We start from the raw sequence: 144,179 nt of genomic DNA, 5'->3' as shown, positions 1-144,179 counted from the left end.
ACCAGATGCCAATCACGGTCTTATATGCTCCACCGCGGCGGTACTGCGCATGCGGGTCACAGATGCTGGTCGGCGGCAGAGACATACGCTTACACATGCGCCGCCTGTGGTGAAGGCGTACAGATATTCGATTCGCTTATCGATGTATGATCGGCGGCGGTGATACCATGACGACTTCTCTGCAGTTTAATTACCCAAGAGCTGGATTCCACGCTTTGTCCAAATTTAAACCATTATGTCTATTTATTAAATTATTAGCTAATCTAGTCTCTATAGCTTCCTTGAAGACAGATTCCCAAAAAGAAGCGGTAGATGTTAAAATCTTCATATCACTGTAATTCATGGAACGCCCTGTATCAATACAATGTTAGGCCACAGCTTACTTGTGTGGCTGTAATAAGCGTGTGTATTTTCGATGCTCCACACACCTATGAACGGTGCGTGTTGTTTGACCTATGTACGACTTCTCACAATTTCCGCAAGGAATCTCATACACACCCGCTTTACGAAGCTGTACTTCACAGAGCCGAGTAAAGCTGCAATCTTCGTGGGGGGCCGGAAGATCACCTTTACACAGTGTTTCTCAAGAATACGGCCTATCTTCGAGGAAAGAGCACCCACATAGGGCAAAAACGCAATAGATCTGAAGGAATTACTATCTTATTCCCAATCACATACTTGCATTTTAGGTTTTGCATCGAATGCTCTACGAATTTGTTGCGGAGAAAATCCATTCGATTTAAAAATGCTCTTGAGGTATGTGAGGTCTTCTTGCAAATTATCTTCATCGGATATACAGTGTGCCCGATGCACTAAGGTCTTAAGGACATCTATGGTCTGTGAAGGGTGATGGAAGCTACTGGCATGAAGATATAGATTTGTGTGTATTGGTTTCCGCTATGTGTGGTTGCTTGAAATGGCTCTGAGCACTATGGGATTTAACTGCTGTGGTCATCAGTCTCCTAGAACTTAGAACTACTTAAACCTAACTAACCTAAGGACGTCACACACATACATGCCCGAGGCAGGATTAGAACCTGCGACCGTAGCGGTCACGCGGTTCCAGACTGTAGCGCCTAGAACCGCTCGGCCACTCGGACCGGCTCCGATATGTGTCCTAATGTGCCATCACCTTTACGGCGAAAGACGGCATCCAAAAAGGAGAGGCAGCCGTCTTTTTCTATATTCCATAGTAAATTTAATGCTAGCATGGATGGAATTCAAATGCTCAAGAAATCGATGTAATTCATCCATACCATGGGGCCATACCACGAATGTGTCGTCCACGTACCTCCAGAAGACCGTAGGTTTAAAACATGCTGAGTCCAGTGCCTTGTCCTCGAAGTCTTCCATGAACAAATTAGCTACCAGAGGGGAGAGGGGGCTTCCCATGGCAACACCATCAATTTGCTCATAAAATCCATCATTAAACTGAAAATAAGATGATAAAAGCACATGTTCAAATAAGGCCGTAATGTTCTTATCAAAATGTTGGCCGATAAGAGATGAAGAGTCCTTTAAAGGTACCTTGGTGTATAATGATACCACGCCAAAACTGAGAAGCACATCCGTACTATTTAGCCTGACATTGCTAAGTCTCTTAATAAAATCCATAAAATTACGAATGTGGTGACTACATTTTCCTACCAATGGTTTTAATACGGAAGCTAAATATTTGGCAGAAAACTACGTTGGTGAACCAAGGTCTCATAGACAAGTCCTCTAGACGCTCACCCTTACCCATTGTAATGGTACTTTAATTACGTAACCATTATGGTACCTCACCTGAACCTCTCGATACCAGTAATATTCTACTGTATTTCTGTTAACTACTTAACATGTTTCTGAGAAACATTCAGATTTGATTTCATTTGTGATACATCGATATGTTTACATTGCAACGATATTATTCTTATGTGTATTATTTCTTTTGTCACTATGATCTTTGACGTACTTGTAACTCTTATTTTTGGGCGCGTAAGCGATTATTAGTTGATTGTTAGTTGCTATGCTGTTAGAGAGTCGGACCTTGAAAAGGTCAAGTCTTGGACGTCATATTGAAAAGATGCATTTTGTAGTTGGCTTATAAAATGTGAGGAAGATGTTTTTAAGTATGTTTTGTATTGTGAAGTGATGTTTGTGTGTCACGTGATATTGCAATTAAAAGGAAGTGTAACTTAAATTCGGAGTGCTGATTATTTTTTTTACATCACCATTGTCCAGTAAAAGTGTAATCTTCAAGAATGGTTTGTGAAGCGCATCTACAAAACTTTTGAATATAGCAGAATGAAACCTAGGTCTCTTTGCGTCCGAGCTTGGAATCATAAACACCTAGATTTTCAACGATTGAGGCATGATTTTACGACGAGACCAGCGTGGGAAACACAAAAAGATGAGTGCCTAGTTTTTTGATTATTACATGACATGAGTTTATTAACTGTGCTCTAATAACACCTGCCACATAATATAACTTTGTTGTTGCCCGAAAATGCAGTATTTAGCAGCGTGAGCAACACTACAATATTTATTAAATGCTGACCTTTGTTGTGGTAGGGTTGTTAGACTATCTTGTGAACTTTAGGAAGACCATAAAATCTCGGTGGTCCTGCACCTCGTACTTTTAAACTTCGTATGACTTCCTTCGGCAGTGATGAAGCGTTCAGCAGGGCAGCAGTCCTTATTGTCACCTTGTTAGTAGGATCTTTGTTAATCTTCCGATATATGGAATACTTGTTTTTAACACCCTGTAAGAACAACTGAAAAGATATATGGACATAAAAGGGGTTATGTAGAAATATAATTGCATTTTTGGACTATTAAACACGTTCCTTTTCTATTAGCCGGATCGGTTTTGGTCTTTGCTCTCATATGTGTCAAGAACCGCCCCCGGCAACGATGTAGGCGAGGTACCCGGCGCGCCGCACCGCCCCCCGCTGTTGCGAGTAGCTGCGGGGCCCACACTAACTAGCTGAGATCACCCGCTCTGATCGATATCTCCCACTGCCAGGCGTTGTTACGCAGCCGCCAATGCGCTGCCCTACACGCACCGTGGCGCTCTCAAATCCTCCGGTAACGACCACCGACCAGCTGGGCGTGGGAGCGCCGCTGCCGGCCAGTCCTCGGCGTGCCAGCAACAGCGTCTGCTCGCCCCAGGGGCGGCAGACGAGCGATCCGCCCACACAGTGGCTCAGGCGCTCGTACCAGGGGAGCGCCAGAGTGTCGTTCGATGGCGTAATCCTCATACCGGCCTACGAAGAGTTGCACATTCGATGAACATTTCGACAAGCAGTCAAATTTAGCCACGAAGCCTATTACACTATTGGCCATTAAAATTGCTACACCATGAAGATGACGTGCTACAGACGCGAAATTTAACCGAAAGGAAGAAGACGCTGTGATATGCAAATGATTAGCTTCTCAGAGCATTCAAAGAAGGTAGGCGCCGGTGGCGACACCTACAACGTGCTCACATGAGGAAAGTTTCCAACCGATTTCTCATACACAAACAGCAGTTGACTGGCGTTGCCTGGTGAAACGTTGTTGTGATGCCTCATGTGAGGAGGAGAAATGCGTACCATCACGTTTCCGACTTTGATAAGGGTCGGATTGTAGCCAATCGCGATTGCGGTTGATCGTATCGCGACATTGCTGCTCGCGTTGGTCGAGATCCAATGACTGTTAGCAGAATATGGAATCGGTGGGTTCAGGAGGGTAATACGGAACGCCGTGCTGGATCCAAACGGCCTCGTATCACTAGCAGTCGAGGTGACAGGCATCTTATCCGCATGGCTGTAACGGATCGTGCAGCTACATCTCGATCCCTGAGTCAACAGATGGGGACGTTTGCAAGACAACAACCATCTGCACGAACAGTTCGACGACGTTTGCAGCAGCATGGACTATCAGCTCGCAGACCATAACTGCGGTTACCCTTGACGCTGCATCACAGACAGGAGCGCCTGCGATCGTGTACTCAACGATGAACCTGGGTGCACGAATGCGGATGACCCCAGCTTCTGTTTACAATATCGTGATGGTCGCATTCGTGTTAGGTGACATCGCGGTGAACGCACATTGGAAACGTGTATTCGTCATCGCCATACTGGCGTATCACCCGGCGTGATGGTATGGAATGCCACTGGTTACACGTCTCGGTCACATCTTGTTCGCATTGACGGCACTTTGAACAGTGGACGTTACATTTCAGATGTGTTACGACCCGTGCCTCTACCCTTTATTCGATCCCTGCGAAACCCTACATTTCAGCAGGATAATGCACGACCGCATTTTGTGGGTCCTGTACGGGCCTTTCTGGATACAGGAAACGTTCGACTGCTGCCATGGCCAGCACAGTCTCCAGATCTCTCACCAATTGAAAACGTCTGGTCAATGGTGGCCGAGCAACTGGCTCGTCACAATACGCCAGTCACTACTCTTGATGAACTGTGGTATCGTGTTGAAGCTGCATGGGCAGCTGTACCTGTACACGCCATCCGAGCTCTGTTTGACTCAATGCCCAGTTGTATCAAGGCCGTTATTACGGTCAGAGGTGGTTGTTGTGGGTACTGATTTCTCAGGATCTATGCACCCAAATTGCGTGAAAATGTACTCACATGTCAATTCTAGTACAATATATTTGTCCAATGAATACCCGTGTATCATCTGCATTTCTTCATGGTGCAGCAATTTTAATGGCCAGAAGTGTGGTTTGTGGGTGCACAGAACGAGGCGTGTTTTTTGAGTAAGTTACATTCTGAAATAAAAGTAAAACAATGGATTTTTCTTAGCAATTTTATTTTTACATGAAAGCCTGCACTTTGACCTACTTTTCTACACGAATCCCATCAATATTAAGGCACTTATTGTATCGTACAACCAGTTTCGAATAGCCTCCCCGTAGAAGTCTGCCGCCCGATCATAGCTTTCAACATTTTAAACGTTCTGTAGCAGCGTAAAGCAAACTTCTTGACACTTGAGGAAACTCATCAAATAATTTCGAACTCGTAAAATGTCTTTTCTCTCTCACTTTTTCAAATTTCTGCACCAAATATTAGTAATGACTGAAGGTCGCTCACTTCGTTCCTCATAATGCTCATTCATACGGCCGTCTTTAAAAGCTCTCGCCCGTTTCCGCAGCCTCCCATCGCTCATTAGAGTCATAAGTGGGCTTATGCCATTGTTTCAGCACGTTTAAATTATCTAAAGTTATGCTCAGGCGGCAGATTTCTATGAGGAGCTATTCAAAGCTGGTTGTACGACATAATAAGTGCCTTAATATTGGTAGGCATTATATACAAAATTAGATTATAATATAGATTCCATGCAAAAATAAAATTTCTAAGTATAATCTAGTTGTTTTATATTTTTTTCAAAACGGTACTTCCTTCCAAATGCGCCTTATACATCATTATTCTTTCTGATGGGTAGTGGTGTCACGGAGACGGAGCTGGAATAAGCTAAGAGAACACTGGAAATTTGAGAACGCTTGAAACTGAAGTCCTGACCATATTACTTCGAAAAGAAAAGTAGGATTTATGTTCCTGTCTGGTTATGCTAATTTAGATCTTCCCTAGTTTTCATATTCAGTTCTCAGCGAATATCGATATGGTTACTGCAACAACAGGACTATTGGTTTCTTCCATTCCTTCTCGTCATATGAGCTACAACTCGGTCTCTAATGAAGCGATATCGAAGTAGTGCAGCGTACAACAGATGTTTCACGTTTATTTAGCGACAGGTAGTGCTTAGATTGGATAGTGAAATGCTCGCGTGCTTTAAACGTCATGTCTTGCATATCATACCTTAACCAGTAAGTGTATTCCACATACAAAGTTTCACGCAGTAACATAGCGAATAATTTAATAGTTTATCATAAACTAATAAATAATTAGCGAGTGCATCATATGTCGCACAATAATGTTCCTTGTAAAACAAACTGGCCACGTTCGAGTATAATTCGCGCTCCCAGGATTCCGAACAAACTTATTTATGTATACAGACAGTTCCTCCATCCTGGGATTCAACAGTCTAAAGGAGTATTGGCTGTTATCGACTTTGATACTCTCAAGATATCGGTCCCGATAACTATACGACTTTAGAGAATATTTAAATTTTAAGTGTGAGTCACATAACAAATGACAAAAGAAATATTTTTGCCGTAATATATTTATGCACTAACAATTTTCTGATTTTTACCATTGTTGACATTGTAAAATCTTGCTTCTTGCCAAATTTCATGAGTTTGGGTCAACACGAAGTACCATACAGTGTGACGGTACGTCACATAAATGGTCATTTGGAGAAAGGGAAAGGAAGTTTTTGTTATGAGACGTGTGAATTATAAATTATATCAAGACTGTGTACGTGTGCGCGATGTATAACAATAGTAAAGAACGTAAATTATTATTGTTGTTGTTGTTGTTGTTGTGGTCTTCAGTCCTGAGACTGGTTTGATGCAGCTCTCCCTGCTACTCTATCCTGTGCAAGCTTCTTCACCTCCCAGTACCTACTGCAGCCTACATCCTTCTGAATCCGCTTAGTGTATTCATCTCTTGGTCTCCCTCTACGATTTTTACCCTCCACGCTGCCCTCCAGTACTAAATTGGTAATCCCTTGATGCCTCAGAACATGTCCTAGCAACCGATCCCTTCTTCTAGTCAAGTTGTGCCACAAACTCCTCCCCAATTCTATTCAATACCTCCTCACTAGTTGTGTGATCTACCCATTTAATTATTATTATTATTATTATTATTATTATCAAAACACAAATATCGATGTAATTAACAAAACACAGTTTTTTTTGGTATAATCTCTGTGTAACATAGGCCACGAAGAACAGAGACAATGCTTTGATTGAACTATCTCTCCTGTTTTGTTTCGTCTAGCGGTAGGCCGCCATTGTAGTGGCAGGCACTCCGTCAACAGGCCACAAGTGGCCCACAGCGACCATCCGACCGCCGTGTCATCCACAGTGGAGGATGCGGATAGGAGGGGCCGCTACTATTCGGTCGAGTAGCTCCTCAGTCGGCATCACGAGGCTGAGTGCACCCCGAAAAATGGCAACAGCGCATGGCGGCCCGGATGGTCACCCATCCAAGTGCCGGCCACGCCCGACAGCGCTTAAGTTCGGTGATCTGACGGGAACCGGTGTATCCACTGCGGCAAGGCCGTTGCCACCCGCCATTGTAGTGCTGTCCTATAATTAACGTAAGTTTTATCTGTATTTTGAAAAATATAATAGAAATTATTATTAGAGTGTGTGTTGTTGACTTATTTGTCACTTCTCATGATCGCTACCATTAATTATAATTAACAAATCTTTTACAGGACTTCGTAGTGCAGGGAGCTCATCTCTCATAGCAGGGTTTAGTCAGCCGTTCCGCTGAGGTTTCATGTTATTAAATGTAAATGCGAGAGACTTCTCAATCTTGATCTTTCATTAATTTCGAAGTTAAAATTAATTTCAGTTACCAAAATTCACAGCACTGAATGAGTTCAGTATGTTTCATTTCGGCAGACGAGATTCTCCACAGTTTTACCTTGCAAATAATGAACAACAGATATTCAAATCATTACATTCCGCAATATCTCAGTTAATCTTTATTTATTTGGTACATAAATAACCAGTAGCCCCTGAGTCCTATATTAATAATTACAGTTTGCGTAAAAATACGCATATTTTTTCTAACTAGGAGCGCTCACGCAAACTATTTATTAGAAGGCGGTGTTTCGCGCGCTGTGTTTAAAAAATATTATATCGTACGTACTTCGGGGCAGCCGATGTTCGTACGAGTGTTATCGCGGTATAAGTCAATTAAAAGTCTCATGCTAGCCCACAATATTTAAAGCCACCCCAAACCGAAAATCATAAAATATATAATTATAAAAATAAAAATTTACACTTATTCCGTGATAACAGGTTTTGATGAGTGAGCCTGCGAGACTCAAAAGTATGTGACATAAACGACCGTATCTTTTGTAATGATTGGCTGCATGCCTCCGTACATGCCCCGCTTTCTCTCATCCATTCTCATGAACTTTATGCGAGGTATACTGTGATGGTAGCATAATGGTGACACAGCCTTCTTCGAATACAGATTTACATGTGAGTTTACTCAAAGGGGTTTCGTGAGAATTACGTCGTCCACTTTCCGATAAGTCCCATTTGAGTTCCGCAAGCATTTCTGTCACACTTCAGTGTGTGCTACTGCGAGCTGTTCCGATCCTTGCAGCACGTGTCTGAATTCGTCCGATATTGTTGTCACGTCAAGATTCCAGACAATGGAACAACACTCTGGAAAAGGTCCCACAAGCGTCTTGTATGCGATTTGCTTTATAGATGCACTACACTTTCCCTGAAACCTTTTCAACAAATCTAACATGGGGTACCCGCCATATGTTACTCCCAGATATAGTCAAAACTTGGCAGGATGAAAGAAGGGTGAAAACAAAGGGACAACGTTGTCAACATTCAATTGCTTCCGCGCAAGTGGCGGACAAAATTTCGAAGTTACTTCGTTAGTCCGCTCGTACAGAGTGTTAAGTGAGTCGGCAGCGCAGTGGTTACGAACACAGCTTCGAATTTTTACGCATCATGTACAAATCCAGTCTTGTGCACTCTATCTCTGTTGATACGGGACAGCGGCCGGTCAAATATTTACCAAGGAAAAATCGCCAAACTGCCGTATATTTTCAGAAGTCATTTTATTTAGACGACCAGTTTCGTCATGAATGAGATGCCGGAAATGGTCGACTAAATAAAATAACTTCTGAAAATATACGGCACTTTGGCGATATTTCTTTGGTAAATAAATATTCGTGTTTTAGAAACAAAAATAATCTCAAAAATCGATTTGCGTCTCAGCGTACACCATCATGATACCTGCTACCCACGATACTCTCACTGAATTAGTGAAATGGTATGAAGGTCAGAGAAATGTGATATTGTGGTATTCGTAATAATAATCACATTCCATCAGATAATATTTATTCACCTACTGTGGATACATAAAGCATTTAACTGTAGCTGACGTTTACTATTCTGTAGTTGCAGCATGGTGTACTGGCGGCGTGAAATAGAAGGTGACTTTAAATACTGAAAGACCATAAACAACTGTTCAGAATATCAGTTAATATGCATTTTTGTACTTTATCAGTGGGTATTTCATATTTTAATTTGTTGCTCCTCTTAGGTCTAATAGAGCAGCTTGAATACATATTAATGTCCGCGGAATATTTTTCCAGAACACAAAGTAACCCAAACATTTATGTTTCATAGCGTTCTCGTTGCATGGACCCAAAAAAATGCCAGAATCAGTTTAGGAATACACAAAAATTAAATTCAGTTTGTCCAAAATGACAAGAAAATCTAAATAATGCCTAATGTCAATGCTAAATGAAGGCAAAGAATATAGTAGAACAGGTGAATAAAATAGCTTTCAGCTCAGTATTTAAGTTGAAAGAGTGTATCGAAAAATTCCAAAGCATACATTATGTGGAATAAAAGGCCAGCAATTGGCTCACAGGGAGTTGGAGGGAAATGAGACATATTACGAGTGCAGAGAAACACAGTTCCATCACGGTTGTGGCAGCTCCTACAGTGGGAACATAATGGTGTGCTGAGTTGCTGTGGGCGGTCTTTTGCTAGAAACTCGTAAAGACTACGCTGACTTGAAGCAGAAGTAGCTCTGGAAGAAGTAACCGCCCTCAAAGTAGAGGACGTAATGCGGGCATCTCCACAGCAGTCGATTGCTCGCATTCCACTGAGGGCAACGATGAAAGACTACCGGACAACTGACAAAAGGTCACCGCTTCCAATTGTGAGTTTCAAACGTGTCATTTCTTTCTGTTCGTGTTTGTCGATAACGAGACAGAATAAGGATAAAAACTAGAATACCAGTACATGTGATGAGCAGTGGTCAAGTTCCGATGTAATCAGGTATTACTATTTCAGAATAATTTCCTTGTACTGAATACATATCTAAATGGTAGCGTATCACATGATGATTCTCAAATAATTAAACAGTTATTATCATGCGTCATTACGTCAGGCAATGTTCCTCGATAAGGTTATGACGACTCTTTAGGGAAAGGGGTTTCTTGTATCTGTGGCAGAAGTGGTATTCTTTGTTTCGTAATCCAAACAGATCATCTCATAAACTCAACCTTAAAGAACAGAAAATCTGTTGGAATTTACAAGTCGTAAATTAACTTTTTCCAAGTAACTTGGCAAATAAATGATAAAACTCTTCCTAGGCAGCCATAAACTATTCAGTGGACGCATATGTTAAACTACAGTAACGTGAATAAGCAAGACTCTACAAACATATATTGTTCAAAACGTTGAAATTCGCGAAAAATAATATCAAACGACTACTAAAGACGAGTGTTATCATACGACAACAATATGCTAGCCATATCTGTGCTTTCTGTGTTCTCCTTTAGACCATTCTGGGCAATGTTTGTAATATCTGTGGATGACGAATAAAGGAAATCATCTATAAACAAACTAATGACAGCTGTCACTTGAAACCAGATCTCACAAGACAAGAATTCATTTCATACCAACTGCCTTCTGGGTAGGAAAAATCGCTCACATTTCTCGTCGAAACACTATCATATGATGAATACAATGTGAAGCGGATTTTACTCAAAATGATATACGAATTACGAATGGTAGCAGCACAAACCACCGCTTGTAAAATGTTACTAGTTAAAGAAGAGACCATACAAACTGAGTTTCAGAAATAGCACATCTGAAAGGTGAAAGGTGATTAACATTGTCGATCAGACAAAACAGAACTTCAATTGGATGTCAGACCTTAACGGAGACCGGCAAGATGATTCTCCAGTGAGCAGTACTGCGAGCGTGAACTCACCTGAAAAAAGAAAAACACAGTTTATTAAACCCGCTCATATTACGACATTGTTTACAGATGTAAAATCAGTTATTCTAATTTATTCTTACGGAGGACATAAGAATAAATAGTAGCAGTCGCTGTAAGTCTGGGTGTTGTGTGAGTGTTCTCGCTGAAACGACAGTAAAACAAACGTAGTATAATGTCAGCCTGTGACTAATAGTACTGAATACCGCTTTGGTTGCGACGACAGAAGAAAATCGTTTGTATCGGAGCTAAATAAATCTATAACAATGTAAGACTATAAACTGCGTTACGGCAACACAGCTGAGTTGTTGTTCAAAGGGCGTAATGAAACTGTTCTCTGAGGTCTCAGGTACACTATTACTTGACAGAACATTCGTCATATACAGAATTACGTTGTTAATTGTAACAGCATAATAGCTAAACGAGGTGGCGTGCAAGATTAGAGTTTAATGATTCGTCGATGAAGAAATGCTTAGACACAGGACAGATAAGGGAAGACCGCACACCAAATATTTATTCCGGTTTTTTTTTTTTTTTTTTTTTTTTTTTTTTTTTTTTTTTTTTTTTTTCATCAGTCTACTGACTGGTTTGACGCAGCCCGCCACGAATTCCTTTCCTGTGCTAACCTATTCATCTTCTTCATCTCAGAGTAGCACTTGCAACCTACGTCCTCAATTATTTGCTTGACGTATTCCAATCTCTGTCTTCCTCTACACATTTTGCCCTCTACAGTTCCCTCTAGTAGCATGTATGTCATTCCCTCATGTCTTAGCAGATGTCCTATCATCCTGTCCCTTCTCCTTATCAGTGTTTTCCACATATTCCTTTCCTCTCCGATTCTGCGTAGAACCTCCTCATTCCTTACCTTATCAGTGCACCTAATTTTCAACATTCGTCTATAGCACCACATCTCAAATGCTGCGATTCTCTTCTGTTCCCGTTTTCCCACAGTCCATGTTTCACTACCATACAATGCTGTACTCCAGACGTACATCCTCAGAAATTTCTTCCTCAAATTAAGGCCGGTATTTGATATTAGTAGACTTCTCTTGGCCAGAAATGCCTTTTTTGCCATAGCGAGTCTGCTTTTGATGTCCTCCTTGCTCCGTCCGTCATTGGTTATTTTACTGCCTAGGTAGCAGAATTCCTTAACTACATTGACTTCGTGACCATCAATCCTGATGTAAAGTTTCTCGCTGTTCTCATTTCTACTACTTCTCATTACCTTCGTCTTTCTCCGATTTACTCTCAAACCATACTGTGTACTCATTAGACTGTTCATTCCGTTCAGCAGATCACTTTCACTCAGGATAGCAATGTCATCAGCGAATCGTATCATTGATATCCTTTCACCTTGTATTTTAATTCCAGTCCAGAACCTTTCTTTTATTTCCATCATTGCTTCCTCTATGTACAGATTGAAGAGTAGGGGCGAAAGGCTACAGCCTCGTGTTACATCCTTCTTAATACGAGCACTTCGTTCTTGATCGTCCACTCTTATTATTCCCTATTGGTTGTTGTATATATTGTATATGACCCGTCTCTCCCTATAGCTTCAATTACACAAAGCATTGTCTTGCTGGAAGGGAGGTCGGTCAATGTGCGATTGGCTGACTTCTTCTCACAGCCTTCTCTTCCCTGGCGATCCGGCGCTTGACTTTACGCCGTAACAGATGTCCTCCCTCATGGTGCAAAGGTAACTGTGACGTGCATTGTAGTCTCCTCAGGAAACTGAAGAAACGACTTCAACGTGTCCGCCGCAACAAAAATGCAAACGAACTTCTCCCTCTCCACGACAACGCAAGGACTCGCAAAAATCTACGCACACGAGAGGAGCTGACAAATCTTGATTGGAGTGTTCTTCCTCATGCACCCTGTAACTCGGATCTCGCACCTTCCGACTTCTGTCTGTTTGGTTCAATGAGGAAGGCACTCCGCGCGAAGCAGTAGGATGATGACGGGGATAATACTGATATAGCAAGACGTTGGTAGCGACGTCGCGGAGTATAGTGCTACCATGCGGGCATACAGTAAGGTAGTGTTAGGTCGTCGCATTGAACGGTGTGTATGTTGAAAAATACGGCTTTGTACCCAACGGGTGGGGAATAATGTGATATATTGGAATCCTGAGTAGAACCAAACCGCGTTCAGGAAAAAATTTTGATACATTACTTAATGAACGCCCCTGGTATTTGTTACCTCTACTACACATAAGGATAAGTTACTAATTTATTGCTGAGGAACTTTCTGATTTAAAAAAAAGATACATCGAGCAAGACACACTAACAGGCTAAACGCACGTCAGTAGTCGAACAGCTATTCCCCATGTCATCGGAGAATAGTGCGTGTCATGTGACACACCGAAAAAGGATTTGGCAGAGCTGGGATAGACCTTGCATGGAATATGGCGTCACGAGGCCCGGCTGTACTCCGAGAGCACTGTGTGTCCAATTAGTGAGCTATAAAGTTGGAGACCCGTCCAGCCAGTCAGGCAGGGTACGAATAGAGCCCGCGGCACAAAGACGTCTGGATGCGCACCGGCGGCCCGTCAGATGGGCGTCCGATACGGGGGAGGTGGCCGGCAGCGGACAAATGATTCGGCTGCTTCTTAACCGAGCTAATACATTACGCCGCCAGCGACGGCCGGAACAATAACGCGCCCGTGGGCGGAAGACAGCTCCTCGGCAGATATTTGAAATTGACGAATGGAGCGTCCGATGGGAAGTGACAGCCGTCGGCCGAACAATGCCCGCCAATCACAGGCCGCGGTCGCGAACACAGTGTTTGTAATTGGCTGAACGCCCCGGGACAACGACAGCTAGATGATACTGGCTCCGGAGATGCTTACAATGTCATTTAGTCAAGACTGCTCGAAAAGAACGGCCGCTGGGAATCCTTCGAGACTATTAGTGTCCAGTAACGGAAGGCCTTAGATTCCAGTAATGGGGCCACAAAGATCAAGCAAGCTGTGTAGCGTGTCGGCTCCCACGTGAGGCCAGTACCACAGAAGTATAAAGATATGCAAGATGAACTGCTCGTTATACTGCTCAGATTATGAGAAACAAACTATACGTTTTCCAACTGTCATTTAAGGAGAGACACTACTTCAGGCTACAAAAGATGGTGTAAGAAATCAGCTATTACCTCACAGAAGGGATCAGTTCTGCCTTCGCCTCTAACAACAGCAAACCTAAATCCTTACCGGTGGACCAGGATTTGAAACAGCCTGGCCGAGCGGTTCTAGACTCTTCAGTCCGGAACCGCGCTGCTGCTACGGTCGCAGGTTCGAATGCTGCCTCGGGCATGGATGTGTGTGATGTCCAGAGGTTAGTTGGGTTTAAGTACTTCTAAGTCTAGGGGACTGATGACCTCAGATGGTAAGTGCCATAGTGCTTAGAGACATTTGTACCATTTGGAACAGGCTTTCACCGAATCCGAGTCGACTGGTTTATTGAAGCATCAGTCTAATCTCAGCAGCAGACTTAACAAGTAGGCACTCTGGAAGTTGACACTTGAAATCCGGCTAAAATCGTTGAAGAGAAAAATATCAAGGAGCCTACTGCAGATTTTTGTGCTGGATAATTCGGTGTCGTTACCGTATTGCATACTGTTGGAGACCACATTGCTCCCATTGGTATCAGTGAAGATCTCCGGACTGTTTTATTCTCAGATATGTTATCACATTACTTTAACTACATCAAACATTGAACTATACAATAAACCGAGAGAAGAAAATGGTTCAAATGGCTCTGAGCGCTATGGGACTTAACTTCTGAGGTCATCACTCCCCTAGATCTTAGAACTACTTAAACCTAACTAACCTAAGGACATCACACACATCCAGGCCCGAGGCAGGATTCGAACCTGCGACCGTAGCAGTCGCGCGGTACCGGACTGAAGCGCCTAGAACCGCTCGGCCACCCCGACCGACAAACCGAGAGAAGAGAATCGATGTTTATCAAAGTGAATTCCAACATAAACTAACTTCGAATACATATTTTTCTCGATAATTTAGTTTCCTCTACCAGTCTTTACAATAATATTTACCAACAAAACAAGAAAAGGGCAAGACATATCATAAAAACGTCGAAGAGAAGAAGAACACGAATGGCGTTTCGATATAAGTCATAGCCTTCTCAAAAAGAATAGAAATTTTTCGATTCAACTTGTCGTAGAAAAGAGTAGAATAGTGTTGTTACAAGTCGAGAGAAAATGAGGACATAAAATTTGCTGAAAGCCAGTTATGAGAAAATCAACAATTTGGAATAAGTAGTAGATATATGAGCTTTAAATTAATTTACGACAGTAATTTGTTGTAACATCAGTATTACAGGAAAGCTACACCTAAAATCAGTGGAGCAATGACTTCATTATTTTTTTTATTTTTAATCTCGTGCACATGAGATCCGGTAAACTCTCAAAAATGAAAATGTCGTGACTGAGTTATGCCTCGCAAAGAAATGAATTAAGAAATGGCAGAATTTAACCATCTGTGAACTTTGATTGCTCCGTTGTTTGTATGCATAGGGCACTCAACATCGAAGACGTCAGTGGCGTTACTAAATAAGTTGAGACGAATTTCAATACAATGTTCACAATTACGTTTCAAAATGTCAATATGGAACATAAATCTGAACCACTCAATATCAGTCTCCCTCAAGCGCACTCACTTTCACTCTCCGTTATGAAAATCTACTCGCAATGCAGAGAAACGCGAGGTTACATACTCTGTACTGGGAACGTGCCTCACAAATTAACGCGTGTTACAATCAGTGATGGCTTTGATAACATCATCTCTCACTAGCTTTGCGTCCGCTGTATAGCTCGTTTGCATAGTAATTACAAGACAAATAATTTTATAAACACACCTTAGACCTAATGAAATATCAATGGATTAAGCAGCCATTTCTTTTTCTACGACATTCTGACAATGCCAATTTGTCTTGGTGACAAATAGATTTCTTGGATTTAGTTCACAAATTGCAACACCTTCCAAATGTTTCACGTTAATTAAGGCCGTAGAAGCATGACCTTTACGAATGTACTTCTGCCAAAAAGCGATTCTGGTAACTGAAGTCGGAATTTTTTGTTAATCCTGCCTTTGGAATTCTTGTGGTGATATTTCCGCAGAAATTTCTTGGATTTAGTTCACAAATTGCAACACCTTCCAAATGTTTTACGCCAATTAAGGCCGTAGAAGCATGGTCTTTAGAATGTACTTCTGCCAAAAAGTGGTTCTGGTAGCTGAAGTCGGAATTTTTTGTTGATCCTGCCTTTTGAATTCTTGTGGTGATATTTTCACAGCAATTTTCATCTTCTAACACATACTTCTTTGTTTCTGACTGGGAAATCAAATATCAGTTCCATAGATATTGTCTTAAAATACTTTTGTAGTTCTTTAACAATGATTTACTAAAAAAAACTTTCACCCACTGTTTCGCCCACTTAGCGGCTGAACTCACAAAAATGCTGAAATACGTAATTTTATATATCTCATCGAGAAATCAAATACAAATCTTCGTAGTTCTATCTTCAAAACTTCCCTTAATACCGACACATTTCCGAAACACCTTTCTTCCCCTGGTACACTCCGTAGTGTTCTCTTTTTATTTTCGTTTATTCTGTGCGCAGCACTGGGCTGTGGTAGGCAAATAATGGCTGGACTAGAGGGCCGCGCGGAGACATGTCTGCCTCAAGTGCCGGCGAGCGCGTCGGCGGCTGCCTAGCGCGGATTGATTCTCGCGCCGGCTGTGAAGTGTATCCGGTCCCACTTCAAATTCTACGATGACCCTTGATGACCTAGGCGTGATGGACCTGGTGTCGGTAGTCGAGTAGTCAGTTGAACTCCATCCCTCCCCTGGTACGATTCAATACCTGAAGGCGCCTGAGTGTTGAAGTTCTGTACCGACAGCACTCAGCGATGTTATATTGCTGGAAGACAGTCAAGATTCTCCATCAGCAGATGGTACGTGGTGAGCAGCATGAAGTTCACCATCTTGAGTATGTCTTCAGCTGGACCATAAACTATGCTGGAGCATTTAGAACACAGATCCACTACGTTTTCGTACACTCTGGCCATTAAAATTGCTACACCACGAAGATGACGTGCTACACATGCGAAATTTAACCGACAGGAAGAAGATGCTGTGATATGCAAATGATTAGCTTTTCAGAGCATTCACACAAGGTTGTCGCTGGTGGCGACACCTACAACGTGCTGACATGAGGAAAGTTTCTAACCGATTTCTCATACACAAACAGCAGTCGACCGGCGTTGCCTGGTGAAACGTCGTTGTGATGCCTCATATAAGGAGGAGAAATGCGTACCATCACGTTTCTGACTTTCATAAAGGTCGGATTGTAGACTATCGCGATTGCGGTTTATCGTATCGCGACATTGCTGCTCGCGTTGGTCGATATCCAGTGACTGTGAGCAGAATATGGACTTGGTGGGTTCAGGAGGGTAATACGGAACGCCGTGCTGGATCCCAACGGCCTCGTATCACTAGAAGTCGAGATGACAGGCATCTTATCCACATGGCTGTAACGGATCGTGCAGCCACGTCTCGATCCCTGAGTCAACAGATGGGGACGTTTGCAAAACAACCACCATCTGCACGAACAGTTCGACGACGTTTGCAGCAGCATGGACTATCAGCTCGGAGACCATGGCTGCGATTACCCTTGACGCTGCCACACAGACAGGAGCGCCCTCGATGATGTACTCAACGACGAACCTGGGTGCACGAATGGCAAAACGTCATTTTTTCGGATGAACCAAGGTTCTGTTTACTGCATCATGATGGTCGCATCCGTGTTTGGCAACATCGCGGTGAACGCACATCGGAAACGTGTATTCGTCATCGCCATACTGGCGTATCACCCGGCGTGATGGTACACGTCTTGGTCACCTCTTGTTCGCACTGACGGCGCTTTGAACAGTGGATGTTACATTTAAGATGTGTTACGACCCGTGGCTCTACCCTTCATTCGATCCCTGCGAAATCCTACATTTCAGTAGGATAATGCACGACCGCATGTTGCGGGTCATGTACGGGCCTTTCTGGACACAGAAAATGTTAGACTGCTGCCCTGGCCAGCACATTCTCCAGATCTCTCACCAACTGAAAACGTCTGGTCAATGGTGGCCGAGCAACTGGCTCGTCACAATACGCCAGTCACTACTCTTGATGAACTGTGGTATGGTGAAGAATCTGCATGGGCAGCTGTACCTGTACACGCCATCCAAGTTCTGTTTGACTCAATGCCCAGGTGTATCGAGGCCGTTATTACGGCCAGAGGTGGTTGTTCTAGGTACTGATTTCTCAGGATCTATGCACCCAAATTGTGTGAAAATGTAATCACAAGTCAGTTCTAGTATAATATATTTGTCCAATGAATACCCGTTTATCATCTGCATTGCTTCTTGGTGTAGCAATTTTAATGGCCAGTAGTGTAATTGATAACGTTGAAAGGTTTGTGAAGTTTTTCGTGGAAATTTCTGTAGTGTGTAGGCAAGTCACAATGCCAGAAAATGTAGAAAAATGCAGGAAGACTTGCGAAAGGTGTGGAAATAGACCCTAAACGTAATCAAATGTATGCATTGCTTATAAATAGGTAATTACATGATTGCTGATCAATCACTACAACATAATGTATAATAGCTAGGAATATGCATCCTGTGTGATTTAAAATGAAAGGGGAATCGGGTAAGGCAGGTCTCAGATTTATTGGATGAATTGTAAAGAAACAAAATTTTCTCCTCGAAATACTTTGCTTGTAAAACCAACATTAAACGGAACATTCAGTTTTGGTCATCAGTATGGTTTACTAGATAGGATTAACAAAGAAACTGTAAAAGTTCCGAAAACGATCAGCACACATTTCGTCAAGGTTTCGCTGATTGAGTGCAAAAGGGTCGCGGAAATATTTGACTCCAGGGGGATAAATTACTAAGGACACGCTGTGCGCCATGGAGAAATATCCTGGCCGTTCGAAGAAGAGTCTGTCAATTTATTACTTCCTTCCACATACGAGCTGAGCAATGATCATGATGGGAAAATCAAAGAAATTCGAGATCATACAAAGTCCTACGGCGCAACATATATGAAGGGAACAGGAAAAGGGGAAGACTAAGATAGTGCTACAAGAAGTATCCTGAACTGTCGAAGTATCGATGTGAAGGCAAAAGACAACAATTTGCATTTCCTGTACTCAAGCCATTATACTCTCTTTCATGTAAGACGATATAAAATGAAAGATTAGAGGCATCATTAATACAAACCGATGCTGAAAAGGTTTCATGTCATTTATATCGATCTTTCTGCTCTGTGTACGTCTAGATGTCTTATGACACAGACGTAACATTCCTGTGGCGATTAGAAATACGATTAAATTTTCTCATTCTTTTTCTACGAATAAATGTAATAACTTTGCCATTTATTAAGGAAGAGTAGTTTCGGCAGTTGAAAATTTAGATAATGCCCTCTAATGTTGTGCAAGGTGTACAGAGAGTCTTACTTTAACATCTCACCCAAATCAAGCCCATTGGGTACGGAGCATCAGCAAAGTTCTGTTGTAACCAGACGTAAATCTGGGAATCTTATGACTTCCATCAGTACACTATCACTATCACACAGGACGCTCAAGGTAGTGATCTATTGTCACCGAAGCGATACGAATTTATAAATGTGAAGTAAATGTCATTAAAAGAGCAATATCAGTAACAACGCACGACAAAGTAAGACGTCATACTGGATCATGGTGAAAGAGACAGACGCGAGCGCCCTCGTTCCTCATCCCCGATGCTTAGCTGAGGATAGCAATATGGGTTGCCTAGCTGCTGTTAATTAATGGCAGCCCAAGAGGACGTGACGGTCAAACTAAGATAAATAAGAAAGCGAACCCACCCACACTTAACGACACTCACCGACGTCCGATGTGACTGTGGTGACAGTAAATGATAGGAGCATCCTTGCCTCGGTACTCCTAGTATAAATTATATACGACGTCTATATGATGTCCAACCATTATTCGTATGATTTATTTTACGACCGTCACAATCATTATCTCTTTCATCTACACAGTGCCACTTTTAATTTACATAGTTATCACTCAGACTTGCTCACGCCCAGTTACTGAAACTAATGTTTTGATTTCTGGAAGTTGTAAACGCTCTCTGCCACATGATTAGCCCAAGTGATAGCGTGCATATTACAGAGAAATGCTGAAGACTCGCGTCAGGGGCAGATAATTGAAAACTGCAGTCTTCGTAACTTCGTAACAGTTCCACACAGGAAAAGGACCTCGAAATATTTCTGTTAGGCGCACTTCATATTCCTTTTACCAGAAGGGGAAATATATCTACATCTTCATCTACATTGATACTCCACAAGCCACTGCAAGGTGCACGGAGGAGGGTACCCTGTGCAACTACTTGTCATTTCCGATCCTCTTCCACTCGTAAATGGAGCGAGGGACAAACGACTGTCTGTACGCTTCCGTATAAGACCTAATCTCTCGTATCTTATCTTTTTGGCCCTTATGCGCGATGTATGCTGGCAGGAGTGGAAAGGTTTGGCTGTCACTTTTAAATGCCGATTCTCTAAATTTTCTCATTAGATTTTGACGAAAATAGCGCTGCCTTCCCTCCGCGGATTCTCATTTGAGTTCCCGAAGCATCTGCGTAACACTTAAGTTTTGTTCGAACCTAACGGTAAAAAATCTAGCAGCCCTCCTCTGAATTGCTTCGTTATTTTCCTTCAATCCGACCTGGTACGGATCCCAAACACTCGGGCAGTACTCAAGAATAAGTTGCACCAGCGTCCTATATGCGGTCTGCGTTACAAGTGAACCACTCTTTCCTAATAAGGGAAAATATGTTATGTTAATATTGTTCCGCAGAATTTTTACCAGTCAACCAGGTTGCCACTATACACATAGGTGGAGATGTTAGACCATGAAAAAGGTTATCCGGTGACATATAAGATATAGTTCTAGCTAGCTAGCCAAAATAATGACGTCATGTAAGATGACAGCCCTAGTCAACTGTATCAGGCCGGCGAGCTGGCCTCACCATACGATCCTGGATGTGACGAAAACAACCAAGTCAATAGTCAACTGCATTGATAAACGGAAGCATCAGCCTGACTTAACAGAGAACAATATATCTTCAACAAATCGTGCCATGAAAACCCTATAAACCACGTATGATACAAGATTCTGAAGTAGCATAATGGGAACTGACAAATTAATCAATAACTGAGGTAGCCTTGTGAGACAGAAGGGGATGGCCATGACAAATCTACACCGCAATTTGAATAGGCGAAACGATTTGAAAACACGATTACAACTTAATTGCTTGTCCTCATCCATGCCGCTCGTTCTTTCCTTTATTATTCAGATGCTACCCTACACAGCAGTGATAACAACTACACAGAAAACCACTTTCCTGTACTTTCAAATATGTTATTTGCCACACTTTCATAATGAAGTAAAGAAGTAATTTGTTCTTTTGACCTAAAAATGAGAATGTGAAAAGTTAACTGAAACAAACTATGCCTGTATTGCGGGACACTGTCAACAGCATTAAAACCAGTTTGATACTTCCACTAACGCGTTAACGTATGCCATGACTTAAAAGACTGGAGCGCCGTTATTTTTCTACCTACGCGTGGCTAACAAGTATATATGCCAGAGTGAATATAAAACAGGCGGTTTCCATTTTATTATTTTGGCACGGGGTTGCCTCGAGTAAAGGCGTAACACACGTAAAGCCATCAAGAGGAGAATTTCAGACAAGGCCAAGAAGAGGCAAAGAGGCGAGCGTGTCGTCTGTGCTATCACCACCGCGAGACGAGCGCAATTTTCTCGTGCCGTGGCAGCGGGAACCCGGCGGAGGGTGGGAGGAGCACGGAGACCGCGCGGTCTTCTGCAAAAGGAGCTTTTTGCGCCGGCATTGCTTTGTGACTCGCGCAGAAAACGCAGAAGAAGTGACGTTTCTGTAACGATGAAGTACTCTGAAGCATGAAAATCCAAAACAAGCACAACAGCTTCAGCTCAAACGCTGTAGACTACATAACATGTCCTTCACGTCAGTCAGAAGTACGTAGCGAGCTGGCACAGGGGTTAGCAGCCTGGACTCGCATTCAGGAGGACGACGGTTCAAACCCGTGTCTGGCCGTCTTGAATTAGGTTTTCCTTGATTTCCCTAAATCGCTTCAGGCAAATGCTGGGATGGCTGCTTTGAAAGGGCACGGCCGATTTCCTTCCCCATCCATCCCTAATCCGATGGGATCGATGATCTCGTTTCTTGGTTCGCTCCCCCAAATCAATCAACCAACCAAACATTAAGTCAGAAGTGTGTATTTAGAAAAACGCACGGTATCTAACAGCCCGTATTTGCAGTAACTGTGTTGACAAAATATTAGTGACCAGGGGACCCGTGCAAAACTTTCGCACTTTTGCAGTTTCAAATACTGACAGGATTTGGAAAAAGTATAGTTGTTGGGATGAGGGTGGTTGTGGGAATGAAGAAAAAACATCTTTAAAAATAAATCGAACGACTTGGAATAATAAACATGAGTTTACGATACATCCTTGTGTATACACATCCATGTGTTCAAAAATGTTGATGGTGTTAGGACAGCAACCAGCCACAAATTTACTTTCAGTTCCTTTATTCAAAGGGCACCGTTACCGGTTTCGAATCGTTGTGATTCATTCTCAGACGGTTTACACGCTTTCTTTATGATACGTGGTGTGTTTTTTACAGATTAATTGTCCTAAAATATAAATAATACATAATTATAAACACGCCACACACAGATGGTTGCGTTACAGATTTTCGTTGCATATGGTTTACGTGAAACGTCGGTTTGGAGTGTTTGTTTTCACAACATTCGTCCAACAGATGTAAATGCATTCCCACTGCATTCTTATTGTTGCACACGTAAATTGTTCTCACTGAACACTTTAGATTTGTCACTAAGAAGATTTCTACCACGCACTAAATGTTTTGATACATACAAAGAGCTTACAAACATACGAGTATCACAGATGCTATGATATATCGTAACATTTGACGATGATGTCGTATGTTTGGAAACGATCATATATTCATTTACGCAACTGTAATGCCTTTTACACTAGTACAGAGATATTGAATTTTTGAGTTGATATTGTTAAATTAATTATAAAGTTTTTTTAAAATATATATATATATATATATATATATATATATATATATATATAGAACTATATAGGTAAAAGAGTATATTATTTAATTACATTTAGCATCATGGGATTTATAGTAACATATAAAATTGCTACTTGATCTGCAGATATGTGTACTAATATTATTTGCTTTGGAGGCTGGAAAGTAATTTTTGGAAATTTTTCAGGAAAGGGCTGTTTGTTCGTTAAGGATATAGTCTGGGGTGCTGTTTTTGTTCAAAAAATGGTTCAAATGGCTCTGAGCACTATGGGACTCAACATCTTAGGTCATAAGTCCCCTAGAACTTAGAACTACTTAAACCTAACTAACCTAAGAACATCACACACATCCATGCCCGAGGCAGGATTCGAACCTGCGACCGTAGCAGCCCCGCGGTTCCGGACTGCAGCCCCAGAACCGCACGGCCACCGCGGCCGGCGCTGTTTTTGTTCAAATGGCTCTGAGCACTATGGGGGACAACTGCTGAGGTCATTAGTCCCCTAGAACTTAGAACTAGTTAAACCGAACTAACCTAAGGACATCACAAACATCCATGCCCGAGGCAGGATTCGAACCTGCGACCGTAGCGGTCTTGCGGTTCCAGGCTGCAGCGCCTTTAACCGTACGGCCACTTCGGCCGGCGCTGTTTTTGTGTGTGTGTGTGTGTGTGTGTGTGTGTGTGTATTTCTAATTCTTCTAATATAGTCGTAGTGGCTCCTTTTTCTGCTAGATGAAAAATTTTTAAAGTTATTATGTATTATTTATATTTTAGGACAATTAATCTGTAAAAAACACACGACAAGTCATAAAGAAAGCGTGTAAACCGTCTGAGGATGAGTCAACGATTCGAAAACGGTAACGGTACCCTTTGAATAAAGGAACTGAAAGCAAATTTGTGGCTGGTTGCTGTCCTAACACCATCAACATTTGTCTTCAAACAACAGCCACGGTCTCCATCATGTCATAATATGACAAAATTGCATTCAAAAATGTGTTTTGCATTCGGATGGAGATGAAATCATCTCCCAAAACCTTCACGTACCGTTCGGTAGTCACTGTGACATCAAGAAATATCGCACCGATTATTCCGTGATTGGACGTTGACGGTGAAGAGAGTTCTCGATCGTGAAATGCGGATTCTCGGCCGCGCAAATGCGCCAGTTTTGCTTATTGACGAATACATCCAAATGAAATTGAGCTTCGTCGCTTAACCCAACCACACAGCGCATACTAATTCCCGTCATGCCCCGGGGCCAACCGTGCATTTTGAACGTCCTAACGCAAACCGTTCAGTAAGTAATGATGATTTTATTTCATACAGTACAATAACTGTCATTCTGTATGAAATACGCAAGCCACTGCAACGCGCGTGGTGGAATACGTTTACAGAATGAGCAGATTTAAATGGCACGAAAAATACTTGCAATAATACTGAGGCGGGGATTGACCCTTGTTAATGACAATCACGGAAGATGTTGGAAATGGTCGCCGTTGACATCTATGTAGCGCTGCGCTCGATTTATCAAACTGTAAGACACGCTTAGCAGCTCTGCCTATAGACAAGCTGCAGTAACGTTTTCATTGTTCTGCTGCAGTTCATCGAGTGTGTGAGGACTATTTGAGTACACCTCATCCTATAATTTGCCCCACACGTAGGAATCACAGATAGATAGAGATCAGGCGATCGGGTCAGGCAGAAGATTGGACTGCCTCCGCTGATTGTCCTCTCCCTACCGAAAAACTCATGCACTGGTGACGATGTTGTCAAGGAGATTTGTGTGTTGTTGCTCCGTCTTGGTGAAAATATCCCTACTTTTGTGATCTGATCCATATATGGATTAAACTGTTTCTAGACATACCGGTTTGCGTTAAAGTGGTGAAAGAATCGTTTTACGATGCGGGCTCCAAGACATTGGTCACCGAACATCAAACCTGAGATTGTTCAAAGGCTCTTCAAAGCAGTAATGTGCATTTTCTGATGCATAACAGCGCATATTCTGTGAGTTCACACGCTCTGATAGGCTGAACCAGGCCTCATCTGAAGAAAAACTGAAGACCCAAAAGTCCTGACTGCACTACACTCAGAAATCACCGGTAAAACTCAACACCCAAAAGTTCGCTTGGACGCAACATTAAATTTGTAATAATGCAAATGCAGGTCTTTTTTGATAATTCTTGGACACGACAGTCTCGTAATTCCCACTTGCACCGATAAATGGCGTTGAGATTTCGTCCGACTTTGTTCCAGGCGTTTTATCAACTTGAGCAATGTTTTCTCGCTTAGGGATAGTTCTTATTTACTACAGAGACTGCTTCGATGCCTGCTTTCATTGACTGTTGAGTTGCAAAATTTGCTGGTGATTTTGCGGAGACGCTTCCAGTCTTAAACTCTTGCGCAAACAACTCCGCACACGGTGCCCGTGAATTGTTCTTCGCATAACACTCAATAACGAACACGTGCTCTTTTATCGTTAACACCACTTTGTGTTGCATTCAATTGATCACTAAAAGCGTCTGCTCCTCTCGCTCATTCAGACGTGATGACACAGTCAAGTACTCGGCCCAGGCACGTGGCAGCAGGTGTAATCGCGGATTCCAGCATTTTATGTGACGGGCAGTTCTCTTCATTAACAACGGTCAACTTTGCGTCATTCTTAAAAATCACCTGTTCCATTTGCGGACGCCGTGCAGAAACGATAACCGTTTCAACGCATTTGAACACTTCCGTATATGCTAGAACTTCTCAAATTTCATTGTTATTGTCATTATGCAATAAGAACTTGAAGCATAAGCTACAACTGCAATCACAGATGAATACTGTGTGAAAGCGCACAGCATGATCGGCAGCTACAGGTGTTTCGTACTATTTGTGACGACATTCATGTCAGAAGGAAGAGTACGGTTCATTTTAGATGAAGAACTAAATATGATGAAGGTTTGTGCAATGCGGTTCCCAAATTTGTTGGATCTTGGTTAGAGTCCTCCCTCGGGCATGGGTACGGTGTTTGTTTCTAGCAAACGTTAGTTTAAGTAATGTGTAAGACTAGGGACCGATGACCTTAGCAGTTTGGTCCCTTAGAAATTCACACACATTTGAACATTTTAGTATCAAATTGATTTTTGTGGATGGATTTGCTGTGGTAACGACATCACAACGCGTCAGAAATCAAACATGGTGAGGCGAGCTCCGTTTGCCAGAAAGGTTATGGTCTGTGTTTTCTCCAAAGCCAAAGATATTTTTCTTATTTTTATGTTACAAGGAGTGAAAATAGTGGAAGAACTTAAGAAAGTCTTCTTGGCCAAGTGGATTAAAGAATTCTTGTGAAGAGACTTGGTATGCATAAAAATAGAGAAATGTATCATCCATCAGGAAAATGCACATATGCGAAGTTTCAGCAGTTGAAAGATTTAGATATTTGAGACTTGAACTGTAGGAACATAACATTTATTCACCAGGTTTAGCATCTTCTGATCTCCACTTAATAGCACAATACAATAAATTTTTGACTGAAAAAGTGTTTACTCAAATGGCGCGTTTCAAAGAATTCGTAAATGGATAGTTTGCTGATTTTCCAGAATTACACTCTAGATTAATTTAATTGGTGGCAAGTTCTATGGGACCAAACTACTGAGGTCATCAGTCCCAAGGCTTACATGCTACTTAACTAACTTCAACTAACTTACGCTAAGGACAACACACACACACACCCAGGCCTAAGTGCGGACTCGAACCTCCGACGGGGGGAGCCGCGCGAACGGTAGCAAGGTGCCTTAGACCGAAAGGCTACCCCCATGCGGCCACACTCTAGATTGAAATGTAATCACCAAAATAACTTTTGACAAGTGCACTGACCAGAAATAGAACATCGCAAAACAATTGTATTTTTAATTTAAAACAATACTGCACTGTAGTGCTGTGAACGTTGCAAGTTGTTCTCCACAGGGTTTGTGGCAGAGTGAAACCATGAGTTGACTGTAGGACGTACGTGGGCAGTTGTTAACAGAAATATTTGCTATTGTTGGCGACCCGTGTTCGAATCCCGGCTAACCAAGAAGTATGAATATGTTGGGACAGTTTTTCATAATTTTCATTTCGCTGCTGGAGGGGTCATTCGGACTGTAAGCAAAAGCTTTACTCATATGGAACGCACAGTTTTGTAGCGACATACTCGATGGCATCAGGTGCAAAGTGCGAAGCACGAATCAGAGAAAAAAGTCACAAATTTCTAATCAGTAACATCCAGGTGTTTTAGAACAACAAAATGCCACACACCGGTGCTGTTACGTGGAGTGAGTTCGAAGAACCGCCTCATAGCAGATGGCTTATACTGTTAGTACCATTTGACCCTTAGGCGCTTAAGGAAAGGTTACTCACATATTATAAAAATTGACAAAAATATCCAGTTAGGTTTTTAATATTCATCATGTGGATGAAACTCATTTTTTGCTGGCGTGTGCTTCCAAATATACACGTAATTATCGACATATGTTTTAACTGATATTTTTTACCTTAAAGTAATCTAAGTTATATTTTAACATATTAACATCAGCTACTTGCGTTTAGATAAGTGGAATTCGATAAAATATTACAAAAATTACCAGTTTAGACTGTTTTCAAAAGTTATGGTAGCGAACAGTCATTGTTATTCGAAATGACATCGCATTTGCAGTTACTGTCGTTTCCAGTTTGGGCCTACATTCGAAATAGCCAACGTGTTGCAACGCTAAATGTCTTCTATCTGAAAAGGAGCGCCGTATGAGGTCTGAGAAACTCGTGAGCCGTGTGTGCCATGACATCACGGCGCCTCGCCAAAGCCGATAAACCTCTAACAATAGAAGTAGCAGACTCTTATTTGACGGCTATTAAGATTTACTCCCGCGGCGGTGCTGCTTTCGCCAGCGTCCTGAATCGCTGACTGTAAATCTCTCTTGAGAATCAATAATGCGATTCTCCGTACCGTCGTCCGCTCGAACACGTATGATATATTACTCCTTTTGTTGAAGTGAATTTTCATTTCTGTGTTCCCTTTGCCGCTTGCGAAATATTGCCTTCGTATTCTGTGTGTCATCATAAAGCCTAATAACGGGCTGTGAATGTAACAACCTAGTTTCTCATCAGTTAAGTCCGTTATAACCTTCGTGTGGAGCGAAGCGCTTTAAAATGGACTGTCTCGAGTAAGTGGGACATCATAACTATGTTAATCAAAAAACACATATTTAGACTAACTTACATGAATCGATGTCTCAAAGAATAAATGTAATTTCTTCCGATGGCATCGTATTTGCAGCAAGTGAACTAACTGAACTGAACTGCGTGGTGTAATACAAATGTATTATGAAAAAGAAAAGAGGAAAGGAAAATATAATTGCGAATTTTCTACAGATAACACGAAGCCTTACACGCCAGCACGACGGATGAGCTGACTCCTGGCTTAGCTGAAGACACCAGACACATGTTAGATACTGTAAGACGTTCAAGAGATTAATTGTCACATGTACGCTACTTCTGCTGCTTTAGCCGTTGTGGAACTTACTGCTCCGTGAAACAGTTTTCTGTAGGGCCAAGTTACCAAAACAAAATTGCTCAGAAATGTAACAGAATTACTAGTACGTGGTCAGATGACAAACAAAGGTATGCGTTTAGAGTAATTTAATTTATTCTAAGTCAAAATGGCTTCCGTTACTGTAGGGCACGCTAATGATAAAAACATGAGAAGTGGAACGAAGAATTTTCAGGAGTACCCGATTAAGTGAGAATTTCAGGGCAAGAGGCTGGTGGGGCTGCAAGCAAGACGAAAGGAAAGCCGGAGAAGTTGGAAGAGAGAAGGAATCATGGAGTGAAAAAATTAGAAGACATGGATCTAGAGCAACTGATAAATCAGAGAACAGCACAGTCAACTAGCAACCACAATTGGAAGGAAGTAGTTTACCACTTAACTATGAGGCTGATAGGCCTCTTTATTCCCGCGTCGCGCACCTGCGATCTCCCTTTCGCCAAGTGTGGCGAATCTATACCACATTTGTTCACTGTATCTGCGATATGAAAGCGGACATAATTTACCGCGCTTCCGTTCTTACTAAAGGACACAGAAAAGGGAAAATCCGCCAAAATCATTTTGAAAAGCGATGACTTGTTCAGCAGGCTTGCTATCTCCAATCGACTGACCGATTTGTTTCAGCATCAACTTCACCAGCGGTACACAAAACGCTAAGGAATACGATAGGCCCCCAAGAAAATGATCTGTTACTGCGCCCGCTACTTGTCATTACGGGACAGTCTCCATCACAGTGGAGAAATTGCATAATGCCTAGGATACGAATTGGCTATCTCTGAATTGTGTAATAGGATGATGTACCGGCTCCGATAAGGAAGATGGTTAGAAGAATAAGATGATGATGAAGAAGAAGAGAAAGACGAAGAAGAAGAAAAAGATACATAAACAAGATCTATTTAAGCTAATTTCCCATAGTAAATACAAAAAAAAAGAACTAAAAACTATTAGAAACTTGCCCCACATACAGATACTAAATCAAGTCCAACAAATCGAGGGAAACAATTTAATGAGTAATTAGTAATTAACGATTAATTAGTGAGTAACCAATAATCCCGATATTCTTAGCAGAAGAGCTTCAGGGAAGGCCGAGTCGGGTCGGGCGCAACATTCCTAGTGCTGGATATATGCTATGGGTTCACATGGACACTTCTCGTACGCTGTGTATGACAACTCCTCGAAAGGGACTGTGTATTCTGGAGCTGCGTGAAGTCAGGTTGAGTAGCATTGTTTTAATAAGACAACTCGAAAATAATAGCCTGAGTCTGATTTTAAAAGTTTCTACTACTATGAGAAACGTTGTTATTCAGTTTATGAAACACTTTTTTCATTGTTGTTACTTTTTACGGATCGAGCTCTCTCCTAATAATAAGCATCTTCCAAATTCACGTGAATGTTAAAATGGCACTATGCATCCTAAAAACCGTATGTCTTGTAGACAGCTGTGTCAAACAACGTCTGTATAGAATGAATTTTTGTTCCTTACATTACGACAAAATCCTCAGTTCTTGTAGTTGTGGTCTTCAGTCCTGAGACTGATTTGATGCAGCTCTCCATGCTACTCTATCCTGTGCAAGCTTCTTCATCTCCCAGTACCTACTGCAGCCTACATCCTTCTGAATCTGCTTAATGTATTCATCTCTTGGCCTCCCTCTACGATTTTTACCCTCCACGCTGCCCTCCAGTACTAAATTGGTGATCCCCTGATGCCTCAGAACATGTCCTAGCAACCGATCCCTTCTTCTAGTCAAGTTGCACCACAAACTCCTCTTCTCCCCAATTCTGTTCAATATCTCCTCATTAGTTATGTGATCTACCCATCTAATGTTCAGCATTCTTCTGTAGCACCACATTCTTGTCTAAACTATTTATCGTCCATATTTCACTTCCATACATGGCTACACTCTATACAAATACTTTCAGAAACGACTTCCTGACACATCCTCAATACGCACGCTAAAACTGTTACAAAATTTCACCTGTAAACATTTTCTATACGAAGCTGCCTGTTGAAGTTACATTAGAAGCAGATGTTATTAGCGTTGTACGATATTTACTGTTACCATGTCCCAGAGAGAATCTCTGTCCACGAAAATGACAAGTGAAATCTAGAATACATAGATTTTATGGAAAAGATGCTTGAGAGTAATTGCAGCACTGAAATCGTTCCGTTCGTTCACTTTCAGTGTCAAAAGTAAAGAAAATAAACGATAGTACGTCCAAGCAATTTTTAATATCATATTTATTTTTATCACTAAAATTTTGAAGCACCATGCACGCTGAATAAAATGCCGTGAAATTATGCGACTGATCTTCTACAAAAGAGGAAATTCAACTGTAAAATGAAGTCGGTCTATCCCCATCTTTCTCTCAAAAAAGTCTCTCTCTCTCTCTCTCTCTCTCTCTCTCTCTCTCTCTCTCTCTCTCTTCGCCCACCCGTCCATCCATTCATTACCCATATTACTTGTGGTGTCACTGGTTACTTCCTTTAGCGTCCAGCGTGTTTCATCCTGGGACATATTGTCGGAGCTAATATTCATTTCCAAATCTTCTCCTCTCTTCCCAGCTCCCGCTCCCTTCCCTTGGTCTTCCAGCTACTTCCAGCAAGGACCATTCGCACACAGCCACGGCATTGTCTTCTCTTCACACTAACAATAACCTTACACAACTTGGTTGATATTGTCAACCTATTCTCAAAATACTTAATCGTGGACTCTGTTCTCTGTTTTCCGAATCCTATCAAGTCACAGTATCGGCAGCGTGATTGGCGTTTTCTAAGTTCACGCTCCATACGGTCGTCTCAGCGTCTCTTAATACTTGTCTGACCTGTTCTTACATTTACTTGGAGGCAATGTGGGGAAACGACTTAAAAGCTAAATGTAATGTGGGAAAACTGAGACTTGAAACGAGCTCCTCTATATTACGAGTCCATTGTCTTAAACTACTGCTCCCCACACTACAACTTTTTAGCATGCAATGCTGTCATGGTGTAATTTCTTAACTGACATATACGAGGGCGAGTCAAATGAGAACCTTAAATTTGTAACAACAAATCGAAATTTCGCGCCGTTATCCCGTAAGTTGGTAAGCGTGCTACAAACAGCTTGCAGAATGGCCTGTAGGTGGCAGCATAGTGCAGATGCACACATACCGTCGCAGTATCAGTATAAAGATGGCCACCTCACTTGCGACTGGCACCAAGGAAGAACAGCGTTCTGTTATTCGGTTTTAGTGTAGTGAAGGTGTGAAACCTATCGAAATTCATCGACTACTGAAGGTTCAGTACGGTGATGGATGTTTGTCACACCTGCGAGTCTACAAAATGGAGCAGGAAGTTCGCAAATGGTGTGACTTAGTGGAAGATACTCCTCGTCTAGGTCAGGCAGAACGAGTTGTGACTCTACAGAATATTGCAGCAATTGAAGCCATAGTGAAGGAAAACCGCCGAGTGACACTGAATGACATTGCAGCATGTTTACAGATTAGTCATGGGTCAGCATATCACATTGTGCATGATGTGCTCCAGTTTCACAAAGTGTTTGCAAGATGGGTGCCACGGCAGCTGACTCCTGAAATGAAAGAACGACGTGTTGATGCTTGTGAAGAACTTCTTCGGCGCTTTGAACGAGAAGGTGATGGCTTCCTTGCAAGAATCGTTACTGCGGACGAAACCTGGGTTCACTTCCACCAACTGGAAACGAAGAGAGCGAGCAAGGAATGGCGCCATTCCTCATCACCAAAACCAAAGAAATTTCGAACAGAATCGTCAGCAGGTAAGGTTATGCTGATACTCTTTTGGGACGAAAAAGGCGTCATTTTGGAGTATTAATGCCTAGAGGTACCACTGTCACCAATGCATCATACACAAATCCCCTAAAAAAATCATCTGCGGTCTGCAATCAAATCGAAGCGACGTCGATTGTTGTCAGCAGGTGTCCTTTTGCAGCATGACGATACAAGGCTCCACACTGCCCGTACAACAGATGTAACAATGACAGACCTGTATCATGAGTGTCTTCCTCACCCACCATACTCACCAGACCTTGCCCCAAATGATTTCCATATGTTTGGACCACTCAAGGACGCAATGGGAGGAGAGAAGTTCCATTCTGATGAAGAGGTACGCCACGTGGTGCATTAGTGGTTGCGCGGACTACCAAAAGAATTTTTTTCTTGAGGAATTTATGCACTTTGTAAGCTCTGGAGGACTTGCATTGAGCGTGGGGGAGATTATGTTGAAAGGTGATACAGTTTTGTACCACTTCCGCACAGTAAATAATATTAAAAAAAATGTAAGTTTTTCGTTTGAATCATCCTCGTGTGTACAAACATAAACTCCGGAAGGGAACACAGAGCATCGGAGAACAGCATCTGGTATGTCGGCACTTAAGAAGGGCTATGCTCTAAATCAGTGTCACCGCATACACGACCACTCAATAACAATAATGTCTTGGTCAGAAATATCGCTATTCTCTTAAAAAGTACATACAACTGAGAAAATAATAGTATTTATGCACACCCAACAGCAGGCTTTTCACTTGAAGACTTCCTGATTATCTGCGCACATAGAATTTCTCTTGCTCTTCGACAAAGAGAGTGATTACCACGACTACAGTTTGGTCACCAGCTGCTCCCTGTTTGCGCGACTGGTGGCTACCGGTCGTACGGCGCGCGGAGAGCAGCGGTTTCTGCTCGAGCAGCCCGTCATCAGCATCGACTCCCCCTGCCTGCGGGCAGAGCGTCCACTTCATTACTGGCACGCGGACGAGACAAAAGCGGCGGCCGGATTGGCTCAGATATTAGCTGCCAGTCAGAGCGCGCCGCACCCCTTCCTCCCCATCTGGCGCGGCCAAGTCTCGCTGAGGACGCAGGGCGAGCGAAACGTCGCCACATCCCTGATACACCACAAACTTCCATGTGCCATAGCGGTCAGGGCAAAACGCCATAGTCTCCAGTTCGCAAATTTGTCAAATAATTCGCTGGAGCTGAAATCATGTATCGGTCACCCACTTAGATTGAGGGCTTCCGTAATTTCCTACACTGGTTAAGGCGGGCCTCGCGATAATACCTTCGAAAACGCCACAGCAGAACTCCTTGTCCGACCCTGTTCCGTAGAATATTGTGATGTGTCTCTAATGAACTCAGAGTCGAAGGATAGTTAGACAGTAACTTGCCTTGCTTTTTTCCTTTTTTGGTTTTCTAAAACCACGATGTAAATATTTTCAAGAAATAATGACGTAATCACTGACTGGTTTAAGCAACACCCTTGTACTACGTACGAACGGAATACCTTCTACAGATACACTACTGGCCATTAAAATTGCTACACCAAGAAGAAATGCAGATGATAAACGGGTATTCATTGGAGAAATATATTATACTAGAACTGACACGTGATTACATTTCCACGCAATTTGGGTGAAGAGATCCTGAGAAATCAGTAGCCAGAACAGCCACCTATGGCCGTAATAACGGCCATGATACGCCTAGGCATTGAGTCAAACAGAGCTTGGATGGCGTGTACAGGTACAGCTGCCCATGCAGCTTCAACACGATACCACAGATCAAGAGTAGTGACTGGCGTATTGTGACGAGCCAGCCGCTCGGCCACCATTGACCAGAAGTTTTCGATTGGTGAGAGATCTGGAGAATATTCTGGCCAGGTCAGCAGTCGAACATTTTCTGTATCCAGAAAGGCCCGTACAGGACCTGCAACATGCGGTCGTGCATTATCGTGCTGAAATGTAGGGTTTCGCAGGGATCGAATGAAGGGTAGAGCCACGGGTCGTAACACATCTGAAATGTAACGTCCACTGTTCAAAGTGCCGTCGGTGCGAAAAAGAGGTGACTGAGACGTGTAACCAATGGCAACCCATAGCATCACGCACGGTGATACGCCAGTATGGCGATGACGAATATAAATGGTTCAAATGGCTCTGAGCACTATGGGACTCAACTGCTGTGGACATAAGTCTCCTAAAACTTAGAACTACTTAAACCTAACTAACCTAAGGACATCACACACATCCATGCCCGAGGCAGGATTCGAACCTGCGACCGTAGCGGTCGTGCGGTTCCAGACTGTAGCGCCTTTAACCGCTCGGCCACTCCGGCCGGCGCGATGACGAATATACGCTTCCAATGTGTGTTCACCGCGATGTCGTCAAACACGGATGCGACCATCATGATGCTGTAAACAGAACCAGGATTCAACCGAAAAAATTACGTTTCGCCATTCGTGCACCCAGATTCGTCGTTCAACATCGCAGTCGCTCCTGTCTGTGATGCAGCGTCAAGGGTAACCGCAGCCGTGGTCTCCGAGCTGATAGTTCATGCTGCTGCAAACGTCGTCGAACTGTTCGTGCAGATGGTTGTTGTCTTGCATCTGTTGACTCGGGGATCGTGACGTGGCTGCACGGCCCGTTACAGCCATGCGGATAAGATGCCTTTCATCTCGACTGCTAGTGATACGAGGCCGTTGGGATCCAGCACGGCGTTCCGTATTACCCTCCTGAGCCCACCGATTCCATATTCTGCTAACAGTCACTGGATCTCGACCATCGCGAGCAGCAATGTCGCGATACGATAAACCGCAATCGCGATAGGCTACAATCCGACCTTTATCAAAGTCGCAAACGTGATTGTAAGCATTTCTCCTCCTTACACAAGGCATCACAACAACGTTTCACCAGGCAACGCCCGTCAACTGCTGTTTGTGTGTGAGAAATTGGTTGAAAACTTTCGTCATGTCAGTACGTTGTAGGTGTCGCCACCGGCTCCAACCTTGTGTGAATGCTCTGAAAAGCTAATCATTTGCATATCACAGCTTCGTCTTCCTGTCGGTTAAATTTCGCGTCTGTAGCACGTCAACTTCGTGATGTAGCAATTTTAATGGCCAGTAGTGTATGTACCTATATTTTCAGCAAGTAACTTTACAGTGCATGGCGGAAGGTAATGCGTATTAACATTGACGATTTTCTGCCCTACTTCATTTCCATATGTAGCCAGGAAAAACGTGTCTATTATCCACACTATTGTCTCTCAACCCTATTATTCTTCTGATCCGTACGTGATATGGTGGGAGCAGAACTCTGTATTATCATAAATTTTTAAACAATGTCACAAGGAACAGAAGTTTATCACTAATCAGATATTATTAGGTTTCTTCTCTCTCTTCTGCACGTTATCTGACAATAATGCTATCGCAGTGGTGCCATTCATTAAACTAATAATAATCTTTACGCGTCTCGGTATGACGGTCGGACGGCGATACTTTGCTGCCGACAACTGCTTCATCTGTAAAACGCTGTGATACTCCTGCCGATTGTCAGATAAATGCTTCGTGAGTATTTATCGCATTAGCTACCCTCTTACGCACCCAAGGGCCACACTCGATTACACATGTCTTGAAGTTTCTTCGGCCAGTTTAAAGTAGTGTGCTCTATTATTCGAAAAATCTAAGAATAAATGACATATTTGTGGAAGTACATTGATATCAGCCGACAATGCGGTACAATGTCGACTGCCTTTTGGAAATCTTGCAAGACAGAAAATACTTTCCGACTTGCATCTTCTACATGGAAGATATAGCGTGTGAGTAAAGTGAACTATGTTTCATACGAGCGGGTTTACAAGACCGAGTGCTGATTCTTTCAAAGAAATGCGTCTTCTTAAAGCAGCACCTCACTGTTAGAACACAAACATAATCCACAATCCTGCAACTGCTCTTTCATTTTGCTACCTCAATCCTTTCCAGAATCGTGGGGCGTCCACCGCGCGAGAGATTCTCGCTGAATATGCGCTACTAAAGGGGCTAATTCCGCAGCATGTTCAGTGTAAAATGCATTAGAAATTCCGCGCCGCGCGGGATTAGCCGAGCGGTCTATGCGCTGCAGTCATAGACTGTGCGGCTTGTTCCGGAGCATGTGTGTGTGTGTGTGTGTGTGTGTGTGTGTGTGTGTGTGTGTGTGTGTGTTTAGCTTAGAGACTGATGACCTTAGCAGTTAAGTCCCATAAGATTTCGCACAATTTGACAAAAAAAAAAGGAAAAAGAAAAAAAATTCCGCAGTGGCGCGGTGCCTTGGTCACTTTGGCTGACCCAACTGTTTTTCAGTAGTAGACGCACGTATTTCAATAAGTGTCATTTGTGACGGTATGTGGCTGTCAAAAATTGATCCAATAGTTGCCACTAAGTTTCCTAAGTTTCTGTACATTCTCTTTTGTAGCGAGGTGCAGCAATCTCTGGTTTCATAACATCCTATAAATGGTACCATTAAACCATGATAGTATTGCAGTATTTTATTACATTACTTAGTAAATAGAGGGTGTTCAAAAATGGTTTAAATGGCTCTGAGCACTATGGGACTTAACATCTGTAGTCATCAGTCCCCTAGAACTTAGAACTACTCAAACCTAACTAAGCTAAGGACATCACACACATCCATGCCCGAGGCGGGATTCGAACCCGCGACCTTAGCGCTCGCACGGCTCCAGACTGAATCGCCTAGGACCGCTCGGCCACACCGGCCGGCTTAAAAACACACCATGAGGCAGTAACTGTAATTTATTTATTACCTTTTATGTCAATTAATAGTTAAAGGTATGCCATTTTGCCATTTACTAATGTGTAAGTCATTGTCCATTGCGTGGATTACTTTTTGAATATGATTCCTGTCAAATGATGCCCCGCCCCCCCCCCCCCCCTTCTGCACAACACATTCATCTAAATGGCGTTGGAAGCTTTCCATAACTCGGCGTAACGTATTCGCTGGGACATTGCCGACGGCAGTTCTGATGCGATCCTTCAACTCAGGAACGGTGGCACAACGTGTTCGCAACACTTATTGCTTCAGGTAACTCCAAAGGAAAAAGGCTGCACATGGAAGGTCAGGTGAGCGAGGCGGCCACGAATGTCATCAAAACGGGAAATTACTCTGTCGCAAGAAATCCATCCAAATTCTAGGTGTCTGTGAGGTCGCTCCGTCTTGTTGAAACCATAATTGTTCCACATCCACATCGACCATACCTAACTGGGGGAGAACGAAGTCTTGCAGCATCTTTAGGTAGCGTTCACTGTCATCCTCAAGGAAGTAAGGGCCAAGGGGACTTCTTAAGTAATAGAACCCAGTACGTTGTCCCAGATGGTGAGTGTTCATCGGAGGTGAGGGTGTAATCTGGAGTGCCCCAGGGAAGTGTGGTAGGTCCGCTGTTGTTTTTTATCTATATAAATGATCTTTTGGATAGGGTGGAGAGCAATGTGCGGCTGTTTGGTGATGATGCTGTGGTGTACGGGAAGGTGTCGTCGTTGAGTGACTGTAGGAGGATACAAGATGACTTGGACAGGATTTGTGATTGATGTAGAGAATGGCAGCTAACTCTAAATATAGATAAATGCAAATTAATGCGGATGAATAGGAAAAAGAATCCTGTACTGTTTGAATACTCCATTAGTAACGTAACGCTTGACACAGTCACGTCGATTAAATATTTGGGCGTAATATTGCAGAGCGATATGAAATGGGACAAGCATGTGTTGTGGATTGGCAGGAGAGCCAACCCACTAATGTTAGAGGAAGTTGAAAGCCACGCGTTTAAGCTCACGCAGGCTGGCGTGAGGTCTGGAACAGGACAAGGAAATTAGAACTTAGAAAAACGGACGCAGATGGTGGAATACTTAACTTTAATCCATTAATGTTGAACGTAGCTCTTGTCTGTACATTATTTACAATACCAATAGCAACTGATAATGGCGCCTTGCTAGGTCGTAGCAAATGACGTAGCTGAAGGCTATGCTAACTGTCGTCTCGGCAAATGAGAGCGTATTTTGTCAGTGAACCATCGCTAGCAAAGTCGGCTGTACAACTGGGGCGAGTGCTTGGAAGTCTCTCTAGACCTGCCGTGTGGCGGCGCTCGGTCTGCAATCACTGATAGTGGCGACACGCGGGTCCGACGTATACTAACGGACCGCGGCCGATTTAAAGGCTACCACCTAGCAAGTGTGGTGTCTGGCGGTGACACCACAGCATGTAATGGCAGTTGTGGGGAAAGCGGATAGTCGTCTTCGATTCATTGGTAGAATTTTGTGAAGGTGTGGGTCATCTGTAAAGGAGACCGCTTATAGAACGCTGGTGCGACCTATTCTTGAGTATTCCTCGAGCGTTTGGGATCCCTATCAGGTCGGATTGAGGGAGAACATAGAAGCAATTCAGAGGCGGGCTGCTAGATTTGTTACTGGTAGGTTTGATCATCACGCGAGTGTTACGGAAATGCTTCAGGAACTCGGGTGGGAGTCTCTAGAGGAAAGGAGGCGTTCTTTTCATGACTCGCTACTGAGGAAATTTAGAGAAGCAGCATTTGAGGCTGACTGCAGCACAATTTTACTGCCGCCAACTTATATTTCGCGGAAAGACAACAAAGATAAGATAAGAGAGATTAGGGCTCGTACAGAGGCATATAGGCAGTCATTTTCCCCTCATTCTGTTTGGGAGTGGAACAGGGAGAGAAGATGCTAGTTGTGGTACGAGGTACCCTCCGCCACGCACCGTATGTTGGATTGCGGAATAGGTATGTAGATGTAGAATAATACCAAAAGAAGCAACTCCACACCACACTGTGACACGAGAACTGCGCAAGGGCTTGATGTACAGTTCATGCTGGTTTACATCAATCCAATAACGCACATTCTGTTCGAAATGCACGTACCCACCTCACAATGGTCCGCCCATCTGGAACTTTCCCATGACGTCCCAAGTTGAAACGTTGCCGAAATAGACGCTGGGAAGCAATAATAGAGTCGTTATTCTTGAAATAACTTTCAAAAGCAAAGGCAAGATGCTGTGCACTCTACCGCTCCATATCACTGTCACACTCGAAATGGCAGCTCATTAGTACACGAATGCGGCACGAGATGGCGCGCATTCCTGCAGTACGTCATTGTACTACGCAAGTCAAATTACGCTATGAACGCTGCCGCACCCTGTATTAACCTAGAGCGCAACTGGGAAAGTACCAGAGCTCCAAGCGGTGGTAGAAAGCACTGATGCTCAAATCATTACTGGCATTAAAAGCTGGCTAAAGCCAGAGATAAGTTCAGCTGAAATTTTTACGAAGAACCTGTGTTCAGAAAGGATACGCTAAACACAGTTGACGGTGGCGTGTTTGTTGCTGTTAGAAGTCGTTTATCTGTCGCGAAATTGAAGAAGATAGTTCCTGTGAGTTACTATGGGCAGAGGTCACTGTTGGCAACCGGAATAAAATAACAATTGGATCCTTTTACCGGCCTCCCTACTCAGATGATACAATTTCTGAAAGGTTCAAAGGTAACTTGAGTTTAATTTCAAACACGAAACCGACTCATACAATTGTAAGTGGTGATGACTTTAATTTACCTTCGACATGTTGACGAAGATACATGTTTAAATCCGGAGGTACGCACACAACATTATCCGAAATTGTGCTAAACGCGTTATCTGAAAATTATTTCGAACAGTTAGTTCATGAGCCCACACGAATAGTACATGGTTGCGAAAACTCACTTGACCTCTTAGCAACAAATAATCCTGAGCTAATAACGAGCATCAAAACGGATACAGGGATTAGTGAACGTAGGTTGTCGTAGCGAGAGTGAATATTGTAAATATACAGCAGCTCGCAAGACAAGAGATCTGTACCAAAGACTGGAAAGTTGCATAGTAGTTGTTGTAGTCTTCAGTCCTGAGACTGGTTTGATGCAGCTCTCCATGCTACTCTATCCTGTGCAAGCTGCTTCATCTCCCAGTACCTACTGCAACCTACATCATCCTGAATCTGCGTGTTGTATTCATCTCTTGGTCTCCCTCTACGATTTTACCCTCCACGCTACCCTCCAATACTAAATTGGTGATCCCTTGATGCCTCAGAACATGTCCTACCAACCGATCCCGTCTTCTGGTCAAGTTGTGCCACAAACCTCTCTTCTCCCCAATCCTATTCAATACTTCCTCATTAGTTATGTGATCTACCCATCTAATTTTCAGCATTCTTCTGTAGCACCAAATCTCGAAACCTATCCTCTTCTTGTCCAAACTATTTATCGTCCATGTTTCACTTCCATACATGGCTACACTCCATACAAATACTTTCAGAAATGACTTCCTGACACTTAAATCTATACTCGATGTTAACAAATTTCTCTTCTTCAGAAACGCTTTCCTTCCCATTGCCAGTCTACATTTTATATCCTCTGTACTTCGACCATCATCAGTTATTTTGCTAATAATAAATGAAAAGCACCAGTTTGCTTTTGTTCTACAATATTATTTTTATTGCTAACCGGTTTTCGGCTTACAAGGCCATCTTCAGGCATTTACTGAGTATTATCACCAAAGAAGTTAAATGTTAGCAAAACTCATTTACTACTTTAAGTGTCTCATTTCCTAATCTAATACCCTCAGCGTCACCCGACTTAATTCGACTACATTCCATTATCCTCGTTTTGCTTTTGTTTATGGTCATCTTATATCCTCTTTTCAAGACACTATCCATTCCGTTCAACTGCTCTTCCAAGTCCTTTGCTGTCTCTGACAGAATTACAATGTCATCGACGAACCTCAAAGTTTTTATTTTTTTCTCCATGGATTTTAATACCTACTCCGAATTTTTCTTTTGTTTCCTCCACTGCTTCACACTTGCATAGGTCACACCAATATTCAAGAAAGGTAGTAGGAGTAATCCACTAAATTACAGGCCCATATCATTAACTTCGATATGCAGCATGATTCTGGAACATGTATTGTGTTGGAACATTACGCTCTAGGAAAACCCACCATATTCTAATTTCTAAACATGAAGGTTCTAAATGCAAAATTGTTTCTGAGATCTTATCACAAGTGTTGGTGTGTCGAATCCAGGGACATTCTAGAAGCCATTGTCGCTTGCAGAGGAAACTCCGCACGTCGCGGTGCGCCAAGACGGCGTAGCGATGCAATAACACGTCTCGTCACTCGCTTGGTTTCGCCTTTGTGTCCAGTAATAGAATTCACGGCGCCTTCGTACGGTTTCCCGCCGCATTGTGCTCCGCTTCCGCGACGACGCTTGCTGAAACCAGCTCTGTTTCCACTTTTGTTTTGTAGCCTCCTTTGCTACCGAATGAGAAATGCGTTGTGGGGATGTGTAGCCACTTTTCAATACAACTACCGTGTCCTCACTTTTTATTGAGTATTTACAAAACCGTACGCGAACACAACTATACTGATATCCATCTTGGAATGAAAATACTTCCATTCCAGATTTTCCATTCTTAATTTAGACTGTTATCTTTTTATCGTAATATTTTAAGCCTGCTGAAAGACTACGTTTATGTAGGTCTTGGCCTAGGTGGAGTCGCTTTCACGCTTGTGATAATGCAATCCGTAGCATTCGTCTGAACAATGGCTCGGTTTTTAAGGGGTTAACTAGAAAGAACAACTACATCTTCTTTGTATGTTGTTTATACGCGACTTTTCGTTCAAAAATGTTTCATATGGCCCTAAGCGCTATGGGACTTAACATGTGACGTCAACAGTCCCTTAGACTTAGAACTACGTAAACGTAACTAACCTAAGGACATCACACACGTCCATGCCCGAAGCAGAATTCGAACCTGTGACCGTGGCAGCCACGTGGTTCCGGACTGAAGCGCCTAGAACCGCTCGACCACAGCGGAGACTTCTCGTTCGCCGCATGAAAATTTCATTTGTCTGTTGCCTTTTCGTTGTTTCATAACACCCTAATATAAGTCTCCCAACTGTGCTACAGTGATCTTTTCTCGTCTTTTCCTGCATTCGTTTGTTATTGCATTGTGTGCATTTATTTTTTGTCCTCTCACAGTTACATTCATAAAGTGCATTAATAGTGTAATTTTAGCTTCATAACACCCGTAACTCCAGTGAAACATTTCAATTCAGGCGTCTGGATTCGTCTTCACTTTAAAACTTTTCTTTCCCGAATTTCGCTTTGGTGCAAAAGCGTAAGTATCTCCTCACTGTGTAAAATATTATTGTTGTGTGCTTTATACAGTTTCGTTACAAAGTTTTTCTCCATGTTTTTGAAAATACAGGGAGTTTCAATACAATTACTCTTATTGCGCTTAACGTCATCAATGGAGCACTGAAAATTTGTTAGTATATCTAAAATTTTTCATTTCCGTCTTCTGTATTTCGCAGTTGTACGTTATGGCGATCTTTGGAGGCGGTGAACAAATCTTTGTATGTCATTTTAAATGCCTTGAAGGTATGTGAAGAGGAGGTTACTGACTGGTGTGTATGTACGAGTATAAATCTATATGGGTAAATTCTCCATACACCGATTTGTTGATTAAGTCATCTTGGTACAACTGGAACAGATTAGTAAGATGTAATATACACCGATTAGCCATAACATTATGACCACCGACCTACTATCGATATAAACCCGTCTAGCCGATAGCAAGTCACCTGGTGAGGGGTGACTGCTAGTCAGACAAACGCACGACGCCGGCTGGTGTGGCCGAGCGGTTCTAGGCGCTTCGGTCTGGAATCCTGCCTCGGGCATCGATGTGTGTGATGTCCTTAGGTTAGTTAGGTTTAAGTAGTTCTAAATTCTAGGGGACTGATGACCTCAGATGTTAAATCCCATAGTGCTCAGAGACATTTGAACCATTTTTTTTTTGCCTGTAGTATCAGTGAGCGTGCTGTCTACGTGTAGACTGGGGCAAGCGCGCGATCTATCTGAGTTTGCCTGAGAGTAGATTGTGGTGGCCCTGAGGCTCGTGCCGAGCATTTTTAAAACTCCACGACTTGTCGTGTGTTTGAGGAGTGCTGTGACGAGTGCCTTCAACAGGTGGCGAAACCAAGGCGAAACCACGCCGAGACGTCATAGAGTTGGGCCGCGACCCCTCATTAAAGTTGTCGGACATCGTAGGGTGGGCAGACTGGTAAAACAGGACGGCGACGAACTGTGGCGAAACTAACATCAGACGTCAGTACCTTACAGAGTACGAGTGAGTCTGAACACACAGTGCACCGAACACTCCTAACAAAGGGGCTCCGCAGCCGACGTCCCATGCATGTCCGAACGTTAACACCACAATATCGGCAACTATGACTGACATGGACACGTGACCATCGGTACTGGACGTTGCCAGAGTAGCACAGCGTTGCATGGTCTGATAAACCCTGATACCTTTTTCATCATGCCAATGGGAAAGCGTGAATCCGTCGTCTTCCAGGGGAACAGCTCCTTAACACCCGTTGTTTGGGGCGGAGAAAAGTTGGCGGCGGTTCTGTTATGCTCTGGGGAACATTCACGTTAGCATTCATGGGTCGACAGGAGCTCGTGCAAGGTACCATGACGGCTGGGGTGAAATTACATTAGGTGTTCCGCAAGGTTCGATCATGGGTCCCCTCCTGTTCTTGATATATGTGAATGACCTCCCTTCTTATGTTAAACAAGATGCTGAACTGACACTGTTTGCTGATGATACAAGCATAATTATTAATCCAGTAAAAGAAATACCGATAGAAAATGATACAAATAAGGTCTTTGGAAAAGTTATTAATTGGCTTTCTGCGAATGGGCTTGCTCTGAGCTTTGAAAAAAGACATTACATCCAATTTTCTGCTGCAAAAAGTATAATTCCTTCAATAAACATAACACTTCAAAAGAAGTCAGTATCCAGGGTAGAGCGTACTAAGTTTTTGGGTGTACATATAGATGAGAATCTTAATTGGATAAGTCATATTTTGGATCTCCTAAAACGACTAGGTTCAGCAACTTTTGAAATCAGAATAATTGCCAATTTTGAGGATGTTGAAATTAGTAAGCTAACATACTTTGCATACTTCCATTCTCTGATGTCATACGGAATAATATTCTGAGGCAACTCAGCACTTGGGCAAAAGGTATTCACTGCTCAAAAGAAGGTAGTTAAAATTATGTGTGGCGTTCATAGTCGCACATCTTGTAGGCATCTGTTTAAAAGTTTAGGAATTCTTACAACTGCTTCACAGTACATTTACTCATTAATGAAATTTTTTCTCAACAACATGGACCAGTTTAAAATCAACTGCGACATTCATGATCACAATACCAGAAAAAAGAAAGACGTACACTATCCTTTACTTAACCTATCTTTGGCACAGAAAGGGGTAAAATATGCTGCTATAAAATTTTTTGATAAACTACCAGATGAAATAAAATGTCTGGCAGACAGCAGTAATAGTTTCAAAAACAAATTGATATCAAACCTCCTTGACAACTCCTTCTATACCATAGATGAATTCTTGAATATGAGTAAATAAATCTGGAGATATAATATATGCATTTTGTGCCATTTAAGGGAATGGGATAGATAACAGAAATTATTAGATATAACACTATAATGTAAAAAAAAATTGTTTCCTGTGCGCGTTTGACACGTTCCACATCATAACGATTTTTCCGTGCCATTGAACAATGGAACACATAACTAACTAACTAACTAACTAGCCGCCAAAGAGTACCGCACACTGGCTGCAGACCGCGTACACTCCTTCATGGAGACCAAGTTTCCCGACCGCAGTGGAATTTTTCAACAACATAAAGCGCCATCTCACATGGCCAGGAGTATGATGGAAGGTTCGAGGAACACAGTGGCGAGTTTCAGTTGATGTGCTGACCCCCAGACTCACCAGATCTCAACCCGATCGAACACGTCTGGTACGTGTTTGGACGTGGCGTCAGAACTCATCGCATCCCTCCCCGGAATTAACAGGAAGTAGCTGACTTGTGCGTGCAATGCGGTGGCAATTCTCTCCAACGACCTACCAAGGCCTCTTTGCTTCCATTTCACGACACGTCGTCGCTTTTATCCGTGCCAAGGTTGGCCACACCGGCTACTAGTTGGGTGGTCATAATGTTCTGGCTGATCAGTGAACACCACAGTGCTTAATTTTTAAAGTGTCAGTTTTCCCATCATCGGCACCACGTTCTACAACAGTGGTGTTCCTGTATAGCCTTTAGATTACGTACAATTTGGCAAATATGTGTCATGAACATAGGTAAGTAGCGGTAATGCAGTCACTACGACTTTGAGAGATTCTATAACAAAGAACAGAAGGTTAGCATAGAATGGAAGTATAATGCAGTTGTTATGTCTTACCTTTTCCTCCAGAATTTATGTAGTAGTTTTAATTTAGTAGCAGCTACTCTACTATGTACAAATCTCTGGGTCCCCGCCCCAATCTTTAGTCTTAGAAGCAAACTCAGTAGTTGTTGGTGAATAAAGGAACAGCCACAAATACTTTTGAAAGTCTCTTCGGGTTTGCTGCCGGATCCTAAAATCAGCTTGACTCGATATTTCGGCGATCCGACTGGTCGCCATCTTCAGGAGAATGCTGCTTCTGCTGATGAATCCCGCTGAGAACTGACCTCTTATATAGGCCACCGTTCAGTATGCGGCGCATGCGCCGCCCATCACGGTTGCTGCCCTCCAAGATAGGGAGGTGGCCTATGTAGAACGTCGGTTTGCAGCCTGGCGTCAGTTCTCAGCGGGACTCATCAGCAGAAGCAGCATTCTCCTGAAGATGGCGACCAGTTGGATCGCCGAAATATCGAGTCAAGTTGATTTTAGGATCCGGCAGCAAACCCGAAGAGACTTTCAAGACCTATTACGCCGGGAAAGCCTACGTAGTCACAGCCACAAATACATTTTAAATGCCAGAATGAGATTTTCACTCTGCAGCGGAGTGTGCTCTGATATGAGAGCTTCTGTAAAGTTTGGAAGGTAGGAGACGAGGTACTGGCAGAAGTAAAGCTGTGAGTACCGGGCGTGAGTCGTGCTTCGGTAGCTCAGTTGGTAGAGCACTTGCCAGCGAAAGGCAAAGGTCCCGAGTTCGAGTCTCGGTCGGGCACACAGTTTTAATCTGCCAGGAAGTTTCACATTTTAAATGTTTTAATTCAGTGCTATCACCTCCGCATTGAAATCCATATTGGATCTTGTGAACTCCACGCCCATTAATGATTATTGGTGGACAATGAAAGCAACCACAAGTACTCTAAAAATCTATACTTGTAGTTGCTTGAATTGTCCACCAGTAATCATTAATGAGCATGGAGTTCACAAGATCCAATATGGATAAAATAAAATTGCTTCCTACAGAAATACTCGTACGCCTCTTGCTTATCGTCGGTCTTATCTCAAACTTTCAGCAACATTACATTGTAACTTTGTAACTGCAGAAGACACTGCAAAAACATTAGTGTAGTGCGGAACGGGAAATTATTTGGACATCGAGAGCAAAGTTGTCAGATTGCAACAATCATTTTTTAGATATCTACGATAGTAAATTAATTTCGAAGCAGCACAGATGAATTTTTGCAATGCTTAGATGGTTCCTTGAAATGTTATGTTGCAGAATGATGTGTTTTACATTGATTGAAACAAAGAACATACGAACGCCGGTTATTTCTATTGTCAGTTCAACAACAATGACAGTTTTATAACTCCATATACTCTGAAAAAAAACGACGGCAATGGCTGTTTAGCGTCAGGCTCAAACACACACACACGCACACGCACACACACACACACACACACACACACACACACACACACACAGAGGTGTTTTCTTACGACCAGAAGGAAGTAGTAAAAAGTTCTTAGACTTCTGATGTAAGTTACTTACAAAAGAGCAATCATTCCTTCTTCTGCTTTATCGGTTCCAGATGGTGCACGTTTGGGATAAATATTACTCGGCGTTTACTGATATTTATAAAGTTAGATATGATTTCAGTGAAGTCGATAACAGGATCCGTTCGCCAACATCTGCTCGTAATAGAAACCAACAAAATTGGCTTTAAAGAACAAGCGGAGGATCGCAGATTGAAAATTAACGAGCAGTTTGATAGTGAGCAATTAATCGACGTCCGAGATTCGACTTCCAGATAAATTAGTGGTCAGTGATGAGGCAGCTGTGGTCGGAAACATTCCTCCGAGCCGGGTTGTTGGAAAACATGTGATAAAAAGGAGCTTTCGCTAATACGGGGCAACCGTACATCGTACTGTGTGCTATTGGTATGTGGAGGGCTTAAAACGAGTCAAAAGTACTCATTACGAAATATAAGCAGATTTTCAAGGTTTTGAGTTACTTTGATGTACAATGCTGCCGGAAACAATTTCTGACGTAAATGCAAGGCACAAAAAGAAAGGCAAAGAAACTGTTTTTCCCTCTACAGTGAGAGCGCCTTGTAGCCATCTGTTGGCTACGAAATCAGTTTATTTGAACAGCGCACGTAACGATGCAATCTTTAAGGTACTGTTTCTTTCTCTCTTTCTCTCTCTCTCTCTCTCTCTCTCTCTCTCTCTCTCTCTCTCTACCATTCTCGTAAACCTGCTCTCAGCGCACTAGTTACTTGAAAAGCAGAACTTTGAAAACCTTCACACTTCCAGAGATTGATTCGAAGATTCACTAAGGAATCGATTCTGGAGGTCAGGGGGGTTACAGCATTCGCTGGATCGTGGCCACTCAAGATGTTCGTAAAAGGGGTGATCCTTGTGTGATTGAGAGTTGGCCTTTGAGGCATAAATCATAATCTCTCACACCTAACGTGCCTGCTTTTGGTTTGCAAGTTAAACTGGGACTCTTTTTACGAAGAAAATAGTTTCCCATTGGTTTTCAGCAGTGTGCACGCTTTGTTGTTTTTGCATACGTTCCCAGCTCTAAATGAGCCGTGAGTGACACACACACGGTGAAATGAATATTGTCTTCATGAAGCCATGGGAAGACGATAATTAGGCAGACTCGTGATCTTATTCCGTTCAACAGTGCATAGCAAGTATTGATCATCAGTGCTTACTATAGACCTTTATCGTCCATGATAGCGATTTTCGGATCTGTTAACAATGCACAGACTTTTTTCACAGTTTGCCATCATCTCTGTCCAAAATCGACCTTTCCACATTCTAATAATTACCACACTGACTTTTCCCGCCAACAGAAGTCTTTTGCCAGACCCATAAATTTTTTTTCGTTTGAACTGACTCCAACACAGTGGTACACAGCAGTATGGATAATGTTACAGACGAAATGTTGCCCGATAAGCACCTCGTGTACGAGTTCACTGAATGCAATGTAAGGCCGGTACAGCTACGCTATGCCGAGCTGTGCCCACAGCAACGTCAACCGCATTACAGTTGTTTAGCGTCTGTTACTTCTGTAGTTTTTCATAAACAAACATATTACCTGCTGTTTATCACTCTTAGTACAACACTGCGGGAAAAATTATGTAGAGTTAGAAATGAGCAGTACTGGATGCAAGCAGTAGAGCGTAGAGGGAAGTGGGTAATACTGTTGTCTACAGTAAGTACCACGAGTGAGTCGAACAAGTTCGTTACCCAACGAGACGTACTGCACATAGCGTAGACATTTACACGGAGGTGCAGATATTTTCAGTGCAGTACAGACACAAAGATGTATGGGGGTAAGAAATCAAACGAGATACCATTACTCTGTAACGAACTCACCGTAATAAAACGTCACACTTGCAAAATATCAACCTCAGTAATACACCCCGCGAGCGAAAATTTGGGACATAATTCTGAAAGTAAGCAGCTCTGACTGACTTCAAAGTGTACAGCTTCCGCAATGAGATGACAGAAGTCATGGGATACAGATGGCCGTAGTATCACCTAGCGAGTACATAAGGGCAATGCATTGGCAGAGCTGTTATTTGTAATCAGGTTATTCATGTGAAAATGTTTCCGACGTGATTATGGCACCAAGACGGGAATCAACAGACTTCGAACGCGAAATGGTGTAGGGTGACAATTATTGAACTACACGAAAAAAAAGTAAATTAGTTACAAACTAGGGCGTGCACACTCTTTATTCGACAAGTAAACGTCACTACAGATATTCGGATTTAGGTGATTACCTGCTCGATATGCCTGCCATCATTGGCGATGATGTGGCGCAGACGAAAAGAGAAATTCTGCATGATCCGATGAAGTGTCGGAACATCGATGCAGTCGATGACCCCCTGAATGGCTGTTTTCAGCTTAGCAATGGTTTTGGGGATACTGATGTACATTTTGTCTTTAACATAGCCCACAAAAAGGAGTCGAATGCGTTCAGATCCGGAGAATATGGTGGCCAATCGAGGCCCATGCCTTGGCCTCTGGGTACTCCAGAGGCAGAATGCTATCCCCAAAGTGCTCCTCCAGGACGTCAAACATTCTCTTGCTTCGACGAGGTCGAGCTCCGTCTTGCATGAAGCGCATATTCTCGAAATCAGGGTCACTTTGAATGAAGGATATGAAATTATCCTCGAAAACCTTCTCGTGCCGTTCGGTAGTCAACGTGCCATGAAGGAATATCGCACCGATTATTCCGCGACTGGACACTGCACAACACACAGTCACCCGTCGAGGTGAAGAGACTTCTCGATGGCGAAATGCGGATTCTCAGTCCCCCAGATGTGCCAATTTTGCTTATTGACGAACACATCCAAAGGAAAGTGGGCTTCGTTGCCAAACCAAACCATGCATCCGCAAACAAATTTCCATCATGCCCCGCGGCCAACAGTGCAGTTTGAACGTCCTAACGCAAACCTTTCAGACGTGATGACGATTTAATTTCATATAGTTCAATAATTGGCACCCTGTAGCTGCAGCTAGACGCATGGGGCATTCCACTTCGGAAAACGTTACAGAGACAAAATATTCCGCGATTGACAGTGTGAAGAGGATGCGGAGGGTAGCACGTTTCAGGCATTCAAATGGTTCAAATGGCTCTGAGCACTATGCGACTTAACTTCTGAGGTCATCAGTCGCCTAGAACTTACAACTAATCAAACCTAACTAACCCAAGGACACCACACACATCCATGCCCGAGGCAGGACTCGAACCTACGACCGTAGCGGTCGCTCGGCTCCAGACTGTAGCGCCCAGAACCGAACGGCCACTCCGGCCGGCGTTTCAGGCATTACCTCACACCAACGATAATGCAATGGCCGACGGTCTTCATTTAATGACCGAGAACAGCGGCGTTCGTATAGAGTTATCAGTGTTTATAGACAAGCAGTAATGAGTGAAATAGCCGCAGAAATCTTCGTGGGACATACGACGGACGTATCTGTTCGGACAGGGATGTGGAATTTGGCCATAACAGCAAACGACCGACGCAAGTGCCTTTGCTGACAGCACAATAGCGCCTGCAGCACTTTTCCTGGGCTCGTGAAAATATCGGTTGCACCCTAGACGTCTGGAAAACTGTGGCCTGGACAGGTGATTCTTGATTTCAGTAGGTAAGACCTGGTTGTAGGGATCGAGCGTGACACGGATCCTACGAAACCATGGACCCAAGTTATCTAGAAAGCACTGTGGAAGCTGGTTCTGGCTCCATAATGGTATGGGTTGTGTTTACATGGAATGGATTAGAGTCCTCTGGTCTAGCTGAAACGATCCTTGGCTGAAAATGGTTATTCATGGAATTCATGTTTCCAGAAAGCAATGGAATTTTTATAGATGACAATGCACTATGTCATCAGGCCACAATTCGCGATTGGTTTGACGAACGTTCTGGACAAATCGTGCGAATAATTTGGCCACCCAGATCGCCCAACATGAATCTCATCGAAGATTTAAGGAACGTAATCGAGAAGTCAGTTCGCGCGCAAAACCTAACACCGGCAACACCTACGCAATTATGGACGGCTACTGAGGCAGGATGGATCAGTACTTCTGCAGGGGTCTTCCAACGACTTATTGAGTCCATGTCATGTCGAACTGCTGCACTATGTCGGGCAAAAGGAGGTCCGACGTGGTGTTAGGAGGTGTCCCATGACTTTCCTCACCTCAGTGTAAACTTCCTCGCGCACCGATTGTTTGTCACTCGCTCCGCCACACTGCTGCCACCTACCGTCTGTGCGCGAAGTATTATACAGCTGAGTGACAACCAGAGCCCTCTTATTCGTAGGATGTTGAAGGCGAATGAAGAGTAGGGTGAGGAGGGGAAGGGGCAGGTGGACACATCTGATCAAAGTGACTTCATATCTTGTTCGAGAACACGTTATATTACGCTAAAATAATAAGTGATATGTGCGTGTAATATATCAACCTCAAGCAGATACAGGTTTAGTATTACTTTAACAATTTTCTCGTACTGGTATTCTGTAGCTATATACACGTCTCAAAATCAAAACGAATAAACGTAAGCAACTGAAGAATTCTTATAAAATGAAGTTAATTATTTTCGATTATAATGAAGAAGAATGACGTATCTCCTGAAAATTTACGTCTCTTTAACAGAGTCAGCTTTAAAATTCAAAGTGAATAACGCGCAACGGCGATGTTAATAATTAAAGAGCGCTACGATTCTTTTTTAATGATACACCAATTCATACTATTTATTATCACAGCATTTGTTACTCGTAGCAAAAAAATGTTCAGAGCAAAGATATCTATTTACAAGCTTTCTTCAGATGAGTGGTTTGATGCGGCCGACCACGAATTCCTCTCCTGTGGCAACCTTTCCATCTCAGAGGAGCACTTGCATCGTATGTCCTCAATTATTTGATGGATGTATTCCTATCTGTACCCGCCAGGGTAGCCGAGAGCGCTAACGCGCAGCTTCCTGGACTCGGGTAGGCGCGCCGGCCCCGGATCGACTCCGCCCGCCGGATTAATGACGAGGGTCGGCAGACCGGCCAGCGTGGATGTGGTTTTTAGGTGATTTTCCACATAACGCTAGGTGAATACCGGGTTGGTCCCCACGTTCTATCTCAGTTACACAACTCGCAGACATTTGAAAACGTTCGCACTATTCCATGGGTTACACTATATTCAAACAGGTGGGGTACACTGATTCCATCCTAGGGGGTTCGGGGTGGCGGCAGGAAGGACATCCGGCCACCCTCTGCAACTAACAATGCCAAATCAATAGTAAATCGGACGACCCTCCGTGAAGGGATAAAGGCCCCAAGAAAGGTAGAAAGAAAATGTATTCCAATGTTTGTCTTCTTCTACAGTTTTTACCCTCTCCAGCTCTGTCTAGTACCATGGAAGCCATTCACTGACGTCTTAGCATATGTTCTACCATCCTGTACCTTCTTCTCTTCAGTGTTTTCCATATACGCCTTTCCTCGCCGATTCTGCGGAGAAACTTACCTTATCCACTTGTGACATCGTCTGTGGGGGGGCGATCTGTAGTGTTATAAACACCGAATACATTCTCAAGTGCCAAGATTGCCTATATCATTTATTCATACAGATGACTGGTTTCGGCAAATCTTTGTTGTCATCTTCGGATCTATGTTTACATCATTACGTAATCTCCTCCATCAGAACAGCAAGTGGTGCTATTCATTGTACGTCCCGTTCGTATCGTGAAATACTCTAGACGTCGGCATGTTAATTTTAAAATAACATCTATGTGTTCACATATTATTGCGCCGATTAGAAATGCTCACATTCATCGCCGCTTTACAACTGAAAAAGTGGTACGTAGCAGTTCTTTCAAAATTGACGTGCAGATTTCTAGACCAGCTCACAATACCAACATGGACATACATCGTATAGCATCGCTTACCGCTCTGATAGAGGAGATTGTGTAAAGGTGTAAACACAGATCCGAAGACGGCAACAGAGATTTACCGAAACGGGTCATCTGTGTGAATAAACGATTTTAGCGATCTTGGCAGTTGAGAATTTACTCAGTGTTTCTTTCCTTATCAGTCCACCTAATTTTAAAAGCTCTTCTGCAGCGCCACATCTCAACTGCTTCGATTCTCTTTCTTTCCAGCACAAGTGATAGGTTAGAAATCGCGCACTTTGGCCAATGAACAGTACACGTTACCAATGTCGTCAGAACAGTATTTCACAAATCTCTTAGTAGCTCTGCCGCATAGCACTTTGCGCTTGGACAGTAGGTGACTGCAAATGGGCGGAGCGAGTGACAAACAGTCGGTGCGTGTGAAATTACTAAAGCTGTAGAGTTTCAGAATGTCACAACTACGTACTATCAGAATTATGGCCAAATTGACGGAAGGGATCGATTGTTGGGGTTGATATCCTAAAAGTATGATTTTTTCCCCTTAACATATAAGGTCAAATTGGTGATGTTTCCTAGTTAGTGTGAAGCACGGTGCCGCGACCATTCAGGACTGGCGATACTGAATTAACATCGTGCGCACGAGTGCCCCAAACGGACCTCTGTTCAGCAGGGTAATTATTGTTTGTTCACGACAACTGTCCGTAGCTGGCTTCAGTGCAGCACGGGCGATCTATGAGGAGCGAGTACGGTTCCACGCATCCACGGCTCAGTGAGCGACGGAAGACTGAGTGCGTCTGCAGCAGGAAGTGTCCAGCGGCATTGCCGGACACGGGAAAGCAATTAGCAGCCAGGAGGGGGGGGGGGCGTTCTAATTAGCGTCCCCGCGGCAACAAATGACGGCGATTTGTCTGCCGCGCGGAGCGGCGCGCTGCTGAGCTCGTCATTAACTGCGGACTCCGGTCCAGCGGCCGCGGCGCGCTCCCGTAGTACTGCCGCGCCGCCCGTCTCCTGCCTTCCTCCCTCCCTCTGACACACTGGCGCCGTTTCACAGTGTTTTTCTGTACAGCAACTTCTGCAACTACTACACTGCTAGATGCCCAGTGGTACCAGCGATGTTATGAAGAAATACATTCATAAAGGCTTGTATTGGAACTTGGAAGAAATAACAAAAGATATGAAAAAGTATGCGTCAATGGAGAAGATTCACGGGGGCGTCAATAGTGCGCGTAACGGAAATTACAGAGCAATAAATAATGGATCGACACATCATTCACAGTAACAAACTGGTGCACAGATTCAGATGGACTTTTAAAATTTATCTTTTACCAGCAGAGAAATTCGTCGTTGCCCAGGTATTTAGCGGTCTAAGGCACTGCAGTCGTGGACTGTGCGGCTGGTCCCGGCGGAGGTTCGAGTCCTCCCTCGGGCATGGGTGTGTGTGTTTGTGCTTAGGGTAATTTAGGTTAAGTAGTCTGTAAGCTTAGGGACTAACGACCTTAGCAGCTAAGTACCATAAGGTTTCACACACATTCGAACATTCTTTTTTTTTTTTTACCAGGTATTTATTTACAGCTGTGCGTCCAAGCCCATAACACGCAGCGACTTGTCTAGTGCTTAATGTCTATGACGTCACATCTTTTGACCTGTGTGTCCTAGAATGATATAATATTCTAGGCAAATTCAGCGATATATACAATGCCTGCGAAATTTATTGCGAATAGGTTTACCCTAGGTATTCATTTACAGCTATGCGTCCAAGCCCATACCACGCAGCGACTGGCCTAGCGCTTACTGTCTATGACGTCACATCTTTTGAACTATTTGTCGTAGAATGATATAATATTACATGTAAACTCGGCGATATATGCACTGCCTGCGAAATTTATTGCGAATACGTTTAGCAGCAAAGAAGTAATAAATTTATGGGGTAACTTTTGAGGCATCTCATTGTTTATGATGTCATAATTACGGGTCGTACAATGATTCAATTTTGCACTTGCACTCAGTGTTACATGTGTATACCGTCTGATAAATGTATCTGGAATGCAGTCAGTGGTAAAGAAGTAATTGTTGCCTGACAGTAAGCTATATGTGTAACAGATTTGGTCGAAATTGGTCTAGCGGTTGAGGAAGAGATGTGGGTCATATCCTACATAAACACACTATATATCCATTCTCATAATAAGTATGGATTTTGCCTTGTCATTTGTAAATTTATTTTTATGGTATGACTACACATCAGAATACCGCAGCTCCATGTGGACACGACGAGCTGCTTATGCAGCTACAAAGGTCTGTAGATGAACAACTCTGATCGAAACTTGTCGTACAATAAAAATTAATAATGCACCTGAGACGCCGAAGTGAATGATAAATTTCAATGCATAAATTTCAACGCAGTCAATGACGAGTAGGTGCAGTCCCTTTGTGAGTCAATGTGGCGGTACAGGTGTTCGATTTCCGCCAACCCAGAAATCAACGCTCGAATCGACATTGTTTTTCTATGAATAAAACTATCGAGATGGCATATTAAAATTCCTTTATTTATTACTACATTTCAGCTACTGCTATCATCAGATATCAAAAATGGGAGGGTGCATTAGGCATAGATTTTAGTACTGGCGCAGTACCTTCTTGTATACGTTCGAAACTTACTGATATCTGATGGTAGCAGAAGCCGACGCGTTATAATAAATGGAATAATTTTAATAAGACAAACATATGAGTACAATTTTAGAAAAAATAGATGATTTATTAAAGAAAAGGAGAGTCGTAAATTGAGCTAGTCGTTAACGCTTTGGTCCACCTCTGGCCCTTTGCAGTCAGTTATTCGGCACTGGTTGACAATTGTTAGATATCCTCATAGGGGATATCCTACGAAACTATATGCAATTGGCGCGTTAGATCGTCAAAATCCCGAACTGGTTGGAGAACCATGCCCACAAGATAAAATTGTAAATTTGTGATAAGATTTTATGGGACCGAACTGCTTTGGTCATCGGTTCCTAAGCTTACACACTACTTGGTCTAATTCAAACTAACTTACACTATGGGCGACGGGCGACACACACTCACCCATGCCCGAGGAGGGAGGACTCGAACCTCCGACGGGGGGGGGGGGGGGGAGGAGCCTCGCGGACCGTTACAAGGCGCCGCAGACCGCGCGGCTTGTCCACAATGCTCCAAGCGTGCCCAGCTAGGGACAGATCCGTCGACCTTGCTGACCAACGTCGGGTTTGGCAACCACTAAGACAAGCATTAGAACGGTCACCGTGTGCGGACAGGTCTTTCTGAAATACAAACCCAGGATGGCTTGCCATAGAGGACAACAAAACGGGGACGCACCGCTGTGCAGCAAGGCTGCCGCGGGTCACAACCAAAGGCGACCTGATATGAAATGAAATAGTGCCTGGATGCTGGGTCGTACGGCGGACGGAGTAGAGGTCGGCACCCCACCACTGTACGGGACGTCGCCACACAGGTCGTCGCTTGTCATCGTGGTTCATTTCGAAGTGGGACCTATCACTGAAGGCAATTCTACTCAATGAGATTCCAGGCCCAAGACGTGTCTGGAGACCCCCCAGACAGCTGTGGAATATCACCCTGGCTGTCGCCTGACAACCAGTAATGATGGTATGAGTTGCCTATTCATTTCATTTCATAACATGACCCTGCGACCCCTTCGGTCATCATCCGTGGCAGCCTTACAGCACAGCGGCACATCGACGAAATTCGGCGCCCCCTGTTGCTGCCCTTGACGGCAAACCACCCCGGGCTTACATTTCAAGAAGATAATACTCTCTCACACCACAGCGAGAATTTATACTGTTTTCTTCGTGCTTGCCGAACCCTACATTGGCCAGGGAGGGCGCCGGATCTCTCCCCATTTGAGAGCGTTTGGAGCATTTTAGGCAAGGGCCTCAAACCAGGGGTTGTCAGTTAACGAGCATTGCGCTCTCATTTAAATGTATTACCGAAAGAGTCAGCCTACAGGAATTGGAAACGAACCCTATCGTCCATGACCGCGAGCCTCAAAGGGCGCAGATTCACCACGAGATGGGGAAACTCACAGGCGCCTATTGTCTAATGAGGCCTAAGGGCTGTACTGTGCAAGTGAGACAGACGAGAACCTACGTCATAGGGAAACCCAGTAGAAACCATTTGGGGCCATCGAGACGTAGCAATGTTAAATATGGCGGACCTAAGATCGGCCATAAAGGGAAACATTTATGAAACTATTTAATTGTGTAGTAAAGCAGGGAATGAAGCCACAGTACTTTTAATCTACCATCCTTCTTAAATTTTCAAGGTGATCCCAATAAAATCTGAATATTGATCATCTCTGTAATAGTTTAGGATTTACTGTTGAAGTGAAATTCACAAGTTTTGTAACAAGGACCTGAATGCTAAAATCTGAATGCTTTGTTCGAACTTAATGACCGACATTTCATATAGAAGCGCATCATTAAAACGACAAATGTTGTAAATATCAACTCTGTAACTTCATTTGTTTAAAGGATATAGTAAATTTAAATTATCAGTATTTTAGGTTAAGCATCACACATTTCCTCCACACAAAACACACTGAACGATGACAGCATGACACGTTATTGAATCATTAGGTAATAGAGTATTTATTGTAAGGTTTAGTGCATAATAGTTGCTTTTGTTCTTTATTTATTTATCAGAAAGCACATTGGTGCAAGGCTACTGGCCGTGAAATTCAAATTTAAGAAGGAAATTGTATTGCTTTTATGTAAATGAATTTAACTTTTATTATGTAATGGATATTATTGTTACTTTATTTAGAACGTGAAAGTTGCCAAGCTTTGATTATTTAAATATGTTAAAACGTAAAGTAATGTACAACAAGCTGTAGCCAATCAGATGGACGGCTTCAACAAAGGGAACTGCACTAGTGAGTTGAGCAATATTCGGCGCGCGGGAAACGCAACCGGGGACGGCCAGAGAGGGACAGTTCTGGTCGAGGCACCAAAGGGACAGTTCGGACGGAGACGCGAAAACGGACAGGTCGGCTAGAGACACCAAAGGGCACAGTGCTGGAGGAGACGTGAAAGCGGAAGGACGGTCTTTAGGTAGATAGGAAGCGAAACGACTAAGAAAATTTCGCGTTGTGTTGTATCGCGGGACTTAGTCTCCGGTGTGAACTCTAATAACTTTTCGTATAGTTAAGGAGGCGGAGTATTGGACTTGTGCCTCGTGATGAGATTGTGAATGATCGAATTGTATCAAATAGATATAAGCTCGAGTGTAACAGTAACTCTAAATAGTCCACTTTCGCTATTAGTTTGCTTTCCGATTAAACATTATTCTAACCAAATTCCAACTGTGTGGCCTACATCATTTATGGGTCGTTAATTTAGTTCCCGATACTATTATTACTGTTATTACATGTTATACTAATTTTTTATTTCGCAAACTTGCAATAATCCAGAGAATTCAACCAAAGGGCAACAAGTGTCTAATTTAGGGCGTGTAATGCGACACGTGTTGTTGAGCCAAGACATTTTGACGAGGAGGAATCGCATGTGAGCCCGAACAGCTTTAGCGATGTTAGCTCGCAGGGTTTTGACGATTTAACGCGTCAATTAGACAGAGCTTGGCACGATATCTCTCAGGAGCACATATAAGCGTATTGTCATATTGCTGGCTTAGTTGTGGAGTATCTTTGCGGGCAGCCGCGTCTGGAGTGAGTCGAGTGCGGACACGGTACTGGCTCTGAGCACTATGGGACCTAACTTCCAAGGTCATCAGTCCCCTAGAACTTAGAACTACTTAAACCTAACTAACCTAAGGACATCACACACATCCATGCCCGAGGCATAATTCGAACCTGCGACCGTAGCGATCGCGCGGTTCCAGACTGAAGCGCCTAGAACCGCTTGGCCACTCCGGCCGGCCGACACGGTACTGTTATGTTGTGTAGTGTGTAGCTTTGCATGTAAGAAGCATTGTTAGTATTCAGGTTGAAGTGTTGCTACAAGTGCTACTACAGTAAAGTGATTAAATATGGAAGTAATTCAGAGGAAAGTGCGTCAAGATGTAATTAAAAATGAGTAGTGCCGCCGATAACGTGTTTGTGTATCCTCTCGTTGCGTGTCGCACAGTAACAATCATCCACGCCGTGTTTGGTCTCCCAGAATGAACTGATGTGAATCAGTAGAAATTAGTTACCATAAAAGAGTGCAGTCAAGTGCCAGTGTCTGGTAGCGAGCGTGAGGACGTGCGTTCGTTAATCGCGTTTCCGCATCATCAACAATCAGCCGCGCCGCGACGGTTACGCGGACGCTCGTACAAGTGAGAACTGAGAACTGAAAAATTAACTTTACGAACAGTAATAAGATTATAAACAGCCGACCAGTTGCAATGGATAAAGAATTCTTTACCTAGATTTCAACAAGTTTAAATTTGTCTTCTTCAGAAGGTGGCAATTTTACATTATTATGGACTGATGTATCATCGCCGTTAAATTTGTTGAAACCTAGGTAAAGAATTCTTTATCCATTGCAACTGGTCGGCTGTTTATAATCTTATTACGTGGAAGCGTTGCTGTTGTGCAGCTATGTTTAAAATACTTTAATTTACAAACAGTGTTATATCATTACTAGTGACAAGGAGACCTATTACCAGATATCTGTATGTGTGACGAGCGTAAGAACTTTCGTTCGACCATTCGGCTTCCGCATCATCAACAATCACCCGCGTCGTGTCGGTTACGCGTACGCTCGTCTGAATTATATTTTGGACTGTTAATCATCAAGATTGTTAATTGGGATAAACATTTACGATTTAGAGTGTAAACAGTGCAACCTGTGGTTTCCATATCGTCTCAGAGTATAGATGTCCATACCAGACATAGGACAGTGTTGCGGTTAAACGTTGAGTGGCTCCCCTAAACCCGCTTGCATTTTTTCAATAGACAGTTTCAGGCAAGCCAACAGCCAACAGCAGTGTGGAGCAGAACAGTACGACCGCCGCGCGATTACCAGGTACGTGGTGTCGATAGGGCGCAAGGTCACGAGACGAGAAGTCAGTGTAAGGTACCCCCCCCCCCCACCCACTCGTACTCCCGGGCGTGTTACACAGATACAACATCTCTGTCAACCTATGCCAAGCCGAATAACTGCTTCCATAAAGGGCCAGAGGTGGACAATGCTTTACTGACACGCTCAATTTGTAAAACTTCTTCTCTTGAATAAATTATCTGATTTTTTTTAAAAATTGTAATCATTTGTTTATCTGTACATGTACATCAAATTCACTGATTTCTGTCCCATTTCTGTAAGTCCTTTGTGGTGCGTCCTTTTTTGCTGTCTTAGACTATTCGCAATGGTCGCGGACTCGTACACGCAATTGATTTCCTTTGTTAATATTAAGCGACACTGTTGAGACGAGTGAGCAGCAGGAAGGCGAGGAGAGACAGTAGAGAGTGCCGCCGACCTCTCAGTGCAGGGTGAGACACGGCGGAGTAGCTCGGCGAGCGGCGCATTGAGTGCCCGCGGGTCTGGCCGGCGTATATCACGGGCGCGCCGGTCGGCTGACAGCTCCCACCCACAGCCAGGGGCAGCGCGCCCGACCCGCAACACAATCGATAGGCGCCCGGCGGGCCAGCCCCGCAGCCGGACCGCCGCCGCCTCCGCCTCCTCCATCCTGCGCTTCCCTGGCCGACGCTCTGCCTCGCTTCCCTTTAATTAAACACGCCGCATTCTTTCCGGAAACAAGGCCGGCGCAACTTCATGCCGCTCCGGAATGCAGCCTTTCCCTTGTGCAGCGCTCCACCCTTCCACCCCCGCGACGTTAAATACACTTCCTCGTGGGTGCCTCCTCTGGCCTGTGAGCGATGGACACGAACAGAGAAATGGCTACTCAGAAGAAATTGCAATAGGCCGAAGGACAAGGGCGGAAAACACGTAACGTTAGCGACAGCCCCGGACGGTGCACAAGTCCCGCCCAATCACCCCCCTCCACACCAATCCATATCCTCAGCTCCGCCCATGGTCTGACGCATGTTCCAACATCAAAGTTGTTCGTATCACAGATATTCCAGTCATAACAAGGGAGAAAATCAGTAGTTAGTACGAAATACAGTTTTTCCGGTACCATTGTCAAAATAATTAGAAATATGTTCATTGAATATGCGAGTTGAAAAATCACCAATAAGAAAGAAAAATAAAAAATGGTATCCACACTGTCTTTTTTATTTCATGAGCTTTCATCTGCACTATATCAAAAAATTTGATATTTTTTAACTGCAGCGAGCGCAAATTTCCGTCACCTCGCGTAGTGTAAGAAATTCTGCTGGGGAATATTAATTGGTAGTATCGCCAAGGATGCTGTCCATTATCTCGATTGTCTAAAGTGAATGTTGTACGTAAACAAGGCAAAGTTGTTGTCTTGGTTTGTTTCTGATTACCTCATTAAGACTAAAGAATATAAGAGAGGGATAATGTAGAAATGCGTAATGCAAGCAGTCAGATATTTATACAGTCACACTCTTCATTAATATTTGCCTGTGTAATGGGTGAATTTTTACTTGTGAACTCTTACGACTGCTTGCTTATAGCAGACACGAGATTACTTTGAGTTCTTCTTCAGTGTTTGAGAGCTTTAGAGCTGCCTATTGTTAAGCATATATACATAATTTCGTCAGTGTCATTCCAACACATCTTATTGTACTGTAATGTCTGTTAGATATCAGTTTTGACAGCAGTTGGCCACAACAGTCAAGATTAGGTACCTTGTGTATGATAACTTTATTCAGAGTGCATATCTATGTTTCATTTTGACAGTATTACACAAACTGCTAAGAAGTACTAACAGCACAACACTGCTAGTATGAACAACCGCGGTAAAACAAAAAACGACGAACAAAAACACGGCAGCGACGAGGACCACCAAAGATCATATTGATGCGCTCTTGGTTGGGGTGGAGGTGGGTAAATGGGCGGGGCTTGTGTAATGTCCGGGACTGTCGCTAACGTTTCCTGGAAAACCGTGGTGCAAGAAAGTTTCTCCCTTTTATGAAAAAGTAACCGATCTTATCGGAAAGATTTTACATAAATGGAACATCAGGCCGGTCTTTGCACCAACAGAGAAAGTGTGTCACTACTTCAGATCCGTAAAGAATAAACAACCTCTCCTGCCAGAATGCGGAGTATACTGTATAAAATTCCATGTACGTGTGGAAAGTTCTACATTAGAACTATAAAGAAAGCATTATTGCACGCGTGAAGCAACACAAACATCTTTGCCGATCCAGGAAAGTAGAAAAACCACCTCTAGCTGAGAATGCTCTTTAGTCAGGAGACCCATAAGAAGCTTTACGAAACAAATATTGGCCATTATACACTGAAGCGCCGGCCGGAGTGGCCGAGCGGTTCTAGGCGCTACAGTCTGGAACCGCGCGACCGCTACGGTCGCAGGTTCGAATCCTGCCTCGGGCATGGATGTCTGTGATGTCCTTAGGTTACTTAGGTTTAAGTAGTTCTAATTTCTAGAGGACTGATGACCTCAGCTGTTAAGTCCCGTAGTGCTTAGAGCCACACTGAAGCACCAAAGAAACTGCTGTAGGCATGCGTATTCAAATACTGTACAGAGATATGTAAAGAGGCAGAACACGGTGCTGCAGTCGGTAACGCATGTGTAAGATAACAGGTGTCTGGCGCAGTTGTTAGATCCGTTACTGCTGCTACAATGGTAGTTTATCAAGATTTAAGTGACTTTCAACGTGGTGTTATAGCCGGCTCACAAGCGATAGGACATAGCATCTCCAAAGTAGCGATTAAGTGGGGATTTTGCCGTACGACAATTTCACGAGTATACCGTGAAAAATCAGGAATCCGGTAAAACATCAAATCTCTGAAATCGCTACAACCGGAAAAAGATCTTGCAATAATGGGACTAACAGCGACTGAAGGGAATCGTTCGACGTGAGAGAAGTGCAACCCTTCCGATAATTGCTGCGGATTTCAATGCTGGGCCATCAACAAGTGTCAGCGTCCGAGCCATTCATCGAGACGTCATCGATATGGGATTTCGGACCGGAAGTCCCACTCGTCTACCCTTGATGCTTCCACGACACAAAGTTTTGCATTGTTGATCACTGAAAACACAATGCCTGGTCGCACGAATCTCGTTTCACATTGTTTCTAGCGGGTGGACATGTACAGTATGGAGACGACCTCATGAATGCTTGGACCCTGTACGTCAGCAGGAGACTGTTCAAGCTGGTGGAGGCTCTGCAATGGCGTGGGGCGTGTGCAGTTGGAGTGATATAAGACGCCTGATACGTCTAGATACGACTCGGACAGGTGACACGTACGAAAGCACCCTGTCTGATCATCTGTATCCATTCATGTTCATTGCGCATTCCGACGGACTTGGGCAATTTCAGCAGGACAATGCGACATCCCAAATGTCCAGAATTCCTACAGAGTCGTTCCAGGAACACTCCGCTGAGTTTAAACACTTCGGCTGGCCACCAAACGCGCAAGAAATGAACATTATTGAGCATATCTTGGATGCCTTGCAACGTGCTGTTCGGAAGAGATCTCTACCCCGTCGTACTCTTAAGGATTTATGAACAGCCCTGAAGGATTCATGGTGTCAGTTCCATCCAGCAATACTTCAGATATTAGTCGAGTCAATGCCACGTAGTGTTGTGGCACGTCTGTGTGCTCGCGAGAGACCTGCACAATATTAGGCAGGTGTACGAATTTCCTTGGCTCTCCAGTGTAAAAACATCCGGATATTCGTGCCTGTTGCTACCCAGGCTTCAAATATGTCGAAATTTGTATAATGGGTGGATATTTCTAGTTTATGCCTAAGCACTGTTCTAGAAGCACTTACATATTGGAATGAGCGTTGTATGTAACGCTTGTTGGGTAACATGTTACGAAACGTTTAACATTTGTGCTTTTGTACCAGAAGCACTTGACGCTGGCCTAAGTGCCGAAACTGTAACGTGTGTTAAAAATAAAACATTAGAGACAACGGTAGAAAGACACTCCAGAAAACCTCTGAAGGTATCCAATGCAGTTATGGAACACACCACCCGAAACATTCACTAGTAACCAAATGTAGGATTCCATTTAGATGGTAGTTACCTACAATTTTCTCACAATCTTCAAAAATTTTTCCTGAGTGTTACGATATGTTATAAGAAACAGTTTTGCTTGTCTCATTATTTTACATTACTCGCGTGTCATCATACATGTCTACTCTATCTATTTGGAGGATGATGTTTCAATTCTGATCCATTTGATTTAGGTATTCCATGGTTTCCCTAAATAGTGCTCGGAATGATTGTAAATCGTGGGCACTACCATCCTTCCCGCACTAATGCACCTGAGTTATACCTTCGATCGAACAATTAACATTTTCACCAGTTAATACATATCTACTTGTTTCATGCTTTTTCACAAAATAGGGCCAAACCACAAACGGGTAGAAACACGGACAAAGGAACGTAAATGAGAATATTGTGCCGTAATTATGCCTTATGCACGTACACTGCTTAGGGATGTGACACAGTTTTAAATAATTAGGTTATTAATCAGGGCGAAAATCTCACGCTACGAGCAAGCTAGTTAGTATTGTTAACCAGACGATGAAAGTAGCTCAAACAAAAAGGTAAGAGTTAGTATTCCGCTCAATCTTATTAACCCCAGATTACCAAACGCTCGTAAAATATACGATTGCAGTAGGGTACAAAACATGACACTTTCCATTTAATTTGGTATGTCACGTACTACTGGAGAGCTAATAACTGTAATCAACTAATGCATCATATCCTATAAATTATAACTTCTTTTAATAATTTTTGAGAAATACGGCATACGATGGTTTAGTGGCAATGTAACATTTTCCCCCGTTCAGTTTCGTAGGGTTAAAGAAACATATCGTAGAACCATGCTACACAACACGTTTAAGAACAAAGCAATAAAAACCGCTCAAATACCCAAATGTCGATTTTAACAGCAGACGGATTATGTAGTCGTGATACTACCGTATCTCGTACGTCTTTCCCTTCCTCGAATTTGTAACCGACAAATTCACAAGTTACAACGAAACTCTAATTTAACATGGTACCCAAAGTATGCTGGAGATTTTCTCCCGCACATATACAGGAGCAAGATCAGAGATGAAATTCATTTCAGGAGTCTTAAAAAAGTTATAATGAACGGTAATAGGACGCCAAACATTCAAACTTGCCAAACGTAGGACGCTAAACATTGCGACTTGACACAAACACTAGACCACGTTTTCAGTTTAAAGATAAATTTCAGAATAATTTTAGCTGTCAAAAATTTTGTTACATAAAACAACTTACGCTGATATTAGAAAGAAAGGTTAAGTCTAGACACTTCAGAAGGGAATAAAAGTATATCGGTCGTCTGGTATAACGACAAATTTGAAGTAGCAGAACGCATTGAACTGGGGCAAAAACTCTTAGAACACGACCGTTTCCTGTTGTGCATCTTGAAACATTGTCAGATATACCACCTTCCCATGCATTTCATCAGAGTGTTTAAGAAGAAAAGTGACATACTGTATACTCCAACAAGTGATTGTACGAACCATTCTTGTGGAGAAATGTCATATATATATATATATATATATATATATATATATATATATATATATATATATATATATAAGCTCCATTCTACTGAAACGCACCGTGCCCACATTGTTGGCCCCTTGAATGCAAACGTCACTTTCACACACCGTTTTCCGCGCAGTTATTACAAGCAAGCTAACAAGCAAGGGACGTCTTTTACGGACTTCATAATCATGGGAGTACGTTAAATAATAACTATGTAATCACCTCCTTTCAGCAATACAGCATGTGTCTACCGTCTACTGTTGACAGCTATGCAACCAATGCGTTAGTGGCAAGGCTACTGTGGATCTTCAAGAAGACCCGGCGCCAACTTCGCTTGACTAAGCTTCAGTCACAGCTGTTTCGAGAGCTTCGTCTCCTTGGCCTCCCGTTGCTCTACAAGGTCGGCATTATTACGCGGGTTCTGCAGTGTTTGTGTCCTTTGATGGTCGAGTGGCATTCCTGACACCACTGCTTCACAAGGTGGAATTTGTACGCCTCATCTGTCCGCGTCTAGAGTTCATGTGTGAGAACGGTTTTTTAAATGTAGCGTAAATATGAGGCGGAACGTGGGTATCAGCCTGATATTCACCAAGGCGGGTGTGGGAAACCGACTACATACCACATCCAGGCTGGTTGGCTTTTCGCGAGGCGGTTTCATGCGCAAAAGACTCGCCTCTCCGAATCCCGGAAGCGGCACATTAACGCGCTTGCCTATCTGGGCGCATTCAGCTGTTCCACGGACCATTTGCATCGTATCGGTTTTACACCGTCCGTCCGAGAAGTTTGATTTTACTCCTGGCGTAAGAGCGACATCAGCGTAGTAGCTATGGTGGAGCTTGAACTAACAAATGTAAACAACAGATTTACATTCGAGCAATCAATCTGGAGCAGGCAGTTTTACGTATTGGCCGTGCGGCCATAGTGTGTCAACGTCGTGGAGCAACGTCTCTAACTCAATGTTCAAGACAATGTCCGGAATGTTCCGAAGAATTGAAAAGTGTGTGCAAAGACTGTCCCGCACACTATGATTCCTGAACAAAAACAACGACGCGTGGATTCTTCCATCGGCTTGGTTGAAATATAAAACGCGGGCAGCTTTCCCTGGAAAAATCAATGCTGCTGACATGACTTCTACTTTCAGTACGAACCGACGACAAAGTACAGAAATTCAAATAAAGGGTCAACACTTTGACGACATAACTGACATTCAAGCCAATGTGACACGCAGGCAAATGCCAAGTTGTTTCCTTTAAAAGGGCACGGCTGATTTCCTTCCACGTCCATCCCTAATCCGATCTTGTGCTCCATCTCTAATGACCTCGTTGTCGACGGGACGTTTAAACACTAATCTCCTTTTCAAAGGAAACACCCCACCATTTGCCTGAAACTATTTTGGGAAATCCCAGAAAACCCAAATCAGGACGCGGGTTTGAACCGTCGTCCTTCCGAATGCGAGTCTAGTGTGCTAAACATTGCGCAATTTCCTCGCTAAAGTTGTTAATATTAGAGAAGTGCTGCAAGGTACACAAACTCTTATATATATTCTTATTGAATGTGGACTCCGTCTTTAATATGAACCAACGAAAACGACAACTGGCAATAAAACAAATTACTAATTCGTATTATACTGCTCACCTGCCACATTACAAGTGTTGCTCGGTGGCTCAAAGTGTTAGGGTTATGCTACAAATTCAGTTGCTCGAAGTTAAATGCTCAACCAGGTTATATCATATATCGCGTTATTTTTACCCCTCTAAACGATATGTTCGTGTGAACCATTACAACTTGCACCGCGCACCGATAACCGCATGGGAAATCATTTCATAAGTTGGAGGACGACAATGGCGTACCACTTTCGACAGAATAGTGCTAGTTAAATCACTATGGTGTTGAAACTGACCTTCGGGTTAAGGGTAAGTTCGGTTAGCGCTGTGAGGGCTGCAAATAATTGTACGTCAAAGCCGTTGAGAACAGGTGACAAATTAATATAAAGTTAGAAATTCTTCCAGTCCATATGTGGCATACAGCAAACCAGTACTTACAGTACTTAACAGCATTGGTTAAAAACAGTCTTGGTTGCAATTTTAGTTTTTTATTTTCCAACTACGCGTTTCGCCTTATTTAGGCATCTTCAGGTTGATCTTCATTTGGTATTTCTTAGAACGATCCTTTAGACAATATAGCCAAAGGGCATCGTCGAATATATCAGGCCAACATCGCCTTCGTTAAACTCAGTAAAAACTTTTCTAGATGGACGCGAGTGACTCCAAGACCTCCATAACGCGTTCCCGTTCACAGGAGCAAGTAACAAACGTTCTTCCTTCCGAATGGTCATTATGATCATAGCTTTACGAAGAATCTCTGTGTTCTCTGAACACCCTACATGTTGGAAATATAACGTAAATTTGCAACCACTTTAGGCACTTCCGATTATATTAGATGTACTTTTCGTTCCAATCGATCCGCAGTGAAGAGATCCTCTGCGATGTGGAACATGTCAGAAAACAAGAATACACAACAAATATTTACAAAATAAGAACAGATATGGTAATGTACATCCCACAGATACCAAAAGAAACACCGAGCAAGGTGGCGCAGTGGTTAGCACACTGGACTAGCATTCGGGAGGACGACGGTTCAATCCCGCGTCCGGCCATACTGATTTAGGTTTTCCGTGATTTCCCTAAATCGCTCCAGGCAAATGCCGGGATGGTTCCTCTGAAAGGGCACGGCCGACTTCCTTCCCCGTCCTTCCATAATCCGATGAGACCGATGACCTCGATGTTTGGTCTCTTCCTCCAAACAACCCCCCCCCCCCCCCCCCAAAAGAAATTACCGAGCGTGGTGGCGCAGTGGTTAGCACAAGGGACTCTCATTCGGAAGAACGATGGTTCAATCCCGCGTCCGGCCATCCCGATTTAGGTTTCCCGTGATTTCTCTAAATCGCTTCAGGCAAATGCCGGGATGGTTCCTTTGAAAGGGAACGGCCGACTTCCTTCTCCATCCTTCCCTAATGCAATAAGACCGATGACCTTGCAGTTTGGTCTCCTCCCCCAAATCAACTCAACCCAAATCCCAAACGACATTGCTCTTGTGGATGAGGAATCGGTGAGGTGGTGCCAGTAACCGTCTTCGCGTTCTATTGCCCCGAAGGACGTACTGTCCTTGTCTTAACGCAGGCTGCTACCCTCTAATAAGCTTACATTCTTCGTTGGAGAGCACCAAAGGCATATTAAACGGCTTCAAAACCGACTTGCAAAAGCTCAAGACATTCATCTATTACATAACTTCCAAACTAAAATGAGGCCCTCGTGGTTACACCAAGACTCAGAAAAGATCAAGAAAAATTACGTGTGAGAAACATAGAATAAAAATTATAGAGTATAAAAAATAATTACAAGGTGGATAACCCTAGGGAACAGCAGACATGTTCTGCACTTTCAAGAAATCATAACCTTTAGAAAAGTGATATGAATCGCCTACGTAAGTTTAAAACAAATTATGCCAATTAAATAGAAGGGTCCTTAAACACAGAACGCGTCGATGCACGCGGAATTCTCCCTCTGTTAAGCTCTGTGGCCCCGATTATTCTGAAGATAAATAGCGCGTAATGCCTGATAGTTCGGTTTATTGAATTTTAGAAAATTCGACTCAATAAAAAGTGTATTACAATATGCGCGAGTGATAACAAAATGAACAAATCGGCTCTCTGTGCCATACTTGGAAGTCCAAAACGCTCTACGGTTCCGCGTGCTTGGTTATGTGGACCCCACCAAATCATGAAAATTTGTGTCAACACGGCACACTAACCTGAAAGCCTATGGCTTAAGAAAACCGCTAAATGTAACCTTACTACCGTGAAGCACACCCGCATTAAATATTTTATGGCGACAGTGTGCAAAAAAATTAGTTGCCGCAAGCTTAGAGGGGTAGAAACTTATCGACTTTTCTTTAGAGCATGATGGAGCACTGCGAATCATGACGAAAGGAGGGACGATTAGATAGGCGCTTTTCTGTCTTGCATCTCAGTGAAGCTGCTCATTCAGGGTGACCGGATAAGTTGTTTTTCTCTGCAGCTCACAAATTAATAAGTGAAAGGAATATTTATTTAAATAGATAAACGTAAGAGACGTTGCTGTTTCTACAGAGTTAGGAATGTGATTTATTTACTTATTTTCTAAAGAGTTAATCCTCGAGCTATGATTTTTAAACAGAACATTATTTTTTTATCACGTATTTATCCTGCATCGTGTATGTAAATCAACTGTGTACAAAATAATTTTAATGAAATTTCTATCAGTTTTAGTCACAGGGCGTAAATGTTCGGATTTTTAGAGGAGGATACAACACGCTGTACGTATTCAGACGAATATTCTGGTTGCGGGAAGTTCATTCAAGTGAGATATTCGAACAAAGGCCCATTTTTGTGAATGCGTAACTCATTCCGTCTTCTACACGACCTGCAGGCGAGATATAAAATTTCCGTGGTGACAGAGCTACAGTTTTCCTGGGACTGGTGTTTGAAGTAATGTCCAGCTAGACTGCACAATATATCCTTACACTGTCGTATACAAGGCAGGCAGCGCGGCAGATTGCTAAGCGAGGGGAGCCGGTTCGATTCCTGTTCTGATCGGAAATTTTTCTCCACTCGGAGACTGCATGTAGTGTTGTTCTTGCGTTCGTATTATCGTAACTTACAAGAGAATCGCCTCCAATACGCTATCGTGTCATCCTCTATTACTGAGCTGACTGGATGGGCGCGATCCGAAAGCCAATAAACTGAAATTAAAAATAAAAAGAGATCGGGAACACAAATAGTGAAGGTTCCATGGATTAATCCTTCAAATATCCTGCTCGAGGAGCTCTGTCAGCCATTACGTTGTGTACCCAGGAAAATGGGCACCTGTTTCAACATCTCACTTAAACGAATATTCCGCAGAACGTTGATCTTAACACAGCCAGCTATGTACAGCCCCCACTAAAATTTCGAAGGTTACGAGCTCCCTATCTTAAACTAATGGAAATTTGATTCAAATTGGTTTTTACACGGATCGTTTGAATACATCAGCTATGTCATAGATAAAATAGTATTATACCTAAAAAATTATAATTCGCTGCTGGAATTCTCTGGAAAATAACTACATTAACTATGTTCATAACTGCTCCTTAAAGTAATGTTTCTTACACCACTGGCCATTAAAATTGCTACACGACGAAGATGATGTGCTACAGACGCGAAATTTAACCGACTGGAAGAAGATGCTGTGATGTACAAATGATTCGCTTTTCAGAGCCTTCACACAAGGTTGGCGACACCTACAACGTGCTGACATGAGCAAAGTTTCCAACTGATTTCTCATACACAAAGAGCAGTTGACCGGCGTTGCCTGGTGAAACGTTGTTGTGATGCCTCGTGTAAGGAGGAGAAATGCGTACCAACACGTTTCCGACTTTGATACAGGTCGCATTGTAGCCTATCGCGATTGCGGTTTATCGTATCGCGACATTTCTGCTCGCTTTGGTTCAGGAGGGTAATACGGAACCCCGTGCTGGATCCCAACGGCCTCGTATCACTAGCAGTCGGGATGACAGGCATCTTAGCCGCATGGGTGTAACGGATCGTGCAGCCACGTCTCGATCCCTGAGTCAACAGATGGGGACGTTTGCAAGACAACAGCCATCTGCACGAGCAGTTCGACGACGTTTGCAGCAGCATGGACTATCAGCTCGGAGACCATGGCTGCGGTTACCCTTGACGCTGCGTCACAAGCAGGAGCGCCTGCGATGGTGTACTCAGCGACGAACCTGGGTGCACGAATGGCAAAACGTCATTTTTTCGGATGAATCCAGGTTATATTTACAGCATCATGATGGTCGCATCCGTGTTTGGCGACATCGCGGTGAACGCACATTGGAAGCGTTTATCCGCCATCGCCATACTGGCGTATCACTCGCCGTGATGGTATGGGGTGCCATTGGTTACACGTCTCTGTCACCTCTTGTTCGCATTGACGGCACTTTGAACAGTGGACGTTACATTTCAGATGTCTTACGACCCGTGGCTCTACCCTTCATTCAATCCCTGCGAAACTCTACATTTCAGCAGGATAATGCACGGTCGTTGCAGGTCCTGTACGGCCCTTTCTGGATACAGAAAATGTTCGATTGCTGCTCTGGCCAGCACATTCTCCAGATCTCTCACCAATTGAAAACGTCTGGTCAATGGTGGCCAAGCCACTGGCTCGTCACAATACGCTGGTCACTACCCTTGATGAACTGTGGTATCGTATTGAAGCTGCATGGGCAGCTATCCCTTGTACGCGCCATCCAAGCTCATTTTGACTCAATGCCCAGGCGTATCAAGGCCGTTATAACGGCCAGAGGTGGTTGTTCTGGGTACTGATTTCTCAGGATCTATGCACCCAAATTGTGTGAAAATGTAATCACATGTCAGTTGTAGTATAATATATTTGTCCAATGAATACCCGATTATCATCTGCATTTCTTCTTGGTGTAGCAATTTTAATGGCCAATAGTGTACATTTTCCTGACTGAATAACTACTCCTCTCACTTGTTATTTTGTAAGTTACAAAGAACAAAAGCGTGATCTAGGCCACCCTGTTTCTTTATGCAGTTTCTCTCTTTTTCTTCCTTTTTTTTACGTTGAGAAGTAACAGTCTTTCAATAATTTTTATATGAACGCACCGCCATTTGACTGTATTGTTGACACAGGTTTCGGCCTTTTATGCAATTTTCAAGTAATGTATGAAAGTAAACCTGTTATTATTAAATCTGATGTGCTCGAACTATTATTTACTGATGTTTTTGCAAGATAATGATTTTACATCTGGCATTTCGTGGGGAGCGCATATTTTTGTTAATTTATGGGCAATTTGGAGTTAGATTTCCTGCAGTATATGTTAACGAGATAAACCCAGTCACTTTAAAACGGCATAAAATGCCGAAAGCTTGGTCGTAATTAAATGCCGGCTGGGATGGCCGAGCGGTTCTAGGCGCTACAGTCTGGAACCGCGCGACCGCTACGGTCGCAGGTTCGAATCCTGCCTCGGGCATGGATGTTTGTGATGTCCTTAGGTTAGTTAGGTTTAAGTAGTTCTAAGTTCTAGGGGACTGATGAGCTCAGAAGTTAAGTCACATAGTGCTCAGAGCCATTTGAACCATTTCGAAATTAAATAAACAACAATACAGTCAAATGGCGGTGTGTTCATTAAAAAAAAAAAAAAAAAAAAAAAAGGTTTCTCGTTTAGGGGCGAAACAGATTGGATCCAAAGTTCCAAAGTGGTCACCAGAAGTCTAACCCTGGTCATCTACTTCAGTATACATAAACGTTAATTGCTAAGGAGGTGATCACAGTTCCATAGTATTTAGTGCAAAATGAATCGCACTTGCAGTTTCTGAAATAAATTTGTCGTACGCGAGAGAAAAAGTGACAATTCACGGTGTCGCTATGGAACTTCACGAAGATAAAATATTAACCAACATTTATCTCACATTTTCTACGTAAGATGACGTGTTCATGGAATACTAGAACGTGTTAAGAGAGGGCTGTCATAACTGCTACAGTCAGCAGGTGTTCGTAAAGATGACAACTACTTGCGTGATTTACGAGTGTGCGGTGGAATGACTCACATTAACTTTTCCTTCTGCCGACCCCCTAATTTAACTCTTGTAGAGCCCACATGCGGCGAACGCTTCCGACTGGTATGTCTCCAGAGAGCACTTGTAATTAGCGCAGAAAAGTCGGCGGAGTAAGGCGCACCTACACTGCAGCTCGTTTTCAAAAAACGCAACTCTGGCGGAAGCACTTAAACAATGAGTGCAGAGTCCGCGAGGGGTCCGCGAGCGTTGCGAGTTTTCGCGGCGGCGGCGGAGTCGACCCGCAGTGCTATGCGGCCACCGGTCGTCCTTCCTCGGCCCAGAAACCTGACGCGATCAATTACAGCCTCTGCAGCCGCGTTCCCACGGCCCGCAAGCCCGGACTGCCCCAGCTCCGCCGCACGTCCTGCGCCATCTCCATCCCTCCCGCAGATAAATAAACTGAGTGAAGGCCGCGTGGCTTCCTGTCCGATGTGTGCTTTTCCATTCATTGCCTCCTCACTGACTTGGTGTCTCAACAATGTTGCTTATTTCTTAGAGCAGATTTTTTTTTTCATTTGACATCTAAACTGAGCGGATCTGAAGCGATACGTGGGAATCGAACCCCGATCTTCTGATCCAGTACTTAGAAACATTAACTGCTGAGTCGATGACTGCGCTTTCGTTCTCGTCAAGTACCAACGGACTCACACATTCTGACGCATGTATAGAGGAATAGAGAAGGGCTTATAAGATAACCTGTTTTCTCTTTTCAGTCCCACTTTCTCGAAGGTTTGGTATAAAAATCTCTCGCTGTACTTCATATGGCATATTACATTGCACTAACCTTCGCGTACACCTTGGAACGACGGCCGCTGTGACCGAGTGGTTCTAGGCGCTACAGTCTGGAACCGCGCCACCGCTATGGTCGCAGGTATGAATCCTGCCGCGGGCATGGATGTGTCTGATGTCCTTAGGTTAGTTACGTTTAAGTAGGTCTAAGTTCTAGGGGACTGATGACCTCAGAAGTTGTAAGTAGGCTGTTTAGGTTTTTATGTTGGTAACGCCACGTAGCGCTCTATATGAAAATCACTGACTGTGCTGTGTGAAGGCTTTGGTTGGTTTGCATTGTTGGAGTATATGCTATTGTAGTGTTGGGCAGTTTGCTGTTAACAGCGCATAGCGTTGCGCAGTTGGAGGTGAGCTGCCAGCAGTGGTGGATGTGGGGGGAGAAAGGGCGGAGTTTTGAGAACGGATGATATGGATGTGTGTCCATCAGAGACAGTAAATTTGTAAGACTGGATGTCATGAACTGCTATATATATTATGACTTTTGAACACTATTAAGGTAAATACATTGTTCCCTATCAAAATCTTTCATTTGGTGACTATGCCTATCAGTAGTTAGTGCCTTCAGTAGTTTGAATCTTTTATTTAGCTGGCAGTAGTGGCGCTCGCTGTATTGCAGTAGTTCGAGTAACGAAGATTTTTGTGAGGTAAGTGATTTGTGAAAGGTATAGGTTAATGTTAGTCAAGGCCATTCTTTCGTAGGGATTATTGAAAGTCAGAATGCGTTGCGCTAAAAATATTGTGTGTCAGTTTAGTGTTGATCAGAATAGGTAAAGAGCGAAATGTCTGAGTACGTTCAGTTCTGCTCAGCTGTTTGAAAATCAAATAATGTAAGAGGTTTATCAGCACAGTAATTCATTAATTTTTTTAAACGGATGTGTCAAAGTTGTCCCATAGTCCTCAGAGCCATATGAACCATTTGAATACCTTGTAACGACAAGTACGTCACACAGTGTAGGAATTGTACCATTTCATTTCGTAGAAGTTATTTCGTTATTCTCTGTCATAACTTAAAAAAATACGATCACTAGCAGGGTACTTGTACAAACCCGTATAAAGCAAGCAACGGGATGATACAGCTCTGAGGGCGCATATGCCATCTAACGGCAGCAGGATAATGTACGGCAGATTGCCGCTAAGGTGCAGCCACCAGCCTGCGAAGTACGCAATGAATAATCTGTAACTGTGTGTTAAATGTATGGTTGTAAATAATGATTTTTATATTAATCTCTATATATTGTTAAGTATATCTTAGTATTAAAGGTATTATGAACCTTCGTAATTAAAGATGTAACAAATCATGGCTTTAGGATTAATTTAAAATCTGACGGGACTTCCCCATGGAAGGATAAGACAGGAAAATATAAATGAGCGTATGGCATTGTGGGCCGGGAGTCCCCCTTTCGGGGAAGTTCGGCCGCCGAGGGCAAGTACTTATTGCATTCGACGCCACATTGGGCGACTTGCGCGCCGGAGATGGGGATGAAGTGATGATGAGCACAACACAACACCAGTCCCTGAGCAGAGAAAATCTCCTGCCCCAGCCGGGAATCGAACGCGGGCCCCTTGGCGGGATAAGGCGGCAGAAACGTTGCGACAAAAAATTCCAGAACAGTTCTCTTTGAGAGTCCAACGGGTTGTTGTGAAGTAGCGTGTGGTGCGATGCCCATATATTGTATTGTGTGGTGATTAAAGTGAGCACAATCATTGTTAAACGCCTCGGATGGACAGGAAATCATCGCTACACATAATTCTACAGTATTAAGAAGCTATTTGTCAACCAAGCGCAAGTGGCAATGTTACTACGAGGATCAGTGGGAAGTCGTTGTTTGTTGTGAAGGAGGTAGGCATCATGTTGCAGCATTATCCACTGTACTGGCCAAATATTAAAATGGGAAGTACGAACTGAAAGCCACTGTAAAAATGCTGCTAAACCATCCATCGGTAGTAAAATCTCGCCAGAGGTTGCAGTACTTTGCTCAACACCACAAAAGGACTGAAGTATTTATTTCTATGGTGAGGTTTAGAATATTCTATTTTTCGTAGTGACGGACATATTTTAAAAGTCATGATCCGTCTTTTTATTTTACAAATTAATACAAGTTAAGTGTTTAAAAGCGACAAAATTTATCACAGTGTTGTTATTTCAGCCGCGTGACCGCTACGGTCGCAGGTTCGAATCCTGCCTCGGGCATGGATGTGTGTGATGTCCTTAGGTTAGTTAGGTTTAAGTAGTTCTAAGTTCTAGGGGACTGATGACCACAGATGTTAAGTGCCATAGTGCTCACAGCCATTTGAAACATTTTTTTTTTTTTTTGTTATCTCAGTAAATGTTCAGTGTTTCCTTTTTACGCACTATGATATTTAATCAGCAACATTTTCAGATCATTAGTTGGTTATAAGTAGCACTATATAAAGTGCTGAAAATTACTATTGCCATATTAAGCAAAGCATAAGATTGTCTTCAAAGTAGCAGCTATTTTGTCACATTGACAAGCATAATAGAAGCACCCGCAGAAGAAGACAACAAAAGGTATTGCGCACATTTTAATTAGTAAAAAAAAATATCATTACTGTGGTGTTCAGAACATACGATTTTACTGATTCTAGGCGTGTGACAAATTAAGTTTTGGTTTCAACAAAAGTGCAGCAAAGTGTTTTTGTACGCTGTATTGAACTAGTATCAGTTCTAAAGTTCTGCACGTTGAAAATTATCAATAATCATCAGTGTAAAAATTTATTTTCAATCAGTGGTCTACTCTGTGTAAAGGTAATGTTAAGGAAAGATGTTTGTTAGTTACAAAAACTACAAATAACACCGCCGGCCGGTGTAGCCGTGCGGTTCTAGGCGCTTCTGTCTGGAAACGCGTGACCGCTACGGTCGCAGGTTCGAATCCTGCCTCGGGCATGGATGCGTGTGATGTCCTTAGGTTAGTTAGGTTTAAGTAGTTCTCAGTTCTAGGGGACTGACGACCTCAGATGTTAAGTCTCATAGTGCTCAGAGCCATTTGAACCATTTTGATTAGTAAAATCAACAGGTCTTCACTCGCACGAGTGTCTGCCCTCTATAATTGAGGGCGATCGCTAAACACGGTCATTTATATGAAAAAACTGACCCATATAAGGACTGGGTGGTGCATCGCAACCTGGGCGAATGGAAGTGAAAGCAATTGCGTGAACATTCGCAGACAATTTGCCTGTGTTCCCTACTACACGTCTGTACTTGTGAGGCGCTTACAATGGAGTGAACATGGGAGAGCGAGCACGGAGTGTTGTTGTACACCAGGCTTAAAGGTGCACAACAGATAAATCGAGAGGCCACCACCATACAATCGCAACCACCCGCTTGGTGCCTCTCATTTCCGAGCAGCGGCCACCAAATGGCGCTCGCAAATTAGGCCCACCTTCCGCTTCCGTGCCTCGTCCATCAGTATGGCATACTCGTCCGTCGATAGTGTTGCCAGCCACCAAAGGGAGTGCACCAAACCGCGGTCCACATTGCTTCCGCCTTTCACTGGCAGAGACAGGAATCGTCCCTCTACACATACAAAACACGACGTGCTGTGGAACTCACATGGATTCGATCCTGAGGTTAGATGACACAGTTCAAATCCTGCAGTCCAGCCTAGCACAGTGTCTGCTCAAATGGCTCTGAGCACTATGGGACTTGACACCTGAGGTCGTAAGTCCCCTAGACCTTAGAACTACTTAAACCTAACTAACCTAAGGACATCACACACATCCATGCCCGAGACAGGATTCGAACCTGCGACCGTAGCGGTCGCGCGGTTCCAGACACACCGGCCGGTCATTGGCGAATGCTCACCACATGTTTCACGATCATTGACGGCTTCTCGGACTGCCATGTAGTCAACAGTCGACCAGATGGAACAGATCTAAGGCCTAATCCCAGAGTAATATTTACATTTAGAAGTAGAACAATTCGTCTGTTTCATACAATCCTACATCACGCGAAAAAATATTCATACGTATTTTATCGTTCTGCAAGGCAGTTTCAAAAGTAAAGAATAAATTAGTTGCGATGGAAGTAGTTGTAGAAGATTACTATGAAGAGTAAAAATACATCTTACGTTCTTTTTATTTTTTTTTATTTTTTTATTTTCAGGACGCCTGCGCAATTCTGGAGTGCGGTCACAGGGGAAATAACACGCAGGTCGCACGGTCTTGCCGTAAGAGAGACTGCAGCGTCACGTAGCAGTGGAGTGCTTCCGTATGAACAGCTCCGTAGTTAAGATTGATTACGGTATTTATTCCGGACTAAGTGCGGATCAGGGGGCGCGCTGATGGCAGCCCTCCGTCCTCGCTCGCACGCAAACACGGATTGCGAATGGCGCATAATTAATCACGGTTAATCAAGTGTAGCCAGCGAGGCGAGCAAGAGGCGTCGCGGCGAACGTAGCGGCGGGAACAACAACTAACTGATGGAGTGCAGGGGCGCCGCCAGAGGGCTGCAGAAAACTGCGGAGAATTTGCCAGCCGGGCCTGGCCGAATGCGGAAGGTGGAGCAGCAGAATGGAAGCAATTAATGCGATTCCTTCCGACCGGTCAGCTCCCTTTCTCTCTTTCTCTGTACCGCCATCAATGGAGCGGTCGCTTCAAAGCGATATCCACTCTACTCTTTTATCTGGCGCAAATTCTGTTGAACGAGATTATACGACGGCCATTACTGGTATTTCAGGCCAGCACTTTTTCGATTCCACGAGCATAATACAGTGACAGTGATGCTTATTTGAGAACTTGTGAAACACAGCGTCAGTAAAGCGGCACGATTCCATGACTGTATATTAATTTCTGTGAGAAGCACAATTCTTGTAGCTACGTAACAATCGGATTTGTATACCACATGAAGTATTTATTCCAACAAATGTATTCGACACCTCAAAACAACACCTCCAAATCCTTTAAAATTTCTTCTGTAATAATGTTGTTAGGACGTATATTCTTTGTACTTTGTGATAATGTTTTCTCTTCTGCTATACGATCCACGCACCCAATAGTTTCCGACGCCATATTTGTTTACAAAATATGACAATATACATGTGATGCGTTACGACAGTGAAAGTAACCTGTGACCACTGGTGGTACTCTGTTTTAATTATTTTATATTTACCGTTAGATACACGTTTAATTTTTTTGTCAGTAGAAACCCAAAACCAAGCTCTGAAATAGTGTTTGTTTGTCCGCTAGACAGTGCCACGAGTTCCTCCACAAAATCATAACAATACACACACAAATGTCATACTAACAAATGTAAATCAACCTGATGGAGGTTTCAACCTTTGAAACGCATTGTGGAGATAAATAAACAATGGCTGGTAACAGTAAACTTGTTTCATTTAACTAGCTACCCACGCTGAAATTTATGTTCAAATGGCTCTGAGCACTATTGGACTTAACATCTGAAGTCACCAGTCCCCTAGAACTTAGAACTATTTAAACCTAACTAACCTAAGGACATCACACACATCCATGCCCGAGGCAGGATTCGATCGTGCGACCGTAGCAGTCGTGCGGTTCCGAACTGAAGCGCCTAGAACCGCTCGGCTACACCGGCCTGCGAAATTTTTGTATTAAATTGTCTGCGTGTTTATTCTGTGCAAATCAGAACTTCTTAAAATATCCACCCCGTTGTCTCGTCAGGAACACGACTGAATTAACGGAATCATATGGATATAAACCTTTTGACAATGTTGGCTCGATTACTCTCTTTCAAAGACTAAAGATGGCAGGGGTAAAATACAGGGAGCAGAAGGCTATTCACAACTTGTGCAGAAATCAGACGGCAGTTATAATAGTCGAGGGGCACGAATGCGAATCAGTGGTTGAGAAGGGAGTTAGGGTTGTAGCCTACCCCCATGTTATTCAATCTGTATATTGAGCAAGCACTAAAGGAAACAAAAGAAAAATTTGGAGTAGGTATTAAAATTCATGGGGAAGAAATAAAAACTTTGAGGCTCGCCGATGACATTGTAATTCTGTCAGAGACAGCAAAGGACTTGCAAGACCAGGTGAAAGAAATGGACGGTGCCTTGAAAATAGGATATAAGATTAACATCAACAAAAGCAAGACGAGCATAATGGAACGCCGGCCGGGCTGGCCAAGCGGTTCTAGGCGCTACAGTCTGGAATCGCGCGACCGCTATGGTCGCAGGTTCGATCCTGCCCCGGGCATGGATGTGTTTGATGTCCTTAGGTTAGTTAGGTTTAAGTAGTTCTAAGTTCTATGGGAGTGATGACCTCAGAATTTAAGTTACATAGTGCTCAGAGCCATTTGAACCATAGTGGAATGTAGTCAAATTAAGTCAAGTGGTGTTGGGACACTTAAAGTAGTAGATGAGTTTTGCTATTTGGGATGCAAAATAACTAATGATGGTCGCAGTACGGAGGATATAAAATGTAGAGACGCAATGCCAAGAATAGCGTTTCTGAAGAAGAGTAATTTGTTACCAGCGAGTATAAATTTGAGTGTCAGGAAATCCATTCTGAAAGCATTTGTATTGATTGTAGCCATCTATGGAAGTGAAATGTGGACGATAAACAGTTTCGACAAGAAGAGAACAGAAGTTTTTGAAATGTGGTTCTACAGAAGAATTCTGGAGATTAGATGGGTAGATAACGTAACTGCCGAGGAGGCATTGAATAGAATTGGGAAGAATAAAAATTTGTGATGCAGCCCGACTAGAAGAAGGGATCGGTTGATAGGACACAATCTGAGGCACCAAGGGATCATCAATTTAGAACTGGAGGGAAGCGTGGGCAGTACAAATCGTAGAGGGAGACCAAGAGATGAATACACTAAGCAGATTCAGAAGGATGTAGGTTGCAGTAGGTACTCGGAAATGGAGAGACTTGCACAGGATAGAGCAGTATGGAGAGCTGCATCAAACCAGTCTTTGGACTGAAGACCACAATGACAACATGGATATAAACGATGCACTCTCACCAGTGATTGCACTAGTGTCAACGAATAAAGGTCACGGTTTTCTATGCAACACTGACTTTGATTGCCCTTTCTGGTTTATAAATGAGCTAACAGATTGCTTTCCTGAGGAATACAACGATAGATATTGTAGTAAGTGCAGATTTTCAGTAACAGTTAATGCGACAGGCAACAAGAACAATTAATACGCCTTATACTGTGATATCTGTCGGCTTTGGAGAAAATCACATTGGTGCAGTACTGGAGGGCTTCTGACTCACGGTTAACAAGCTGCGAGCCGCAATGTCCTTATAGCCACCCGGGGCCAACTACACTACTGGCCATTGAAATTGCTACACCACGAAGATGACGTGGTACAGACGCGAAATTTAACTGACAAGAAGACGGTTCTGTGATATGCATATGATTAGCTTTTCAGAGCATTCACACAAGGTTGGCGCCGGTGGCGACACCTACAACGTGCTGACATGAGGAAAGTTTCCAACCAATTTCTCATACACAAACAGCAGTTGACCGGCGTTGCCTGGTGAAACGCTGTTGTGATGCCTCGTGTAAGGAGGAGAAATGCGTACCATCACGTTTCCGCCTTTGATAAAGGTCGGATTGTAGCCTATCGCGATTGCGGTTTATCATATCGCTACATTGCTGCTCGCGTTGGTCGAGATCCAATGACTGTTAGCAGAATATGAAATCGGTGGTTTCAGGAGGGTAATACGGAACGCCATGCTGGATCCCAACAGCCTCGTATCACTAGCAGTCGAGATGACAGGCATCTTATCCGCATGGCTGTAACGGATCGTCTCGATCCCTGACTCAACAGATGGGGACGTTTGCAAGACAACAACCATCTGCACCAACAGTTCGACGACGTTTGCAGCAGCATGGACTATCAGCTCGGAGACCATGGCTGCGGTTACCCTTGACGCTGCATCACAGACAGGAGCACCTGCGATGGTGTACTCAACGACGAACCTGGGTGCACGAATGGCAAAACGTCATTTTTTCGGATGAATCCAGGTTCTGTTTACAGCATCATGATGGTCGCATCCGTGTTTGGCGGCATCGCGGTGAACGCACATTGGGAGCGTGTATTCGTCGTCGCCATACTGGCGTGTCACCCGGCGTGATGGTATGGGGTTTCATTCCTTACACGTCTCGGTCACCTCTTGTTCGCATTGACGGTTACTTTGAACAGTGGACGTTACATTTCTGATGCCTTACGACCCGTGCCTCTACCCTTCATTCGATCCCTACGAAACGCTAGATTTTAGCACGACCGTATGTTGCAGGTCCTGTACGGGCCTTTCTGGATACAGAAAGTGTTCGACTGCTGCCCTGGCCAGCACATTCTCCAGATATCTCACCAATTGAAGACGTCTGGTCAATGGTGGCCGAGCAACTGGCTCGTCACAATACGCTAGTCACTACTGTTGATGAACTGTGGTATCGTGTTGAAGCTGCATGGGCAGCTGTACCTGTACACGCCATCCAAGCGCTGTTTGACTCAATGCCCATGAGTATCGAGGCCATTGTTGCGGCCAGAGGTAGTTGTTCTGGGTACTGATTTCTCAGGATCTATGCACCCAAATCGCGTGAAAATGTAATCACATGTCAGTTCTAGTATAATATACTTGTCCAATGAATACTCTTATCATCTGCATTTCTGCTTGGTGTAGCAATTTCAATGGCCAGTAGTGTAGGTATGCGGGCCCTGCATCAAACTTGCGACGTAACATTGGTAGGATCGTCCACCACACTCCGGGAATGTCGGGCTCCGTGCAGGGCGACGGGACATCAGTATTTAATTGAAAAGGTACCCACTAACGGTCTCAGTTTTGTCTGGTACTGTCAAGAACTTGCACGTATTTAAACGCGCAGTTACGAATTATGAAACTCGCCTGAAACATTTACCGGTCCCCGTCGTACACGGCTGCTGGCACTCACAAGACCTGCGGTGTCACGTGCTGTGGCGTGAACGCCACGGCTGTCTTTCAAGTGGCCACGCCTCTTGACCATCTGCCAGTACTGCTGCTGGCGCGGATGGCAAATTACACGTGCGCCCGTGCGCTACTGCTTTCTCAAAGTGATCCAGCTTTTATGATCGTTGCTGAATCCTAACCATTTTACCAAAGCTCTGTCTTCATTGGTACACATAACTGTCTCAACAAGGTGGTTCCTTTTCTGCAATTCTGCTGCATAGAAAGCTCCTTCTAGGGCTAAGCACTGTAATCTTCACGAAGCTGCCGTAATAGTTTAACTAAGAAAACAACTTTATGTGTTACAATAAAAATTTGCGTGTTCTAATAAATATTTAATCTGTAAGACAGTAAATATCTCTCTCATTCTGGTAAACTAATTTCTGATGACATGCAGTGTGCGCAATAGATTGCTTTTATGTGTGTGGGGGGGGGGGGGGGGGGGGGAGGGAGGGGGAGGGGTGCATGCTTGCACGAAGTCCCATCAGTGGCAACTGCTGTAGCAGGAGAGCGCGCCAACTAGTCATCATCGATTTCATACAAATTTCCAAATAGCGGTTGGCGCGGCGCAATGGACAGAGAACGGTAATCCGAGGGTCGTGAGGTCGAAACTCTATGCGGAAGCATTTATTTAATTACACTGCAAACAAAGCGAAATAATGCTTAATATACTGAGTCTATTAATATTTTAATAAACAGCGTGAAAAGTAAAGGCAAAGGAAAATTCGGGATTCAAAATAAATTTCCAAGAAATGACTGTACTTAGAAACAGGTTCAATTGTTCAAATGTGTGTGAAATTTTATGGGACGTAGCTGCTAAGGTCATCAGTCCCTAAGCTTATACACTACTTAACCTAAATTATTCTGAGGACAAACACACACACCCATGCCCGAGGGAGGACTCGAACCTCCGCCGGGACCAGCCGCACAGTCCATGACTGGAGCGCCAAAGACCGCTCGGCTAATCCCGCGCAGCTTGCAAACAGGTAAATCGACGTCAATCGAGATACTCTTTCTAATGGCAAACATATTAAAATATTTACATTCGTATATTGTCTTTCCAGATTGCCAGTACCAACTGACTTATCATCACAGTGAAGCAAAGTTAGTTAACGCGAAATTGCAGGATGTGAACAATTTAATCCAAATGTACACAGCGCAATGTGCTGTAACCCCTTCTGGAAAATTATTGCCAACAGTCTGCGTAAGCCTACAAACAATACTGGTTCTTTTCGACCGAGGACGAGTACGCCGCAAAATACAAGGGGTCGCCCATCTTATTTGTCGAAATCTGGACAACTTACAACAGCCTTGTACACGAAATTTTTGACTAAGATGATGAACCCTGCGAGCAGGAGAACAAATTTATTGTATTAATTGACTCGTCGGGAGGACAAACAAATCAACCATTATACTACGAGATTTTTTCAAGATAAAGGAGGACTGCCTTTTTGCAGTATTAAAGTGACTTCCCCAAATGAATTACGCTAATGAAACGCTGCGATGTCTATTTTTGTGTAGTGGAAGAGAAATTGATCGAAAAGCTTCAGCCGGCCGAAGTGGCCGTGCGGTTAAAGGCGCTGCAGTCTGGAACCGCAAGACCGCTACGGTCGCAGGTTCGAATCCTGCCTCGGGCATGGGTGTTTGTGATGTCCTTAGGTTAGTTAGGTTTAACTAGTTCTAAGTTCTAGGGGACTAATGACCTCAGCAGTTGAGTCCCATAGTGCTCAGAGCCATTTGAACCATTTGAAAAGCTTCAGCCGGCCACTGTGGCCGAGCGGTTCTAGGTACTTCAGTCCAGAACCGCGCTGCTGCTACGGTCGCAGGTTCGAATCCTGCCTCGGGCATGGATGTGTGTGTAGTCCTTAGGTTAGTTGGTTTAAGTAGTTCTAAGTCTAGGGGACTGATGACCTCAGATGGTAAGTCCCATTGTGCCTAGAACCTTTTTTTTAAAAAAAAAAAAAAAAAAAAAAAAAAGCTTCAAAAGTGTTCTTATCTCACGGAGAGAGGAAAGGAAATCACATCCCGAGAAGACTGCGCCAAAATACATTACACTGTACATCACTAGATATCCTCACCAATATTTGGCCAAATGATGCGTTACGCGTGGTTTTCTGAGAGAGAACAATTTATGAATGTAGACGAAGCTTGTGTTTCTATAGAAGCTTGAAAACAACCATATTATTGTGAAAATGCTGTGCTTATAAAGTGTACAAAGCCGAGAAAATGCTGCTTCCTCGGTTTTTGCGATGAATATCACTCCAGCACGTGCAAAATAATAAAAATGATTAAACTATCTAATTTAATATATACAGTTCTCGCCTATACTTTACAATACCTGCCTGGAATTTATTAGCAATTCCAAGTATCCCTTTGCCTTTCCTTTTAACGCCTTTTCGAAAATATTAATAAGTACGATCTATTGAGCGTTATTTCAATTTATTTCCAGTAACGTAAAATCATTTTGCAATAAGGAAAAAATTAAAAATAAAGAATACAGAAGAAGTTCCCGTGTAGGGGCGCGAACCCACAACCCTCGTATTACGGTTCTCTAGCATTTCCGCTGCGCCGACCTCTGGCTGGGAACTATGCTGCCGCCTAGCCTCGATCATCCCGCACAAATAAATGTTATTATTTTCTAAACGTTTGGTCATCTGGAGCGTCCACTTCCGTCACTTTCATTCCTGCACGAGCCCTGCATATACCACAAATTTGCACGAAGTCAGTGATGACAAGCAGGCGCGGTTGCCTTGTTAAGCACGGTTCGGCTTGGACCTCATGAATGATGAGCCGGAAGTCCCACAACGTATAAATTCTTCTTCTTGCCCCTAGCTTTTCAAGTGTATTATCGCCTTGAATCGTGCTCACTTTCTTCTCTCAGCATTCCATGTTAATTATTCAAGTTAAGCCCACCCCACGCAGCTTCCCCCTAATCCTGCTCAATTCCTTGTCAGATTAACGAGTTTTCCGTGCCTTAGCAGACATCCCGCCTGCAGATACCTTCTAGTAACAGTTTTCAGCAAACTTCTGGTAATTCTGGTCTAATACCTCTTAACTTCAAACTTAATCTGTCTACTTTAGTCTATTGGCTATGGTAAGTCATGCTTAAGACAATGCACGAATAAAATAAGTTTTTCAAGATAGTCTAATAATGGCTGGTGACTACGCCAAAACCCTTCTGTAACAACAAGAAGCATATTTTGCGTTTTCTGTTGAGTACACTCAAATGAAATAAATATCGTCAATGCATGGAGTCCTTTAGCTTTTTACTGTAACAGATATTGTACCTTCACACAAAAATTCCAAAAACGGTTCGGTCATAACGCTGTAAAACTTTATTGTGATTCAAAAAACGTTAGTGTCTACCTCTACCCTCACATTGCGCACTGGATATCCACTTACTGACTGCCAACTGTTCCCAGAAGGCAGCATTAATCTCTGGCGTACTGTTCTGCAAATACTACGTCATTACCTGTCTTGTTTATGGTTATCTAACGAAACTGAGAAAAACTGTAATAGAATAAAAATGGTTCAAATGGCTCTGAGCACTGTGGGACTTAACATCTGAGGTCGTCAGTCCCCTAGACTTAGAACTACTTAAACCTAACTAACCTAAGGACATCACACACATTCGTGCCCGAGGCAGGATTCGAACCTACGACCGTAGCAGCCGCGTGGTTCCGGACTGAAGTGCCTAGAACCGTCAGATAGTGCAAGATGTACGAAATTCTGAGAAAAATAGGGGTAAACTATGGGCAAAGGTGGGTAATATACAGTATCTACAAGAGTCAAGAGTGGAAGACCAAAAAAAGTACACGGATTAAAAAGGGTGTAAGACAGGGATGCAGTCTTTCGCCCATACTGTTCAATCTATACATCAAAGAAGCAGTGACGGAAATAAAGAAAGGTTCAAGAGTGAATTAAAAATCCAGGTGAAAGAATACCAATGATAAGATTCGCTGATGACATTGCTAACCCCAGTGAAATTGAAGAAGAATTACAGGGGATTCTGAGTAAAATGAACAGTCTAATGAGCAGAGATTATGGATTGACAGTATATATAAGAAAGACGAAAGTGATGGGTAGTAGCAGAAATGAGGAGAGTGAGAAACATTACATCAGAATTCGTAATCACGAAGTAGATGAAGTTAAATAACTCTATCACCTAGGCAACAAATGACTCAGCACTATGGGACTGAACAGCTGACGTCATCAGTCCCCTAGAACTTAGAACTACTTAAACGTAACTAACCTAAGGATATCACACACATCCATGCCTGAGGCAGGATTCGAACCTGCGACCGTAGCAGTCGCGCGGTTCCAGACTGAAGCGCCTAGAACCGCTCGGCCATACCGGCCGGCGTAATAGAATAGCAGGACAATATTTCATGTGGCGATATAGAGCAAAGCAGTGAGACTGATACACAGTTAGTCAAAACTATATTATTAATAACTGCCTCACGTAATTACAACATTGTACAACATAAAACGTGGGAACGTAGGTAAGTACTACGTCTATAAACGTAGCCTATTTCTTAAAAATTGGAATACCAGCCTTCAAGAAAACACGTTGTCTAATGAATGGAATCTCTGTTAATGAAGATGTCAAAACATAGACTCCTCTTACGCTCAGGAATGTCTTTCAAGGTTGCTCGCTTACCCATTTTCGAGAACTACAGTATCAGCTAGCCAGCTACTGCTTAGTTTATGCTTGTGTGTTTAAGGAACGGACCACCAACGTTCGTTTCGCAATGGACTGCCTGGTTGTTATTACGACACACCAGGCTCAGTCCTTCGATTGATGTGCATCACACACGATGACATTCGTGTACATTTAAACAGCTAAGGCTGTACCAATTTCTTGGCCACAAACCTCACTTACAGCCACTGGACATTTTTTGTGATGTATCACAGTGTCAGTCTACATCTGTAAGTTGGTGTGGAAGAATTTGAGACGATACACACTCTCAGGTGTACTCGAACTTGTTTGGAACTCATTTAGCTGTGAGCTGAAATTTACATTCAGGCTGAAAGTTGTGGCTTTGAAACGTGTTTGTGAAGTGTTGTGGGTTATACGTAAAACACAGCAAATGACAAGTTTAATGAACAACGGCTTCAACTGACTTGCATTAAGCCTTCCCGAACCAACGTAGACATAGACCTTTTTCTTATTTCTATAGGAGGAGTCTGATTCTCACATACTGCTTCATATTTTCGATACTTTCTGAATAATTGTCAATAAATTTTAGAAACGCAGTAGTAAGATATTTTTTGTGGAATTAGTGGTCACTTTGTTCCGTACCAGAAACAGATGAAGCTTTAAATGCGTCTATTTTTAAAGGTATTAGTTCCAAAGTTTCCACATACATACTTCGAAACTCTGAAAACACCAACAGACTCTGCAATAAAAAGTATTGCATTTGGCGGCGCTCTCAAGAAAACAGATGGAAGAACATATTTTTTCACAGCATATGCGTTACAATATAACAACGGAAGAATTATCAGGCTAAGATTTCGAGATTCATCACGGCAATCTTTATTCCGGTTTCGGAGTTAATGATGGCCGAGAAGAGCACTTTGATGCTGTTCCGCTTCGGTGGAATGTCGCACAGTGATAAGAATATTTATGCTAATTACAGGACAAAACTCTCATGGGTTATCCGACACGAATGCCATTATGGAAGGCGAAAGCTTCTGCAGCAAACATGCGTCCAATTTACTCTGATTAGCTGCTCCTTGACAACCAGAAACGCCGTCACATTCCCCGAGCAGAGAGATCATTTCTGATACATATCTTGCACACGTAACAGCAGGAGTAATTGTAAGAATTCTTTTACACACGTGGCACGTGAAGTGTTTCGTAAGTCTTCTACTTGTGGCGGGAAGGTATGCAGCTCACTTACAGGTGTGACCTAAATTGCTAATCAAAAAATAGGTCTACTCGCAGTGGGAGATAACATGTAATTAATGTTTCTGAACTATTTAATAAATCAAACTAAACCAATAAAGGGCATCACCAGGAATGTAAAACATAATTCTCGATTGATAAACGCAAAGAGACAGGAAATTGTTCAATATAAACCCTTAATGACAACCGAAAACTACTATTTCGTTATTGCTAAAGCTTGAGTGAGATTGTCCTCCTCGCCCCGTTGACGGAATACCATACTGCACCTCTGTCGATTGGCCGACCGTAGCCACGCCTCGAAGTCCACACTGTAGTGTGATATCTGTTGTGTTCCGAATGAACATGGAGCAAAAGAAAGAATGCAAGTAAACTGCAAAGTCTCGTCGAATTTCGCCAGAAAAAAATTACCAGCTTAACGTCCTATCACGCCATAAGTACCCCAACGCCGTCACTCTAAGATGCTACTCATTACAACAGAACTTCCTGGCAGATTAAAACTGTGTGCCAGACCGAGACTCGAACTCGGCACCTTTGCCTATCGCGGGCAAGTGCTCTACCAACTGAGCTACCCAAGCATGACTCACGCCCCGTCCTAACAGCTTTTACTTCTGCCAGTACCTCGTCTCCTGTGGGGACGGGGCGTGAGTCGTGCTTGGGTGGCTCAGTTGGTAGAGCACTTGCCCGCTATAGGCAAAGGTCCCGAGTTCGAGTCTCGGTCTGGAACACAGTTTTAATCTGCGAGGAAGTTTCATATCAGCGCACACTCCGCTGCAGAGTGAAAATCTCATTCTAGAACTCAGGAGACTAATGCACGATTTAGTAATCAAGAATTTACCCCTCTACTACAAGGATTCGAATCACTATCTCGCTAGTGCATCTTAAGAACTTGGATCGGGGAGGCTGATCAAAAACGTTGAATTCCACTGTTAAATCAGATAGACTGTCGGCAAGCTATACATCTCATCAAGATAATTTTCTGAAATATCGTTATTCATGTCAAAATGAGATTTTAATGGGTGTTTTTGGATGTAAAGTTTGAAAGTGCGGGGTTTCGTAAAGTTTTCCGGAATCAAGCATCAGATACATGATGTTTAAAGGAAAACGCTCTTTAATAGGTATGCAATTTGCTCATCAAAAGCAGGTAGCTGGCCGGGTGACACGAAGAGTTTCATTAAATGCTCCTTTATTTACAGTGCTGCAATCTGGCGGTGTTTGGAGACATTGTGAGGTACACCAGGGAGTCGCACTGTCTCCCATCGACGTATTCAATTCCCAGAGTTCTTAATGTCGTTAAAGCTGTTTCCCTTATTATTAGTTACGTGAACTGGTGTGATGCCGGCCGCGATGGCCGAGCCGTTCTAGGCGCTTCAGTCCGGAACCACGCGGCTGCTACGGCAGCAGGTTCGAATCCTGCCTCGGGCATGGATGTGTGTGATGTCCTTAGGTTAAAAATGGTTCAAATGGCTCTGAGCACTATGGGATTTAACATCTGAGGTCATCAGTCCCCTAGAACTTTGAACTGCTTAAACCTAAATAGCCTAAGGACATCATACACATCCATGCCCGAGGCAGGATTCAAACCTGCGACCGTAGCGGCCGCGCGGTTCCAGACTGTAGCGCCTAGAACCGCTCGGCCACACCGGCCGGCTGTCCTTAGGTTAGTTAGGTTTAAGTAGTTCTAAGTCTAGGGGACTGATGACCCCAGACGTTAAGTCCCATACCGCTTAGAGCCATTTGAACCATTTGAACTGGTGTGATGGCCGCTAATTACTCCCTGCTTCCTGAATAGACTAGCCAAGTGCTGCAAAGAGGGATAAATAAGGGTTCTAGCAGAGGTCAAATTAGGAATGTTGAGTTTATGACAGCACGAGGATGTTTCTTGGCTCTATGCGATTACATGCGAGCTAATTATCACGTGAAATATGCATTGGCTGTGCCCGTTTCTGTCTTAACAAGGCTACGCCCAGAAGTCAACAATCACGAGGTAGAAGCGTGCTAAGAAACTGGCTTACAAAGACGTGTTATTTGCGTCGACTGCTGCCGTAACGCTGCACCACGTGGACTAGTGCAGGTACACGAAGATAAACATAAATTTGCAGTTAGGATAAGTCATTATCAGTTACAAACGATATAATAAATGGTGATCCATTTTAGAATTTATGTTGTTAGTTGGAAACGAATTAACTTTTTCGTTAAAACTTTAAGTGTAAATAAGTAGAAGATTTCAGTTCTATCAAAGAAGCCAAGTAACGAATACCGCGCGGAATATAGTGCAAAGAGAAAGATAGGAGACAAAGTTATCAGTGGAATAATTTATGTTATGAAAACCAAATTTTAAAGAGGTTTCTGGAAATAGTAGTTGTAATTTCGATTTTCCGAACTATTTTACGACGAGTTTGTCATAGAATCTGTAACTGAGTGAAGAACTAGTTGAACGAAGTTCAGTCAGAACTTTCTTACAAGTCTCTCGTTTTCAAGTAGGCTACTGTAGTGTTTATACACATCACAACCTCCGGAAAAAAATTGGTCTACGACTCAAAAATGAAACCTACGACCAATAACTCACACTATGTAATGGAAAAATACTGACATCAATATGTTGCGTTATGAATACCCGCACAAAAGTGACAAATTAATTATTAAACATATTTGTAACCTGGACTTATGACAATTTACAGCATCTCCTACCATTGGACACGTCATTTGCGATTAGAGACAGATAAGTTAAGGTATTAGCAATTTTACTGTTAGTTTTGACTAGACAGCATGGTAAAGTTATTCGAATATAGTTTGTGTCCCACAACAAGTGACGCTGGTTTACAGCAATGTTGTAACATTTTGTAAGAGATACTATCAACAAATTTTTATGTGCGAGATATGCAAACTAGGTATAAATATATAACACAAAATCAAGAAACTAAATTGGTTAACAGAACGATATAGCTCATTTTAATTTTGCAGTCTGAATAGCCAGATGCATTATATGGAACAACACAAACCGTAGGTGTAAGACAGTTTTCACCGTAGTGCCTGTAGCTGTACAACTAGTGAACAAAAAAAGAACGCAAAAAACTCTGTGCTACTTATTTCATTTTCAGTGGAGTTCTGTTTCCGAAGTTGATGTCCCCTACAATTCTTACATTTTTCCTCAAAATTTCGTACACACCTATTGTTTCAAGATAAAACAAGCCCAAGAAGTCAAAATTCGAACTTTTGAGTTAAGCCTCTAAGCCTGATAATCACGTCATGGCACTCGCGCCCGATTCCTGTCGTTTAGGATTCGTTTAAAGGCATTGTTATTACACCGTGTTACATGACGGTGAATGGTCCACCATTCCTTGCAGACAACCTGAACAAAAATGTCCTTATACCAATAAACCGAGCAACTTGACTCATGATGTGCTCACGGACACATCCCAACACGATAGTCCCTCAAGATGTAAAGTCACATCTCCACGCCCACCCATCCTACTGATTCTATGCAAACAACAGGAACGTACACACCAATTTACTGCTCTGATCTGCGTCAGAAATGGAAGGTCACATGACGCTCCTGGTACCAGTCCTAAACCATCCACTTCGCACCAAATCGATCTCCTTTAAGAGGGTGACTACTACACTACTGGCCACTAAAATTGCTACACCATGAATATGACGTGCCTAGAGACGCGAAATTTAACCGACAGGAAGAATATGTTGTGATATGCAAATGATTAGCTTTTCAGAACATTCACACAAGGTTGCCGCCGGTGGCGACACCTACAACGTGCTGACATGAGGAAAGTTTTCAACGGAGTTCTCATACACAAACAGCAGTTGACCGCCGTTGCCTGGTGAAACGTTGTTGTGATGCCTCGTGTAAGGAGGAGAAATGCGTACCATCACGTTTCCGCGACTTTGATAAAGGTCGGATTGTGGCTTATCGCTATTGCAGTTTATCGTATCGCGACACTGCTGCTCGCGTTGCTCGAGATCCAATGACTGTTAGCAAAATATGGAATCAGTCGGTTCAGGAGGGTAATACGGAACGCCGTGCTCGATCCCAACGACCTCGTATCACTAGCAGTCGAGATGACAGGCATCTTATCCAAATGGCTGTAATGGATCGTGCAGCCACGTCTCGATCCCTGAGTCAACAGATGGGGACGTTTGCAAGACAACAACCATCTGCACGATCAGTTCGACGACATTTGCAGCAGCATGGACTATCAGCTCGGAGACCATGGCTGCGGTTACCCTCGACGCTGCATCACAGACAGGAGCGCCTGCGATGGTGTACTCAACGACGAACCTGGGTGAACGAACGGCAAAACGTCGTTTTTTCGGATGAATCCAGGCTCTGTATACTGCATCATGATGGTCGCATCCGTGTCTGGCGACATCGCGGTGAACGCACATTGGAAGCGTGTATTCGTCATCGCCATACTGGCGTATCACCCGGTGTGATGGTATGGGGTGCCATTGGTTACACGTCTCGGTCACCTCTTGTTCGCATTGACGGCACTTTGAACAGTGGACGTTACATTTCTGACGTGTTACGACCAGTGGCTCTACACTTCATTCGATCCCTGCGAAACCCTACATTGACCGGATGTTGCAGGTTATGTACGGGCCTTTCTGGATACAGAAAATGTTAGACTGCTGCCCTGGCCAGCACATTCTCCAGATCTCTCACCAACTGAAAACGTCTGGTCAATGGTGGCCGAGTAACTGGCTTATCACAATACGCCGTCACTACTCTTCATGAACTGTGGTATCGTGTTGAAGCTACATGGGCAGCTGTACCTTTACACGCCATCCAAGCTCTGTTTGACCAAATGCCCAGGTGTATCAAAGCCGTTAGTACGGGCAGAGGTATTTGTTCTGGGTACTGATTTCTCAGAATCTATGCACCCATATTGCGTGAAAATCCAATCACATGTCAGTTCTAGTGTAATACGAGTGTATCTGTCCAATGAATACCCGTTTATCATCTGCATTTCTTGTTGGTGTAGCAAATTTTAATGGCGAGTAGTGTATTTTTGTCCTGTAGTCTTAATACGTAGCAGCGTCAGCGTAAGCCAACGAAGATGGGAATGGGGCCCGGAAGTCAGTTTGCTGGAATGAAATCGTAAAAAATTGGAGACTTACAATATTTAGCATCAGATGATTGGAGTGTGTAAATTTTCAAGAAAAAAGATATATCAGTTAATGACGTTTTTCATTTTGGCATATCACTGCAATGTACATAAGAGATTGAAGGCAACTACAGCAAACAGTTAACGCCGAGACTGGCTGTGTGGTGGCACGGAACGCACTTTGGGCTGTGCGCTGGCGAGCGCAGGTACACAGACGTGATGGAGGTCGGCCGGCGAGGCCCTTTATTGCCTAGGCGGGCAGTTCCGCCAGATAGCGGGGATTCCGCGCCAGCCCCGGGGCTCAGGGGGGCGGATCTCGGCCGCAGTTGGCGGCTCTGCGATGGGTGGGGGCGTGGGTGCGGACGGAGCGTGGCCCTGGCCGGCTCCAGATCCCAGCTCCCAGAGACCCTGAGGCCACGCGAGGAACCCGCCCCTGGCTCACTAGAGCATGTTCTAATGGGACATCCTCTTCTAGCATCAATTTTTGTCTACAGTAGTTGTCGACACCAGCATTATTTTTCGAATTTTGGACAAGTTAATATTATCTCAGTTTGCTGTGCAAAGACTTTGTAAGTCGGCTGTTTAGGTTTTCATATTGGTAACGCCACGTAGCGCTCTGTATGAAAATCACAGGCTGTGCTGTGTGCAGTCTGTGGCTGGGTTGCATTGTTGGAACATTGTTGGGCAGTTGGCTGTTAACAGGGCGTAGCGCTGCGCAGTTGAGGTGAGCCGCCAGCAGTGGTGGATGTGGCGGAGTTTTGAGAGCGGATGATCTGGACGTGTGTCCATCAGAGAGAGTAAACCTGTAAGACTGGATGTCATGAAATGATATTGATATATATATATATATATATATATATATATATATATATATATATATATATATATATATATAATATGACTTTTGAACACTATTAAGGTAAATACATTGTTCGTTCTCTATCAAAATCTTTCATTTGCTAACTATGCCTATCAGTAGTTAGTGCCTTCAGTTGTTTGAATCTTTTATTTAGCTGTCAGTAGTGGCGCTCGCTGTACTGCAGTAGTTCGAGTAACGAAGATTTTTGTGAGGTAAGTGATTTGTGAAAGGTATAGGTTAATGTTAGTCAGGGCCATTCGTTTGTAGGGATTATTGAAAGTGAGATTGCGTTGCGCTAAAAATATTGTGTGTCAGTTTAGTGTTGATCAGAATAGGTAAAGAGCGAAATGTCTGAGTAAGTTCAGTTCTGTTCAGATGTTTGAAAATCAAATAACGTAAGTGGTTTATCAGCACAGTAATTCATTAATTTTTTTAAGGGGACGTTTCAGCTTATACAAAAGCAAAAGCCTCTCTTTAAACCTAAAACTTCGTCATTATAACACCGTAATTAGACCATCACCTTTGTATGCATCAGAATGTTTAAACATGACGAAGAAAGGACCACTACGAAAACGTCAAATAAAAGACAGGAAAATTTTGAGGAAAATCCTTGGCTTTATCAAAGAAAACGGAGAATTCCGCCGAAGACACAACTGTGAATTATACGAACATACAGAAGACATTGTTACCAGCATGAGGAAGCGGAGAATGACGTTTTTTGGTCATATGGAAAGAATTAACTCGCAAAGACTTACTCATCGCATACATTCATCAATTTCAAAAACAAAATCGTATTCAAAATGGGCAAGCCAAGTTAAAAAGGATTTACAGGAAGCTGAAATTTCATCTGATGACATACGACATTCAGGATCGAGAAGCTTTCAGAGAAAAATTCAAAATTACTAAAAACCTTATTTCGCTTACTACGCCAGTTCCACGTCCTGCCTGCAAATGGTCAAAACAGAGAAAAGAAGCACAATCAGCCAAACTGCTGGCAAAAGAGGAAAACACAATCAGGGAAGAGATAAAAATCTTCGTGGTCCATAGCAGGCCGAAACGATAGCAAAAAAAAATCTCTGTTGCTTTTCCGAAAACTTCCATATAATTTTACACACAGTATGTTATACTTCAAGCTAAAACTTATGAAAAGGAATTACTTTATAAAATATTTTAGTTTCGACGTTATAATCGCTAAGTACTAGTTCTCAACGTACAGTTAAAATTATCTTTTTTTAGAAAAATTTGAAATTACGGATTATTGGCACACTTCATATTTCTGTTATTAATTACGCAATCTTACACTGTTTACTGGTTTTATTTCTGGATTAATTCATGAGAAAATAATCGAAATTAATAATTTAACGAAAAGTAGCAGGAATTCATTTGTTAAGAAAAATTATAAACCCTTTGAAATACTGTTATTTCGCAGAGTTAGGGAGTCGTAAGCTTTCCTCTGATGTGATCGGACGTATTTTTGTATAATAGGTGTCAACACTGTAATTTCGGCTTTGTCGATGTGAAAAGTCAAAATACTGTATGATATAGTAAAATCTATGAAAATCAGTGGAAAATATGTTTACGTAAAAAATTCTGGAACAACAATCTTCCAATTTATTTAGTTCAAACCAACCGTGAGGACCTGATGTTAGATCGTTAGCTTCAAGAATCACACCACTAGACAAACAAGCATTACAGCCATCTTAACATGACAAGCTAAGTAAACCTGAAAGTTTATTTTAATTTTCGCTCCTCTCAAATCTTTGCTTATTAATTACTTGGACTGGGTATTGTTAAATGTGGACAATTGATGGAAGAAGGAAGGAGGCTCTGGTTCAAATGGCTCTGAGCACTATGGAACTTAACACCTGTCGTCATCAGTCCCCTAGAACTTAGAGCAACTTAAACCTAACTAACCTAAAGACATCACACACATCCATGACCGAGGCAGGATTCGAACCTGCAACCGTAGCGTTCGCGCGGTTCCAGACTAAAGCGCCTAGAACCGCTCGGCCACACCGGTCGACGCCGGCTAAGAAAGGAGGGGGAAGACTACAAGGTCACGATATGTTGCGCTCAAATTATATTCACACATAGCACAGTTAATAGAGCAACAATAAAAGTTGTGGCTTCTATGGCCTATTAGAACAGGTGATATCAATCGTCAAAGTTGAGATGAGAATAGTACAAGTATGAATGATTTATTAGACAAGTGGATTATTTGAGGCAAAATAACAGTCAATAATATGACATGACACACTCTACAACAGAGTTTATATACTTTACTGCACTATCTGAGGCAAAAAAAAAATAAAAGCAAGTCAGCAATAACAGCATGGTCAATGCATAGACGATTCTCCCAGTGTGCACATTTGATGAAAATAGGTTGGTCACAATTCTCATGGAAACGAAACACTCTTCCGTTAATTCTTCTTCGAAGCATTACTCCACGAGTGTTTGAAATACACAAGGAAAGACTTTGCTGTAGCCGCATTGAAAAAAATGCAAACCTGATTAAATATGAGAATGGTGCCGCCGAGAACTAGAAATACACAAACGACTGAAGGCGTAATGAGTGGTCTCGGTGCATATGTTAATGTCTTTGTCAGTACATACCATAATTGTGTCACTTTACTGGAATCAGCTTCTTGATGCATTCAAAGCCTTCGGAAACTGTAGATTTTTATAGTTCGTCATCTCTGTTGCCTGCCAGGAGTCAACCAAAAGAGGGGCTTCAGTTTTTTCCTTGTACATCTGGCCACATTATTTGTTGTAGAAAGAGTATTAAACCCCTGTCCGTCGTATTAGTAGATTTTCTAGCGAAAGCCTTGATGCTGGGTAAATTTATATTTATATTAGAACAAATAAACCCTCGGTCACAAATATTAAGTCAAAATTGACCAGGTTTCGATGCTACTATGAGCGTAGTCTTCAGAATAATATTAACTCTTCTAAAACATACTAAGTATATAATACATGCTCTCACTATTTGCGACGGTAACGTATTCATACCACATGACCCATACTGTATAACCAATGTATAGTATGACAACTGCCAAGACTGCAAAGCGAGAACAAACATTTCTACGACTGAGGGGGCAGTTGTGCGAAAAAAAATGATAATAAATGGCACGAGCGAGTTTTGAACACAGCTCGACCGCTTGGCAGTCCAACAACACGAGAACTTACCCACGACGCCGTTGCTTTTACACGCTGCCCTTTATTGCACCTCTTGTACCGTTCGCTGTTTCTATTTTGTGTTTTTTCGTAGTTCAGTACACCTTCTTCCTGTGTTCGTGCTTGATCTGTGTTCTGTTTCTGGCGGGCTACCCAAAGGCCATCTGAGCACTAAATCTGAGGCAGGAAAGATGGGCTGTTTCCCTTGTGAGGAGCGAGGTGACCGCACTCCCTCGCAATTACTGGCAAGTAACGCAGACAACGAAGATATCCGAAGGAACATCTGGCTCTCGCGTCCATCGCCATAAGTGCAGAAGAAGCGTGTGCGCCGGCGATCTTGACGCACTTGCACAAAGTGCAGACTGCATCTCTTCTAATAATAACCTTACACTGGTTTGTGGGGTGCAAATTTAATTACGTATGTGACACTGTAACATGTTAAGAGGACATACATACACTCAAATCAGCCTTCAGACCTAACCAGTTCCTTGAAAGAAGGCTTCTTCAGCTGTGAAAGGTTTGCTCCAGTAGGCAATAGTGTTGTGCCTTATTTCGTCGGCACAGCTTTCAGAAAAAAAGCGTCGCTAGAAGTTCCGCAGTTTTGTCCCATTTGCACCATACATTTATGCCGATGAATAGTGTGTTTCAACGTCTACATCTACAGTTACATGATTACTCTGCAATTCAGAATTAATCGCCTGGCAAAGTGTTCATCGAACCACCTTTAAGCTACTTCTCTACCCTTCCACTACCGAACAACGCACGGAGCCGGCCGAAGTGGCCGAGCGGTTCTAGGCGCAACAATCTGGAACCGCGCGACCGCTACGGTCGCAGGTTCGAATACTGCCTCAGACATGGATGTGTGTGATGTCCTTAGGTTAGTTAGGTTTAAGTAGTTCTAAGTTCTAGGGGACTGATGGCCTCAGGTCTCTGAGAAGTTAAGTCCCATAGTGCTCAGAGCCATTTGAACCATTTGAACAACGCGCGGGAAAAACGCACTAAATCTTTCCGTGCGATCTCTGATTTATTATAATGACAATTTCTCCCTATGCAGGAGAGTAACAACAAAATATTTTCACATTCTGAGTAGAGCGCTGGCGATTGAAATTTCATGACAAGGCCCTGCCGCAGCGAAAAACGCCTTTGTTTTAATGACTGCCATCCCAATTCGTGTATCATATCCGTGGCACTCTCTCCAATTTCTCCCTTCAATTTCAGAGTACCTTCAATCCTCTAATTCCAGTTTTCGTTTTCTGTTCTCCAAAGGAATGGAAATTTTCAAGTTCTGTAGACGTATGTCCGTGTTCCCGATCAGCTATCGTAGAGGACAACGTGTAAAACAAGTAAATTCCTAGTCAACGTATTTGACGGGAGGAACTTACAGCATACCAAAAGCAGGGATTGTGTCGATACAAATAAATTACTGTACAGTATTCTGAACACCGCTTAACAATGCAAAATACCTGAGCCAGCGTGCATGCCAGAATACTCGGAAACACCTGCGCTCTCTGTGAACACCGGCAAAGCTGTAATTGAAATTTATGGTTTAGATTGTCTTGCAGAAATATATGAGCTGCTTCTACTAAACACGTGCTTCATTATGCGCTGTCACGAGAGTGTACTTTGAACAGGTTGGAAAGGGGGAAGATGGGAATAATCATGCGCTTAGTCTATAGTGCCGTATACAGAAAATTTATAATTTTCTTGAAAGTACGAGTAAAGCAACGTTTTAACTTTATGGGAGCACAATAGCGAGATGAGTAACGTAATATCTTCATCCACTTCAGTTAAAAATAATATTCGTGTCAGGCCTTTCATTCTGCAAAGTTGAAAATATTTTCCTTGCCTTATTAAAATACTTTTCGCTAATCCTCCCGCATGAGGAACGAGATCTGCCAATGCTTTCGGAAAGCTCTCATTAGCCGGATATATTCACTTTTGGGAAAGTGGTGCGTATAAGAGATGCCTCCAGAAAACTAAGATCCTCTTATGACGCTTCTGTAGCCTAGCATCGCTGCTAATAATAAGGCCATCTCTCTTACAAAGCTACGTTAGAGCCCCGGACGAAATCTTTATGGCCAATTACATGCGCAACGTGACGTTGTAAATTTTCTGAGCAAAAACGCGTGTTTGCTCCCACCTCATTAGCTGTAATAATTTTCTGCGTACTTTCTTTTTTTTTATTCTTTTCGTTCCTCTCGGTTAATCCGACAGGAAACTTTGAATTTTTTCGTGCGTAACGTTGATGATGTAAGGATAATATGTAGTAAACTCTCGTATAACGTTGAAAGGTCTCTGTTGGATTCCTTTCATGTTAATTTCTTAAATCTGTTATCATTTACGGCATGCATTCCACTTCTAAATTTACTGTGGTGTTGCTGACTATCTGGGAGGAGACTGAGTAGTGGAACATGTTACGTTTACACATAAACAAGAACGATCTGTCGCACTACTGCACTTTAAAACACAGTTTATATGTAATTAATGTCACACAGTCTCATATGGAACCTGCATCCGCTTTCTTTTATATAGTGTATATGATAAGATACTGTCATCCCCCTTCCCTCTGTGTGAAAGGATGAATGAGCAAATGTATTTCTAGTTGCATGCTTGATGGTAGCAGACAAGCCTGTCTGCTAGAGAACAGTAGGACCAACGTTGGAACAGGTAGCTACGCTTTCTAAAAGCAAAGAGGTTTCTGTTCTTGCTATGGTCCTGTCCGTCTCTTGTCATGTTGGTATAGGAAGCTGCCTCTCTGGTCACTTCCGTTTGTATCTGTGAGGCACCCTCGGTGGGGGCCCACGCCAGTCTGTCCGCAGCGAGCGTCTGAAGTGGTAAGATCTCCGGCTAAGTGCGTCTCTGCCAAGTCCGTAGGACAATGGATTTATTAAGTTCAGCCTAAGTGAAAATTTAATCATCTTTGTTTCAGGTTTAGATCTAAAATATCTTATGTTATATTAAATTGCAATGCAGTGTAATTTGAGTGTGAAGTTCAGAATATCCTCCAGTAGTTGCTTTGTCACTACTTTGTGAGCAAAATGGAACCACGTGTTGATGATATGTAACTGTAACTGACATCATCAATCTTAAATGTGAATGTGCGTGAGATTATAATGTCTCATGTTGACAGTATTTTTCAAGATAGCAACTTTTCTTTATGTTCAACCCACGTGGGGTGTACTTTGTGAGACCAGTACCACGTGCTTATACAATTGTTTGACCCATCAGGTTAATAGTAAGGCGATAGTAACCAGATTCAGGTTTTTCTTTTGTAAATTGCGTTTCTATGTAATTTATTTTAATTATCAAAATTATTGTGGAGTTACACTCTTTGTGTAAACCAAGTTGACCACGTGAAGCATGTGGTGTAAGCATCAAAGTAGCCCTCAGCTATTCTTTTCGAGAAGATTTCACAGACAATTAGTATGAATTTAGTTTACCAGTGTGTGGTAATTTCATGATGGACAGGGTTGCGCTACGACCGCAACTTCTTTGGGTGAAAATTGAATCGGTTGGTTGTGGTTAATTTCCTCTTGCGTATGTTTCAACGTTCTTCGTGTGTTATTTTATGAATGCAGTGTTGTATGCAGTCTCCCAATCTTGGCTCCATATTTGATGGGTTCTGTAAGATTGCACAGACAGGATGGGCAGTGTCTCTAGTATGCGCGTCGATCGCATCACGTCGCTCTTCCCAGTTCTAACCGCACAGTGAGCACGTAAAGATGGTTAGAACAACAGTGTCTCCCGCCAAGTACGAGGGCCTGGTGCGACATGTCATGCAGCCCACATAACATAACTGCGATACGTTTCCTTCTGCACGACAATTCTTGGCCGCAGTCTGAAGGGGCAATGAAGACGCTCATGCAGTTTAACCATCCACAATAGAGCCCGTAATTGACTCTCCCTGAGTTTCATCTCTGCTCACATGAACCGCCAGCTATGAAGACAACATTCTGGCACAGATAACGAGCTGTAAACCAGCGTAGAGAATTGGCAGGAAGCACTGGCGGTTGCCTTCTATGACGAGGGTATTGGAAAGTTGGTGCAACGCTAAGACGAATAATGTAGGCTAATTCTTACAAAGAAGAAAACAGCAGCCAGTCACTATTAATATTGCTATTTATTTAGATAAATAGCGCCGTTACCGGTTTCGAACTGCCAAGTTCATCATCAGACGACTGTTCACATGATTTTCAAGATAAACTTTACATTATCGTCCGTTTTCGATTTTTGTTGTTCCACTGTGGCGAAGTATTTTTGGTGTGTTGTTGCTTTACGGCAGAAAACAGTGTTAGAATCGTCCTATGTGAAAATAACGAACCTCCAAACGATTAAATACAGCGTAAATAAATATGTGACGTTAAGTGGTTATGGTACTTACCTGGTGATGTACAAATTACACAAGTGCTGGATATATTTAGGAATATTCGGAAAATACAATGCTGCAACTTCACAACAAAATCACGCGGAATTTTCGACGGAAGTACCATAACCACTTCATTCATCATCAGTGTTCTGCCTAAAGGCAGGTTTTCAGATGGTAGTTCTCCAGGCTGTCCGGTCTTCTGCCATCCTCTTCAGGTCTGCACAATTTCCTCTTCCCTTTATGTCGACTACCACCTTGTATCTCCTTCTTCCTCTCAGTCTTCTCCCACAAACCAATTCTTCCAAAGCATCTACAAGCAAGCACTCCCTTCTCAATGAATGTCCTAACCAGTTCTTTTCTCTTCTCTTCCAACCTTCAGCAGACATCTTCTCTCACCAACCCTTTCCAATCATCTTTCATTACTCACTCTTTCCATCCAGCTTATTCTCTCCATTTTCCTCCACATCCACATCTCAATGCTTCTAACCTCTTTTCATCCTCTCGTCTCAGTGTCCATGTTTCTGCCCCATATAGTGCCACACTCCAGACAAAACATTTGCCAAGCCTTTTCCTTAGTCCTTTATCTAATTTTCCAAATGGCTCTGAGCACTATGGGACTTAACATCTATGGTCATCAGTCCCCTAGAACTTAGAACTACTTAAACCTAACTAACCCAAGGACATCACACACATCCATGCCCGAGGCAGGATTCGAACCTGCGACCGTAGCAGTCGCGCGGCTCCGGACTGAGCGCCTAGAACCGCTAGACCACCGCGGCCGGCTAATTTTCCACATAAGAGTCTCCTCTTTCTGTTGAATGCCTCCTTCGCTATGGAAATTCGAGTTTTCACCTCCTGTGACATCTCAAGTCTTCGCCACTGAACTTCACATATTTATCTACGCTGTATTTCATCGTTTGGTGGTTCGTTATTTTCACATAGGACGATTGTAACACTGTTTTCTAACGTAGGGCAACAACACACCAAAAACACTTCGCCACAGTGGAATAACAAAAATCGAAAACGGACGATAATGTAAAGTGTATCGTGAAAATCATGTAAACAGCCGTCTGATGATGAACTTGCCATTTCGAAACCGGTAACGGCGCTATTTACCTAAATAAATAGCAATGTTGATAGTGGCTGGTTGCTGTTTTCTTCTCTGTAAGAATTCACCTACATTAATTGTACACAGCCACGGTCTCACCATGTCAGTTTTAGACAAGATAGCAAGACGAATGTCTAAATCGGAGCAGCGACTATGTAGAGGAGTATCTGGAAGGTGTAGCTAACTGTTGCAAACAAAACATCTTCGATTTGCACAGTGGTTTCCATTTTGCGACCGATCGGATCTTACTTTCCGAATAGGCCTCGTACATATACTGCCCAGGCTTCTCGTTCCCACGGGAGACGAAATTTGGTTTTGTGCTACAGGAGTAGAAACAATGAGACCATCGGTCACTGGCAGAAAAAGAAGAAAGTGAAACATTCCGAGCGCCTGTGGGGTATACCGGGGCGCGAAGTACAGCCCAGGGCCGAGCGGAAGCGGCCGATACGCATCGGCGGAAACGGCGGCCGCTCCGGGACGGGGCAGTGTTGGCTGCAGCGGTAATCTGCGTCCGATGAAGTAATTAGGCCGGCGGAGCCGAGCTAGGCCGCAGCCCGCAGGCGGGGCTAATCCGGGGGCGCGGGGCAAGCTTCCGGCCCACTGGAGACGCAGCGGATCCCCCCAGCCACTGGTCGGCGGCGCTACTGCCAGCACGGGCGGCACTCCGCTCCCATGCGGACCAGCAGTCGGCCTGCTGACGTCACGGGGTCTGCGTTTGCGGAGGCTGGCCATTAGCGTCACAGGTCCGGAGCTCTCACAACTGGCCAGTAAGCCGACTGTGAGAAGTAACACACTCGCCGAATCACTACAGTGCAGGATGTCTGCGCCTCGCTATACCTCCGTCTACGTTACAGCTTCTATCTCAAATCACCAGCAATATTTCTAAACTACAAACGTTAGGTGAAGTTTTCCTGCTTTCAAAGTACGAAATGTAACCTTGAAGTTTTAACTATCATCTCGAAAAAATAAAGTTACACAATTAATTTTGTGTTTATTTCCAAGTACTGGTGTTCCAGTACTGTAGCTTGCCGCTACAGGAGACAGAGCCCATTGTATACATTTTGGTTAGTCACTCCTGAGGGTGTACTGTGGTACTGTATCACGACTCCTGTCAGCGTAAAAGTTGTGGGGTGAGATTAGAGCGGCAGTTTCCCGCCACAGAGCACGTGGCTGGCGGTTGCTACGGGGCCGTGGCGAGCGCCTGGAGTGCACCCGGCCTTGGAGAAATCCGAGCGTAGGGTTGGCAGGGGCGCATTTGGCCGTGTGTGCGCGCTTGGAGAAATTTATATGCCAGAGAAAAATTGATAAAAACAAAAACACCATGGGACTTAACATCTGAGAGCTTACAACTACTTAAACCTAACTAACCTAAGGATATCACACACATCGATGCCCGAGGCAGGAGTGCCGCGACTGTGTTGACCGTACGAGGCTTTGCATTGTCGTGTAGCATAATGACCCTACGGGTGAGATTGCCTTTTACTTTGATCGCTAGGCGAAGGGTGGTCAAGGTTTGCGAGTAGCGTTGGGCATCCACTGTTGTCCCGTGCTGCGGGAAGTGAATCAGAAGGGGCCCATCTTGGTCAAAGAAGAACGTCAGCATAACCTTTCCTGCACTCATGCGGATGGCCTTGGATTTTTTTGGTGGTGGTGACCTTGGATGCTTCCACTGGAGACTTCGTCGTTTTGATTCTGGTTCGAAGTGATGAGACCATGACTTGTCTCCAGCCACCACCCGTGCCAGGAACGCATTCCCTTCCCTAACACAGCGCTGCTCGCAGGTTCGAATCCTACTTCGGGCATGGATGTGTGTGATGTCCTTAGGTTAGTTAGGTTTAAGTAGGGGACTGATGACCTCGGAAGTTGAGTCCCATAGTGCTCAGAGCCATATGAACCATTTGAACCGCAGCGCTGCAGATGAGCAAGTCAGTGGGCCATTCGACGTGCTTCCAGGTGTGATTTAAGACTCTGGGGCATCCATTGGACACACACTTTGCGCAAGTGCACTCCATCCTTCATGATGGTGTGAACACTTCCGATGCTCAATGCGCCCACTGCGGCTATGGCTTTCACTGTCAGTCGGCGTTCCTGAGTAATGAGTGAATCCATCAGCTGGATCGATAATGCAGTGTGGTGCTCCAGACCGCGCATCATCAGCTAACCACACCCGTCCTTCCCTGAAGCGCTTGTGCCACCCCTTGATTCTTGCGAGGGACATGCAGTGTTCGCCGTACACTTGTGATATTCGTCGATGGATGTCCATTCCTCCGACTCCTTCCGCTGTCAGAAAACGAACAACACCTCTTTGCTCTTTCTGTTGACGCCTCCATGTCACTCTTTGCAATCCGACTGGCAGCGCTGGACGATTGATGCATACTGCTGCTAACTCTGCATAGTCACGTGACGTGCACGCATGCTCTCTAGCGAGGGGCTGTGAATTGCCAGGCTCTGGTCGGAACCACACCTCGTTACACACGCCACGATATTTCCCGCCTGTCACCGGTTTGCGCATTCCAGACTCCGCCTTGTTTGTTTTCGAACGCCCCTTATAGATGTCATTATCTATATTGCCCTCATTTAATTCATTACATGTTTACAGGTTTTTCCAGTGCGTAGATTGAGCCCCTTAAGTAAGATCATGGAATATCTGCAATACATCTATACTATTCATAGTAAATTTACAACTCTACAATATTATCCACTTACAACGTCCTTTGGATGTGAGATGTCGGTCGGTGCCAAATGTGCTCAAACGAGTGTATGTACCAATGATTCGTACTTAAAATTCTCAACTTTTCTACCATCACAGCACCTTTCGTACTCCTGATAACACTTTGCTTAAATTTTTGTCATCCAAACTTTTGTTCACTCGTCATTTCATCCATTTGGTCCATAACACAGGAGTATTACTCGTTAGTCTGCAAGGTAACCGATATGAAGAATTCGTATCGCATTTCATAAAACACTGGCTATCCTTCCTGGTAGATGAAACCGACTTCGACTCTTTTGATACAGGGCCAAGAATTGTGTACTGTTTCGAAAATGGCGTAATGCGGTGTATCAACGAGTCATGAGAAGCGTGCAACTGACGTAGCAAGACAAGAGGAATAGCCGCGACTTATTCTTGTATTTAAAGTTTGAATATCGTGAGCTGAAGATGAAACTGGTAATCAAGATTGTGCATATGTGATCAATATAGAAAATTGAGACTTTTTGACATATACTGATCACTGATTACTTCACAACAGACTGTGTAATGTGTTATCAAAGTTGATTGTGTTTATTCCTTTCATGTATTGTCAGACTTCATTTTGTTTGTTCCTTGTGCGAATAGCTTTAAAATGTCGTAAACATTCCTTCCAGCCCGGCGTTTTTAGTCGAGGAAGCAACGACCAGTTACGATATTGCTAGGAAGTTTGAACTTCAAAATTCATATGTCATCTCTTTTCAGTTTACTTTTATCCGTTTGCTTTTGACTGTGTAAACCACGGATGTGTCCATCCACACCACATTAATTAATAAAGTTAGTTTGTACTGACTTGTACATATATGGAAAGCTATGCCATTCAATATCTACCAAGGAGATACAACATTTGATAAATTTGTATAATGCTGAATCAAAACAATCTATTATTAATAAAATTATTAACAGCCGACCAGTTGCAATGGATAAAGAATTCTTTACCTAGGTTTCAACAAATTTAAATTTGTCTTCTTCAGAAGGTGGCAATTTTACATTAGTATGGACTGATGTATCATCGCCGTTTTTACAAATGTCGGCATATATCCATTTGTCAAATTAAAATATGGCCCTAGAAATAGGGTTTGTCACGTAAATATAAATTAGTACATGGATGTTGCAGAGCTCACAACCGACTGCAGAAATAGGGTTTGTCACGTAAATATAAATTAGTACATTCCTATTTCTAGGGCTATATTTTAATTTGACAAATGGATCTATGCCGACATTTGTAAAAACGGCGATGATACATCAGTCCATACTAATGTAAAATTGCCACCTTCTGAAGAAGACAAATTTAAATTTGTTGAAACCTAGGTAAAGAATTCTTTATCCATTGCAACTGGTCGGCTGTTGATAATTTTATTACGTGGAACCGTTGCTGTTGTGCAGCTATGTTTAAAATCTATTATTAACTAATCTTGTCTCAGTGGATGGTCCTTAGCTATTCCAAGGCATCAGTGTGTGGCTCGGTGACTGTAGTTACCACTGCATCACTGTTAATGTGATGCACACTAGTTTGTTGTAAGTTTGATCCTGTTAGATTCAATATCTGCTACTAGACAAAGATTATGTTATAATCTGGAAATTCTCACTGTTTCGTGTCAACATGTTATTTTATTACCGTAGGGTACTCGTCCTTGTGTCACGACCAACATGTAATACTGTAACATTTCTGAGACGTAAACACGTTTTTGTGGAGTAAACAATGACAGAGAAAGAAAATGAGCTTCTGCGACCGAAAGTTCCATCAGAAGATACAATCCGCTCCGACGGAAAGCGCGTTGACGTATAGATGGATTTCCTTATAATCCAAAATTCACGTTCAGCTGCGCCTGACTGAATACTTAATGCTTCTGAGGTGCAGCGATTTTGTAGGGCATCACTGTAGTAATCTGACAGAGAAGAGTGGAAAACAGCAGCTAGTGTAGAGCCTGTATATCTCGAATAGCATCACATGTCCAGCGAGCGTACCATCCCTATCAACAGTGACTTAAGTCATGGAAAACTCGGGAAAGGTCTGGGGTTAAACCGAAGACATGCAAGCACACACTGCAAATGAAGACTGCATGTCACTTCTTCTTCTTCTTCCCTTCTCTGCAGAATAACTCGTTGTGAAAATTTCTTCCTCAACGCCTTATTGCGTCAACAAATTTCTGTCAGCTTCTGCCTTTTGACATAAGGTCCCTTGCGTCAATGATGCCTTAGGAATTGTAAATAACGACCTTTATTGGCGTAAAAATGCAAAAAACCGTTACGTGATTCCTACAACGAATGTACTTAATCGTAGTTATCTTTTTCTCACACTATTCGCAATCGTCCAACGTACTGGAAATCCGAATTACCGTTAACACAGGACATTTTACCACTTACGTATTCTTCAGATTATACCCGATATTATCGGAATGGAATAAAAGAGAGCAAGTTTATATATTAAGATGAGAGTGTCCGAAAATATCAGTAAATAATACTTCCCTATGTTTAAAAGTGATATGTAACACGAATAAATTTCACACACGTCTTACAATGAATTCAGCTAGTATGACTATCAAGTTGACGCCGGCGCCGAGAACTGTGTTGCTCGCTGTGGGGCGCGCGCGTCTTGATGCTCCGCTTTATCTAGCGGCACTGCTTTTCCTGTTTGTCGCCCTGGGCCGGCGGTCGTATTTGAAACACCGTAGGCTATTATTTTAATACCTTGACCTTTTATTTTCTAAGTCGTGTAAGTCCATTCTCTTAAAAAAACGACAGACCACTTAAAAGAATTTCACACTAGACGAATAACAAATTACGTGATTATCTCATTTGTTCAGGAAGCTCTATCGTGGAAGGATCACAAAAAAAAAAAAAAAAAAAAAAAATTATTCATAGCTGTTCGTTGCGCCTGACTGATTATTAATACATCATACGGTAGTGTGTTGCTGGTAGCATAATTAGTGGAGTCGAGCGTGAACCAACAATGGCACACGTCGGCGTGGACGTGTTAAAACACTAAAATTGTTTCATATAAACGGTTTGACTCAGGAAATTCTCTCTCTCTCTCTCTCTCTCTCTCTCTCTCTCTCTCTCTCTCTCTGTCGCGAGCGAGAGAGCGAGGTTGCTTAATACTGCAGGACTGAGACAATGGATACTGGACTCGCATTTATGGATCGTTTGAAAGTTTGTTTGAAAAGTCACACACACACACACACACACACACACACACACACACACACACACACACGCACACGCACACACGAACAGTACAGGGTAGCTTGTAATAAGTGGGTTAATTTTTCACTTTTTTGATAAATCCTTAGGTTGAAGCGATTACTAAGTACTGAAAAATATTTCATAAAACATGTAACATATTAAAATACAAAGAGTCGATGTAAAATGCAGTGCATAGACAATGCAAGCAACGTGTTCATTCTTCTTGAAAGAAAATACTGCGTGTAAAAGAGGATTTCTGCTTCTGGTATGTAACTTCTGCTGTTACTAAAGACATGGTAGGAGGTATGTTTCCACGGCTCTCTGTTAGTTGAATAATAAGGTCAGTTTTATTTAAAACGTGTCTGCAACTCATTTGTACAAGTCATTTGTAGAATCCTGATCACATTAGTTCGTTGTGTGAGTTTTTCTGTGTGGCAGAAATACGTGCCAGGATTGTGCATTCATTGTTTGACAGCGTAAGGATCTAATGCTATATGTACCGCATGATCTCGTTTAAATACTGCTTTTATACAAGGTCGAACTTACTTTTTGAAGTCGGATCTCATACTTGCTATCACATTTTTACCTGGTCGTCAATACGGTATTTTCGTCGTCAAACAATGCTTTGAAACAATGAAGATGTATAGTCGCCACCAGGGCCTGATACATCGGTACCAAATGGTAAATGTGTCGGCATTCGAAGACGTTGACGACATTATCCACGATAATTCATTTTTACTTGATGTATGTTATACTGGTTCAAATGGCTTTGAGCACTATGGGGCTTAACAGCTATGGTCATCAGTCCCCTAGAACTTAGAACTACTTAAACCTAACTAACCTAAGGACAGCACACAACACCCAGTGTTATACTGTTAACTGAACCGTGCAATCGCACTTGTGAGTTATCTTTCCAAGGCAAACCATTCTTGAATGCACTGTATATGTTTTTGTAAAATCTAGATATTTTTTCCAGATTGTATTTTGCCAGTAAGGAGAGGTGGGTTACAAAACACACACACACACACACACACACACACACACGTACACACACACCAATCGGTTTTAAATTTGTAAAGAATGGCACGCGCGTGCTTTATATACAGGGTGTCCAAGTAAACTTCGAGGGTTGTAGAGGGAGTCCTGAGCAACAAATCGAGTGAAGGAACGCCTGTCTGGAATCTTCATCCAACGACGCTGTAGATGTGGAAGTTACAGGTGCCAACGCCTGCCACCAATGTTTTTCGGAATACAGGACAAAAACAAACTGCAGATGGAAACCCGTGTACGAGACCATCTTCCACCAAGGCAACAGATCGTCATATTTGTAGGCGACATGACCGGTCTACGCAGACGGTAGCTCCGTGTTCTCCAGTGGCGATCGTGACAATCAGTCGCGATCGCTGAATAAGAAACAGCATTGCGAGACGCTCCAGCTACGGTCCGTCAGCGTACAAAGTCACGTTTGTTGTGGAACGGAAGGCCTGGTGGCAGTCACCGTCCACTATAACTTCGTCACTCTGTAGCGTCGCTGGACGACGATTCCCGACACTCGCTCCTACACTCGATTTGTTGCTCAAGACACCTTCCACAACACCTCAAAGTTTGTCGCAACATTTCTGGGACACTCAGTACGTCCCGAAGCATGGAAAATTCCAAAGCAAACCTTGGTTGGTTGATTATTGAACATACATTACTGGCTATTAAAATTGCTACACCACGAAGATGACGTGCTACAGACGCGAAATTTAACCGACAGGAAGACGATGCTGTGATATGCAAATGATTAGCTTTTCAGAGCATTCGCACAAGGCTGGCGCCGGTAGTGACACCTACAACGTGCTGACATAAGGAAAGTTTCCAACCGATTTCTCATACACAAACAGCAGTTGACCGGCGTTGCCTGCTGAAACGTTGTTGTGATGCCTCTTGTAAGGAGGAGAAATGCGTAACATCACGTTTCCGACTTTGATAAAGGTCGGATTGTAGCCTATCGCGATTGCGGTTTATCGTATCGCGACATTGCTGATCGCGTTGGTCGAGATCCAATGACTGTTAGCAGAATATGGAATCGGGGGGTTCAGGAGAGTAATACGGAACGCCGTGCTGGATCCCAACGGCCTCGTATGACTAGGAGTCGAGATGATAGACACCTTATCCGCATGGGTGGAACGGATCGCGCAACCACGTCTCGATGCCTGATTCAACAGATGGGGACGTTTGCAAGACAACAACCATCTGCACCAACAGTTCGTCGACGTTTGCAGCAGCATGGACTATCAGCTCGGAGACCATAGCTGCGGTTACCCTTGACGCTGCATTACAGACAGGAGCGCCTGCGATGGTGTACTCAGCGACGAACCTGGGTACACGAATGGCAAAACGTCATTATTTCGGATGAACCCAGGTTCTGTTTACAGCATCATGATGGTCGCAACTGTGTTTGGCGACACTGCGGTGAACGCACATCGGAAGCGTGTATTCGTGATCACCATAGTGGCGTATCACCCGGCGTGACGGTATGGGGTGCCATTGGTTACACGTCTCGGTCACCTCTTGTTCGCATTGACGGCACTTTGAACAGTGGACGTTACATTTCACATGTGTTACGACCCGTGGCTCTACCCTTTGTTCGATCCCTGCGAAATCCTACATTTCAGCAGGCTAATGCACGACTGCATGTTGCAGGTCCTGTACGGGCCTTCCTGGATACAGAAAATGTTCGACTGCTGCCCTGGCCAGCACATTCTCCAGATATCTCACCAATTGAAAACGTCTGGTCGATGGTGGCCGAACAACTGGCTCGTCACAATAGGCCAGTCACTACTGTTATGAACTGTGGTATCGTGTCGAAGCTGCATGGGCAGCTGTACCTGTACACGCCATCCAAGCTCTGTTTGACTCAATGCCCAGGCGTATCAACGCCGCTTTTACGGCCAGAGGTGGATGTTCTGGGTACTGATTTCTCAAGATCTGTGCACCCAAATTGCGTGAAAATGTAGTCACGTGTCAGTTATAGTATATTTGTCCAATGAATACATGCTTATCATCTGCATTTCTTTTGGGTGCAGCAATTTTAATGGCCAGTAGTGCACATGATGAATCAGACCTTTACAGCGAATTAGGAACCATCCCTCCCCACCCCCACCCCATCTTCCATCAGAGTAATTCTCGAGAAACCTCGGAACTCAACGGAATTTTACAATTCGCTCTATGTTCGTCCTATCATTCCTTAAACTGCCGAGAAAATACAAATTTAAATCAATAGACGCCCTGCACAGGGATCTGAAGTTGTGTCTGCAGCTACTAGAGAGACTCGTGGCAGGGCGCCGACACGACTCCTGCGTCCAGCAGGGGCCCGGCGGCAGCATCAGCATGCAGGGGAGCGCCTCTGGACATACCGCGACACGCCGGGCCAAGCCACGGCCGCAGCCACAGCCGTAGCGACAGCCGACCACAGCCGAGGCCCGCCGCTGTGGCCGGTGCACACTACAAGACAGCCACAACGTTTTTGCTCACAGCTCCTCCTCCCCCTCCTCCTCCTCCTCCTCCTCGAAACATCTTCCCACCATATATCTTTCTCTCGAGATGGCTCTGATAATTGATTTTTTACCTTCCAGTTGTCTATAATGAAGAACTGCCTGGAAAACGCTACACGAATATCCAGATTTTGGTACGATTTACAAGTGATACAAATATTAAGAACTTATCCATCTTTTTGTATTGACCGTGTTTGCAGTTGAAATTGTTTGGATGTGAGGTGCGCCAGTGACGCAAAACACCGTTTTTGTCAGTACACAAACATGTTTCGGCACCACTGTGCCATCATCAGTGGGTTTTCGTTTTTATTTATTCTGCAATGTGAATATTTTGTTACATGATTATAAAATTATGTGCATTTTTTAGTTCAAACAACAGATCGTTTCTTATTGTAAATACCTTTACATTTGGTGAACATGAATTTTTCGGATCACCTTTGTGTTAATTATTACAGGTAGCTTGTCATCTGGAACCAAACGATGTTGATGAGAAAGTTTATTGCTGGGAGTTAACCTATCTTCTAGAATGTAATTTAGTTTTTGGCGATGTTTTCGCGCCTAATTTCGTATTCACTTACGTTTTCGTGTGGCAAGCACTTCCATTCTCCGCATCATGCTGAGATGTTGTGATCCATACGTAACTATAACAAGTATTTACATTTATTTGTAAAGTTCCCTTAATGTGTTAAATAATGTGTCCTTGCAAGAGCACATTATTTAATACATTAAAGGAACTTTACAAATAAAAACAGCACAAACAGATAAAGTTTACACACACACACACACACACACACACACACACACACACACACACACACACACGAAAAAAGATACACTAAAATCTGCAAAGACGCACCATTTACACACAAATAGGAATACCATACAAAAGACAACACACAGCTAAGAAGCACACAGAAAACACACACACACACAGACGTGCACATGCACATACATACACACATACACACACACACACACACACACACACACACAAAGATAAAATACAAATAAAATTCAAATTTGGAGCCGAACTCTCTGGTGAACAAATGAACACTGACTAGGCTGGGACACATAACAAACCACAATCACACTGTGTTCTGTTGTAGTGAAAAGTGTTTTACTACGTTATTTGTGGAAAATACTTTTTATAGTTACGTATGCATCGCAACATCTCAGCATGATGGGGAGAACGGAAGTGCTTGCCACACGAAAACGTAACTAAAGACGAAAGTAGGCGCGAAAACATCGCGAAAAACTAAATTACATTCTAGAAGATAGGTTAACATCCAGCAATAAGCTTTCTCATCAACATCGTTTGGTTTCAGATGACAAGCTACCTGTAATAATTAACACAAAAGTGATCCGGGAAATTGTTTACCAAATGTAAAGGTAGTTACAAAAAGAAACGATCTATTGTTTGAACTAAAAATGCACATAATTTTATAATCATGTAACAAAATATTCACATTGCAGAATAAATAAAAACGAAAACCCACTGATGATGGCACAGTGGTGTCGAAACATGTTTGTGTACTGACAAAAACGGTGTTTTGCGTAACTGGCGGACCTCACATCCAAAAACATTAATCACTTACTTTAGATGTTCAAAGATGTTAAAATTCCGCGCCTCACAAAGCACAGGAGACGTAGTATTCCATGGCTTTAATACCAATGAGTCACTGTCAGAATCAGTCAACCCATACAAGAGCGCGGATGTAAAAATTTCTGGGGATTCCAGAGTGAATCCCATAGGCTCAGTGGTATGTAAATCAGTTAGTAGGCTTATGATCATTGATAGAGCACTGAGAAAAAGCAGTCAGTCAACAAAGGAGACTGTTTACAAAACACACGTGCGGATCATACTACAATGTTGTTCAAACGTGTGCAGTCCATACCAGATATGACTAACAGAGGATACACGTATGCAACGAAGGACGGCACTAATGGTTGCAGCTTTTTTCGATCCTCGGGAAACAGTGACAACGGGTCTGAAGAGCTTGAACTGCCAAACACTTGAAGAGAGACACCAAAGCCTGCTTATACAAAGTTTCAATCGGTATTAGGTAAGAATTTACGAAAACACCACAGCCGCCTACGTATAGCTCTCTTGGCCACTACAACAGTAGACTGATTACAGCACTGACAGAGATATATGAAGAATCTTTCTCACCGCTCTCCATGCGTAAATGGAGCGAGAGGAAACCCTCGTACGTGGTGCAGCGGAAAGTTCCCTCTGATACAGAGGAACGAGCATTTTGAAAGTAGACACTGAGCGATTGGTTACGTCGTTTCAATAACGTTCCGACAGACGCGTAGTAATTTTATCTTGTTGATTTAAGGCACCGCACTCGCTTTTAGGAAGACTTCTTATACAAATCTAGCCGCTTATCCATAGTTATGTTAACGGAATCTTCCGTCCATTCTTGGTAGAACAACATTATAATAAATGAAAAGCACCAGTTCGATTTTTTTCTACAATATAAATTTTATTGTTAACCGGTTTTCGGCTTACAAGGCCGCTGTCAGTAATTGTCTGAAGATGGTCTTGTAAGCCGAAAACCGGTTAACAATAAAAGTAGTATTGTAGAACAAAAGCAAACTAGTGCTTTACATTTATCATAGTTATGTTTTCCAACGTTTCCCTACATCAGTTAAGAAGAATGACTGTATGGTATCCCTGAAAAATTCGTAGTCATTATCAGGCTCTTCTCTGTCTTGTCCGTGCTTGTGCTCTGGTCTCGTCCTCGACGGAAAGATAACTTATTAAATGCTCTTCTCTTTCTCTGATGCAACGATAGCGCGTCGTCTTTGCAAAGACACTGAAAGCACTGAAGTATTTCGCAGAAACAGCCACCCAAAACACGAAGTGGTTGTTGGAGAACACACACACACACACACACACACACACACAGCCTACCAAATGTGCGGTCTTAGGTTTCGGAGGGCATTCTCATGATCTACAAACTTTTTCCAGCGGATACGTTACCGACTCGTTCGGTTCTACAGAGCTGCAGGCGTAAGTCGCCTTTATCAGAGTCGTGTATTAAATACGGAGCCAGTGATGCGCACAGATCTTAAATAATATAGTCTTGCACCTAGAGCCGAACTGTCAAGAAATTAAGTTTTGATTGTAAGACAAGAATATCCTTCATTGACATGTCTAGTTGTTTTTAAGTCCTGTTGGATGGTATCGACGAATCAAACTGAAGTCCCTACAGTGCCGTAATATTTTGCTTCAGAGTGCCCAGTAGACGCCGCGACTTGAACACTGCGTTGCGATTCGTTGGCCGCACTGTTTTACTTGCTCGCCTGATGTAGCGCCTGCAAGCGCTGTCAGTAAGTAGGTCGGCAGCTGCAGGCAGCCAAGACAATAGCAGACTGTGTGTTGTTGCAGTTTATGTTGCCAGGCAGTGCCACGGTCTGTCTCCTCCCGTATACTCCTACTGAAGATAGGTGCCAGCTAACACGTGAACATCCTCTAACTTCTAATGTTCCACTACCGGTGTGCCTATCGCGTTTTGTGGAGCATGTTCCAACAGGACACCGCCATTCCTAGCCGCCGTTTCCTGGTAAACTTTTAGCCAATCTAAATTTCACCGCGCTGCATTCGCTGCATATATTGATTGTGGCGTAAGTCAATTAACAGCCGCGCATTTCCATCCATAGTCAAATGTTAGCTAAGTGATTAAGTAATATCCACCATACCGGGAAATCGCGAAACCTGTGCACAGTGAAATTGGTTTGAAATGTGGTGACAGAACTGGCCTGTCATTAACAAGTGAAAATCTGGGCCTTGACGTCACTTGTGTATTCACTGTTTGGGTGGGAAATGTATATTACGAATAGATAATTGTCTACAGGAAATGGCGTTTTTTCTTTGAAGATGTAGTGGAAATTTGATCCACATTATGAACATGTAAGACGAACTTTAGCTGGATATTTCCTGCATAGGGCCTACACAGCCACCATGCAGCAGAGCTATCTGCAAATTAAATCGAAGGTTCAATGGTTCTTTAGTTGACTTACCACAAAGTGGCCGGTCAAAATTAGTAATTACTGGAGAAATCTGAAAACTGTTGCACAGGCATTCGTTCGTTCACCCAAGAAATAATTTTCTGACAGAAGTTTAAGGGTAATGTTAAGAATATTACATCTAAAGCCTTACAATCCTGTGAATTCTGTCTGTGGTACATGGTTCACAGTGAAAGTCATCCTGACTTTTACAAAACAATCCTGTGGTATGAGGAAGCAAGTTTTAAGTTAATGGGTGAGTTAACAAAGACAGCTGCGTGCATTTTCTGAAAATCCGCGATTTGTTATTGAGAAGTTAAATGTTCCTGCAGATGGCGTTTGGATTGACACATGCATCAAATGAGTGAAAGGGCTTTATTTTTTCCGGTGGTACCATGATCGCGGAACGCTATCATGAAATGTTAAGAGAAGGTATTACTGAATTAGACAAGACTCCCAGTACTTAAAGCTGCACGACATAATTATCTTTCCGTTGATGGAGATCACATGCGTATAGAAATTTTTGAAATAAATTTCCACCATTTTGTTATTAATTATTCATTTACTTCACACAATCATGGATTTACAGCCATTCTCAAGTGCACCTTGGCATTTTAAAATATGCCCGACCTGTCTGTGACTTGTCATCGTCGAAAAACACATATTTCTGGCCTCACAGAGCAAAAATACGATAACTGGTCTGTCAGACTAAAATGTGTTTTTTCGACGACGACACGTCACGGATAGGTCTGACACATGCCATCACTTCAACATGCACTTGAGAATGGCTGCAAATCCGAAATCGTGACTGTAAAATAAACGACCAATTAATAACAATTAATGGAGTCCGTTTACAATGTGCACCACGCAAGTAACAAGCAGCCCTTAGTGGCTCGCCATCACAGTTTTATTTTTCTTAAATTTCTTTGTGACTAATGCCCTTTTGGCATATTTATTATTTTATAAATGACATATAAATACTGCCAGTCTTTCACGATAATTCCGTACTTATAATTTGTATCATACGTTCTTAGTCATAATTCTGTGACCATGTTATAGATCATTATTTGGTTTAAATTCCGAGGAAGACACTCCTAGCAGTGGTGAAACCCGGTTAATTCGTTAAAAATTAGTGACCGAGGGCTGTTTTCTTTTAATTGTAACAATTAATAATCAAAAGGCGGAAATTTCTTTCACAATAATACGAAATAATCTTACTTGGCAGCAGGACAGTCCTGCACCGCATTACGGATTGTACGTCAGCACATTTTTGGACGAAATTTTCAGGAGTGGCTGTGGAAGGCGAGGAAAAATCGATTGGCCTCCAAGATCTCCGGACCACACACAGTGTGGTTTTACAATATGGGCGATATTCATAATGTTTTCACTATAAGACCATTAAACTTACAGCATTTAAGAGATCTGACTGAGCAGTAATTTGAAAACATTTTTGGAAAAATATGTGGAGTTACGTGACAATATATGTAAGTAAACGTTTAAACGATGCGTCAAATTTCTAGCTAAGAAGGTAGAACATTGAATATTTCAAGTGTACGCCGAATCTCTCGCACCGGCGTCAGAATAAAATCTCTCTCTGCCATCGACGTCGGGGAAAAAAAAAAATGTTTCACCAACTGTGACATGGTCGCGTATACAAATAGTGATCCAATACTGTCAAATGTTTATTTTTCCAGTCATTGATCACAATATCAATTCTTTAGACGCGACTGGTTTCAGTTCGCAATAACCATCCTCAGATTTACAATATACAAATACATACACCTAGTGAGCACTGTGTCTTTCAACATAATTCAGCAATACGTATCACAATATACTATCATACAACCAGAGAAATGCACAGATAAAATACGGTAAAACGTACCTTTTTTACACCATGTCCTCAAGGGAAGGCCATAATGGGATCGTCAAAACATATAAATATAATCAACACAGCATCGTGACATATATCTAAAATAAGGTGTAGAATAGGCCACATCGTCCACACAGTCACTATTGCAAGTGGCTACTGAAGTACAGTAGCTACCAGAAATATGTTTGCCTACATCCTCCCTAGATGTCGCTACTGTGGCCTTAGATGTAGTCATCATTTACGCAGAAAAACGTAATCTGATACAGACACATCAGGTAAAATACATGTAGCAGACTTTTAAAATTGATAACTATCATGGAAACCAATTGTGTTGCATTAAAAGACGAATACAGTTACCCATATAAAATTATTAAACGGAAATATATGAAGAGAACAGGACCGATCCTTTTTTATGGTGAATATATGGGTAACAATTAATATACATAATACATTGCCTGTAGCAACCTATAAATTGCCTATAAAAGCTAAAATGACTATATGACAGATCAATGATCAGCGCCCTCTGTTGGGTCGGCCGCCAGGCTGTTATGTAAGCGTGCACCGATCTTAGGAACTTAACCACTAGAGGTCTTTACATACAACGTGATATGTCTCCCACAGAAAACGTTTAAATAACATTTTGGTTCAAATGGCTCTGAGCACTATGCGACTTAAGTTCTGAGGTCATCAGTCGCTTAGAACTAATTAAACCTAACTAACCTAAGGACATCACACACATCCAAGCCCGAGGGAGGATTCGAATCTGCGACCGTAGCGGTCGCTCTGCTCCAGACTTTAACGCCTAGAACCGCACGGCCACTCCGACCGGCTAAACAACAACATTTTAACAGTCAATAAATACAATTATATAGTCTTGCTATACTTTCCATGAATAGGTATCTATGCATTTCCCTGGTTGTATGATAGTATATTGTGACAGATATTGCTGTATTATGTTGAAAAACACACTGCTCACTAGGTGTATGTATTTATATATTGTAGATCTGAGGATCTACATTGGCAGGTTCCCCCCTCCCCCATCTGCCCTTGGCTAGGGAGTGTCATCTTTGTGCCGACATTTCCATGCAGTGGTATAGTGAGTGTTGTGTGCCTTTTCGGAAGTGTTGCGAACGGCCATCATACTGTCGCTGGGTGTGATTTTTTATCTCTTGCGAACAGAAACCAGGCTGTCACCATGTTTTTTTTAATTGTCTGTCTACTATGTTACTTTTCTAATTGCTGTGTATTTCATTAGAATTGCCAACCCTTTGCTTTATGTTTTAACGTTCAACAGTTTTCCGCCCTTTTACAATTTAAGTCACCGTTTTATCGCCTGCTTCTATTGTTTCTTCTCTTCTTCTTACGTTTTAAAAAGTCTGTAGGCTGTAGAGCAGCGTACTAAGCTGCTGCCAGCCCGCCCCTTCAGGGGGAATCGAAATTCAATAAAGAAACCGGTCTCATCTAAAGAACTGATATTGTGAGCAAAGACTGGAAAAATAAAGAACATTTGAAAAAAAAAGAAAAAAACATCATTTATCTCTTATATAGGCACGACTGACGCACCTGGCATCAGCTCCAGCTGACTGGTGCCAGAGTCTCCGATCGCTTCTATATAAGCGAAAGCCATGGTATTTATTCCTAAAGGCGATGGCGGAGATAGCCGTAGGAAGGCTGAGTATTTTTAAAAAAGCGAGAAGATCTTATTCACTGAACGCTCAGTACGACAAATTACTTTGTATAAACCATTAAAGCTGCAGGACACAGCACTGCATATTCAGTTAGCTGACTTTTGCCGCACATGTACCTCATTTATTCACAGATGGTGATCGAAATGAAGTGAATCGACTGTATAGCCTTTGTTGAACCTCACAACACCGATACGGTCTTCGAGAAGAAAAGAACCGGCAAGTCCAGCCAGGCCCTGCTTCCAGAGTGACACATTGCTCAGTGATTTAGCTGTTGCCGGTAGGCTCCTCCTGACAGACGGAAGCGCGCGCGGCATCAGACAAAGGGCGCCGCCCACGCGCCTCACCTGGCCCACCAGTCGGCAATCAGGCTCCGCGCGGCGGTTGCCGAGGCAACGGCGCGCGGCCAGACATCAAAGGAAGCTGCGAAAATATTAGCGGCGGGGCGGCCGCGCCGCTCCGACGCCCACGCGCGGCCCGCCGCCTCCTGTATTAACACGCGACCCGCCCCGCCCTTTGTGCCTTTCACACTGACTGCTGACACTCATAATCAAAACACCTGGCGTCGCTGGGAGCGCCTGTTATTGCAGAGCTGTGCATCCGGCCTCACATTTTTTTGTTCGTAATACGAAAAGGAAGCGGAGGAAGGAAAGGGAGATCAGGCGTTAACGTCCCGTCGACGACGAGGTCGTTAAAGGTGGAGCACACCCTGGGGCTGGGGAAGGCTGGGGAACAATGTCGAGCGTACCCTTCTAAAGGAAATTTTGGAAAAATCACGGAATATTTAAATCTGGGTGGTCGGGCGGCAATTGAACCGCTATACTCCCGAATCAGCACATCCGTGGTCTGGGGTATTGTCTCTGATTAGTAAGAAGAACTCCTAGGTCCCAGGTTCGACCCCCTGTCCCGCTTAAACTTTGAACAAAATAATCACCAATGGCGGACGAAGACTACCGGCGTAAGACGTCACCCTCATTCTGTAAACGGCATTGTCGAAGAGGGCGGAGGAGCCGACAGAGGTTCAGAGCATTCTCTTGCCCTTCGGGTGGGAAACTGATGAACGGTTTGAGGATGCAGAAGTCGATGGAGATCAGTGCATTAAAGACGCACAGTGTGTATTCACAGGTCATGTGGCCTGTAACTTAAAAAGTGTCATGATGAATCTCCATGGCAGACATTCTGGACTACTCATCCATTCGGATGTCCCGGAGGTCACTGCCAAGGGGGAGACGACCGTGAGAAAACGAGTCGGGGTGTGAAAAGTCACAACTTTGAACGTGGTGTGGATGCTAGAAAATCTGGAAAAGGAAATGCTAAGCATCAGTCTAGATATAGTCGGGGTGGAAAGAAGACAAAGATTTCTGGTCAGACGAGTATAGGGTGACATCAACAGCAGAAAAAAATGGTATACTTTTATCCACCCCTCGTACAACTGCTTGAGTTCGGCTGAGACGTAAATGAATACGGCTTATATTACTTTGTTCAAATGTGTGTGAAATCTTATGGGACTTAACTGCTAAGGTCATCAGTCCCTAAGCTTACACACTACTTAACCTAAATTATCCTAAAGACAAACACACACACCCATGCCCGAGGGAGGACTCGAACCTCCGCCGGGACCAGCCGCACAGTCCATGGCTGCAGCGCCTGAGACCGCTCGGCTAATCCCGCGCGGCTTTTATTACTTTTCGAAACGAATATATTTACCTGGTGCTTATGAAAAATTACAGTCGCATTGCTTGTTGAGAATTGTACACAATTCCAGGAGACAGGGTGTAATATAATCGGTTTATTTTTTGAATGGTTTGTAAAATTAAGGACCATTCACTATGTGTCCTTCAGTGACGTATCACAATTAACGTTAATTGAGTACACTGTTATAATTCTGGTCGTTTGTTGATTACATTCACAAAATCCAGGGGATAGGAAAATACTACGAGCAGTCAACGGGGTTCTGTTGGTTGTCCATGCAGCCTCGTTATGTGAATTACAGAGACAAACCAAATGCGACCGGCCGACCGTAATAAGTTTGGTAAAATGACGTCGCAAATCATAGGCACTACCAGAAATACAAATTTATGAACGTACTGACGAAAAGACAAGAGAAATTGTAACAGCCGGCCGCGGTGGTCTAGCGGTTCTAGGCGCTCAGTCCGGAACCGCGCGACTGCTACGGTCGCAGGTTCGAATCCTGCCTCGGGCATGGATGTGTGTGATGTCGTTAGGTTGGTTAGGTTTAAGTAGTAATAAGTTCTAGGGGACTGATGACCATAGATGTTAAGTCCTATAGTGTTCAGAGCCATTTTTCTAGAAATTGTGACACATGATCGAAACTAGCCCATTCTTTCACGTATTTTGAATTAATGTTTTGATACTATGGGTGTGTTCAGAAGAAAAGGTGCGAAACAACACTGTGGGTATAGCTGAAATCTTTATACAAAAGTAATCACCAGAGGCCTGAGCATTACTATTCCACTGTTTCATGAGCTGAAGCATTCCCTGTTACCAGAGTTCCTGTGGCTGTGACAGGAATCTGTTCGCCGCAGTGTCCTTCTGTTCGTCGTCGTCCGAGGTGGAGTATTTGTCTTTGAGACGTTTTTTAGCGGAGAAAACACATGGAGGTTGGAGGGCGACATGTCCAGGCTTGTAGGACGGACACTCAAGCTGCTCCCACTTGAACATGTCTACTACACTTTGAATGATCTCCGGAACGTTTTGACGCGCGTTATCATCAGCAGAATCACTGTCTCCGTGAGCAGTCCAGGCCGTTTGCTCTTGATGGAGTTGCGTTGATTACGTATTGTCTAGCAGTTCACGTCACTTCTAATGGTTTTTTCGTGCTCGAGGAATTCGATGAGTATCGAACATCGGACGTCTAAATCGACGGACAGCGCCACCTCGCCTGCCGAGGGCACAGCTTTGAATTTCTTAGCGTGAGATGACGACACATGCGCACAACCACGCCGAACACTGTATTCGCGCCTCACAACGTTATTGTGGTGTCACCGCCAGACACCACACTTGCTAGGTGGTAGCCTTTAAATCGGCCGCGGTCCGGTAGTATACGTCGGACCCGCGTGTCGCCACTGTCAGTGATTCCAGACCTCACGCCAATCTGCGTGAGCTTAACGCGTGCCTTTCGGCTACCTCCGAGTGGCTTGGCTGTCTTGCCACGCCACTAAAGTTATCCCAAAGAGACATACGCAAGTTTCAACCGATTTACTTGTTACACTAGTTATATAAATGACAGTTTCCCGTAATTCAATACGAAGTTTTTACATGTATTTTACATATTTTACGTTAGTTAGCTCTGAGTACAGTCTCACAAAATGAGGATCATTTTAACAAACTTATTTTTTGTATGCATGTGATGTTAATAACCTCACTGATACATTGTTTCTCACAGAGGAACCAGACAAAACAATCGTGTTCCATAGCTGGTTCGAAAAAATACGACCTAGACAGCCATTTTAAGAAGTGAACCTCTTTTAGAAGTGCCAGACACATATATGTAGCACATATCGATATTTTTAAGAGCTGTTATAAACAAAAGGAAGCCACTGAAAAGCAGTGCATGTACCGGAAAATACTTATCTCATGATATTCCACTACTTAATTAATCGTATCCTAGGATCACTAATTATACAGAAACTCCTACAATAAGAGTTTTTTTTTCTTCGTACATAGTACTCGCTTCACCAGAGAAATATTATTATTAATAATATTATACACGTGGTACCAACAAACCAGACACACACGTTTAGCGGAATGTAGTGCCCTTTATCTGTCTGATGACGGTGGCGATATATAGTGCCCCGAAGCCTCGCATAGCTTCACTACAAAACTGTTGTGCACAAAGTGTCCGCCCCGATAGCTGAGTGGTCAGCGTGACGGATTGCCATCCCACGGGACCGGGTTCGATTCCCGGCTGGGTCGGCGATTTTCTCCGCTCAGGGTCTGGGTGTTGTGTTGCCTTCATCATCATTTCATCCCCATCCGACGCGCAGGTTGACCAATGTGGCGTCGAATGTAGTGAGACCTGCACCAAGGCGGCCGGACCTGCCCCGCAAGGGGCCTCCCGGCCAATGACACCAAATGCTCATTCATTCTGCACAAAGAACCCGAGAAGACACACTATCTCATCAAAAATATCTGGTTACGTATGAGTGGACGTTAATATTGAGTGTGTCCACTCTTCGTCTCTACGACGGCTTGAATTCTGCTGGGGACACTTTCAGTGACGTGTCTGAACATTTGTGGTGAAATGACAGCCCATTCTTCCTCAAGAGCCGTCTCTGAATTATATCATTCCAGACTTCACAAGAAATCGTTAAACCAGAACCATGGGACAGTGAATCAGGTTTCTTACAAATACGTAACACCGTAACCAGTGACATAAATAACAATCGGGATCCGTAGACTGTCCAGGTCGTATAACACTTGAATTCAGACAGTCCAATGAATGAGCCGGAGAGAGAACCGAATAACGTTTGCAATGTTAGTCTTAACGTCTGATGAGGCGTAGAGCACTTAAGCTGCTCACTTGATACTGGCACACGGGCGACTGCAAGTGTCCTGAAGAACTCCCCGTTCAAGCGTGACGGCTGGTGGTTGGTCGGTGTCCGGGGACGCGACTCGACCGTTGCGCCTCTACGGGCGGGAACTGACGTGCGCTGTGGAGGCTCGCCGGCTTGCGTTAAGAACGTTGCCCACGATGTATCCATGGCAACGGCTGCGGGCTCTGTGCGGTGCGCGGCTGGAATTGGGGGCAGGAAATTAGGCGTCAGGAGCCGACACCACCGTCTCTGAATTGTACCTTTACTGCATGCACTTCAGAATGCTGTAAAGTGTATTCATACCTTTCCCCATTTAGCGTGTTCTTATGTGCAGATGCGGGACGACACCCTAATCACAATGAAGACCCCCTTACCGTAACATCACCTCCTCCATACTTAAGTATTCTGTCTATATATATATATATATATATATATATATACTCCGCTACCCGCCAAGCGGTGTGTGGCGGAGGGCACAATTCGCACGAAAGTCATACTACCCTCCTGTCTGTTGCACTCCCGGATCGCGCGAGGGAAAAACGACTGTCTGATCGCCTCAGTACGAGCTCTAATTTCCCTTATCTTTGAATGGTGATCATTGCGCGAGTTGAAACTAGTAATATATGCTCTACACCCTCGGCGAAGATCGGATTTCGGAATTTAGTGAGCTGCCCCTTCGGCTTAGCGCGCCGTCTATCTGCAAGTGTGCCCCACTTCAAACTTTCTATGAGATTTCTCTCGCGGTGGCTAAATGCACCAGTCACGAAATTTGCCGCTCTTCTTTGGACCTTCTCAATCGCTTGAATGAGACCCAACTAGTAAGGGTCCCATACAGACGAGCAATACGCTAAGACTGGACGAACTATCGTATTGTAAGCTATTTCCTTTGTCGAAGGACTGCATCGCTTCAGGATTCTACCAATAAACCGAAGTCTAGAGTTCGCCTTGCCCATTAATTGTGTAATCTGATGATTCCATTTGAGATCATTTCGAACAGTCACACCGAGATACTTGACGGATGTTACCGCTTCTAAAGGTTCAAATGGCTCTGAGCACTATGGGACTTAACAAAAAAAATGGTTCAAATGGCTCTGAGCACTATGGGACTTAATTTCGAATGTCATTAGTCCCCTACAACTTAGAACTACTTAAACCTAACTAACTCAAGGACATCACACACATCCATGCCCGAGGCAGAATTCGAACTTGGGACCGTAGCGGTCGCGCGGTTCCAGACTGAAGCGTCTAGAACCGCTCGGCCACTCCGGCCGGCCACTTCTAAAGACTGGGCATTTATATTGTACTCGTACAGTAATGGGGATTTTCGCCTTATTATACGCAGTAGATTACATTTACTAATATTAAGAGATAAATGCCAGTCATTACACCATGCATTTGTTTTCTGCAAATCCTCGTTGATTTGTTCACAACTTTCGTGTAATACTACTTTCCTGTAGATTACAGCATCATCGGCAAACAATCTAATGCCGCTGTCAGTACATCAACCAGATCGTATATGTAAATCGTAAAAAGCAGCGGACCTATGACACTTCCCTGGGGCACAAATGAAGTTACGCTTGTTTCTGTCGAAGTCACCCCGTTCAGGATGACTTACTGCTCCCTGTCTGTTACGAAACTTTCTATCCAACCGCGTATGTCATCGGACAGGCCGTAAGCGCCCACTTTTTGGAGCAAGCGACAGTGCGGAACTGAGTCGAACGCACTATATGTGACGACAGGTAACACTCCCCAGGCCCGCGTCAAACCCAAAGCTTTCCATCGGATCGCCACAGCGTACAGCGTGAGCATTTCTCCAAATCACTCGTACTCTGTCTTACACTAGGTAGTAGCGTTATTCCTTACACGATCAGAAGCATCGCTTAGTATTGACTACAGCAATCTATGGGTTATGGGGAACCGTTCGATCATTGTACCCCACCCTTTTTAACTCCCTATGCGCAGTCATTGCGTTAGCTAGACTGCTGATAGCACTTTGAAACTCACGAATGTCTCGTTCTGCTGATTTCTAGGGATTTCTTACAACCACTCTCCGCAGTGCTCGTCCGTCAACAGAGGACGTCTACCCGGTCTTGCTTTACCTTTGGTTGCACCTTCGCGTTTCCATTTCAGAGTGGCATCACCAACGTCGTCTTCGGCACCTTTAGAAGAGTTGTAATGACCCTCATGGATCAGTTGCTTCAGAAATGGCTCTGAGCACTATGGGACTTAACATATGAGGTCATCAGTCGCCCAAAATGGTTCAAATGGCTCTGAGCACGATGGGACTTAACATATGTGGTCATCAGTCCCCTAGAACTTAGAACTACTTAAACCTAACTATCCTAAGGACAGAATGAGATTTCCACTCTGCAGCGGAGTGTGCGCTGATATTAAACTTCCTGGCAGATTAAAACTGTGTGCCCGACCGAGACTCGAACTCGGGACCTTTGCCTTTCGCGGGCAATCGCTCTACCATCTGAGCTGCCGAAGCACGACTCACGCCCGGTCCTCACAGCTCTACTTCTGCCAGTGTCTCGTCTCCTACCTTCCAAACTTTACAGAAGCTCTCCTGCGAACCTTGCAGAGCTAGCACTCCTGAAAGAAAGGATACTGCGGAGACATGGCTTAGCCACAGCCTGGGGGATGTTTTCAGAATGAGATTTCCACTCTGCAGCGGAGTGTGCGCTGATATGAAACATCCTGGCAGATTTCTGCAAGGTTCGCAGGAGAGCTTCTGTAAAGTTTGGAAGGTAGGAGACGAGGTACTGGCAGAAGTAAAGCTGTGAGTACCGGGCGTGAGTAGTGCTTCGGTAGCTCAGATGGTAGAGCGCTTGCCCACAAAAGGCAAAGGTCCCGAGTTCGAGTCTCGGTCGGGCACACAGTTTTAATCTGCCAGGACGTTTCATAACCTAAGGACATCACACACATCCATGCCCGAGGCAGAATTCGAACCTGCGACCGTAGCGGTCACGCGGTTCCAGACCGAACCGCCTAGAAGCGCACGGCCACACCGGCCGGCTCAGTCGCCTAAAACTTAGAACTACTTAAACCTAACTAACCTAAGGACGTCACACACATCCATGCCCGAGGCAGGACTCGAACCTGTGACCGTAGCGGTCGCGCTGCTCCAGACTGAAGCGCCTAGAACCGCTCGTCCACAGCGGCCGGCGATCTGTTACTCAGGTGACTTGTCTACCTTGGAAATCACTGAGCTCTCCTGATCGATGGAGTGTGCTATTGCCGCTTTTCGACAGACAACCACTATTCTGCACCTCCTTTTATATTAGCGAATCCGCCTCTCATGACGTGTCTAATGGTCAATTCCTGATAACAGGAGAGTGTGCGGGCACTTTTGATCAGACAGTATAGAGCCGCTAATCAAAACAATGGGGCAATATCAATAAACCAATTCTGAAAGTTTGGCTGTGGACTTCTCTTTCACCCTACGAACATAAACACCGTTCGCCGGCCGAAGTGGCCGTGCGGTTAAAGGCGCTGCAGTCTGGAACCGCAATACCGCTACGGTCGCAGGTTCGAATCCTGCCTCGGGCATGGATGTTTGTGATGTCCTTAGGTTAGTTAGGTTTAACTAGTTCTAAGTTCTAGGGGACTAATGACCTCAGCAGTTGAGTCCCATAGTGCTCAGAGCCATTTGAACCATAAACACCGCTGTAATCGGTCGTGAATACAAATCCTAAGAACTCGGATACACATGGACCAATAAGTGCACACTAACAAAGCACGCGACCCATAGTGACTGCTCGAGTGTCATCTACAGTAACAGTAATTGTGTGGTATTTTGCAAAAATGAACCTTACTTAGCGGCACCGGCACTTTCTCGTATTTACTACCTGAGTTACCCTAAACTCTTCTGAAGCCACGAGCTGGTTACCAAATGATATACGTGCGGTAGCGTTCTCGCTTCCCACGCCCGGGTTCCCGGGTTCGATTCCCGGCGGGGTCACGGATTTTCTATGCCTCGTGATGACTGGGTGTTGTGTGATGTCCTTAGGTTAGTTGGGTTTAAGTAGTTCTAAGTTCTAGGAGACTGATGACCACAGATGTTAAGTCACGTAGTGCTCAGAGCCATTTGAACCAAATGATATACCAGGAAAATATTTCTAGCATAGGCTACGTATCGCCAGCAGTACTTCGTGTGTTCAAAAATGCTCAAATGTGTGTGAAATCTTATGGGACTTAACTGCTATGGTCATCAGTCCCTAAGCTTACACACTACTTAACCTAAATTATTCTAAGGACAAACACACACACACCCATGCCCGAGGGAGGACTCGAACCTCCGCCGCGACCAGCGGAACAGTTCACGACTGTAGCGCCTGAGACCGCTCGGCTAACCCCGCGCGGCACTTCGCGTGTTCCCAGACACTCGACACAGTTACGGCATGGAAACAAAAATCTGCAGCAGTATGCGGGTGTGTACACGCAAAGCTCTTCTCGGCCGTGATTAAAACGTTTCGCCCCACCAGCTCGTCGCCAGGAACGGCAGCGTCCGATGAGAGCAGAATGCCAGCCAGCGACGCTCGTGTGAGCACTGTGTGTGTTGCTGCGTGGTTGTGCAGCACTCCAGGTCGCAGCTACGCGCACGTAGAGACATGTTGTTGCTCATTTAAGGTCGCTTGCTAGTGAATCTGCTTCAAAAATTCGATTTTTTTTTGCATCTTAAATCAATGTTTAAGAGTTTTGTGAACAAAATAATAGTTAAATGAATCGATTCGGACATCGGGAACATCATTAAAAACAAATTTAAATGTATGCCGGTATGCGGCCGGTTGTCAAATGGCGTCATTATTATTTGCGTTGACCTAGAAGCGTGAGACGCGGAAAGAAACAAGGCTTCACAGTACAATTGAAGGAAAGTAAAGGAAAGTGTTTAATTTGTAATTAACTAAGACGAAAAACAGCATTTCTCTGAGTTCCTTTAATCCGTTTTTCAGTTTGTATTTCCGTCTTTGAGAGAGTTTTTCCCTGGGAATGTAAGCGTGTATCACGTTGAAATTGATATCAAGTAGTAAGGTCGGTGGTCGCTTGGCGGTGTAAAAGTTTGAAGCTTGTAAGTGAAGGCAGCGAGGATTTAGGGTAATTTATGCGTTCGCGATGTGTCTAATTTATGCGATTCCTTCACTGTCACTTGTTTGGACTTGTATAGCGGGACAGCTAGCAAGCAAAGCGCAGCGGAGTCGCATGCAGGGAAGCCATGAAACTAAAAATTCCGCGTGAAAAATGGGCTCTTGAGGCAACTAAAGAGGAAAGAATAGCACAGAGGAACAAGAAAAGGAAGAGAGAAGATGAGGAACACACAAACCAAGAATACCATGCAACTGGAGGGCTTTAAGAACAACAGAGGTGAGTAACAGATGAAATGTGCCTTTAAACTGAATTTCCCAAGAATCAAATTTTCTGACATGCTTATTTTATGCAAAAAAAAAAAAAAAAAAAAATATTTGAGATAGAGGTCTGAAATTTTTTGTGATATTTCAGGCTACCATTTGGAGAAAAGTATACTACAAACACCAGATTACTACCACCAGCAGGAAAAATATACCCTAATTAATTATAAAATATTACCTTAATTTTGATTGTGTAATTTATGTATTTATAGTATAAAAACCATTGATTGAAATCATTTGATTGGAGCCTACTTTTTAGATAACAATGTCATAAATATGTGCAAAGTTTTAACCATCTAGGAAAGGTAGTTAATAAGTGTATAATAGACTTCAAACGTAGACTGGCAGAAAAAATTTTAAATTATTGACCGACATAAATGGTTATATAATATCGTTTACATCTAAGGTATTCTGATTATTCTTATAACAAAATCTTCATCCTCAAAACACTTTCATTGACCTAAAATTTCTTTGTATTCACGTTATGTAGTTAGACCCTCATAAACTTTATGAAAATTGTTACTGTTTTTCCAACCGTCCACTGGCAAGTCACCTTAACGCGCCCAACATTCGCTCTTTACGTTATTAGATTGAGATTTCTCGGGAGAAACTTGCGACTGAAAGTTCTCCTATCAAAACGAGTACACGATTACTGTAGCAAAAATCCAGGGAAAATTACTGCTGACATCACAATGCAAAAGTTTTTGCTAAGCAAAACTTTCTTATGAATTTCTTAACTGTTAGGACTGATTGTTCATCTGACAGTAAGTTGGAGGAATCATCCATCTATTCATCTAAGTATAATCCACAAATAATAAAAGCAAATAAGCAGTTTCTCCGTTTTTCTCTTAATGAGCCATATTAGCAACGTCGAAAACCATGACTTGCCATGCGTCATTGAGAAACATACCTATGATGGACAAGAATACATCAATAGTGATGCAGACCCACGTTTGAGATTTAAATCAGCTCAAAATCTTTTGGTATTGGAGGAGTATTATTTCTGAGTTACGATCCAAGGGACTTTATACCACGGCCGCAAAAAAGACAGTTTCTAATTCTAGAAAAGCACTTGAGCAAGGAAATTAATTCTTTATCGTTTTTCGAAAATAGGCCGCAATAAATCATTAACAACACGATTTTTGACGCACAGAGTAACCTATTATGATTTCACAAACCTTACCGGTTACCTCTAATTTCATTGTAACCGTGGGACGCAGTGAAAATTCGACGCTTCACAGTCGGAAACAGCTGGCCTACAGCGTACAATCCACCCGGAGTTCGCCTTACGGAAACGCATACTGAGGGACGGAATAGCGTAACAGTAGACCAAGCGAACGATTCCTGTTTTAACTTAGTTCTTTGTATTTCTAAGTTAAGACGTTAGTGACATCCATTGCGTGAAGCTGTTGTTTGATCATGATCTTACTGGTTGTTATCACAGTAGCTTGCTGTGCAATCTGCAAGATCTCTGTTACGCAACCAGCAGTTTCCACTGAGTTATTGATACATAGCCTGAAAAGTTTTGCTCTGTCCCATAATTCCGATGCACATCCGAGGTTGCTTCACTATGCGTGAACGAATAGTCGAATCAATCTTGTTACCTCCACCCAAGATGTGTGTGTTCACTTCTAGAAGCGAAATATATAAGGCTACATGCCCGTCCTTCGCAACAACCGACGATTTGTATGAGAGCTATTACATCCCTGATGCTGAAGATAGTAACAGTGAACACACTCTCCAAATAAAGGATGTGGTATGTGTATGGCTACCGAACTTACCATCAAGGCCGGCCGTTGTGGCCGAGCGGTTCTAGGCACTTCAGTCCGCAACCGCGCGACTGCTACGGTCGCAGGTTCGAATCCTGCTTCGTGCATGGTTGTGTGTGATGTCTTTAGGTTAGTTAGGTTTAATTAGTTCTAGGGGACTGATGACCTCCAATGTTAAGTCCGATAGTGCTCAGAGCCATTTGAACCATTTACCACCTAGCATGTGCCCACAACACGCTCGAATTTAAGTAGAAAATAAAATCAAAGAAGTATAAACTTAGAAACGTGTTAAAGGTACTTCAGCTAAAAGGTGGTTGTTATGGAGAATATAAACATCTGAGTATCAGACTGGTTATGATAGACAGCATCTCACACGTGGTATACTTGGATAAAAAGAATTAAGATTCAGAAAGGAAATATTATGTTTACCTGTGTCAAAAATTTGCTCCAGATACTTTCGAATAACTTGCTTAAAAAAAAAAAAAAAAAAAAAAAAAAAAAAAAAAAAAAAAAGGAGAAGAAGAAAGTTCAGAGTATAGCTTTTTTCGATAGTGATGCCACGAAAATGCATCAACGCGTTAAGAATCTACCGCGACATTATCGGAGGAAGCACCTAAAAGAATGCAGTTGCTGTAGTACAACGATTAATTTTGAAATAAAACGTTTCTCCTCCCGGATAGTCAAATGGTTCAAATGGCTCTGAGCACTATGGGACTTAACAGCTGTGGTCATCAGTCCCCTAGAACTTAGAACTACTTAAACCTAACTAACCTAACGACATCACACACATCCATGCCCGAGGCAAGATTCGAACCTGCGACCGTAGCAGTCGCGCGGCTCCGGACGGCGCGCCTAGAACCGCGAGACCACCGCGGCCGGCCCCCCCGGATAGTCGATCGAAAACAGATGCCTAATTATTGTCTTTACTAGACAGTACACTACCAACGGAGTCATTTGGAGAAAGTCTCCCGGTTCAAGCCTAAATTTCAGTAGGTTAGACCACCTGTACGGATCTTATTAAGGTGAAATAATAGAAAATTCCTAGCTTATTAACTGATAATAAAAATTACTATATTCAAATTCATTAAAATTTCTATGTCAACAAACAGACAATAGAAACAACAAAGCGAACGTAACTAGTGAAAAATATCCAAATATGAATTATAACATGTGTCTAATTTACAGTTTTTAAAAAAGAATGTCTATAATGAACAAATGTTATTTTTATAGAGTTACGATGCTAAAAATCCCATTGACGGGTTTTCGGAAGGAATATTGCACTATAAAAAATTTAATTTCTGTCTTAGATAATGATGACACTGTCAGATTTATGAAACCATATAAACTAAGATGCCTAAACCCCCTTCAAAGAATACCGGCTGCCCATCTCTACAAAAATATATGATAGGGAGAGGATAATTTCCTAAAAATCACAGGGGTGGAGTTATCCCGGAAGAGGAATTGTTGCATGACGTTGCAAAGGACCGGAAAATAATGAATTTGTGTGAGCGGAAAAGGGACGTTAGCAACAGAAATGAATGGAGACGATCGAAGAAGGAAGCCAAAGCCTACACTCGAATTCCAGCCTGTGTGGAGATGTGAAATACCACTGTACAATGTCTGTACTGTTACAAGTTGTTTAAAACAATTTAATAAAAGCCTATGTAGTTCGCCTTCCTATGGCTGGCATTTCCTTTGGGTACGACTGGTCTTTATCTTTGTACTACAGCATCTGTTATAAATGAACAGCGTACGTGGCTGACAGATCAGCAGTGTTGTTGCAACTCCGAGGACCACGATTCAGTAATCAGTAGGACTAAGGATTTTTTTCCACGCAGCCTCGTGATAGTAACTCAGGATCTGCCTGACGAAATAAAGGTTCCAGTCCAAAAGTTGAGATTAACATCTTGGGCAAGGGTGCGCTAATCGCACGATCCGCTGACAGCGTCATTCATTGACGATTTAGGGTAGAGTAGAAGCGGCGGTCAGTTACCTCCATTGTAAGGTCTTCCTGTGCATGATACTGGTGCCAGTTATTATTTGTTTCGCAGTACTACCTGCGGTACCGAAATTTCAAATAATGAGCGGATTACGGATAGATAGTACTTTCTTTCCTTGCAGGTGAAGTAAATACGGATGGTTCAAAGATGAATTGTATCGCTGTTCGTGCCCTAGAGAGAAAGTAAAGAAGAATAACGTTTCAAGCACCGGCCGCTGTGGCCGAGCGGTTCTAGGCGCTTCAGTCCGGTACCGCGCTGCTGCTACGGTAGTAGGTTCGAATCCTGTCTCGGGCGTGGATGTGTGTGATGTCGTTAGGTTAGTTAGGTTTAAGTAGTTCTAAGTCTAGGGGACTGATGACCTCAGATGTTAAGTCCCATAGTGCTTAGAGCCATTTGAACCATTTTAACGTTTTAAGCGCCTTCGGCTATGAGGTCATTAAGATGAATCACAACCAGGGACAAGACACGGACGGGAACGAATTTCTGCAAGTTCTTTTCAGCTGAACTGTCCCGGCATTTCCGTTAAACAGTTTAAGGAAAGCGCGTAAATCCTAAATCAGGATGACTGGACGGGGATTTGAAACTGCTCTTTGCGAGTGCCAGCCCAGTGTCTTTACCAAACTTGCCAAATACTCTAGGTTTCTGATTCCAGGTTGATGCACAAGGCGGGTTGAGAACGTCCTCATTCTCAGTGTAAACAAAATAAATTACATTGACAGGTATCTATATGGGGCAACTGTTGCCATCTTGTGGCACGTGTTACGAAGACAGCACGTTGGCCCCGCAGCAGAACCACACTGCGCGACATCGTGGGTCACTGGCGCACACACGTGTCCACTGCGCCCTAGCGAGAGAGTTGGCCAACTCGGAAGCCTCAGCAGAGAGGTCCACCGCACATCCATAAAATATGGACTAGTCTTCCCCCTTTCCCTTCCGCTTCCTCTTGGACCAGCGCCAAAGGAACTCTCAGCACAAGCGAAGAAAGTACGTTGTAACACTGCAGTGCAGCGGCGAATGTGGCTGCGCTGTGGGCGCTCGCTTCGCCATACTACGAAGCACGCGAAATTAGTCACTGTACGGTTTGTAGTGCGTTGCGCGTATTGTGTGAGTGTGTTTTCGGCTACCTGTTCCATTCGCGGATATTGCATGGAAACACAACAGTTGTTAAAAGATCATTTCATTTTTTGATACGCGATCGAAACTATCATTAGAGGACCTCATGTTCGGCATGTCACATATGAACGATGCTGGCCACTATGTTGCAATGTATAAAGCAAAAATTTTCCTCGAGACAAAACTGTGGAAGTCGCAGAAGAAATTCTCGGGGGTTCACGCGCGAAACGTACTCTACTTGAAAGAAAAATATGAAGCATCCAGAAGGAACGGAGGAGACGAAATGAAGCTTCACTGGATGGGAGAGTATGTGATGTTGTTTCACTCGAGACAAATTTACAAAGAACTTTGCAGTATGAACCCACTTGACAGTATTACATTAGACTCCGTAGTGTGGATTCTGTGTCCACAAACTAATTAGAAACTCGATGCGCCGGCTGATGGCAGTAATCGGAAATGGAAAATGACTTTACGGTCGCTCAAGTCAGCCACAGCGCCGAGTGTCGTCTCAGTTTGTTGGAATAATATCCGCCCTGATTGGTTTGGAAATGGTGTCATAAAGCAGTTGTAATCCCCCATATGGCAAACTGGAGAGCAATAGTTGTAACTGGGTCTTCATATACTGGAGAATGGCACTGGCATAGAGTTGACGCTCGACCTAATCCCACACATGTTCTGTCAGGGACAGATCTTGCTCGCTACGGGAGCATCAGACAGTGACACGTGGCACATGTGGACGAGCGTTGTCCTGTTGAAAAATGACACCACGATACTGTCACACAAGATGTTCGTGACTACTGTTGTGCTATCAGTGTTCTCTCAGTCACTACCAGCCGTGACTTGACGTCACGCCCAATGGCTCCCTACACCATGACCCCAGGAGTAACTCCACCGTGCCTCTCCAGAACACTGCAAGAATGAGACATCTCTCCAGTGCGCTGCCGTACTTTTCGACTATGGTTATCTGGGCTGCACCCTATGAATGGAACGGTAACCCGCTCGTCTGGTTGTTGCTTGTCTCCGACCAATGGTGTGGCAAGTCACAGAATGTTGCAGAGACTCCATTACTTACTTTTGAATACATTATGGGAGTGGCAGTGATCAATGAGTTACAAATATTTAATGTTAAAAACAGTCTTGATCACTATTTATTTATTAAGGTGACCGGTTTCGACCACTACTATGGTCATCTTCAGACCACAGTAGTGGTCGAAACCGGTCACTTTAATAAATAAATCGTGATCAAGACTGTTTTTAATATTAAATACTCCCTTACTTGTTCTGGGATAACAGGTGCAGATGAGAAGGGGTTACGATACGCTCGGTGCACAACAAAGTATTCCTCCCTTGTGGCTGTCAGACACGGTCGACGGGAACCTTCACGACGAGTATGTTCATACGTTCCCACGCAGTCCAACATCGGGCGCCTGCCCGACAAATTTGAATATTGCACGACTCGACCAGACAACCAAATGGAGGCTCAAAATCAGGCTCTGATAACCGTGTCTCATATGAATACGCAACATCTGCGTGTTCTTCATAGTGATCAAAAATGGCTCTGAGCACTATGGGACTTAACATCTGAGGTCATCAGTCCCCTAGAACTTAGAACTACTTAAACCTAACTAACCTAAGGACATCACCCACATCCATGCCCGAGGCAGGATTCGAACCTGCGACCGTAGCGGTCGCACGGTTCTAAACTGATGCGCCTAGAACCGCTCGGCCACACCGGCCGGCCTTCATAGTGATCACTCAACATCTGACACTGTTCACGCCCTTATACACCTTACCAGGCCTGGCAACAAAACTAATCCTCTCTGCTGGCCATTTCCTTGTTGCAAATAATTGCAACTCAAATCATTTAAAGGCATGCCGATGCATTGCACATGTACAGAATTACATTGACGTCAGAGTTTGTCTTCTGCGAGCTTCACTTTTTTGCCAGGCGTTGCAGTTACAGCGAAATAAAACATTCATTGAAAACGTGTGGCTGGTTGGAATTTTTCGTTCATAGACAGTGCGAAACTTAGTTGTGGCGAATTCCGATTGTATTTTGCTAGTCAATAATGCCATATGGAATTAAAGACTATCAGCCACAGATGATATGTGGAAGCGTGAAAATTGCCAACAAATGAAAAACGTCTTATTTAACGCCAAGAGCCGCTGATAAATAATTCTTTGTTTACAGCCAGTTCTGATCTTCATCTCATCTTAAAGTGTGTTAAAGTACGCAGAGTGCTTCGCATGTAAAGGCGGAACCCAGTTATAATACTAGACTATGATGGTTGGTTGGTTGGTTTGGGGAAGGAGACCAGACAGCGAGGTCATCGGTCTCATCGGATTAGGGAAGGACGGGGAAGGAAGTCGGCCGTGCCCTTTGAAAGGAACCATCCCGGCATTTGCCTGGAGCGATTTAGGGAAATCACGGAAAACCTAAATCAGGATGGCCGGACGCGGGATTGAACCGTCGTCCTCCCGAATGCGAGTCCAGTGTCTAACCACTGCGCCACCTCGCTCGGTACTAGACTAAGACTAATAGTGTTAGTACATTTTACTATTGACTTTGTGAGGAAGTTTCCTTTTGGTACAGTGTTGAATGATGGGTTTTATATCGTGTGACGCCACAGTAGTAATCGTGTCATACAGGCTGTGGCAGATAACTGTGAAATACCTAAAGATGGTCTGAATTTCTAAGCTGATCGCAAATTATTATTTATCAGTAGTTCTTGACGGCTATATTATGATATTTTTCAAATACTAGGAACTATGGTCCACCATCTGCACAAAATATGTTAATAAATAAATATCAAATAGTTGTTACTATATAAACTCTATCATCAGTGAACATCTGTCTGACTACAGTCAGAGTAACGAAATGTGTCTTTATGGTTGCTAGATTCTACTGATTTTATAATTGTATTTTCATTTTTGCAATAACATCAGGTCGTAAGAAGTATTTTTGTTCCATTCGTTCCCAAATATCAAGAACGTTAGGTTCTAAATGGATCCTGGCAGAGTCGCCAAGTTTTCGTGATTAAAGACAGAGACAGAATTGAGCGATGATTATTTAGGTTGTATCACAGAGTTTAACGAAAGTAAGAGAATCGAGTTTCATGTTTTTTACAAAATCGATGCTTGTAATTGGGGCGAACATTTCTCTGTTTAACAGAAATCGAAGTGCGTGAGACACTGTTAGGTAGAGATCTGTAGACATAAGAAATTTCCATCTGTAAGTGGGTTATCTGCAAGTCACACGTTAATCGATATTCTAGTTTTGTAAAGCGCTTTAACCTATTTGGTACATTGCTGCTGTGGTGACAGGCTTGTGCCTGGGCTGCATTTTCAGCTGCTGAAATCTGTTCTCAGCTTTGGAACTTTACTGGTATTAAATGGCTGGCCACATTTTAGTTTCAGTCATATCAAATTGACGCTCGTTTCCTTCTCTATTTAGGAGAGGTACAAAACAATTTTGTTCCTTATTTACGTTTAAAATCAATCTAAACTGCTGATGCTCACAATCAAGTGCAATGAGAGGTTTGGTATTAACGTACATCAGTAGGCAGGCAAACGCGTTATCATTAATAAATGCCATTACTTCGAAGCAATTCAAAACTGTACCGCTTGCAAGCGGTGGACTTCCCGATTTACATTTCATAGAATAAGAACGTAGAGACACAGCATGACCACATTTTAACAGCATGACCACATTTTAATACAACGTTCCCGGACATAACTGTGTGGAAAATCAGTTTTCAAGGAAGATGGGGCAACACCTCATGTCTCTCGGCCAGTGAAAGATCTGCTTAATGCAAACTTCCACGACAGTGCAATCTCCACATGTTTTCCAGAACCTTGCCAGATCACCTGACCTGAATCCGTGTGACTTTTGGCTCTAGGGATATCTAAAGAACGCTTTTAGCAGGGACATGTTCGGTCTCCACCTGATCTGAAGGCCAGTATACGAATCGCAAATCTATGACTGACTGTCGTAATACCGAAACAAATTTTGTGACTTTTCTGTGAAACGTCTCTCCGACAGTGGAAAATCGAATGGAGTCGTGGTATAAGCTGTCACATGCTACACATTGTCAGATGCTACACATTGTCAGATGCTTGTCATATCATTCGTTCATCACATGTGCGTTAGTTAATCATAACGCTGTTATCATCTCAAAGTTGCCGCACTGTAACCAGGACTGCTTCATGTAATCACGTTCATTCATTGCAAGTTAATTAGAGTTGTGCGCTCCCGAAACTACGGTTCAGTAGTTTTCGTACTCTACGTAAATGATGCAGTAAATGATAGGATTACCGGCAGTATTGGTAGAACTGGTAAGGAAAGGAACATGAATGAATGTATAAAAGAGAAAATGGGAGCCAACGACTTGTCTTTGGTTTTTCGTTTCTTTGGATGTTTGTTTTGCACATAATTAGAGCTGCACATTGTTCAGTATATAAATTGCATTTTATAAGCTATAAAAACCAGTTGATCGCGTCACTTCTACGCTTTTATGTAACCAAAGCAATTACTTTTGATGCAAGTACGGTTTACATGCACAAACATTATAAAGTATGCAACTAATGTTGTAATTTCGTGCTCAATAGAATGCTCTTCATCATGATCGTAAGACAAGAGTTTCCTGTTATTACTGACAAATGTGAAAGTCGTTTATGAGTAACAGAAATATGCTTTGTATATCTTCGACGAAGTGTTGAAGTGATTTTTGCAATTTCTTTACCCTTTTGTTGAGGAAATTGTGTTTTCTAGCGCTATATGATAAATCTGTATAGTTTTCTTCGTTTTAACAACAGGTTTCCTCTGTTTAAAGTCAGAGATCAACAGTTTTCAAATAAAACATTAAGTAAACATTGAAAATTTCAGTTTTGGTACAGATACTGCTGAACAAGGAAATAACTATGTGGAACAAAAAATGTCCCGTAGGTTACTGGCCCTCATTTTGTACACGGTTCTCTGATTCCAGTTCTTGTGGCAATCAAGTAGGACACTATGAAATAAGCAAACGAAGCCATCGAAATACGGTAACGCCCGATAGGTATGCAACACATTCAACATACAGGTAACGTGAGTACGACCGTGACTGAACAAAGCCTCTAGGCAAATTACACTTGTCTACAATTACTTATTGTAGTCTACGGTAACGTCAGGTAGTTTTATAACTCTAGATCGTCACATAGATGACAAAATGGTAGATATCGAAATACACAACAGAGGAATAGAGAAACAATTAAAATCGCTCAAAAGAGGAAAGGTCGCTGGACCTGATGGGATACCAGTTCGGTTTTACACAGAGTACGCGAAGGAACTTGACCCCCTTCTTGCAGGCCTCTAGAAGAGCGTAGCGTTCCAAAGGATTGGAAAAGGGCACAGGTCATCCCCGTTTTCAAGAAGGGACGTCGAACAGATGTGCCGAACTATAAACCTATCTCTCTAACGTCGATCAGTTGTAGAATTTTGGAACACGTATTATGTTCGAGTACAATGACTTTTCTGGAGACTAGAAATCTACTCTGTAGGAATCAACATGGGTTTCTAAAAGGACGATCGTGTGAAACCCAGCTCACGCTATTCGTCCACGAAACTCAGAGGGCCATAGACACGGGTTCGCAGGTAGATGCCGTGTTTCTTGACTTCCGCAAGCCGTTCGATACAGTTCCCCACAGTCGTTTAACGAACAAAGTAAGAGCATATCGACTATCAGACCAATTGTGTGATTGGATTGAAGAGTTCCTAGATAACAGAACGCAGCAGTGGAGAGAAGTCTTCCGAAGTGATTTCAGGTGTGCCGCAGGGGAGTGTCATAGAACCGTTGCTATTCACAATATACACAAATGACCTTGTGGATGACATCGGAAGTCCACTGAGGCTTTTTGCGGATGATGCTGTAGTATATCGAGAGGTTGTAACAATGGAAAATTGTACTGAAATGCAGGAGGATCTGCAACGAATTGACGCATGATGCTGGGAATGGCAGTTGAATCTCGATGTAGACAATTGTTATGTGCTGCAAATATATAGAAAGAAAGATCCTTTGTCATTTGGCTACGATATAGCAGGTCAGCAACTGGAAGCAGTTAATTCCACAAATTGTCTGGGAGTAGGCATTAGGAGTGATTTAAAATGGAATGATCATATAAAGTTGATCGTCGGTAAAGCGGATGCCAGACTGAGATTCATTGGAAGAATCCTAAGGAAATGCAGTCCGAAAACAAAGGAAGTAGGTTAAAGTACACTTTTTCGCCCACTGTTTAAACACTGCTCACCGGTGTGGGATCCGTACCAGATGGGGTTAATAGAAGAGACAGAGAAGATCCAACGGAGAGCAGCGTGCTTCGTTACAGGATCATTTAGTAATCGCGAAAGCGTTGCGGAGATGATAGATGAACTCCAGAGGAAGACTCTGCAAGAGAGACGCTCAGTAGCTCGGTACGGGCTTTTGTTAAAGTTTCGAGAACACACCTTCACCGAGGAGTCAAGCAGTATATTGCACCCTCGTACGTATATCTCGCGGAGAGACCATGAGGATAAAATCAGAGGGATTAGAGCCCACACAGAGGCATACCGAAAATCTTCCTTTCCACGAACATCACGAGACTGGAATAGAAGGGAGAACCGATAGAGGTACTCAAGGTACCCTCCACCACACACCGTCAGGTGGCTTGCGGAGTATGGATGTAGATGTAGATACAAATAACATAGTTTGACGAAAACTAAATAGTAATGATGACAGTTTTCTCTAACTGTTATGTTGTTGTTGTTGTTGTGGTCTTCAGTCCTGTGACTGATTTTATGCAGCTCTCCATACTACTCTATCCTGTGCAAGCTTCTTCATCTCCCAGTACCTACTGCAACCTACATCCTTCTGAATCTGCTTAGTGTATTCATCTCTTGGTCTCCCTCTTCGATTTTTACCCTCCACGCTGCCCTCCAGTAATTGGTGATCCCTCGATGTCTCAGAACATATCCTACCATCCGATCCCTTCTTCTAGTCAAGTTGTGCCACAAGCTCCTCTTCTCCCTAATTCTATTCAGTACCTCCTCATTAGTTATGTTATCTACCTATCTAATCTTCAGCATTCTTCTGTAGCACCACATTTCGAAAGCTTCTATTCTCTTATTGTCCAAAATATTTATCGTCCATGTTTCACTTCCATACATGGCCACACTCCATACAAATACTTTCAGAAACGACTTCCTGACATTTAAATCTATACTCGATGTTAACAAATTTTTCTGATTTCAGAAACGCTTTCCTTGTCATTGCCAGTCTACATTTTATATCCTCTCTACTTCGACCATCATCAGTTATTTTACGCCCTAAATAGCAAAACTCCTTTACTACTTTAAGTGTCTCATTTCCTAATCTAATTCCCTCATCGTCGACCGACATAATTCGACTACATTCCATTATCCTCGTTTTGCTTTTATTGATGTTCATTTTATACCCTCCTTTCAAGGCACTGTCCATTCCGTTCAACTGCTCTTCCAAGTCCTTTGCTGTCTCTGACAGAATTACAATGTGATCGGCGAACGTCGAAGTTTTTATTTCTTCTCCATGGATTTTAATACCTACTCCGAACTTTTCTTTTGTTTCCTTTATTGCTTGCTCAATATACAGATTGAATAGCAGTGGGGAGAGGCTACAACCTTGCCTCACTCCTTTCCCAACGACTGTTTCCCTTTCATACCCCTCGACTATTATAACTGCCATCTGGTTTCTGTACAAATTGTAAATAGCACTTCGCTCCCTGTATTTTACCCCTGCCACCTTCATAATTTGAAAGAGAGTATTCGAATCAACATTGTCAAAAGCTTTCACTAAGTCTACAAATGCTAGAAACGTAGGTTTACCTTTCCTTACTCTATTTTCTAAGATAAGTCGTAGGGTCAGTATTGCCTCACGTGTTCCAACATCTTCCTGGAGGTCGGCTTCTACCAGTTTTTCCATTCGTCTGTAAAGAATTCGCGTTAGTATTTTGCAGCTGTGACTTATTAAACTAATAGTTTGGTAATTTTCACATCTGTCAACACCTGCTTTGTTTGGGATTGGAATTATTATATTTTTCTTGAAGTCTGAGGGAACTTCGCCTGTCTCATACATCTTGCTCACCAGATGGTACAGTTTTGTCAGGACTGGCTCTCCCAAGGCTGTCAGTAGTTCTAATGGAATAATGTCTAGTCCATGGGCCTTGTTTCAACTCAGGTCTTTCAGTGCTCTGTCAAACTCTTCATGCAGTATCATATCTCCCATTTCATCTTCATCTACATCCTCTTCCATTTCCATAATACTGTCCTCAAGTACATCGCCCTTGTGTAGACCCTCCATATACTCCTTCCACCTTTCTGCTTTCCCTTCTTTGCTTAGAACTGAGTTTCCATCTGAGCTCTTGATATTCATCCGGGTGGTTCTCTTTTCTCCAAAGGTCTCTCTAATTCTCCTGTAGGCAGTATCTATCTTACCCCTAGTGAGATAAGCCGCTACATCCTTACATTTGTCCTCTAGCCATCCCTGATTAGCCATTTTGCACTGCCTGTCGATCTCATTTTTGAGACGTTT

General features: G+C 43.2%; 1 pseudogene; it reads right to left on the bottom strand.

Annotated features, from left to right (window-relative positions):
- Positions 1–7,056: 7,056 nt before the first annotated feature.
- LOC124799503 lies at positions 7,057–7,174 on the bottom strand (annotated as a pseudogene).
- Between the last annotated feature and the right edge of the window lie 137,005 nt (positions 7,175–144,179).

The sequence above is a fragment of the Schistocerca piceifrons genome, chromosome 5 (assembly GCF_021461385.2).
Source record: "Schistocerca piceifrons isolate TAMUIC-IGC-003096 chromosome 5, iqSchPice1.1, whole genome shotgun sequence".
In the NCBI taxonomy this organism is placed as follows: Eukaryota; Metazoa; Arthropoda; class Insecta; order Orthoptera; family Acrididae; genus Schistocerca; species Schistocerca piceifrons.
The sequence above is the reverse complement of the archived record's forward strand: the minus strand, read 5'-3'. Positions and strand labels throughout refer to the sequence as shown.